This window comes from Pan troglodytes, chromosome 6 (genome assembly GCF_028858775.2).
Source record: "Pan troglodytes isolate AG18354 chromosome 6, NHGRI_mPanTro3-v2.0_pri, whole genome shotgun sequence".
Classification (NCBI taxonomy): domain Eukaryota; kingdom Metazoa; phylum Chordata; class Mammalia; order Primates; family Hominidae; genus Pan; species Pan troglodytes.
The window spans coordinates 25944081-26088259 of NC_072404.2; the positions used below are offsets into that span (position 1 = coordinate 25944081).

The window sequence follows — 144179 nt, forward strand, 5'->3', positions numbered from 1 at the left end:
GCTTTTTCAAGTGAAAAGATTAATATCTTATTATTCCTATTAAGACTTGTAAGTCTGAAGTTAGAGATGACAATAAGAGTATTAGTTTATAACTCATTCTAATACTAGAGGAACTCCAGGAGCCCCACGACTGGAGCCAAAATAACTACAAAGTGATAATACACATGTGTATGTCACTTAACAGTTTTGTAAATCACGTTTGCTTACATTACTTCATGTGATTTTCACAACAGTAAGAGGTTTAAAAATGAGGGACATGCAGACTACTAGCCTTTTAATTTGCTTCTATTTTCACAAATAGCATCCTTACAGAGTGCTGCAACCAAAAGCCAGAGAGAGTCTTGCCTTTCACAATGCCAAATCAAAAAGGTGAATGCATAGCCCACTCAGAGAAATAAAGCTTATGAAGACAGTCTTGGCTACAGGAGCCTGCTCATCATCCAATATCGTCCTCTTGGCTGTGGACCTTTTGATGTAACACTGAAATGAGAATCAACCAACCTAAATATCTGTAACAATATCTGGGAAGATGTATAATTCAGAATTGCATGAAGACAACAAAAGATTAGTTGACACTTAGGACTGGCAATTTTGTGTGTGCTCCTGTAACCCCAGCCACATGTAACTCCATGCCTGGAGAGTGTTCTGGAATCTGGGCATATCTTCTCTAGAGTATTCGACTTGTCTCTTGAATGCCATACATGGCAATTTTGTATGCTGAATTGTGTCCCCTCTCTCCAAATTCATAAGTTGACGTCTGAACCCTCATTACTTGAGAATATAACTGCATTTTGGAGATAAGGTTTATAAAGAGATAATTAAGTTAAAATGAGGTCCTAACCCAATCTGACTAGCATCCTTCAGAGAAGAGGAAGAAATGCCAGGGCTGTGAGTGCACAAAGGGTCAACTATGTGAAGAGGCATCAAGAGGGCAGCCATCTGCAAGTCAGAGAGATAAACCTTAGGAGAAACCAACTTGCCAGTGCCTTGATTTTGGACTCGCTTCTTCAGAAATGTGAGAAAATAAATTTTGTTGATTAAGCCACCTAGTCTGTAGTACTTTGTTATGGCAACCGTAGCAAACTATTCCAACAGCAAAGAACGTTAGTCCTGGGTATTTCAAGTGCACCAAATGGCTAACTCTGCAATCAAGATAAAGCGTCACAAGGAGTCTGGAGTTCTCACCTCCCTCATCCAAAAACCCTCAACCTTGGTTCCCAGTCACCCTCCACCAACACCCTCCTTCTTATTTTGTTTGGCTTTGCCTCATGTCTTGTCAGTCATCCTCTATACCATGGATTTTGGTAATGATAGGGGCCCAGTAGCTTTAGATTCTGAGCATTGAAAAGAAATATGTTCTACATGGGCTGGTCTTCAGGCACACTGTCTAAAGGGTAATCAAACATTTCCCATGAAATGTAACCACCCTCTTGCCATCAGATCTTGTATGTATTGTTGTACAGAATATGTTTTATCAGTTCTTCAATGTGATTTGCCATAAAACAACCCCTTCTTATTATTTGAGCTTTGATATACAACATACTCCAAGAGGAGGTTAAGTTTCTTGAACTGGTTGTGAGGAGGGTTAGGAAATTTATCCTACCATACTCACAGTACTATAGAGGCAAATGTGGCATAAAATTATATCCTTGCAACTGCTTCTACCAGGTTTATGAAATTACTCTACAGTTTCCAGTTTCTTCTTACTAAGGTGCTAGTGATAACCAGTAATGAAGGTAAGCCTCTGCTTAGTCCTGCCTAAATTCTTTCTCATCTGATTTCTGTTTTCCTATGTTGTTCTTTTCCCTTTGAGGAATGAAAATTTCTCTGTGCCTGGATTCTTACTTCTTAATCTCTGTTTATACAGTTCTCCAAAATGTATGCAATAACATTTAGCAATAAATGTCTATAAGCTCTTTTCATCTTGCAAAAACTTGACTGCCTACAAATTTATCACCCTGGAAATGACATCTGCCTGTTCTATCAAGTTGGAAATGCTGTTCACCAACCTAAGCACTTGTGCCTTTTTCTCCAACCTGCTGGGAAGTTGGAGGAGCATGGATCTCTTGTGGGAAGAGCCATTCCCAAATGGTGCCTGAGCTAAAAGCAGATCTCATGGTGGCAGGGGTGATATCTAAAATATTTAATAACTAGTAAGGTACAAGCACAAAAACCAATCAAAACTGATACATATTATGTGGGAATATGAAACATTTTCAAATTCATCATGAGATAGATTTAAAGAAATATTAAAATTTACCAAATAACTTACTGTGAGTCCCTGGCTTTGTTACAGGTATATCATCATGGTACTTATTAGCCACTGGAGAGGCCAGAATTATATCAGAGATACAACCAGCCTGCCACTCATTGGCCTTTACCCTCTGTAATGTTCCTGACACTGCCAGCAAAACCTCTCTATCACAGACTTACAGCTTCCTCCAGCTGCAAGAAACCCTGGTCTTGTTCTTATCTACTAAGCAAATGAATATTATAATCTACAAATAAATGAGCTTGATTGGGTCCTCATCCATTTATTCACTCATGTCACAAAAATTAACTGAATTCCAAATATGGACCAAGCACTGAATTCATTTTTAAAACTTTAATGAATAAATAAAATGATATGAGTAGATGCATAAATGAACAAACGACTAAAACTACGGTGATTACTAATTCTCTTTTGTAGAATAAGTATGGATTATTCTCCAAATAGAGGCTCTTAACACAGAAGACAAGGTAGGGAGGAAACTTCTACCAGTTTTAAAGAGACCAAGAGGGCAGAGAAGGGACATTTAGTTCTGAGATATCAATGATAGGACTGTGTTACAGATTCAGAAGCTGTCATTACTTGAGGGCAGAAGGAAGAAACAAAACAAAACGTTATTAACAATGATGGCAACATGTAAGTCTAGTTGGTTCTACCATAAATATTTGTATAGACTCTGCTATTTTCAAATTAATACTGATTAATTCTATCAGTTTAGCTTACCTCAACCCTGAAGAGGTTTATATTGCAATCATTCCACTCTACCTATTAAAAATTGATTATTTTGCAACTTGTATTATTTCTTTTAAGTTGCAGATTATTTGCTTATTTCAGTGAATTTTGTTGTATTTGGGCCTATGCCTGGGGCCACAACTCCTTAAACTAACACAAAAGAAAAGGTTGAGTCATAAGCCCACCTAGATCCATTTCCTTATTGTCAGGCCTCTGAGCCCAAGCTAAGCCATCATATCCCCTGTGACTTGCACGTATACATCCAGATGGCCTGAAGTAACTGAAGAATAACAAAAGAAGTGATGTTTAAATGGCCTGTTCCTGCCTTAACTAATGACATTCCACCACAAAAGAAGTGAAAATGGCCAGTCCTTGCCCTTAACTGATGACATTACCTTGTGAAATTCCTTCTCCTGGCTCATCCTGGCTCAAAAAGCTCCCCCACTGAGCACCTTGTGACCCCACTCCTGCCCTCGAGAACAACCCCCCTTTGCCTGTAATTTTCCTTTACCTACCGAAATCTTACAAAATGGCCCCACCCCTGTCTCCCTTCGCTGACTCTCTTTTCGGACTCAGCCAGCCTGCACCCAGGTGAAATAAACAGCCTTGTTGCTCACACAAAGCCTGTTTAATGGTCTCTTCACACGGACGCGAGTGAAATTTTGGTGCCAGGACTCGGATTGGGGGCCTCCCTTGGGAGATCAATCCCCTGTCCTCCTGCTCTTTGTTTCGTGAGAAAGATACACCTACGACCTCGGGTCCTCAGACCGACCAGCCCAAGGAACATCTCACCAATTTTAAATCTGGTAAGTGGCCTCTTTTTACTCTCTTCTCCAACCTCTCTCACTATCCCTCAACCTCTTTCTCCTTTCAATCTTGGTGCCACACTTCAATCTCTCCCTTGTCTTAATTTCAGTTCCTTTCATTTTCTGGTAGAGACAAAAGAGACACGTTTTATCTGTGGACCCAAAACTCCAGCCCTGGTCACAGACTCGGGAAGACAGTCTTCTCCTGGTGTTTAATCAAGCAGGGATGGCTGCCTGATTATTCACCCACGTTTCAGAGGTGTCTGACCACACGGGGATGCCTGCCTTGGTCCTTCACCCTTAGCAGCAAGTACCGCTTCTCTGGGGGGCAGGAACCCCCCAACCCCTTCTCTCCATGTCTCTACTCTCTCTTTTCTCTGGGCTTGTCTCCTTCACTATGGGCAGCCTTCCATCCTCCATTCCTCCTTCTTCTCCCTTAGTCTGTGCTCTCAAGAACTTAAAACCTCTTCAACTCACACCTGACCTAAACCTAAACGCCTTATTTTCTTCTACAATGCCGCTTGACCCCAATACAAACTCGACAGTGGTTCCAAATAGCCAGAAAACAGCACTTTCGATTTTTCCATCTTACAAGATCTAGATATTTCTTACCATAAAATAGGCAATTGGTCTGAGGTGCCTAACGTCCAGGCATTCTTTTACACATTGTTGCCTCCCTAGTCTCTGTTCCCAGTGCGACTCGTCCCAAATCCTCCTTCTTTCCCTCCCGCCTGTCCTCTCAGTCCCAACCCCAAGCATCACTCTTTCTAATCTTCCTTTTCTACAGACCCATCTGACATCCCCCCTCCTCCCCAGGCCGAGCCAAGTCCCAATTCTTCCTCAGCTTCTGCTCCCCATACCCTATAATCCTTTTATCACTTCCCCTCCTCACACCCAGTCCAGCTTACAGTTTCGTTCCACGACTAGCCATCCCCCACCTGCCCAGCAATTTCCTCTTAAAAAGGTGGCTGGAACTAAAGGCAAAGTCAAGGTTAATGCTCCTTTTTCTTTATCTGACCCCTCCCAGAATCAGTCTTTCAGCTCTTTTTCATCAAATATGAAAAACCCAGCCCAGTTCATGACCCGTTTAGCAGCAACCCTGAGACACTTTACAGCCCTAGACCCTGAAAGGTCAAAATACCATCTTAATCTTAATATACATTTTATTTTATTACCCAATCTGCTCCTGACATTAAATAAAGCTCCAAAAATTAAATTCCAGCCCTCAAATCCCACAACAGGACTTAATTAATCTCGCCTTCAAGGTGTACAGTAATAGAATAGAGGCAGCCAAGTAGCGACTTATTTCTGAGTTGCAATTCCTTGCCTCCACTGTGACAGAAACCCCAGCCACATCTCCAGCACACAAGAACTTCCAAACGCCTAAACCGAAGTGGCCAGGCATTCCTCCAGGCCCGCCTGCCCCAGAAGCTTGCTATAAGTGCCAGAAATCTGGCCACCGGGCCAAGGAATGCCCACAACCCAGGATTCCTCCTAAGCCACGTCCCATCTGTGTGGGACTCCACTGGAAATCGGACTGTCCAACTCACCTGGCAGCCACTCCCAGAGCCCCTGGAACTCTGGCCCAAGGCTCTCTGACTCCTTCCCAGATCTTCTCGGCTTAGCAGCTGAAGACTGACACCGCCTAATCACCTCGGAACCTTCCTAGACCATCACAGATGCTTTAAGTAACTTTCACAGTGGAAGGTTAAGTCCGTCCCCTTCTTAATCAATACGGAGGCTACCCACTCCACATTACCTTCTTTTCAAAGCCCTGTTTCCTTTGCCTCCATAACTGCTGTGGGTATTGACGGCCAGGCTTCTAAACCTCTTAAAACTCCCCAACTCTGGTGCCAACTAAGACAATACTCTTTTAAGCACTCCTTTTAGTTATCCCCACCTGCGCAGTTCCCTTATTAGGCTGAGATATTTTAACTAAATCATCTGCTTCCCTGACTATTCCTGGGCTACAGCCACATCTCATTGCCACCTTTTCCCCTACTTCAAAGCCTCCTTCACATCCTCCCCTTGTATCTCCCCACCTTAAACCACAAGTATAGGATGCCTCTACTCCCTCCTTGGTGACGGATCATCCACCCCTTACCATCTCATTAAAACCTGATCACCCTTACCCCACTCAACGCCAATATCCCATCCCGCAGCACGCTTTAAAAGGATTAAAGCCTGTTATCACTCGCCTGCTACAGCATAGCCTTTTAAAGCCTATAAACTCTCCTTACAATTCCCCATTTTACCTGTCCTAAAACCAGACAAGCCTTACAGGTTAGTTCAGGATCTCCGCCTTATCAACCAAATTGTTTTGCCTTTCCACCCCGTGGTGCCAAACCCATATACTCTGCTATCCTCAGTAGCTCCCTCTACAACCCATTATCCTGTTCTGGATCTCAAACATGCTTTCTTTACTATTCCTTTGCACCCTTCATCCCAGCCTCTGTTCACTTTCACTTGGACTGACCCTGACACCCATTAGGCTCAGCAAATTACCTGGGCTGTACTGCCGCAAGGTTTCACAGACAGCTCCCATGACTTCAGTCAAGCCCAAATTTCTTCCTCATGTGTTACCTATCTCGGCATAATTCTCATGAAAACACATGTGCTCTCCCTGCCAGTCGTGTCCGACTGATCTCTCAAACCCCAACACCTTCTACAAAACAACAACTCCTTTCCTTCCTAGGCATGGTTGGATACTTTCGACTTTAGATACCTGGTTTTGCCATCCTAACAAAGTGCAAAAAGAAACCTAGCTGACCCCATAGATCCTAAATCCTTTTCCCACTCCTCTTTCCATTTCTTGAAGACAGCTTTAGAGACTGCCCCCTAGCTCTAGAGACCCTAGCTCTCCCTGACTCATCCCAGCCCTTTTCATTACCCACAGCTGAAGTGCAGGGCTGTGCAGTAAAAATTCTTACACAAGAACCGGGACTGTGCCCTGTAGGCTTTTTATCCAAACAACTTGACCTTACTGTTTTCCCCAGCTCTCAAGTCTATGTGCGGCGGCCGCTGCCACCCTAATACTTTTAGAGGCCCTTAAAATCACAAACTATGCTCAACTCACTCTCTAAAGTTCTCATAACTTCCAAAATCTGTTTTCTTCCTCACACCTGACACATATACTTTCTGCTCCCCGGCTCTTTCAGCTGTACTCACTCTTTGTTGAGTCTCCCACAATTACCATTGTTCCTGGCCCAGACTTCAATCCGGCCTCCCACATTATTCCTGATACCACACACGATCCCCATGACTGTATCTCTCTGATCCACCTGACATTCACCCCATTTCCCCATATTTCCTTCTTTCCTGTTCCTCACCCTGATCACACTTGGTTTATTGATGGCAGTTCCACCAGGCCTAATTGCCACATGCCAGCAAAGGCAGGCTATGCTATAGCACAAGCCACTAGCCCCTCTTAGAACTTCTCATTTCCTTTCCATCGTAGAAATCTACCCTCAAGGAAATAACTTCTCAGTGTTCCATCTGCTATTCTACTACTCCTCAGGGATTATTCAGACCCCCCCCCCCCGCCCCCCGCTCCCTTCCCTACACAACAAGCTCGGGGATTTGCCCCCCCCGCAGGACTAGCAAATTGGCTTTATTCAAAATGCCCCAAGTCAGAAAACTAAAATACCTTTTGGTCTGGGTAGACACTTTCACTGGATAGGTAGAGGCCTTTCCCACAGAGTCTGAGAAAGCCACCACGGTCATTTCTTCCCTTCTGTCAGACATAATTCCTCAGTTTGGCCTTCCCACCTCTATATAGTCCTATAACAGACGGGCCTTTATTAGGTAAATCACCCAAGCAGTTTCTCAGCCTCTTAGTATTCAGTGAAAGAATGGTCTTTTAAAAACACAGCTCACCAAGCTCAGCCATCAACTTAAAAAGGACTAGACAATACTTTTACCACTTGCCCTTCTCAGAATCCAGGTCTGTCCTCGAAATGCTACAGGGTGCAGCCCATTTGAGCTCCTGTATAGACGCTCCTTTTTATAGGCCCCAGTCTCATTTCAGACACCAGACCAACTTGGACTGCATGCCCACCCTCCAAAAAAAAAAAAAAACAAAAAATAAAAAAACCTGTCATCCCTACTATCTTCTATCTAGTCATACTCCTATTCACCATTCTCAACTACTCATAAATGCCCTGCTCTTGTTTACACTGCCGGTTTACACCATTTCTCCAAGCCATAACAGCTGATATCTCCTGGTGCTATCCCCAAACTGCCACTCTTAACTCCCTCTTAAAGTAAATAAATAATCTTTGCTGGCAGGGCTATGCTGAACCTCCTTAGGCACTCTCTAATTAGATGTCCTAGCTCCTCCCAATTCTGAGTCCTTTAATACCTGCTTTTCTCCTTGTCTTATTCCGTTCTTTTTTCAATTCATACAAAACCATATCCAGGCCATCACCAATAATTCTATACGACAAATGTTTCTTCTAACAACCCCACAATATCAGCCTTTACCACAAAATCTTCCTTCAGCTTAATCTCTCCCACTGTAGGTTCCCACGCCGCCCCTAATCCCGCTCGAAACAGCCCTGAGAAACATCGCCCATTATCTCTCCATACCACCCCCAAAAATTTTCGCCGCCCCAAAACGTCAACACTATTGTGTTTTATTTTTCTTATTAATATAAGAAGACAGGAATGTCAGGCCTCTGAGCCCAAGCTAAGCCATCATATCCCTTGTGACCTGCACATAAACATCCAGATGGCCTGAAGTAACAGAAGAATAACAAAAGTGATATTTAAATGGCCTGTTCCTGCCTTAACTAATGACATTCCACCACAAAAGAAGTGAAAATGGCCAGTGCTTGCCTTAACTGATGACATTACCTTGTGAAATTCCTTCTCCTGGCTCATCCTGGCTCAAAAAGCTCCCCCACTGAGCACCTTGTGACCACCATTCCTGCCTGCCAGAGAATAACCCCCCCCCTTTGCCTGTAATTTTCCTTTACCTACCCAAATCTTATAAAACGGCCCCACCCCTATCTCTCTTCACTGACTCTCTTTTCGGACTCAGCCCGCCTGCACCCAGGTGAAATAAACAGCCTTGTTGCTCACACAAAGCCTGTTTGGTGGTCTCGTCACACGGACGCGAGTGAAACTTATTTGCAAAGCACGGGCTGAATTAACGGGACTTGTTGCCCACAATTAGAGAAGCAATTGCCTTGTTCAATCATTTTGGGGTTTCCTGCAGAACATAAACTTCTCAATGACAGAAATTATGGGCATATTCACATTTGCCTGACCTGTAACAGATGCCAAATAAGTTTTCCAGATAAATGACTGAAGGGGTAAATGTGCTCTGGACAGACCTCACCAAGACACTGGGTTTAGCACTAGGGGGGCAACTATTTGAAGAGGAAGATAGGCAACCCACTATGAAAGTAACATGCAGGGAAGAATCTGAAAATTCTTTATTTGAAACGAGGGGACTTAGGGTGTGCAGCCTAGTGAAGAAATGTTTTAAAGTTTTGAGGGAATGATTGTTGTCTCCAAATGTCTGAAGGAAGTACCTGTAGAAGGGCATTAGTGAAATAGTTTCCTCCCACTGACAGCAAAATCCATGAGAACAGGGAATGTGTCGTGTCATCTCATCTTCAGCATTTGTGGTACAGATTAGGCACTCAGTCAGCATTTATTAAATGATGAATAAATGAATGAATAAGGTACAAAAGTCAGATTTGGGCTCAAGTACAGGCAGACCTTCATAAAAGGAGAATTGTTCAAAAATGGAATGCCCTTTCTGGGTGGCAAGTTTTACAAAATGTAGTCCATAAAAATAAAATGTGGATAACCATCAGCTGGGTTTAATTCTAAGATTTCCTGATTTATGCATGGGACTTCCAATGAGTTACTAAATATTTTCTGGGCCAATGGGTTCTGAAAGTTATACCCAAGTATGAATGTGATTGATAATCACACAAATTGCTTCACCAGTGAGATTATCCAGTCATCTAGAAAATCATAGTATTAATCCAGAGGCCTCCAGAAAAGAAGCATAAATAGAAAAATTCAATCCATCATTACTGCCCCAGTCTCATTTCAAAATGTTTTTCAAAAGAAAAACATAGGAATGATAACAAGATTTCAAAGTAGGTATTCTATTAAACTCTTTCAATAAAGCACTTCAAACAATGAAAAGTATGTTTTATGTGGAGAATACAATTGCTCATGAAAATAGACAAATAAAAACAATAAAAATCTATCCTATTACAGATTTCTATTGAAAAATTGCTGCAATATGCAGACTGATTGGGCCATTTTATCTAATCCTATACAATATATAATTTTAGATAATCCTTTCACAGATATGTTTTGATAGTCTATAGTTTTATTGGTTAGGATGTTTTAGGGAGCTATATTGACCCTCCATGCCCCAAGAATTCATGCCAATTACTTTATCTGATATCCAGAAAATACTCATTTTGTATATTCCCAATCAACAAAATGTTTATTTTGGTTTTTCTGAAAATAAGCGCAAGTCAAATCTTCATAGTTAATTATAATTGGACCTCTCTCAAGGTCTTTTCTTGTGTGAAGTACTCAGTGATGGAATTATTTCTACTTGAGCACTGTTTAGTCAGGGTTGTAGTTTTTCTAAGATTTTTTTAAACACTGGAATGTTTTGGAAATACAGTCTCCTTTATTAATGTAAGAGCCCTGCCCGTAAACTTGAGCTAATTCTGTTGAGTCAGGGCTTACTGATAGATTCCTGAATTTACCCAGAGCTTTAAATGTTGTATTCCAAGTGTCCTTTGCCCTCAAGGAATCAAGGAGTGCATTAATGTAGTTGTCACTGTAATATTTAATAAGAAACCTTGCTTAGGATTTTAGAAACTTTCCATCTGAAGGTGTTTTTGCTCCTAAATAATACAGAAACTATCAATATACAAATAAGGCTGAGAAGGCAGGAAAGCTTGTTGATTGTGCTTACTCTGCAATCCCAGGACACAGGAAAATGGAACTTAAGAAGCAGGTAGTCCAGAAAGAATAAATCTTCAAGTCAGCTGTTTTTACTATGTGCAATAGTTGAAATCAACTGTCAAATCAGGTTTTCATCTACCTAAGTAGATATAAAAAAAAAGCGATTTGCAGTTAACACAAGCATGTCTGTTATTGTGCCACAAAACTACAAAGGAAGCAACAGGACTGAATTGTAACGATGACAACAGATCTCACTACCTTTCACGTTTAATATGTTTTGGAAATCCTTTAATACAGAGAGCATTGATTCAAGGCCTCTCTACATGTAAATTCAATAACTGTTGACCAAGTATATTTTATGCCATGTGTATAAATATTTGTCCAGCTCCTCCATGTGATTGAAAATGGCCTTAAAAATTAAAAGATTTTCTGCAGTCATGTCTTGTGCCGAGCATAGTGCTTTGCTAAGAATACACAATTAACATTGTTTTCTCAGAAGTTGTCGCTTCATCTATTGTTTTAAGAATAATAGGTCTATCCCTCTGATTTTTTTTTTTTTTTTTTTTTTGCCAATGAGAAAAAAGAAGAGAAAGAGGAAAAAGAATGAGAAAGAGAAAGGTAAGGGGAAAGAGGAAGAGAAGGAAAATAAAAGCAGAGAAAGAAGAGCCTGCCATTGACTGGATTGCCGTAATTAAAACAATCAATTCTCATTTAATTTATTTGGATCATGCTTACACTTATGGTACCTGGGTTGACACCAATTAGTGCTCCATAAATGCTAATTGATGGGTTAGTTGATAACTGCAAAATCTGTATCCATGTGAAGTCACTGTCATGCTCTGGGGAATCTGGAGGAGGATTTCCAAAGACCCTTTGCAAAGATGGAAAAGTTAAACATTTAGCTTTCTCTCTTCCTCTCCCTCTTGCAAGTTAAAGCTATCTCTATGTTTTAAATTTCTTGTGCAGATAAACAAGCCTAATACTAGTTTCCATAAATTAAAAGAAACACTTTGTCCTTCCCATAAACTAGCTGTTAGGTTTATGTAAAGTTACAAATTGTTTTCACTGCTGTATTTATTTTTTGATGGAATGAAGTACAATGTTTTGTAGTCAGAGAAACTGGTAATTGAGTAAGGAACTTACAGATACCCTTGCAAGAATTATCCACATCAGACTGGCGTGAGCTGCATTAGGTCTGGTCCTCAGCCTGTTTGTCCTCAGTATCTCTCCCTGTCAATTTTGGCATCTAGTACTTTCTTTAAGTCTTGCCCATTCTGGGAACTTTCCACGATTCCCTTCATCTATAAAAATATCTTATGTCCCTTCCTTACCGTAGGTTTAATATGGTGATTATTTAAGCTGCGGCACAAAGAGCCTGATAATGACAGGGTGTTATCTTTCCCGGGTGCCACTTTTACTTTTAACAGGGACTTCAGTGTTTTGTACTTATGGTGGCCAATTGTCTTGGTTTGCCTGAAACTTCCCTGGTTTTAGCACTGAAAATCCCACGTCTCAGGAAAGCCCTCAGTCTTGGACAAACCAGGAAAGGCTGTTTACCATAAGTGCACTCAAAGAATTCTGTAAAAAATGGCAATTGAGAAAAATTTTTTAGCCTTCTCTCTCAAATTGCAGTTCTCAGTTAGAGATTTTCTTAGCCTGTTCTCTCAAATCCCTGCTTAGGATAATCTACCAGGTCTCCTCAGGAGTTCAGCACATTCTGTCTTTTTTCTTACCCACCACACCCTTCAAGACAAATTTCCCAGATGCTTGGCTCAGTGTGCTCTCTGGGTGATCCAAGCCTCCCCTTGTTTTTGTTTGCTCTATAAGACACATTTGCTTCCCAGCCATCCCAGTGTTCATCAACAAGAACAACAACAACAACAGCAACAACAACAAAATCAAAGGAGTGACAATCTGTTCTTAGACTGTCTTCACAGTTCCCCACCAGAAAAAAGAGTATTCCTTTTCTGCAGCACTTAAATCCTATACTGGCAACAATGAAAACCCAAGGGAAATTATCTACAAGTATGAACAGACAGTCCCCAATTTATTTACGAGTTCGACCTACGATTTTTTTGACTTCACAGTGGTGGGAAAGCAATACTCATTCATTAGAAACCGGACTTTGAGTAAGTACCCATACAACCATTCTGTTTTTCACTTTCGGTATAGTATTCAATAAATTATCTGAGCTATTCAACACTTTATTATAAAATAGGCTTTGTGTTAGATGATTTTGCTCAACTGTAGGCTAATATAAGTGTTTTGAGCACTCTTAAGGTAGGCTAGGTTAACCTACGATGTTCTGTAGGTTAGGAGTATTAAATAAGCTTATTTTTTATTTATTTGTTTTGTTTGTTATTGTTTCTAGAGATGAAGTCTTGCTCTGTTGCCCAGGCTGGGCTGGAACTTGTATTACCTACACCAATGTTGTTTACCATTAGTTCCCATAAGCAGAGTTTGACTCTTTATCATGCCTGAATTAAAAGAACAATGGCAGTTCCAGCTGCGTAGTTCTATCATCTTACTGTATTTCAGATCAATCTGTGGCTTTGGAATGTCCCTCATTTCTCAGGCATTGAGGATTTTCTGGTGATAGAGAAATAAGAGGGCAGAAATTTTAAAAGGCTCATTGCAGGATTGTTTAACATGCATTTGAACAAAGTAGTTGGTTTTAGTAACAAAAAAAACCTGACCAAATAATTTTTATTATGGGCTGAATTGTACCCTCCCTCAAGTTCACGTTGAAGTGCTAACCCCTGGTACCTAAGAATGTAACCATATTTAGAGGTAGTGTCTTTCAAGAGGTAACTTAAATGAGGTCACTAGGTGGGCGCTAATCCAGTATGACTGGTGTCCTAAAGAGAAAAGGACATGACACATTGACACACTCATAAAAGGAAGAGCATGTAAAGATACAGGGAGAAGACGGCCATCTTTAAACTAAAGAGAGAGGCCAGAAATATATTCTTCCCCACGGCCCTCAGAAAAATCCAACCCTGCCAAAACCTTGATTTTATTTCTAGCCTCCAGGATTGTAAGAAAATACATTTCTGTTTTCTAAGTCACTCAGTATCCCCCTTATCTGCAGGGGATACATTCCAAGACCCAAGGTTGATGCCTGAAACCACTGATGGTGCCAAACCCTGTGTAAATTTTTCCTACACATACATTCCTATGATAAAGCTTTAAGAAATCAACAATAATAAAATCAAACAAATATAACAATATACTGTAAAAAAAGAAGTTACGTGAACATGATCTTTCTCTCAAAATATCTTATTGCATTGTACTCACCCTTCTTGTGACAATGTGAGATGATACAATGCCTACATGATGAGATGAAGTGAGGCGGATGAGGTAGGCATTGTGATGTAAATGGAAAATTCCAGAAATAAACAATTCATAAATTTTAAAATTGCATGGCATCCTGAGTAGTGTGATGAAGTCTCACTCTTTCCTTTTCCGTCATCACTTAGTACCTATCTTGGTTATCAGATTGACTGTCACTGTTTCCTTGTGCTTGTGTTCAAGGAACATTTTTTTACTTAATATTGGCCCCAACGTACAAGAGTAGTGATGTAATATTTTCAGAACGGGGATGGCCACAGGTAACTGAACCCATGGAAAGTGAAACCACAGATAATGGGGGACTACAGTAATGCAGTTTTTTACTAGATGAACACAGAATATACTAAGTGGTCAAAACAGAGCTCTCATTAAAGATGGATTTAAAACTTTGCTCGAGATAGGAACCCAGGGTGGGTGGATTAATTACATGCAGTAGGTTTGCACCTGTTTCACTGGAACCTGGACTCTTATCCCTAAGCATACAGTAACTTCTCAGCAATCAAAATAGAAAGAAATATCGAGCTTTTCTAACAGCGTGAAAGCATATTTGATTTTCCTTTTTCTTCTAAACTATCAGTGAAATCACTTGAAAATAGCTTTAGGAATGTAATATCAAGTACTTACTTATCTTCCTCTTTTAAATAACCTTAATCACTAATCTCTTATTTTGCCACAACCCACACCATTCCATTCAACCTTGAAAAACCTAACAATATCCAATTTCATCCCAAAGAGCATTTCTCTATGTACAGCAAATTATGAATATAGTTGAACAAACATTAAACAGGAACTATATATTAAGGAAAAAATGATCATGGGCTCCTAAAAATAAAAAGACAGGATTAATTCTATGACATGTTGACTATATCTTAATAAAGCTGTTAGGTATTTTAAAAAAGAACAAACACACCACCATTGTTGGTGGTATCCCTTTACATTTTGCCCTATTTTTTGATGATGTCTTGGAACCATGTAATTCCCTTCAATTGCTGTTGCTGTTCTACTTTCCCCTTGGGCAACATTTTGGGGTTATTACTCAGTCAAAAGAAGAGATAAAGATCTCCAGTGAAAAGTCAGATGGCTGAGAAAGGTGAAATACCACTGAGCTTGGACCCCGCTTCCCTAGTTTCATTCAGGAAATGTTTGAAGGAATTTGCCATGGTTGTTTTTCACCAGCAGGTCATGACACTCGATTCTAACCTTACAATTTTCACAATCAAGCATTCTGGGAACTCCTTCTCTGTCCCTCTCTTCCCCTCAGCTTCTTTCTAGCAGTAGGTGAAGTGCATCTACTACGTTATAGGTCCTGCTTGAGAGTAATCGAAGTCACAGGAGATCTGCCTCTGGTCCTCTTAGGCCAGGTGCCCCTGTGGCCTTGATGGGGTTGTAGGTGGTTTTGTCATGTCATCAGCAATTCGTAAAGTGGTATGTAGAGAGCAGATATTGCCTGTGAAGTTCCATTTACTTATCATTTGATTTATTGCAGAAGTTTATAGAAAAGCAGGCCCGTTGCCAGTCTCATACTAAGGACTCAGAAAACTAGCTTCTTGAATTGCACTTGAGGGAGAAAGATTTCCTGAGGCAGCAAATAGTGCTGAGGCTAAGTGATCCTCTCGCCTCAGCTTCCTGAGTAGCTAGGACCACGGATGTGCACCACCATGCTCAACTATTTTTTTTAAATTGTATTTTTTGTAGAGATGGGGTTTTGCTGTTGCCCAGGCTGGTCCCAAACTTCTGGCCTCAAGCGATCCTCCTACCTTGGCCTCCCAAGTGCTAGGAATACAGGCATGAGCCACAGTGTTTGGCCTGGTCTTTTTACAAACGGAAAACACAGTATCTTTCCTTCTTTCTCTTTACCTGATCTATAAAAAGATACAAATTAACTGTTGTTTGCTTATCTCCTGGATGGATTTAATGCTATCTAAGACTGTTTTGTAAAACACCAAAGAAACTTCAGCTAGAGCAAACGCAGCAGCCCTACATCAAAATTGTCATTTATCGGTCTTTCGAGAGCTGGTGTCAGAAAACCTATTTTAAACTGGATTAGGCACAAAGAATTTGTCTCTCACAACTAAAAACTCCAGGAGGCAGTTTCAGGCATTCCAGTATCCAAGGCTTGAAGAGTGTGATCAAACTTGTGTTTTGTTCTTGTTTTGTTAGTTCCCCTATCTATATTTGATTATATTAGTTTCATCCCTGGGCTCCACAAAGCTGCCCAGCAGCTCTGGGCTTTCCCTTTATGGTAACAACATGGCTGCAGCAGCTCCATCCTCACCTCTCCTCATGTTCCAGTTTCAAGGTGACATGGCCTTGTAATTTCCCCTGGGCTAAACTAAACAGTGTTTCCCAGGGCTTTCTTCACTGAGTGTCTCTGAGTGTTGCTGATTAGAGTTGACCACAGAGAAATCTATGTAAGATTTGGAAGGTCACATTGGAGCAGGAGCACTGTTACTCTTGGAAGGTGGAGGTAGGTCAGGCAATCATTGCACCACTGCACTCCAGCTTGGGTGAGACAAGGAGACCTTGTCTAAAAAATAAAATAAAATAAAAATAAAAATAAAAATAAAAATTCCAACACAAAGAGAGGAAGACAAAGTTTCCATTGTCATGAATAGGCAGCCTTCTTTCATTACACCGTAATTGAACCCTTCCCTATCTCCACTTCACCCCTTTCTTGATTTTTCGTCATGATATAAAACGTCTGAGTGAGCATTGAGTATGTATTTCCTGGGAGTAAACCCATAGAATGGGTTTTTCTACTCTGGTAAGAAGGGGCGCAGTAGCTGGTTCTATTAGGTCATTTAATCTAGTATGTGTAAGATCAACATTACATCAGACTTGCCAATTCCAGATTCTGCTTTAAAGAGTGAGTTTGGTAGAACCAGTTTAGGTAAAAACAATAACTTAATCATAACTAAAGATTTGATTTTTCAATGACTCACTCTATTTTCATGAACAAGTTAAATGCCCCAGTAAATTCCATGTATTGAGTTTAAGTGAGCATATAAACATTAGGGACATTTAAAATCTACTTCCAGTCACAAAAGGGCAGAGTCTTGATATCTTTAAGAACAGAAAAAAGGAAGCCATAGATTCTTCCAATCACCCAAAGAAAAACAATTAACAAGGAAATGATGGCAGACGATAAAACGTGATACATCAATCTCAAAGTGAGATGGTTCAGCTTGCCACCTCTTCTCAGTCGCCATCTCTTTAAATGTGGAATATGATCCTTGGAAAGAACAACCGATCACCTTATTAACACTTTCTAATTCTACAGTGAAAGCAGGGCATATAGATAGCTGTATTGATCACATTGATTAAAAACATTTTTTTCAATGGGAAAAAATACATTTAACAAGAAATTCAACAAATAACACACTAGGGAAAACAAGGCTTTTTCCAAAGATATTTTACAGAAACAAATGCAATGTTACATATATTTTGTAAAATTATCTTAAAATTATACTGAATACATGTCCCAAATTATTGTTAACCTATTTTTATTCAAATATGTTTATGCTTTAAATGAAACACAGAGATTTTAATTAGTTTTACAGTTAAAATTATTTTTGTAGGCTTTTATTAACTCATGAAAAGTTCACTTGCTATAAATAGAGCCTTAACATAAAGTGATTTTCGGTTCTTTAGTACAATTTTTAAAACGATTTCTCCAATAGAATTATGTGAAATCTCATTTATCTTAAAGCAAATTAGAGGACTTATAAAAAATCTTTCCATTTCTATAGAGATGAAGGAAATTTTAATACAGTGGTTCTCAAACTGGGGTCCCTGGACCAGAAACATCTGCATCACCTGGGAAGTGATTAGAAATGCAAGTGATCAGGCCAGACCCTCTGAATGAGAAATTCTGGTGGTCGAGCCCAGCAGTCTGTTTCACCAAGCCCCCGCCAGATCGTTTTGCTGCTGCTGAAGTTGAAGAACCACTGCCGTAATGATTGCCTGGTCTAAGGCCTTGACAATGAGACTGGAGCATGTTTGGCAGCGTGCTTTGAGAAGCTCCTAGTGAAACCAATGCTGACCTCCTAAGTCAGTACTCAAGCACCATACTGTAGTTTGTTTTAAACAGCTGGAAGTCACCAATTGTTCAAAAACAGTGTGTATTACATAAACAATTTCAAAAGATTATGTAAAGAATAAATGAGGATATTTGTAAAGTGCTTAGTGTGCTTATGTATGTGTGCTAAATGTGCTATGCCTTACACATAGAGGACATAATTTTAATGTGGATAATTGGTATTCAAATTATTACTCTTAAATCACATTCTCTTTTCTCAAAGCAAAAAGAATAAAGAAAAACACAATACATTCTAGTCATTGAACATTTATAGACATTTAAACCCAAGGGGAACACTAGAGGTCATTTGGTTCAAGTTCCTTGTTTTACTGGTGAGAAAACTGAAGACCAGAGAGGCCAAGTGACAGGTCCACAGTCTCATAGGGAGTAATGGACAAAGATTAGAAACCGCAGCTCTCAACTCTTTGACTAGTGTCTTGTAGAGGAAGCCTTTCATGCTGTACTCATTATGACAACAACAATATTTTCTATGAAATTTTCTCCTTTGGCCTTACTAATTATTATCCAGTGCTAACCTCTCTGTTTCTACTCCCTCACATATAAACTGACACTATTATTCAAAATTACAAAACTATTTATTAGGGTTAAAACTTTCTAGATGTACATAAATAGAAAATCAATGTAAAATATACACACAAAAGATACACATTTCTACAGTGTTCAGTGAAATCTTGATGCTGAACATCAGATACATTTCAGATGCTGTATGTGTACAAATTCAACTTTCCTATGTATATGTGGTCACTTTATTTTGTGCTGTGGACCAGTAAATACATATGCAAGAAACAAACCTTCGACATGCCATTTGATTCTGAAAAAATGTCTTTGGATTATCCCACCAATCATATTGATGTTCTTTAGAACTTCACTCTCACCAAACCATACAGCAGCATGTGGGAGAAAAGTTCATACAGAAGGAGGAGGGACTTACTTCTCCTCCTTGTGATTATTATTGCAATTAAGAATTATTATTAATTCTTAAAGATTAAGATTATTATTAATTATTAATTATAATTATTAATTCTTGAAGATTATTAATTATAATATTAAATTATAATTATTAATTCTTAAAGATTAAGATTATATTGCAAATAAGAAGAAAAATCATCTAATTTAATGTAAAAACCCTCCAGTGACATCACTGTTCATTATTCTTTTTTATATTACCTCAAAAATTCCTTAGATATAAACAATTACAGAAAACATAACAGTAGCACAATATAAAAATTCAAGTCCTTCAACTTCCAGTTATAGCACTGTACAAATTTGAGTGTATGCATGTTCTCTTTTGCATGTTCACATTACACATTCAAGGCTGATTAGTAGCAGCAATGTTTCTCAGCCCAATGCCATCCATTGATTTAGCATTCTATTCCTTCCAGAAACATAGTCATCCCCAAACTGAAAACTTTATATAGTATGTTCTACATTACAGGCCATGAAAATGTGCTGTATCCATTTATTAGTGTGAACAGTTAATGACACACTATTGAATGCTTCTACTTAATTGTTTCATATAAAGGCTTTAACACAAAGGAGGTAGAGGATCTGTGGCTTATACAGAAAAATTATTATGTTTCAAGCTGGGCACTTAATTCAAATCTTATCCTAAGTCACGCATCATTAGACAAAAAGCCTGAGGAACCGAAAGAACCATGTAAGCATTTTCTGCTTTCAAAATGCTTAAAGAAGTTTTAGATTAATGGGATTTGATGCTTTTAATGATGTCAAAGATGGTATATAAGTGCCTTATTATTTCATTGACTTACTGCCAAATATTAAAGGCAATTCATGATTACTAATTTAGTCTTTTCTGATTATGAAAATCCTTTATAGCAAGAAAAAATATAAAGTTCAGAAAAGTAGAAACTATTTATTTAAAAATTAGAATATATTTATACAAACAGAATGTTTGGACATGGGCTTAAAATTCCTCTGGAAGGCTGGGAGCAGTGGCTCATGCCTGTAATCCTAGCACTCTGGGAGGCCGAGGCAGGTGGATGACCTGAGGTCAGGAGTTCCAGACCAGTCTGGCCAAAATGGTAAAACCTTGTCTCCACTAAAAATACAAAAATTACCCGGACACGGTGGTGCATGCCTGTAATCCCAGCTACTTGGGAGGCGGAGGCAGAAGGATCTTTTGAACCCAGGAGGTGGAGGTTGCAGTGAGTCAAGACTGAAACACTGCACTCCAGTCTGGGCAACAGAGCCAGACTCTGGCTCAAAAAAAAAAAAAAAAAAAAAAAAAAAAAAAAAAAAAAAAAAAAATTTCCCCTGGAAGGATTTGTTACAAGATTATAAAATATATTTGTGTGTATTAATATTAGAACCATTGTTTCATCCTTAAATTACAGAGATCTTGTTTTTCATTTTTTTAAACTCTTATTATTCTCAATAGCAATCATAATACATGATGCAATGTAAACCTTAAATTATTTATTTAATCTTACTACACTAATCAGCTAACAAGATCTCTGTCTTCTTAGATCTTGGAGCCTGGAAAAACCCAGTTATTAATCCCCACTATCCCTTCCCAAAATTCTCTGGTTAGCTGACATGTTAATAAGATTCCAAGAATGTTCTAAAGAAAGCAAAATCACCACAAAAAAGGACTGTGTTCTGAAAGTAAAAACTGTGTTTTTTTTTTCCTTCTCTCATAATTTATTTTTATTTAAAATAAATTCTGTCCTTGAATGTGTATACATAATTATTTGGTCAGGCTGTGTTCCCTTATAATCAAATATAAATACTGAAAGCCCTACAGATTATTCCTTTTTTTTTTTTTTGAGACAGCCTGTCACCCAGGCTGGAGTGCAGTGGCATGAACTCGGCTCACTGCAAGCTCCGCCTCCCGGGTTCACGCCATTCTCCTGCCTCAGCCTCCTGAGTAGCTGGGACCACAGGCGCCCGCCACCACGCCCGGCTAATTTTTTGTATTTTTAGTAGAGACGGGGTTTCACCGTGTTAGCCAGGATGGTCTCAATCTCCTGACCTAGTGATCTGCCCGCCTTGGCCTCCCAAAGTGCTGGGATTTCAGGCATGAGCCATCGCGCCCGGCCAAGATTATTCTTAAACGCCAATTTGAATTACCATTGCCAGCATACCAAATATCCCAGGGTGGGTATATTAAAAGCCCTAAAAAGATTCTGCTTTTACTTTTTAGCCAAATGGACATCTTTTATTCAGGTTCCCAAAACAAAATCCTTATTTGGCTTACCCACATTTCTTTGAGGCTGTGTGTCTTCTTTCTAAATTCTAGCAGCCTTAATGGCCCTAATGTGGCTTCTTCTTGCTCCATCCTCATCTCAACCTTGAATCTTTTATCCTTTGACTCCTTCGCCCCTGCTATCTGCACCTATTCAGCTCCCACCCATCTAAGAGCTTCAGTGCTTTGTGGGATCACCGCTTACACCCCACCACACCAGGACAATGCCTACTCTTCCTTGAGGTTCATTATTTCTTTCCAAGAACAAATTTCCCTGACCCACCCCCACTTCCAGTTTCACATGATGGCATCTCTACGTTTATATCTCGTAGCATCACAGCCTCTCCATTGCAACTGTTAGTATGCATGCCATTTTCTACTTAACGGTGTCATTTTTTAAAATTTTCTATTACTTAGCACTACTAAAGTCAGAGTTCATGCTGGTTTTTTCCCATTAGCCCCAAGCATCTATATGCCTGCCAAAAAATAGACACATATACTCTACCTATTGACTGAATGACAATAAATGAATGTCTGTCCAAATACACACATAAACACTGGCAGGCAACCAGAGGATTGAACAGAGAAGTAAGCACAATACATCTCTTTGTGAACTTTGCCAGCCATTAGCATTTATACTGACCCAGGGTCCTGTACAATTTTTGTCCTATATAATCAATTAGGCTGTGCTTTATAAAACACTGTGGTACACACACACACACACACACACACGTGTTTGCATGAGCATGCCAACATAAAGATATCAGTGTTTTTGGTGGTTAAGACCTCTCTACTCAACAGGGTAATCAAGTTAATCAAGTTTCTGGTGGTGGTGGTTTTTAATAACTCGTATTATTAAAAATCTCCAAGAGCTAAAGAACTATTTTACATTATAATCCTGCAGAAAAAGTCCCAAATTAGGCAGGATTAGAGAAGTCCCAAGATGCTGAAGGGAGCTGATGAAAACACTAGGTCCATGCATGCAGACAACAGATTTCTGATAAGTCATATTTTCCTTCTGTCAGTCTTTCAAGAGACGATGAAAAAGAGTAGCAAGTCTCACTTAAAATGAAACGGCGACTGTTTCCCTGCAAGTCTTAACATGCATTTTGTTTTTACTATTCTGTTATGCATTATGATTTTTTAAAAAGAAATAGAAACAGGTTTTTCAAGCAGAAAACCTACTTTGTACTGGCTATGTAGCCTCAGACGTTCTCTCCACTTCTGAGTTTCTCCCCATGAAAAATGGGGGTGATGCTGGTGAACCCCACTGATGAACTGAAGAGGTCAGGTGTGGAAAGCGGGCAGCCGTGACTGGCCACAGGGTGTGTGCTTGCTTCCCCTCTTTCTGGCTGCCTCCTGGGAACACTGCCTTGTTCATGTTGATAGTCTCTAGTTTACCCAGATATCTGTGTGATGTAATTATTCAAACAGCTTTGACTTAATAAATTTAAAATAACACTGAAAGAGAGAGAGGGCACTTTTCTTTTTTCTTTCCTTTCTAAGAACAAAGCAGCCTAATACTTGTATTTGAAACATACACAAAAACACATATTTGAGGATAAAACCCATCTTGGTTATCAGTTAGGCTGTGCTTTCATCAGAAAAAAAATATTGGTTTTGAGCATGAAGAAAAGTAATATAATGCTTTTCTGAGATTCTTTCTTTCTTACACACACACAGACACACACACAGACACACACACACACACCATTACCTCATTTTCCCTCCCATCAAAAACACACCCTTTGTTTCTATACTTCCTCAGAAGTGGAGAATGCGGTTACTCTCAAAACCTCCAAAGAATTTACTAGTATTAAAACTCCAGTTAATTCTCTCCAGTGTTTAGTCACAGGGTTTTTCATTCTGTCCAAAGCTGATTGAAGGTCTTGTAACACATCTCTGTAGTTATTTCCATAGTGAGCACTCCAGGTATACAGAAAATCATAGGCAGGTTTCCACATCATCTATAAAGAAAAAAAATAGATTGGAGTAATGTGGAAGTAGAAAGGAGAGGAAAATCGTTTTAACAAAAAAGATGTAAAAAGCCTCTTAAGATTTAAAATAAAACGGAATACCAATTACACATGGACTTATTTGATGTCATAGAAAATATGGTTTAATAACTATCAGCTTCCTGTCATATCCCTGTGTTTTTAAAACTAGAGATTTAAAAAATAATAACTACAAATAGGGCCTTTTTTCCCTTGATCCATCATCTATACATTACTGTTGCCTAAATGTGAATATAAAATTCCTTGCACAATTTTTTGATGGTAACAAATGTTATTGAGATAGGCTTTTTACTATTTGAGAGACTTCTAAAGTTAATTATTATTATTATACCTATCTGTGGTGAGTTTTATGACACCAAATAATATATCAGGAGAGAAATAGTATATTTAACATTTTAAATGATTTTACTCGAGCAAGTCTATAAACAAGCAAAAATCTAGCTTCTTGATCAAGTCAAGATGAAAGCAAAAATATAGTTCTCTAATTTAAAATATTTATTTCATGATATATTTTATAATCAAAAGAAAAACCAATATTCAATGCTGCTGCTTTTTGCTTTTCCTAAGCACCTACCCATACCAATGATGTCATTGTTTCCATAGAAATAAATGTACGTCAAAGAGAAACTTCACATACAAGCATGCATGTAATGGTAACCAAGGCAACCAGGCTAGAGGGAGAATAGAGACAAAGGCAGACCAAATAAGACAAATTGTAGAATACACACACACACACGCACACACACACACACGTCACACACACAGCACCTTAAAATGAATTTTCTCTAGGGAAACAACAAAATGAACTCTGCACTTGTAATTGGAATATTTGAAATATAAACTTTATTATTTGCTTATTTTGGGGGTTCACTGAACTAATTTGGTTGTGATTCTATCACTTGCAAAATGTAGGAACATAGACTCCGAGCTAAATATCATGCAGAACTGCCCTTTTAAAGCAGAACCTCTATCACAGTTCAGTAATATCACATGAACTAAAGCCTTGGCATATAATTTTCACCATCCTCCAATATCCTCATATAGTCTAATTTTAAAGTTAAAAGAATTAAAGACCTAAATAGGGAGTTCCATTATGTATTTGATTCAATCCACATAAAAGGCTCTAAGGACAATTTAATGTTATTTGTCCAAACTGGCATTCCTGGGAAGCCATGAACAGCCATTTCATCATCTCTCTTGACAAAGCTTAATTTTGCAAGGTAGAGAATAAAAGACAATTATCAAAGTTATGCCATATCGGCATATGGTGCAGCAACAAAAATCATCTCAGATTTTTGTACATAAGTTTTACCCTCACCAACTGGATTAATAATTTTATCTTCTATGTCTGATAGAATGTGAATGAGGCATCTGCTCGTCTATATTTCTGAAGATTTACATTGAAATCAAACTTCTCAAAGTACAATTGCCACTAGTTTCTCAACAATGGAATATCAGTTGAGACATAGCAATGGAACCTTTTTTGTCAGACTCAATCTTGGTTGTCACTGCTCAGTTGCAAAGAATCACTAAACAAATAGATTATTCTGTAGTGGGTATATTCTGTCTGTAAAATCTCTGAGACGTGGATACTACCTTCTATTCACTTAAAAGTCCCTGATGCTCAACGAACTGGTTCAAATCGTCACGTATTTTTTAAAATAATGGGGTTTATAGCTAAAGGCTTCTAAGACTGTTCTAAGTCTGCTAGTGATTGTGTCTGATAAATGATGTATTTGAAGATATTTTATGATAAACAGCAACTTAAAACATTTCTGTAAAAAGGGGATGGCATAGTAGATTAGTGTAAAGCATCGCAGGAAACAGACGTCTCGAGAATTATAAATGGGTAATTTTGGGGTTGTCCACTACACTACAGATTCAAATACTTTTATAGTCAAAAGCAGCCAATATGGCCCCACCTACTTTCATGGGAAGAAAAGCTCTGTATCTATGGCCTATCTTGCTGCAGGACTGTGAATTGCTATGTAGAGAGGAGCCCTTAGGCACACTCAATCAAGAAGCAGCTTCTCCATGCTGTTGAGGGCAGGAAATACCACAGGTGATGCAAAAAATAGAAACTACAGATTGAGGAAAGGTCCGATGACACATCTACTCATGCACTTATGCAGAGCACCACATAACGTCCTCACATTTGGCAATTTGTTGTTGTTGTTGTTGCTTTGCTTTGTTTTGTTTTGGAGATGGAGTCTCGCTCTGTCGCCCAGGCTGGAGTGCAGTGGTGTGATTTCAGCTCACTGCAACCTCCCACTCCCTGGTTCAAGCAATTCTCCTGCCTCAGCCTCGCGAGTAGCTGGAATTACAGGCACGCGCCACCATGCCCAGCTAATTTTTTTGTATTTTTAGTAGAGACAGGGTTTCACCACCTTGGCCAGGATGGTCTTGATCTCCTGACCTCATGATCCGCCCGCCTCGGACTCGCCAAGTGCTGGGATTACAGGCATGAGCCACCACGCCCAGCCCTACATTTGGCAATTTGTACTAACAACAGAGTAGTGTCGATAGCTCTTGCAAATCAGAGAAATTTGGGTACAATACTGAGTCCTAGGCCCTAATTAAGATTTTTGAAGGTGTAAAGACTTCCCAAGAGTCCCCTGAATTTGTCTGAAATGCAAGGGGGAATATTGCCCTAAACCGATTTGAGATTCCCTGGAGTGTAAACTGTAATCTGGCTAGAAATGGGTAAAAGAGCACTGGGCTGAAAACAATAGGGCGTTGGTAAACTTTATGATTTACACTAAAATATGAGCATACTCTGTATTCCATTGTTCTTCCTCATTGCAGCAAATTAAACATGAATATTCCTTTGGTGCAAAAATTCATCTTCTGTATACAAAATCATTGGTAGCTCTCAACAAAGATGATACAGAAACACTTTTATAGCATAAATACAATGAAAATATTCAACATTATCATTGTTCATTAACTATTTCGCTTATCAAATCAAGGTTTATTGAGTATCTTCCACTACAATAAATTTTGTTACAGTAAGAAATAAAATGATGAATATTGCATGACTCTTGCTTTTAGAAGCTTATAGCGTAGGAAGGAAGGAGATAGACACTTGCACAAACACTGGCACAAGGGATTAAATAGGATGTGATAATAACAGAAAAACTCAAAAATTACTTGCATATTTTAAATCAGTGTGAGAAAAAATGATTGTTGTATTCACTGATGCTATGATGGAAAGATAGGTTTGGGTGTCAGAGTCCTGTGTCTATATCTGAGTTCTGTTGCCTATTTGATAGGTTAATTTGATAAACTAATCAAGCTATTTCAGCTTGGAATTTTTTTAATCTATAAAATATGGATAATCATTCCCAAATTTTGTGTTCAAAATACCTCATGAAGTATCTGGCATATAGTTTGCATTTATACTTCTTAATAGGAATAGAGAAGAAGATACTTATTTTTTTGCCAAGGGCAAGCTAAAGAGCCTATTTTCAGCCCTACTGAATGTCAAGCAAAAGGGAGGGTATCTGATAAAAAATTACAGTTGGAATGAGGAGATGACCTTGAGAGGACAGACAAGGGTTTAGCATCACTTGTGCTACAGGGATGGCAAAACACATGAGAGTAGAAGAAAACGCTAAGGAAGAGAAAAAAGGGATACAAAATTTAATTCTCAACTAAGTCAATTATTAGTGGCTACAAGAGAGAAATAGAAGCAATAAAAGGATGGGGAGAAGCTGGAGTCAAAGGGAAAGAAAGTGAATCACATGCTTCATCTTGCAAAAGCCAAGAAGTATAATAACATCCCAAAAAGGACATGCATTGGCTTGCTGGAGCCAGCTCACACAAGCTCCCTGGATATCCTCCCAACTCCATGTTCCACAACTCCAGTGACACCACAATGGTAGGTTAAAATGATGTACGATCGGAATATTTACACTAAGAACATTAACAAAAGCTATAAGTTTAGATTTTTTCCCTCTGCAGGGTTGGTTGTTAAACATATGCCAGTGTAACACTGAGGACTTCCCTTTTCTGTTACCTCCACTGCTACCTGTAACATCAACAATGTGGGAATATAAAGAAAAACTTGGCAAATCCAGGATTTTGGAAATTAGCAGGACTTTGGTAACTTGGAGAAGGCAGTTTCAAGAGAATAGTCGGGGGCATACGACAGGTACAAACAGGTATCAAAGAAATGGAAGACACCAAACAAATGGGTCACATCTGAAATTTGAGTGTCAAAGGAAGAGAGACAGAACCAGAACAAGCAGCAGTAGAAAATGGAGGTATTTTTAAAAGAAAAACAAATTTAAAAAGTAATATCCTACCAGAACAAGCAGCAGTAGAAAATAGAGGTATTTTAAAAAGAAAAAAAATTTTTAAAGTAATATTCTATGATGGCAAGGGGATTTGGATTTGAATCTTAGCTTTGCCATACGGAGAACTTAAGGTTAATGAGGCTTAAAGAGGTAGCATATATAAAGCACCCAAGAAGAAAGGTTAACTTCCTTTGGCAGAAACATAAATACAAAAGGATGTTAAAATCATTATGGAGTTAGGGCACAAAATTAGAGGGGCAAGTATCATGAGAAATCGAGAAGGAATGAGAACAAAAGCATTTGTCAAGAGTTATGTACTTAATACACTGATAATAAATATTAAATTGGGGGAACCATGTTTTCCCTTAATAAGTAAATCTCTAGGCTGGGGGTGGTGGCTCACGCAGGTAATCCCAGCACTTCTTTGGGAGGTTGAGGTGGGTGGATCATGAGGTCAGGAGTTCGAGACCAGCCTGGCCATTACGGTGAAGCCCTGTATCTATTAAAAATACAAAAATTAGTGAGGCGTGGTGGCACGCGCCTGTAGTCCCAGCTGCTCGGGAGGCAGGAGAATCGCTTGAACCCAGGTGGCAGAGGTTGCAGTGAGGCAAGATCATGCCACTGCACTCCAGCCTGGATCTCAAAAAAAAAAAAAAAAAAAAAAAAAAAGTAAATCTCTATTTGAGCTTTGCCTTAAAAAAACCTGATTAATCGTCCAGGTCTCTTCAATACAGTAAATAGGCTAATCAGTTGTTTAATTGTCCTTTGTGGAAGAGATATATGAACATTTGGACACAAGTTCTAAAGGTACTTTTATTTTTTCTGCAATTTTTATCTCATTTCATTCTGGTTTTCTTAAACAGTAAATACATTTTATCCAAGGCAGAGACATAAGAGGTAATTTGTGTACATTAATTAACAATAAACTCTATGAAATTTGCCCTAAAATATCTACCCGGTAAGGTCACAAAAAATTCTAAATTTTGTAATAAATTACAAAGAAAACGAAGTCATCTTTTCTGGAAATGTTTGAAGGAATAAAATGCGTAGAATAAATAATTTTCTTTCCGGACTGACTAACATTTAATCCTCCGAAGGCTAGAAAGGACTTGCAGACAGCCAAGATCTCTTCCAGATTTATGTTGTCTTGTATCTATTCTGTGGTTTAAAAATAGTTCTTCCTCTCTTGCTCAATGTTATGATTAGAAAAGATATGCAGAAACTCTGCACTTGTGTTTTGAAAAATCTAAAGGAAAGCCCTCTCAGGAGGGCTTGTTTTTTAGTTGTTAAATTATTCTTAACCACAAAAATTATCTCAGCCTTCTCATTTCTATCACAAATATTTAATACATAGGCTGCATTCTTATGCCTCTATTCTTAGATTTTTAATGGTAACTTCATGATGTTGCAGTTTCATTCTTGAATAGGAAGCGTGAGGCTGATAAAAGCACATAGTTGTTCATTTTCATCTATGTGCTTTTCTTTTTATAAAAAAGGGCAGCAGCATGAGTAAGTATTTAACATACAAAGTTGAGCAGTTTTCCAAAGTTCAAGCTTTTGTGTGGAAGAAGTGTGTCTTAGGTTATCTTTTCAGTGTTACAGGACAAAATAAAAAGTAATGGAGCAATAAAAAGTAATAAGTGGGATGCCAAAAGAAATGAAATAGGAATAAAGGCAAAAAATATATAGTTTTCCAAATTTAGAGTGCTCATTCCCAGAAGCCAATAAGACTCATTAGAAAATGCACTAGAAAATGAAATGCCACATGAGTAGAAGAAATTCAGATTTGAGCATAGCACTGTATGTCTTTTTTTGGCTTATAAAATACGAATAGCATAAAGAATGCAATTGGTTTTAACTACTTTTGGATAATTACATTTTGTCACATTAAAGGATTAGTAATCCACTTACTTCTCCTATAAACTTACAGGAACAACATTTCATTTTCAGTACCATTAGCTGAAGAAGTATTAAGGCAAGGTTGCCTTCTTAATGATTATTTCATGTGTTCTATCCTCAGGACATCATTTACAATATTCAGGTAAGCTTTAACATTTAACATTTAACATTACCTATAATTAGTAAGTACATAAATATTGTTGAAGGTAAGATTGCTGTTGTCTTCAGAAGAGAAGGGAGGCTAACATATCTGGGGGCCCCTATGTCCTCACGAGGGAGATGCTGCTTGGTTAAAACTTGACACAAGATTCCATTGAAAAAGTCTATTTGAGGACAACCAGCTAAATTTGGGTGAGAATAACCACTTGGAACTTCAGGGGTTAAGCATGAGCCAGAGGAAGACAGAGGACCTATTCCTTGCTAGTGCATCTGCTTAAATAGTCTAACATTATAGGAAAACCTGCTGGTTAAGCCATCTTACCAATTCCTAGTTGGGAGGATTCCTCATTGCCTCCTCATCGCCACTGCCACCCATGCCCCTGCCAAAAACATATATTCATGGAGACAACTGACACCAATGTTTAAAGAAACTGGGCTTCTTCAATTTAATTTTTCAATGTAAACATTAAAACACATGAAAAAATACAGTGTCAAGAGCTCTGGATTTAGAGGCACACATCTTGGTTTAAATCTAGACTCTTGGTTTAGTAGCTCCAGGATCTTAGGTAAGCTATCAACTTTCTTTAGGCCCTTGCTTTCCCCTTCTGGCAAATGAGAAAAAAGGTGTCCCCAATGCTATAAAAGAATTGCTAAGTATACAAAGGAATGGATGTAAATGTTTTTGGCACACACCAAGTGCTCAATTAATGCTAATTATAGTTGAGTTTAAAGTTAAGAAACAAAATCACAGTCAACTATCCAGGAAAAGAACCCAGGTAACCTTGCTATAAATCTAGGGCCATTTTACTAAAGTATTGCCACAACTTTATTTCATTATTAAGCAGTTCTAACAAATGCTGATTTTGGTCTTACACATAGCTGGATTTTGGTTTTCTGAAATTCCTTATTGTTTATGTTCCCTAGTACTAAAGCTTGAGAAAGAAAACCTAAAGTCAAAATTAAATAGTGTCTTTAAATCCATTTTAAATTTTCTTAATAATGTTTAACTTAATATGCATGTTATTTCTATTTGATTTTCAATGTATAATATAGAATTAAGTCAAAGATCATAGGAATACAATGTGTTACCCCAGAAATTTCACTGTGCTATCTTTGTTTTCTTTCCTACCTCATTCCTCCCAAAATGGAGTATCTTTTTCAAATTAAAGTTTGTAACAAGTATAGAATTGTACAAAGTAGACATGGTAATCTAAATTGTACAAAGTAGACAGTGGTAATCTAAATAACATCACTGTGCCAAATCTCTAGTTCAAACAATGGAGATGTGAGATATCATTCTATACATTTTACAACTGGTATGTGAATTTCCATATAATACTTTTCCCTTCTCTAAGAAATTATAAATATATTTCTCATTTCAAAAGAACAGCAAACAAAAGAATTAAGTACCAAGGCTAGAACTGAACCAGGCCCTGATACAGACCTTTATAATTCAACATCCCTGTAAGCAGAATCCAGAAGTTGCCATGTAAGCCAGAAAACCATATAGCCCAAGGACATTTCTTTTAACTTTTGCGAGAGATAATTTCCAAGGAAAATTAAATGTTGTTAAGCCCATAAGAAATAAGCTGATCAGCCAAGACTTTATCTCATTTTTTTCCATGCATTGCTATTCTGCCAGTTTCTCAGATGAGAAACCTTGAAATAACTGCTAACTTTTTCCTTACATTCTTCCTATAGGCACTCTCAGTCACATTACTAAAAAAAACAGTGTATTTTATTCTATTTTCCAAAAATTACTCAAAGTTATATAGTTGTCAAATTCACCTTTTCCTCTTCCTCTTCATTAAAATAATAAATAATATGTATTTAGTGATTACAATATGCAAAACATTGTCCCAAATATTACACATTTATTATCTCGTTTGATCTTCTAAACATCCAGTAAGATAGTATTATTCTCCTTACTTCACAGACACACAAAATAGATTCCCAGAAAAGTAAAGTAATTTGCCCAAGGCTTGAGGGCTGATAGATGGTAGAGGTGGAACAGAAGTCCAGCCAAGAATCTTAACCTCTATGCTCTGGTAGTCGCTGAAGACTCCCCTCCATTGATACCAACATATGTACCTGACCACATCACCCAGTAATTATTAAGGTGAACTCTCCCCTCCAGGCCACATCTTCTCAGTGGTCCCTAGAGCTCACTGATATTTAGAAGCACTGAAGTCTACTTCTATTCCTCTCCAATTACTCAAAGGCCACCCATCCTTCAAAGCTAGCATGTCTCCTAATTACTCCTCACCACTCTGATATTTTTTAAGTAAGTTAAATTTGAAAGGGCTTATCATTAGTATAATACAGTGGTTAGGACTTCATATAAGACAACGTGAATTCAGATCTAAGTACTTGCACTTAATAGCCATGTAACTGGATAAATTACACAAATACATTCACCTTCAGTTTGTATATATGTAAAGAGCAGATGGCTATAATGTTTTCCTTACAAAGTATATTGAAATAATAGAGATACTGTAAAGAAAATGCTCATAATGACTAGCTGACAATGAACATTTGGTAAGTTACAACTATTACCATTGTCATCTAGTCCTATACTTTTAAGAAATATTATAACAATTCAAATATTAACAGTTTATCCCAATTCCCAGGCCAAAGTAAAACCTGGTTTTTAAGGAAAAAATAATCATATTGTGTGTTTTTTACGGCTCCTAAACCAATGTCCAGAACTGATAGACCCAGAATAAGCGTTAAGTATATGGATGAATTAAATACTGAAGGCTAGGACACAGATATAAGATACTAAATAAGTGGAAAGAATTCCATGTGGAATTCATTCACTTATAGAAAATGACTAAAACTTCTTGAAAATCAACAACTTTCTTATCTTTAATCTAGACTTGGAACAAAGTACTTTGAACTCTCCAGCGGCCAGTCAGAAAATGAGGAACAGGTTGTGAATAGAAGATACAAAGGAGTATTAGATCTGCATTGATTAAATGGTGACTACAAATAGACTTAAAATACATCTTCCCAATTATGAATCTCTACAGGTGAGTAATTTCCGAGACGAAAAAAAATTACCATTAGGAACATTGACTTCGCTGGCTTCCATTGGGAGAGTGGCCCATTCTGGCAGGTCAGATAAGAAACTATTATCAACAGGACTATTGGTGCCTGTGGCTGAGGTAGAACCCAGTGGGCAAAGGTAATTGAAGAAAGGAAGTGAGGCCAGAGTGGTGGCTCACACCTGTAATGCCAGCACTTTGGGAGGCCGAGGTGAGTGGATCACCTGAGGTCAGGAGTTCGAGACCAGCCTGGCCAACATGGTGAAACACCCATCTCTACTAAAAATACAAAAATCAGGCAGGTATGGTGGCATGCGCCTGTAATCCCAGCTACTTGGGAGGCTGAGGCAGGAGAATCTCTTGAACCTGGGAGGTGGAGGTTACAGAGAGCTGAGATTGTGCCATTGCACTCCAGCCTGGGTGACAGAGCCAGACACTGTCTCAAAGGAGAAAAAAAAAAAAAAAAAAGAAAGGAAGTGAAACTTTAGTGTCCTTGGTGAATATGTGTCCTTATTAAACAAGATAAAAATGGCATAATCTATATTGTTAAGCAAGGGGGCCAATGAGGGAGCCATAGAAAAAGTACTGTGTCATTTGTGGTAACCGTCCCTAGAAGGCTAAGTGAAGAGCACCCAATTTAGGCCAGTGAATTTCTTATCTCTGAATCCCCAGCATGTCCCCTTGTAAAATTCAACATTTAAAAAGTGAGCTATTTTTCTAATATTCTATTGATTCCTTTTTTAAAAAATTAAAACTCTAAATATATTCAGAAAACTCCAATAAATTTTCAGTAACTTTCACGGAAGAACCTTGGCAATAGTGACATCTTTGTATAGCGTAAGTGCATTTTTTCTGAAAGAAATACTCTGAAAACCATACTTTGCTTATTATCAGATTCCAAGCTTTACAGCTTTGCTTTTATGTAGTAATTACCATGTCATTAGAAAAGTCGAGTAACATTTCTTAAAATTTAACTTGAGGAGATGGTTAATTTCAAAAGTGACATTCTCAAAAGTTTCCAAAGAGAGGCTTTTTCTTCACCTTAGAAAAAATTAAGAAATGGTTAAGGTGTTCAGAAAATCTCACAAATTTATTATTAATATACTTCATTTTTTAACCAGCTTGAGGCTTGGTAAAGATTTAATTTTGAGGCAATTTTTGATAGTATCATGGCTACTTGACATGGCCTGAAAAGAGGACAAATAAAAAATGAAACAAGTTGCTTAACCCTGGCCGCACCTTCTGACTCTGCAACATAGTCACCATATTAAACAGTGATGGACAGAGTGTAATGGTTAAAGTCATGGACTCTGAAGTCAAATGTCTGTGCTCTAAACATGGTTCCAGGACTTTCTAGCTGTGTGTGTTTAAGCAAGTTACTTATCCTCTCTATATCTTAGATATTAGTGTCTGCCCCATGAGTTTTTATTGAAAGGATTACATTAATTAATTTTTGTAATATTTCCAGAACAGTGCCTGTCACGGAGTCAGTGCCAGATAACTCTCCCTAAGATACAATAAAAATAGAACAAAGGGAAGAGAAAGAAGTTAAAGGAGAGAAAGTAAGCGGAACAGCCCAACTGCAGGCATTGGCACACATAGAAGGCAGTTTTTGGAGTGTGTGCCCTCTGAGGAAATGACATACAGGAAAAAAAGCGGCCCAGCAACCGCTAGACCTAATTATCTCCCTGCCCCAGTGCACTTCCCTCCCTCTGCACCCCCTACCCAGAACTAATACCAGTGTGCTTTGAAATCAACTACTTGAATTGTAAATTGATCATATTTAGGAATCTCCTCCCAAAGAGAAAAATTATACAGCTATTTTTTAGGAGGTTGGAAATTAGCATATATTTACCCATTAGTTAAGTGACCTCGTAGGTAAGATTTCTGTATATTATTTGGAATGACCTCAGGCCAATATACTGTGGATTTTTCTAAGTATTTAATAACATGAATCTGAGTGATGACTATTACTATTAATCACAATAAGTTGAACTATCATAGAAAGACACCTAGGGGCTTTCCTTTCTGCTTCTGAGTGTTTATCAGCCTCAGGCAAAGACTTAGTCATTTATGATTTGGGCTGTGCAAAAGTAAATAATGGAAAAGTGGGTGGTTTGCTGGCCTCCATCAAGATTTAGGGGAAGACAAACTATAAACAACCACAATTAGAGAGAAGCCAGATGCTTAAGGAGGCTGACAGAATAAATAACTCTGATAAATAACTCTCAACAAAACTCTTTCAAAACAGAACCTTATTAAGAAAAAAAGGTCCTGCTTTCAATTAGACAACTTTTTCATCAGTTAACTGAAATGTCCGAATCAGAAGAGCGTATCCCTCATAATATTTGTTTTTCCTTCTTAAAGGCTTCCTATCTTTCATCTCATTCTGTAAACACTTGAGTCCATTTTGTGTACTGCACCAAATGCTATATTATGCTTATTTATAGGCTGTAATGCCCTTCTAAGTTTATGGAGATAAATGTAGTCTCTGAGGGGAAAGACATCCTCAGTCCCTGGTTGCTCCTGGCTAAAGAGTCTTATTTTGGAGAAGTCCTGGCTGGAGAGCCAGGCTGCAGGAACTCAGAAACCAGCCTGCTGACACTTCCACTGCAGCTGCTGGAATTCAGCTGACTTGATTTGACTCTACTTTTCATGCAAAGGTGGCTTTGCCCTGTTCACCCAACTGGAATGGTTGCATCGAAGTAAGAAAATTTTCTCCAAAAATTAATACCCAGATCTACGCCAAAAACAAAGTGAAGAATACAGCTTCTGCCATCACCAAGTCATCTCTAATAGAGAGAAGATTTCCTTAAACATAAATATCTTCAAAATGCTTGTTCATTTGAGAGAAAGATTCAGAATATTTTACATGTGCCCTTCACTGGAATATTTTTATTTATTTAATTCAATAAAAATTGACTCCCAGTTCTTTATGGTAATCTGGAGAAAAATATGTGTTTAACTTGTGCCTAACAGCATACATTTGTTTTGATAAAAACAATATTTTCATGGTAAATATTTACTTTGTACTAAGTGCTAACATTCTGCAACTGATGCCTGTAGTTACTGTAGGCAACATTGTGAAGGAGATAATGAAGCTCTTAGTTATCAATCTCTCATCACCAGTGGCTCTACATCCACTTTCTTAATACTTCTTGTCCCTGAGCATTAGTTATCGCAAGTGACTAAGTTTATGCCTGAGGCCGATAAGTACATATCATTATGTCTTCCTCTATTGTCCTGACTTGATCCTGTCTCCCACCTTCAAAATTTACCTGTTTTATGACTCAAGTTCTTATAGCCATCCCCACTTACTGGCCCAATTTGATCAATTAATTCATTGATCAAAGGCCATGAGAATATGAAATCCAAAAGAAGAAACATCAATATTTTAAAGGCTCTCAATGCCTTTTAAGAGTGTGTGTGTTTATTTCAGATAGTACTGATGAGTTACTAGTGCAGTGATTCAGTTAGTGGATCATCTTGGACATTCCCCCAGTGAATCCGTGAATGTGGTATGGGTTTGATTACATTAGTGTTACTTGGTCTGCAACTTTTCACTATTGAATTACACAAACAGAAGTCTTACCTCAACAGCAACATCTCCAGTGTTTCCTCGATGAGGAATTTCATATGCCTCCATTTGTTGCTTTGTGAGTCGTACTAACTTTTCAGCTAGTTCCCTCCAGCCTTTTCCAAGCTTGACAGCTGAAGTCAGAACAGCAGCTTCTTGGATGAGACGTGCGACTAACGCTTGGCAATCCATTTTCAGAAGAGCCTGCAGCAACAATTACATGTCACAATTAAAAGCAACTAACTTGGGCTTTTCTCTCTATAAATTGGAATTTTTATTACATATTCTACAAATGGGAGTCCTTTTTTTTCACTACACGTATAATCGAGTTTTCTAAAGCTCAAGAAGTTGATTCACATTTAAGCAAATTCTATAAGCAAACTACAGTAGACATAACTAAGCCAGAGTTAGGGGAGATTTAGAACTAATTCAGTGGCTAATTATAGGACCTTGGATAAACCACTTAACTAATATGTGTCTTTGTATCTTTAATTGTGAAAAAAGGAAGTTAAATTACACACTTCCAAGGGTACTCTGAAGTTCCGGCAGTCTCTAATTTATCACTCTAGGATTAGTTATTTACTCACAAGAAATAAAGCCTCATTCTAGGAGAGGATTGGCTACAAGAATTTCTTTAAAGTGTATGTGAACTGGTGATGGTAAATATTATTCTATTTTCACCAAAATATGACTTAAAACATCCCAGAATCATGCCTGCTGTGTTTAAAGAAAAGAGACACTCCTTCAACTTTGAACAAAGCTATTGATGTTTATAAGTTTAAAATATATATATAAATTTATTAAAAATACTCTCCCTCATCACCAATATAATGGTATTAAACATAAAGTACAAGGTATTAAAGACAAAACACCTAGTCTTCTACAATGCAAAATAGAAAACCATCAGGCTCTTACCTAACCATGCATGTTTCAAACAAGTCTACAAGTTTGTGTTTTGCCTTGAGTACCATTTTTAAAATATGGGATTACATCTATCTATACTTCTTTGTTCAAATGAGCAAATAGAGTAGTTCCCCTTTAGGAGGGGAATCCAAGGAGATCCAAGAATCCAAAGGAGTCACATTTCAAGGCTGTCCAGTGGATGCCTGAAACTGCAGATAGTACCAAATTTTATACACACTGTGTTTTTTCCTATACATACACACCTATGGAAAAGTTTAATTTATAAATTAGGCACAGTAAGAGATTAACAACAATAATTAGTAATAAAATATAACGATCATAACAATATAGTCTAATAAATGTTATGTGAATGTGGCCTCTCTCTGTCAAAATACCTTACTGTACTCTACTCACCTATTTGTCAATCATGGTTGATGGTAGGTAACCCAAACCACAGAAAGTGAAACTGTGGATAAGGGGAACTACTGTAAACATGTTTGGTAGCCCCTCATTATTTAATGGCACTTTGGAGCTTTATTTACCAATGTGAAACAATAAGTTAAAATGAATAAGCAAGTAAAGCAACTATGAAAGTTGATAGCATGTTCATTCCCCTGAAAGTATGCAATTAGAAGGACTACCCACGGTTTTGATACATAAATGGATCCATACATTTATACTGAAGAGTTATAACCTCAGTGAGAAACAATACTGAGCTAGCGGGCCCCTGAGGGTGCTTTTAGTCAACTGTGGAGTGGGGTTACTACTTTATATTCCAGTTTCTTGTTTTAGGGAAAAGATCTGTACTTGGAGTCATAAAACCTGAGTTTAAAATCCAGCTCCACATAGTATAAGACTTTACATGCATCACACAGTATCTCTATTTAATGATTTTTAAAATCAATGTAGTGTTAATTCCACTTTGTCTGAACTTCCATAATCATTGTGAAAATCAAATTGGATGCTGAAGTGCTTTAGAGAGTGTCAAGTATATAAGGACAGCCAGTCTCAATGTCAAGAGATGACTGAAGGGTTTGGATCCCACAATCTTTTTCAGCATATCGGGTTGCTCCCTGCCACCCCAAATCAATATACAATCCTAGAAAAATTTATATTTACTATGCAAATAAAGTTTCAAGAGACAACTCTATACCCCATGCTCCATCACCTGCCAGTCAGAGAACCAGGCCTGAGCCTCTTCATACAGAAATCCTGAAACCTCCACTAAAGCTTGGAAACTCCTCGCTTGAATGGACTCTCTACTAGATTTTCTAATTAGCCACTTGAGGCGCTCTGATAATTATCATACCCCAAAAAATACAGGTATGATCAGGCTTGAACTTTCAGACCATCATTAATGACCTTTGGCCATTACAACATTTTTAGGCCACTAAAAAAACAAAAGAAATTAATTTTCCAATTCAAACCTTTGCAGGTGAATGTTAAATATGAGCTACGAGAGTTAATGAGCTATTACAAAATGCACACGCAGCTTCCACCAGGTAGAGCAGCTTCTAACATTCAGTCTCCAATAGTTCTGAATGTCCCAGGGTAGGTAAGAATGCAGCACACCATAAAAAATCTATCAACTTAGCAACTGCATATTGGAGCTTTTGAATTTCAACTTCTCTAAGTATCACTGTAGAATCATCAAAAATATTGAAAGAGAGATAGTTATATATATTTATTTATTATATGAATCATTGTTAATGCCACAGATTAAATTTGTTCTCCAAATATTTTCTACTTCTTTTGCATCTTGATTAAAACTTTGCTCCTTTGCATGAACCTGCCTATATAATTTTATTTACCTTCTACAGAGCACCAGCCTTTCACAATTATAATATTTAATACAAATACCTACACATACACAGTACTTATACAAACATTTTTATACACACACACATTACTTTGTTTCGTGAAGGCATAGTGGCTTTACGCATGATTTTGAAACCAAAAAATATTCAAATCCCATCTATAAGAATAGGCAACTGTAGGACTTGGGCAAATTGTCTAACTTTCTAAGACTTGGTTTCTTCGACCTATAAGACGAAGATACTAGCTATATTTACCCCATAGATTTGTTAATGGCTAAATAAGCACTAGAGAAGCATTAACAATCATTTTTATTTTTACACTCATGTTTTAACCATTTTTAGAAATATGATCTTGATTTTTTTTATTTTTATAAAATATTGAATTTCTACTTTAAAGGTAAAAAGTACTTTGTAATTCTCCACTGAGCCTTCCACTGGGTTGAATACTACACTAAAGAATTTGGCCCTGAGAGTCCTATTAAAACATGAGGATTAAGATGAGAATTACTAATATCATTGTTTAGGCTGTAATGCATTGTATACATAAGAATATTAAATTGCTAAAGGATACTGGTAATACATTAAAAAAAAGAAACAGCCAGGTGTGGTGGCTCATGGCTGTAATTTCAGCACTTTGGGAGGCCAAGGTGGGAAGACTGCTTGAGGCCAGGAGTTCAAGAGCATCTTGGGAAACATAGTGAGACACTCATCCCTTAAAAAAAAAAAAAAAAAAAATACCCAGACATGGCGGCACATGCCTGCAGTCTGAGTTACTTGGGCAGCTGAGCCCTGGAGGTTGAAACTGCAGTGAGCTGTGATCGTGCCACTGCACTCCAGCCTGGGCAACAGACCCAGACTTTGTCTCAAAAAAAAAAAAAAAAAAAAAAAAAAAAAAAAAAAGAAAGAAAGAAAGAAAAAAAAAAATCCCACACACACTGAAAAGTAGATCTCTAACAATGGCCAAGTTAGTTCTCTTTAGTTTGCTTTCATGTTATGGAGCCTCTCTGGTATCTTAAGAGTTGTCTAAATATTTGAGACAGGAAGAGAAGTTGTATCTGAACTGTTAAGCCCAGCACAAACAGAACTTCTTATTTTCTTTTAAAAGATGATCCTGGTTTTGGGGGAAATCACAGTTGAATGTCAAGTTTAAGAAACCAGTTTTATGATCATGTAGGAAAAACTATATTTGCTATAAAGTGTCTTTAATGTATTTAAGACTGTTGAATTTTTAAACATTTCTCCTCTCACGTTTGGTTATAAATATTGTCAAGTTAATACAATTCTCGATGGCAATTCATTACCATGATCAAGCAATACTCACCACAATAAGTTCATACAGAAACTTCCTTGTATTTCTCTCTGTGTGGCAATCTTCCTTTAACTTCTTTATAACATAAGAAACTTTTTCTGATTCTTTGTCTGCTTGAATTTGATCAAAATCTTCCAGGGACAGATGTGAGTAACCCAGGACATCAGCTAAAACTTTCCAATCATAAACTTTTTCTGACACCAAGGTTAATACAACTGAGTAGATATAAGTCAATTTTTTTAAAGGCAGGACAATTTGTTCAAGAAGATTTCTGGTTGTAAAGACACTATCTGACATAAACATTACTTGCTCCTTTGAAATCACCTTGACATTTTTGCAGTGTACAAGTCCAATCTTACCTCTGAGGACTCCTACATACCATTCTTTCACTTTGGACTGACCAATAGCTTTTACCTTACCTTCCCCGAGGAGAGCTATTGTGTCCCCTTTGAAATATTCGAGGAAGTAATCAATCTTGCTTTGTCTTAGCACTGCCTTCAGGGTTACCCCATAGTTGGTAAAGTTCAATGTTTTATCTTGAAATGCAGGATATTTAACAAGAATTTTTGGTGATAAAGGAGCAGACTTGATTTCCTCCTTCTTCTGCAAATAGCCTGGCAGATTCGAGAGTCTTTTTAGGTTTGGGGTTGGATCAGGAGTAGTGATAGAGAACTGTGCAACTGGTTCACCATTGGGAGGCTCCACTTGAACACAAAAATCAAACAAGTGCATCTCTCGGTGCTCAACTAAAGAAAATAAAAATTGTTGATGAACTACTTCACCTGCTTCCAACTGCTTTTGTTTAATTTCTTTCCTTTCTCCTTCTGTCTTTACTTCAAAATCAGGATCACAGGAAAAAATAGAAATACTTAAATCTTGTGGCTTGTCAAGTAAAAATGACTGCTTCCCCCAGAGCTGAAACACAACTGGAGATACGTTTTTTCCACCCTTCTTAATATCAGAAATTGTAAGCTGTCCTGGCATATAATTGTGTCCACAAACTGTTAAAACAACAGTAAAACTGGGATGGATATATTTGGGTCCATAAATTCCAATTGAGGTGGTTTTGTGGATATAATCCCAAATGGTGGCAGCTGGTGACTGAAGAGCTTTAGCTTGTGCAGCAACCACTAGATACATTACCTGACTCAAGTCGATTAGCTTGACTTGGATGGTGTCTTTATAAATGTAGCAGTTGCTTAAAACTTTAAAAGGGCCTTCTTTACCCAAGCTGTGTAAACACACCATTTCTGTCATGACTTGGCTGAAAGGATCCTTTCTTACTTCAGCCCCAATTTTCATCTCCAGCAAAAGGGCTTCCATTGTATTGAGGTTGCCTAACATGATTTCCAACAACGGGCTCACAGTGCACGAAAGATCATGGTTAAGCATGTGTGGCGGATCAAGGAAAGCCCTTAGAGACACCTCTTGGAATTCTCCCACAGCCACATGACCTTGGGGCACATGAACAGTGATGTCTGATTCAGGTAATTGTACTGACCCTCCTTGATGGTTTACTTTGCAAGCTATGGTGACCTCCGCAAGTTGTGTCTGGGCCCATCCAGGGCTCTGACTAATTGTATTCAAATCAAGGCAGGAGCGGGCCAGCTGGCGTTGACTTAACCAAGCCATTTTATAAGCCTCCCGATCATTTTTAAGCCACTCTAAGTCGTGTAGTAGGATCTGGTCAGAGTTATGTATACTCTGATGGGCATGTGCTGTGTCGTCTAAAATGTCCAGAAGTTCTGAAACACTTTTAGATCTTCCAGAATTTCTTGAGGAAGTCTGCCTAAGTAACTGATGCACATCAAGTTCATCACTGGAGGAATCAAAAGAATTTCCATTTTCTATTTCTCTAAAGAAAAGAAAAGGATCTTCCTTTAAGATGGAAATATTATTTCTCTTCCTGTTATTTCTTAGTTGAGTTATGTCATCCAAAAATGGGTTAGAAGCAGACAGTTGATGCCAGAATGGATTTGCAACTTTGGAAGCATTATTACCACGAAGGGTGAAAGCATCCGGCCAATTGTGAAGCAAGTCTGGGTCCTGGCATTCTTGTTATTTAAGGAAAGACAAAGCAAAACAAAGATAAGGTGGCATTGTGAGTTACAATCAAGATTAATTTTTCCCATAGCTTAAAAATTCAGGACTTACTTTTCATTTTTCTTTCTGATCTCTAGTCTACTAGCTAACACAAAGTCAATGTTAAATTTGCGCAAATTTATATGTAATGAGAGAAGAATATTTTTTTCTACCAGGTTATTTTTTGAACATACGTAATGTTATTTTAAGACATCATGATTTATAAACTAAACAAATAAATATTTAATATGACATAATAATATATTTAACACATTTTCTTAAAAATGACTGAGACTAGCATGTGCTTATGCTTTATTATTTTATGTATCATGTTTACAAAAGCAAATTTCTGGTCAAATAGAATAAATCAGTTATTCAATTATCCATATTTTTCTAAGCATTGAATTGTTGGTTTCATTATATTCAGAATATTAATTTAACATTTTCCTTTTCAGATAATATTGAATATGTAGAAAATATCAAATACATCTGTTAATATTTAAAATAATGTTTAAAACAATATGCTAAATTAGAAAGTCATTAATTTATTAGATAATTCTATAATTTTGTATTGAAAAATGTTAATAACATTAACATTTTTCAGGAAAAGGAATTCATAAAATGAACATTGAAAATTGAGACCACCATTGGTTTTATTGATCAAATAAATTCATTGCGCTCAAGCCTGCAATGGCAAATAATAATTTTACCACTAGAAATTGAAGCATTATTACTTTGGAAAGTAAGTGTCTTAAGAATTTGTAACATTAAAATATTTACATTTCTATTATAAGAATTTCTAGATATCTCACAACATTGAAGCCATTTTTTGTTTGTGTAGAGCAACTCATACTTGGTCATTTCTTAGTAAATAATTATAAAGACCGTAGACTTTGTGAAGCTAGTGCTGCTTTTAGAGACAGACAGAAGAGCCAACCAAATTTTCAGAAGTTCTACTGAAAAAATAATTCAAGCAAACTGTCAGAATTTCTTTTGTTTAATATACATAGAAACATTATCTTAATTGAAATGTTTTTAAGTGTTATATGCTAAAAATTAGAAGATGGATTTTGAAAAATAAAGGTGGCATTTCTCTTACATTCACACTTTTCTCTAATACAATTACCCCTAACTCTCTTAAAACTTACTTTTCCTCTGAGGATCAGGTTAATTTTTTGATGCTCCATGAAGATTTCCTAGGTCAATCAACCTTCAGAGAGCCTTTTTACCCCCAAATTCATTATAGTTATTGCATATAACACTCATTTATTAACAACATTTTTCCTTTTTATAATATTTATCATAATCTGTTGGCTGTGCTATTTTATTTTGCATATCTTTTTAACTATTTCTATGATTAAAAACAAGATTTTATAATTCTTTTCATCTTCCAGCATTTTCAGAGGTAGACCTTCAACAATTATTGGTGATGAATTTCATGTACTTACATGGACAAATCACAACAGTTATAAATTCCCATACCTGTAATATTGCAACTTTTTGAGAGTTTTCCAGCTTCCATGTCAATCAAATTTGCTTCAGACCTACTTTGTGCAATTCTTCCTGACCAAAAATGTTTTCTTTCAGTGATTAGCATTTTTCCACCTACAAAGTAAGTAGGTAAGTATTTTTTGTAAGCATACATATACATGCTGGCAGAGAAAATAAACTCAAAGACATCATACGTATTTCTATAAAGAACTACATGTGAAAATCCTCTATATAAATCTTCTACTCCTGGTAGGATACTCGACTAGATATACTAAAATATGTGTTAGCACTCCACTAAAAAATGATCAAATTCCAGATTAATACCAATAACCAAATCTGGAAATATATTACTGATCCCACATAAAACCAATTAATGAGAATTCCAAGGACAACAACAACAACAACAAAAAAGTAAGTCCAAAACTAAGTAAATAAACATTTCCTGTTTGGCGATTGGAGGACTAAATATCACAAACTAAAAATTTTCCCCTAAATCCTTGTACACATTCGATGCAGTTCCATGAAAAATTGCACGTAAATGTGTATGTGTATTTGTTACTTCTTTTTTAATAGTTAAATTTTATTTATTTCTTAATGGATACAATTGTATGTATTTATTGCATAGAGCATATTGTTTTGAAGCATGTTGTTTAACAACACATACAGCAGCAATAACTTCTTAAGCTATTTTAATATTTACATAGAAAAGCAAAGAGCTAATACTCAATCCAGAAGAAGAGCATGACAAAAGTAACTGCACTACCTATCAGATATCAGCATTTATTATAAATAGGCTCTAAGTAAGACAACATGGAAGTGGAACATAAATATATGAAGGACACAGAATAGAGATCTCAGAATCAGACCCACCCTTATATGAAGGATTGATACATGGCACAGGTGGCCAAACAGAGTGGTGTGGAAATGGTGGATTATTCATTAAACAGTGATGTTGCCATTTGTTGTGCATGCTCAAAAAATATTACATTGATCACTATCTCATCCCGTGCACAGAAAATAAATGCCAAGGGATTAAAAAACCTAAAAGTGAAAACAAAACCTTAAAATTTGAAAGATAGTCTAGAGATCGTCTTTATGTTTTCTGGGAAGGAGAGAATTTCTTAAACAAGGCACACACACTTATGCAATATGCAAATCCTAAAAAATAAAACCACACATTAGAATAAGACATCCTATATAGCAAAGGACATCAGTAAAAACACAAGCCAAAACTAGGACAATTTATTTTCATTGCACATGACTGAAAAAGGAAAAATAATTGGATTCCAAAATATATCAAAGATTCCCGCAAATCAATAAACAAAATAAAACAACGCTATAGAAATTTTTGAAAAAATTCTCTAAATGAACATTTCTCAAAAAATGGAAACACAACGGTCCCTAGATATATGGAAATATGATCAATCTCATTGGTAATTAGGAAAATGCAAAATGAAACCCCAAGAAACACAATTTTTACCTATGAAATTTGCAAGTATTTTAGTCTAGTAACACCAATTATTGACAAATATGTGCAACAAAGGGAAAGCCTATATACTTGTCGTGGAAGTGTCAATATGTGCAACCACTTGGAAGTTAATCTGACATTGTCTGGGAAATAGGCTTACAGCCTAGTACCCAACAATTCCAATCCCAGTTATTTGTTTTAGTGAAAACTCTGCAGATGTGCATCAAAGAGATATACATGAATATTCATTATATTATCAAGAAAACTGAAATCCCTAGGATATTCCCCAGAATATCCTTTGCCATATAAGTGGATAAATAAATTGTGGCATATTAACACAATGAAGTATCATACAACTATTGAAACAGATGAATCACAACTAAAAGTATGAACACATACTGGTAGTCAGTATCTCATGTCTGGGACTCAGCCTTCTTTACATATATAATTTCTCTTCATCCCATGACAACATTGAAAAATAGGTATTATAAATACGACTTTCAGAGTCTCAGCAATAGAATGTAACTAAACCACAAGATTGATTAGCAAGTGAGCCACTGACCGGAAGTTACTTGTTCATGTTATAACTACTATATGCAGCCCATAACTTAGGATGCCACATACCCTATGTCAGACTCAAGATTCCCAATGTACCTTCTGAGACTGTCCCACCTTCTAGTTCACATTTCCAGTTATTTTTAAAATTATCATTATTTGTTTATTTATTTAGAGATGAAGTCTCGCTATATCGCCCAGGCTGGAGTACAGTGGTGTGATCTCAGCTCACTGTAAACTCTACTTCCTAGGTTCAAGTGATTCTCATGCCTGAGCCTCCAGAGTAGCTGGGATTACAGGCGCCCACCACCAGTCCTGTCTGATGTTTGTATTTTTAGTAGAGACAGGGTTTCACCATGTTGGCCAGGCTGGTCTCGAACTCCTGACCTCAGGTGATTTGCCCACCTTGGCCTACCAAAGTGCTGGGATTACAGACATGAGCCACCACGCCTGGCCCAGTTACTTTAAACCTTACTTTTTGCTCTCCTTTGTGTATGTTGACCACATCTCGTTCACCTGTGACCCCTCCTTCTTTTTTGTTATACTCTTCCTTCTAGTTCTTGATTTTTTTCTTTTCAAGTAGTTTATTTTATTTTTTAAAGAAAGCAGAAGCCTTTTCTGATCTATAAAAATCAAAGAAAAAATTAAAACAAGATGGAAAACAGGAAAAGGAATAAAAGAAAAAGAAAAGGAAAAGGAGGGAAGCATGTGTTTCCAGGTATGATAATTAAATAAATCCAAAAATTGTCTCATAAGGTGGCATGCTTAAAAAAATCCAATGTTGCAATAACCATTTCTTTCCCTGATTGGGGAAACTACATCGAAAAAATGGGTAAAATGTTGAATTACGCAATATTCAAATTGCACGGAAACCTCAAATTTCCTGGCAGACCTTCCAAATGCTGTGGTTGATGTTACCAAATGTAATGTCCAAAATTAAAAGTTTTTAGCACAGAATAAGTAGCCAAAACTTTGAGGTAGAAAAGCTGAGCTCAAGTTCCTCAGCAAAATGTAACAAGCTAAATTAAAATGACGAACAAATGTCTAAATGGAAAAATATTTTCGAAAAGATAAAATATATTCTTAGAAAATCAACTTAGTAAACTACCTAAACTCTTTTATTTTTTATGAGGAAAGAGCAAAATGAGCAATATGTACTGAGGATTCCTTTGAGGCAAATAACCGTTGATATGAAAAATAGTTATAACCAAATGGAATGTAGGTAGAAGTCCTCAACCACATAAAAACCAGGAATGATGCCTTACGCAGCTATGACCTTGAAGGATCATAACATCTCAGAAACAAAGGCACCAAAGGGTCATTAGCTGAGATTCTTTGTGGATTATCCTTATTCTCCAGTCACTCAAGCAGGTCTTCACTGTCCTTCAAGGTAGTTGTTCCAAAACTCAGTGGCACCAGGATCACTTGGAAGGCTTAATCAAACAACCCTTTGGAACCACCCCAGCGTTTCTAATCCAGAAGGTCTGGGATTGTGCACAAGAATTTTATTTCTAACAAAGCTGTCAAATGATGCTGATACTGTGGTTCGGTTCCAAGGGGCACATGTTGAGAACCACATTCTGAAAGCCATTCTAAAAGCTCCTTCCCTAGCCAAATGGTTTCCCTAGCCACTCTCACTATCCCACAACAAATCCTCTCTCTCATAATCTTTCTCTACACAAACACATCCCTCCATCCCTCACAGTACCATCCTAAATCTAAATTTGTTTCTATGAATCCAAGGAGAGGTGGTATAGGGGAAAAAAAAGAAAAATCCTCGACTGGAAGGACCAAGATCTGCCTGGACGATGGCATTGCTTGTTTACACAGGTGCAAATCACATTAGCCACATTTAGCATTTCCCTATGTTTTCTTCCAATTAAACCCCATACTCAATGACAATTGCCGCCCAAAACAGGATTTTTTTTTTTTTTACTTTTTCTAGAGAAACATGAGTCAGTCTTTGTTGGAATGAGTAAATGAGAATAGAGTACTCTAGTATTCATTTAATTTGGGACATGGTTTTTCAATATGCCTTTTAAAAATACTTATGCTGATTTTGCATGATCCATTACTTTTTTCCTTAAGAAGCCAACAAAGTTTTGCCCTTATTTATTTTACTATTTAAACTAGGCCCTAAGCAACTAGAAACATTTACCAAATGTACAACTTAGCAAAAAAGTCAGAAGATATTTTTTGTGAGGATAAGGGGTGGGGAGCAATGCAGTGTTTGGAATAAGTAACCAAGAAAACAATACACTTAAAAGAATTATTTCTTTAAAATGTGTCCTTTGAATTGTTTATGGTAGTAATTACATAGTGAAAATTGCTAGTGTTAGCCAGCTGGTAGATTCAAAGTATTTTTCAATTAGTGCTTGAATACCTGAAACCTCGATGATTTCCATGAATTTGTACTGTATTTAACTCTTGATCTATGTGATAATAAAAACATGTCCATGTAGGCTATAACTCTTATAGGTGACAGGAGAGCAACTGTTGGACTAGTAGACTTTTCCTTCACCCGCCAAATGCCAAACCTGCCCAAGTAACATTGTATTACTTGTAAATGCAACCAGTATTTTTTTAAAAAGGCCCACAAAGGAATCATAATCAGCTGATGTTACACACCTGGTATGATTTTATTGGACATTACCATGCTGTGAGTGGCCTTACTGGATCTTACCCTAGGGCAACTTCTGATGGAATAGTGGCACTCTCTGATTGGTAATTTTTCATAGTATACACCATACACAAGCATGCTTTCTCCCAGTTATTAAATACTTCAAGTGTTGCAGCTGATGATTCTGACCAAATATTTAAAAGACCTGACAGGGCAAATGTCAGCAGTTACTTTTCCCCAAGGCAAAGAGTTTCAGAAGATTCTCCAGGGAAGGGAGCAGGCCTCCCAGTGCATTAAGCGGTATTAGAAATCCATAATAATTTCTATGATACCTCCAACCCCGGGAACTCAAAACATTTCATCAATACGTCATCTTGTTAATATCACCAGGTCAAGATGTCTATCACTTCTTTCTATCTTATTATCCTTCCATCACTGGCAGAACTGAAGTTCAGGAAAATCATAATAATTGTGCAGCATAACATCATATTAGTGAGACTAAATCAGGGCTATAAAAACAGTAGGTCAGAAACTGTTTGAAGTGCAGCTTAGTGATGTAGTCAAGGAACATATCCAGAAACCTAGATCTGGAAGAAAAGGTATAAAGGACTCCCTGAACAGATACACAAAAGGAATATCTTGGGCCTGTAAAAAATAAAAAAGGTAAAAGATAATCATAAGAGCTATTATTCATTATTTATTTGGAGCTTGCCACACTTCTGGTATCATGCATGGCTTTTCTTGTTTACTTGCAACAATTCTAGAAAGTTGGCTCTACCATCATCCTTATTTTTTTTTTAATTTATTATTATTTTTTCAATGGAGATGGAATTTTGCTCTGTCGCCCAGGCTGGAGTGCAGTGGTGTGATCTCAGCTCACTGCAACCTCCACCTCCCGGGTTCAAGCAATTCTCCTACCTCAGCCTCCTGAGTAGCCAGGACTACAGGTGCATGCCACCACGCCCAGCTAATTTTTTGTATTTTAGTAGAGATGGGGTTTCACCATGTTGCCCAGGCTGGTCTCGAACTCCTGAGCTCAGGCAATCTGCCTGCCTTGGCCTCCCAAAGTGCTAGGATTACAGGCATGAGCCACTATGCCTGGCCTCCATTATCCTCATTTTAAAGGTAGGGAAATAAAGTCTTAGGGACATTATATGCCCAAGATTATAAAGCTACTAAGTAGCAAACCAATCTTTGAACTTAAGGATACTAGATACTAGCAAACACATTTTTTAACTCTACACAACACTTTCTACCTATAGGTTAAAACTTCTCTTCCAGAGGAAGTGAAATTTGAGACTACACCCTGACCCTGTTGCTGGAGAGTAGTATCAAGCCACAGTGTTGACCCCGGAAGATCTCCAAGTTCACAGCAGGACCTGCATCATGGGCATGTGACCTGTGCAATAACACAGAGCCCCACTCTTGGATAGGCCCCATGCTTGGTGTAATGCTCTGCCACTGCCATCTTGAAATACCTAATATGTTTTGAACAAGAGGTCCCATATTTTCATTTTTCACTGGTGCTGCAAATTATGTAGCTGGTCCTTGTTCACAGAGTAGGCAACCTTTACTCTTCAGACCCAGAGAAATGACTAAAATTACAAGGGGCCATGAAGAAAGGAGAAAAGCATTATTTTGGATGAAGAATGCTCATCTTACAGATGATGAACCAAGCTGCAGAGAGGTTGATAGTTATTTGTCTTTTTTATTTGAATTCCCTACAGTATGTTCATTTTACACGTGTGTGTGCATGCACATACCCACAACACACATGCACTTCCTTGGCTTAAAAATATGTTGAGAAATTTACAAATAGTCAAATAACACAATGAGTTTAAACAACAAGTAAGTGTATATTATTCTTCAGTAAAAAAAAAAATTTTTAAAACAAAATAAGTGAATAAATAAGGGTGACATTTGCAGGAAGTTGGTAGGACAACTTCAAATAAAAGCAACTTCACAAACATCATGCTGTAAATTCCAGTATACCTATTAGCAGTAGTCCACACATTTGGCTCTCCACTTTCTGAAAGTGACCAAAATAAGGTAAATATGATTAGTTACAAGCTTCACAGTGATCATAGAACACAAAGAAGCCACTTAACAGCAGCACCAGCAATACCTGGAATAAAGAGGGGTAAAGAGGAGCATGGAACTACTGGGGACAGTATCCTCGGTCCCGCCTTTTACAGTATGTTCAACAGTAAATCTCTTTAATGGAGCTCTTTCTTAATGTGTGTTGATGTCATCTCACCCAAAGGCAATTCTCTCAAGTCAGGTGGAGAAGAGTGGGCCCAGCTAGACAGCTATCTGCTTCCCTATTCTAAGATAAGCACACATGTCAGGTTACAATCCCAAAAGGACAGGACCTAGTCCAGTAAAGCCCACTATGCTTGGTTCCTCTCAACAGAGTTTCCCTTCCACTTTTCAAGTCAGAGCTGACTGAGACATTCTAGGCCTAAGATCCAGAGCAGCTTTTTCTTTTGAAGACCCAAACAATTCACTAAGTTAAAGATAGGAGTCACGTTCTCTTGTGAAAATTGAGATGAGTAAATTTGAGATGACAATTGAGATGAGTAGCTAAAATGTAGCCTGAGCAGAAGATCATTCTACCTCTGCACGCTGTGCCATGATAGGGACTGCAGTTTTCCTCAGAAACAGTTTTGTTACTGCTCCCACACAAGAGCATACATTTCCAACTTTCAAGGCCACAGAGCAAAGCTGTAGTACTTTCATTGTGAAAAACATTTAATGACTTCTTTTACCTAATCCCCACTGTTGCCATAAAATATTCCCAGTGATATGTCTCTCAGGTTTAACTTTAAGCAATAGATGTTTCAAGCAAACTCTGAGAAATAAATTAGCTACAAATCTTGTCCCTGGGATTGGACAAGTTTAATTATTGCAAGAGTAGTTGGATATGACTTTGTGTAGTTATGGACCTGCAGTCATTTTTCTTTCCTGTACCCTTCAGTGCAAAAAACGTTTTCTGGGTTGTATTTTTCAAAAGGTATAAAGATCAACCCCCAATTCAGAAGGGGTGGACAAGACGTGGGTTTATAGTGTGGCTAATAAAGCTGTAACTGTAGGGTCCTCACTTGCATGGTCTTTTCTAGCAAACTGAGCCAAATTCTGTATTTGTTTTCTCTGCAAAGCTCCACTGCTTCCTAGAACACTTGACAGTAAATCAGGAGACCTCACTGGTTGTCATCAGTCAGCAATGTCTTTCCTTTCTTTTATGTAAATGCATTTTTGTAAAGTAGAAAGAATATAGGCTTTGGAGTTACAATTCTCTGGTTACAGTCCTTCTAGTATAAACTTGGAAAGTTACTAAACATTTCTGGAACTCTACTTATCATCTGTAAAAAACTGAACTAAAATAGGTAATAATTAGTATTACTATCAACATATAATAACCCCACATGCTGTTCATAAGGATCAAATGAAATACTGTATAAAAAGTGGCACAAGAGGACCCCTTGCTTTTCCTCTGGTCTCTCCCTCCTGGTTATTCCAGTGCATATAGAAATAACTTTGCCAACTGGGCCCATTCAAGAATCTTCTCCTCTCAATCAGATGTCTTGAGACTCCAATCTCTGATAGCTTACAAGTTGTGTCTTGGGACCCTGTATCCTATTCTTCACCCTTCATAGAAAATTTTACCAGTGCCATGATTCCTGCCAAAAGAGTGACTGGACTCATCACAGCAGAGGCACTGGAGGGCAATAGAAAGAACGCAGTCTTTGAAAATAGACAGACGTAACTTCAGACCAATGCTTAGAAATGAATTCACTGGTCTGAGCACCATTTTCTCATCTACAAAATGAGGGTAAAATATTGTCTTCAAAAAGTGGTTACAATGATATGTGAAATATATCTCAATAAAGCTTTTTAAAAAAATTGTTGTAAATATTGAAATAACATAAATCCCCAATGAACATCAGTTGCTGCTTAAAATGATAATTCTTCTCTGTTTTTCACTTCTGTGCCAATTCCGTTGGTCTTAGCCAATGTAATGAGTGGTTACCGACAAAGATATGTAAAGAATATTGGAAAAGAAGAAACAGAATAAACACTGTGAAAGTTTGTCATTTTAGCTTAATAGATTATTAAACTTGACAATACTTTTCACCTCTCTGAAGGGGAAAATGTAAAAATTATTGTATCATTTAAAATTAGATTTGTGTTAGTACTTTTGCAGTAAAATCAAGTATTTTTAGCCAACACTTGCTGAGTTGTTACTGTATGGAATTAATCGTAAGATTCCCAGCATTCTTTGCCAAGAGAAAAACACTCTGACATTTTGTGTATACTCACAGTTTTCCTTGGTTTGAACTTCAAACACTGATGTGAATCATTTGCATATCATCTGACAAGGCTACCTACTTGAAAGAGAATAAACATGAATCTTTGGTCACTGTTAAGTGAAAACAGAATGTTTATGCACTAACGTTTGCTATGAGAAAGAGCTTATGAATAAAATTTGGTAGAATGGGCAAGATTAAAGAGAGACTCATTACACCACACCATCCAATTCATACAGCAGGAATTTCCCTTAAATTCTCAACAATTGATTACATCTAGTTTTTAATGTTTCAGGGAATCACAGTGTTTCTATTTGTTATTTTTGTAAACAGAACGGTGTGCAACAGTATGAACTCTTTGTCAAAGCAGTGACTTGAAAAATACTAATGTGCATACATGTGTGCATATATCTATTCAGAAATATAGACAATAGAGAAAGATGGATATTGATATAGACATATATATGATTCAGCTGAACAAAAGTATTTTTGTTATTATTAATGCTCCACTGATTTCTGATTATTAGAAACTGGAAGATTATTTTATTTTCTTTTTTTTTGAGGTGGAGTCTTGCTCTGTCGCCCAGGCTGGAGTGCAGTGGCGCTATCTTGGCTCACTGCAAGCTCCGCCTCCCAGGTTCACACCATTTTCCTGCCTCAGCCTCCTGAGTAGCTGGGACTACGCGTGCCCACCACCACGCCCAGCTAATTTTTTTTTGTATTTTTAGTAGAGACGGAATTTCACCGTGTTAGCCAGGATGGTCTCGATCTCCTGACCTTGTGATCCGCCTGCCTCGGCCTCCCAAAGTGCTGGGATTACAGGCATGAGCCACCACGCCCAGCTGATTATTTTCTTTCTTAGAGACAATTATATCTGTTTTTTTTTTTTGAGATGGAGTCTCGTTCTGTCGCCCAGGTTGGAGTGCAGTGGTGTGATCTCAGCTCGCTGCAACCTCCACCTCCCAGGTTCAAGCAATTCTTCTGCCTCAGCCTCCCATGTAGCTGGGATTACAGATGCCCACCACCACGCCCAGCTAATTTTTGTAATTTTAGTAGAGACAGGGTTTCACCATATAGGTCAAGCTGGTCTCGAAATCCCTATCTCAGGTGATCTGCCCACCTAGGCCTCACAGAGACAATTACATCTTCAAAATTTCACTTATTTCAACACAGTATCAAGTAGTGATGTGAGTTACAAGAAGTCTGGAGGAAAAAGCTGAGAGAGAGGAAAACTGCCCTGGGTAAGAAAGGAAACCAACTGAGGAGACTGAGGATTGGGACAAGTGATTGTAGCCTAAAAGGGAAATACGAAATAAAAAGGCATAACTAATGAGAATATTCTGAGGGAAATACTGAGAGGTATGCATTGTCAACCCTAATATCTAGTTCTCCCACACAATCTTCAGAAAAATCTATGTTACTCACTGATTCAGGAAACATTTATAGTGTAAAATAAGAGGCATTGAGTCCAACTTAACAGCAGGAATAAAAGGAAAACACAGCTGCCCAAATGAACATACGGGTTACAAGCAGGGTGAGCTGCCATTGATCTGGGTTTGCCCAGGACTGCCCTGTTTTAAAATCGAAACCTCTCAGTCCAGAGCAAACCAGGATGGCTGGTTACCACAGTTACAGGAACATGTTAGTATATAAGTACATAGTCCAACATAAAGAATGTAAAATATTCAATGTAAATCTCTTTTCTATCTGTATGGATTTTTAAAGTATTTTAAACCATCATGAGGGAGAAAATAAAATATATAAATATATATACGCACATATATATACACACATATATACACACATATATATTTGAGCTATATAGGAATGACTTTAATTTCATGTTTAAGTTAATTTTGTTTTGTTATTCTACTTTCAGGTGTTAAATTCTAGTGGAAACAGAATAAAATACAAAAGAAACCATTCAGAATAGAATAGGCAGAACTGTCCATCACTGTCATTTTTAATTCTTTCAATTGACCTAAAAGTTGAACCCCATCACTTAACTGCCCAAAGTGACAGTGAACCTCTCCAAGAAGGAGCTCTTCCTCTCCTTTTTTCTCCATCTCCCCTTTATTTAATGCAGGTGGAATACTCAAGGTCAGGAGCCTATCTCCTCGCTGAGAGCCTGTGCTGCTCTGGGGAAGCTAGTGGGTTCCTTGTGATCCGCTGGGGAGACGGGAAAAAGCCTCAGAGTTGTCCCCACAGCACCACCTGGTGCCAGGTTGGGGTCTTCCTGGACTGCTGTTTAGGAGTTTTGTCCTGTTCTTGCTTTCTACCTCCTTATCATTTTCCCTAAACAGTTTAGTATAAAATTGGGGTTCTCAACCATTCCTCTGCATCAAAATCAATTTCAGAGCTATTTTTAAAAATACAGATGCCCAGAAATCATCCCAAAAATCCGAGATGGATCCCAGGCTTCATTTATTTTTATAAAAAGTTTCTGGGAGATAAATTGAGAGCCACCAAGTCATAATTATGAGGTGACAATATACATGTTTTGCTTTGTTTTCTAAAAACATATTATTAAACATAATAAAATATATGGCAGCTGAAGATGCCCATCCTTACCCCGGCACAAACATGTCTCGGGACACTGTGCTAGACATAGGATTTCACTATGATAAAGGAAAAATTTACAGCTCTCTTTCTTGGGGCATGGCCCTTTCTAGTATAGCCTTGTGATTATAGGAAAGATTAGTTTTGTTCCAGGTTTTAGGGACAAATTCTTCCTCCCTTAGTGTGATTGTCAGGGTCAATATCTTTGTCTTTTCTTTCCCTTTGAATTCTAAGATCTAGATAGTGACACTTCTGGATAGTAAGGTGATGTCAAGGTTGCCTTTGGCATAAGTCCTTGTTCTGCCTCTAGCTTATGCAAAAAGTGGGTTGCAAATAGAGTGCGACCTCAGCCACTCATAAAATTGGGTGTTTGCCTAGCATTATCTGCTTCAAACCTATTGTGCTAATGGACAATCTGATCTTGGGTCCTAGCCACATACCATCTTGGCCCAACTAACCAGTAGTCTCTGAAATGTAATAAATTCATTTAAATGATGGTGCCATGAACCTGTTTTAGTACTGGCTGGGGTCACTGAGGTTGATGCTCTTGGGTATGATGGGGAAACTAGCTCTGAAAGTGAGGCTAAAGGAACTCTCCTGTCTTTTGAGGAGCAGTTGCGTCACATGAGTATGTTCATAACACGGATAACTGCCTGCCTTTGGGTATAGAGATTCAGATTTGATTCATAAAAATTGGTTTGGGTGTATGGTTTCAAAGAAGTAGGTAAGTTCATGGATGGTTAGTTGGATGAGCAGACAACAACATTTAGCACTTAAGTGTGACTTCCTAATGATCTGAGGTTGCCTGAATCGCAGGGACTTTCTCAATCCTCTTTGGACCCCAGCACTTAGCATAATTCCAGAATAAGTTATGAATAAATATTGGTGTAATTATTAAAATTAAATGATAATGCAATATGTGTATAAAGACAAAGAGACAGAATTTGTCAGTGAATAAGATGACAGCTCATCTGTAAGAATCGTGTTGGGAAGCTTTCCCCAATCAGCATCTGGCAAAACTTAAATATTTCAGGGGAAGGAATGTGAGAAGTTCATTTTAAAACTTCTAGGATCAAATATAATGAATCTACTGTTTGAATTCAGGTATGAGAAAGAAATTTTAAAATGGTTAACTAAATTTCATGGCCCCAGCAAAATCAATGTTATAAAAATATAACTATATGGGAAATTGCAGATATTATAATGTTATGGGCAAAAGCAAGGTATAAAAGATTTTATATGGTATAATGCCTTGTGTGGGTATACAAACATATACAGCTTGCAGAGTTTTTTAATAAAGAAAAGTACGAGAATAAAATAAAATTCTCACCCCCAAAATCTACTATTGATGTTTTGTTTTGTGTGTATTATTTCAAATGGCATTTCCCTATTCACATAAAATATTATTAAAAAGGAAAATATAAAGCATATAGTAAAAGCATGTACTGTGTGGGTATCTCTGAATGCAAAATAATGTTCACATTTGTGTATGACTATTCACGGTATCGACATTCATTTAAATACTCTTTTCCCTTTGCCTTTCAAGAACAATTTACATCCTTAAATTTTAAAAAAATGTATTTGTTATTTTGTATTTCTTTTGCAAAATCCTTTACTACCATTTTCCCAGTTTTCTGTTGATGAACTTGAAAAATATTCTAATACTAAATATATCAACCCTTTATATGTTGTATATCACATATCCCAAATATCATCTCCCAGTATCTTCTCAGTTCTCCTATTTTATTTATGATATTTTATGTCATATTCTAATTTTATGTTGACAAATCTATAAATCTTTTCTCACTTGGCCTCTGTTTCTATATTTATGGTTAGAAAGATATCATCTACCCTGAGATAAAATGAATATTAACTTATATTAGCTTCTGATTCCTTATGGCTTTAACTTTTTTTGATGAACTCTTTAACCCGGCAATATTTTATTTTGGTATATGATGCAAAATTTATGGCATTATTTTCCAAACTATCCATTATTCCAACAACCATTAAAAGAAATCTGTTACCACCAATATCATAAAATAAATGTGTGTGAATATGTACAAAATATATACATATATTTAATCAATGTTTTGGTTTTTCTCTTCTTTTTCATGGATCATCAACTTTAAAATATGACAGGCAAAGGCAGATTTAAAAAATTGATCAAGCAATAGAACATAAAAAACACTTATAGGTTATTTTCAAAGATATCTGCATCTAATATATATAACTCTTGATATATTTTCAAATGTATTGCAAAATCAGCATTTTCATATAATTGCATATATGCATACATGTTCATGAAACTATATATCTATATATTCATATATTAGGGGATTTTGTGCCTCTGGCACTGGTAAATAACCAAGAAAAATTTTAGGTAACATTTCATCCTCTCACCAGAAGACTGTCACAGTGTTTAATCTTAAAAGCAAGCTTTTCTTCTACTTCTCCTTCTTATCCTTTACTTGGATGAATAAATAGCATTTTAACACGACTCTTGGCCCCAATGATAAAACCTAATGCTAATATGTTTGCTGATGGTGAAGCTGGAGCAGGCTTAAATCAATTCCTTAGAACCATTTGGAATACAGCAAATATAAAGCTGGAACAATAATAAAAATATTTCCATTGTGGGCTACAAAGAAAACACAACACTGAAAATCAGAGATCAGTGTTAGAAGTGGGTTCTACAACTGACCTCTTCGATATCCTTCAGTATTATTGCACCTCTTGAGCCTCTGTTTATGCTGTGATGCCCATTTCATAGGGCAGGTGTGGAAATCAAGTCACAGATATTAAAGATGACAGTGATTTGTAAACTGTAAAAAAATTACTAAGTACAACAAATGTTCTCTCAAAACTTATTAATAGAGAATATTTTTAGGTTTCTGAATAGACTATTGTTTTATGGTCAGAGTATAATTTAACTTCATTTTACAACATATACATAAAACATCATGTTGCGCATCTTAAATATATACAATCTTCATCAATTATACCTCAATAAAACTCGTAAAAATAAAAGAGAAGTCTATACATGAGATAAAATGGCATAGAACTGTAGCAGGGTTAATTAATCTGTCAAGTCTCACTGCTGATGATGGCAGTGCCAGATTCAACCCGTATTGAATTCATCAAGTCTATTGTTTTCAAAGCCTGGATTACTAATCGTCATGTTTCTCAGTTCTCTGAAAATAGGGATAAAATAATAGTTAATTTAAAAGATTAGCCTTATGCAATGTCTTTTAAAAATTCAACATAAACTTACCATGTGCCCAGCAGTCACCCTGGATGTTTATCCCAGAGAAATGAAAACTTATTTTCATAGAAATGTATTTGCACAATTGTTTATAGCAGCTTTGTATTTAATAGCCCCAAACTGGAAACAACCAAAATGTCCTTCAGTGAGTAAATGATTTAAAGAACTGTGTTACACCCATACCGTGAAATATTACTCAACCATAAAATGAAAGAAACTATTAACACATGCAACAACTTAGATACATCTCAGACATTACGCTGTGTGAAACAAGCCAGTCGCATAAGGTATGATTTCATTTACATGACATACTCTAAATGATAAAATTATAGTGATGGCGAGCAGATTAGTGGTGCCAGAGAATAGGGATGGTGAAGGGAAGAGGAGTGGATGTAACTATAAAGGGGTACCGCAAGGGAGATCTTTGTAGTGATGAACTGGTTTTGTATCTTAATAGCACTGGCAGTTACACAAATCTACACGTGATAAAATGTCAAAGAGCTATACATACACACCTTGTACAAATGTCAATTTCCTGGTTTTGATATCGTGCTACAGTTATGTAAGATGGTCCCTTTAGGGGAACTAGATGGAAGGTATATAGGATTTTGTACTATCTTTCCAAATTCCTGGGACTCTATGATTAGTTTAAAATAAAAAGCCAAAAAACTGGAAATACACAAGCACAGAATGTCTGAAATTAAATAACAAATGATAACATTTGGCCTGAAATTTGTCTCTTTGTATCTAATTATATCAACTTTTTAAACTATGCTGTTCAAATACACTCTATTCTTATAACTATTTTATACCTGTTTAATTTTTAAGTTTCTGTTGATGTGATAAAATTTCCCACCATGATTTTGAAATTGTCTCAGTCTCTTGTAATTCAGTCAGTTTGTGCTTCCTATATTAAACAGTTCAGGGCTTTGCTGTTAATCCACATAAGTATGTGAAGGTTATATTTTCTTAGGATTTTTTCTTTGTTTTTCTCTGGTGTTTCTCTTTATCCCTATAAGTGCTTTTTTGTTCTAATTTATATTTTATGTGATATTAATATTGCTATACCAACTTTATTTTGATTATTGTGCTTTACCATTTTAACGCACTTTTTTTCACAGTTTAATATATCTGAAATCATGATGCATATGCAATTAATTTCAGAATTTAGCTGCCTTTGTTTTTTTTTTTCGGTATTATATAAAATAATAATGCATCTTACAGGGGAAGTCATAAATCCAATGAAATAAAGTATTTACCTGACATATTTTTTCCCATCTTCTTATTTCAACCATTTGACTGGTTGTCCAGCCCCAAATTGTTGGACTTTTTTAAACAATTCACACTGACTGGCAGTCTTCACCTTTAAATAGTTGAGTCCCATCCCTTTAAAATCATTTAAAAACATGATTTTTAAATTTATCTCCATTACCTTATTTCGTGTTTACTTTTTTACTTTTATTTATTTCCTCCTTCTATTAGATGAATAAAATGTTCAATAGCTCCTCTTGTTCCCAATTCCAGGTTTTTAAACTCTATACATTTTGTAGTAAGTTTTAAGATCTCAGTTTACCTACTTACTTATAAATATTCATAAGAATGTATAAATTTATTTTATGTTTCTTACTAATACTCTAAACAAAAAATGATCATAAAAATATCTGCTTATTGAAAAATTTCACACTATTATTGTTGCCCAGAATGTTAATCTTATTTCACACACACACACACACACACACACACACCCCCCCCCAGAGAATAATTGATTCAATTTATGCCTACATTTTATACAATTCTGTGGTCATCATTATTCTTATGTTCTATGCTTTTGTCCTGAATTAACAAGATTTACAGTTGTATACCTTCAACATTTTGAAGACATTATTTCATTATCTTTCGGCATGTATTAGTGTTGATGAGACAGCTTCAACAGTCTGGTTGGTGTTCTTTTGTAGGCAGTTTTTTATCGTTCTGTTAAATTTTAAAGAACTTCTCTAAATTCTTGAGAGTCTTTAGTTTCACTACGGAGTACACCTATGCAGATTTACCTTTCTGTTTTTGTTTTTTTGAGATGGAGTTTCGCTCTTGTTGCCCAGGCAGGAGTGCAAAGGCACGATCTCGGCTCACCGCAACCTCTGCCTCCCGGGTTCAAGCGATTCTTCTGCCTCAGCCTTCTTGAGTAGCTGGGATTACAGGCATGCACCACCACGCCTGGCTAATTTTGTATTTTTAGTAGACATGGGGTTTCTCCATGTTGGTCAGGTTGGTCTCGAACTCCTGACCTCAGATGATCCTCCCATCTTGGCCTCCCAAAGTGTTGGGATTACAGATGTAAGCCATCATGCCCAGCCCAGATTTACCTTTTTTATCATACTAAGAACTCATACCTTTCTTCAATCCTGAAAAACATTCAACTATTTTCTCTATCCTACTTTCTCTGGATTTTTTTTCTGGAAATCTGATGAAATGAATACTCTTTTCTTCAGATTTATTAACTTTTATGAACTTTTATCTTCTTTTGCTTCGTGCTGTGTTCTCAACAAATAAATCAGTGCTAATGTCCAATTTGTTGAGGTTTTCTTTTTCCATATATTAGGTTTCCATTACTATGACTACATTTGTCAATGCTAAATATTCTGATCAGTGCTTTTTCTTTTCCATTTGTGCTTTGAATAAGGTCTTGCTATCTTACAGAAAAAAAAAATTCCATCATTTAAAATCTGACTGTTTTCAGATGATTTTATATAATTAATTCATTTTGATTAAGTCCACTTAATAATTATGGCTGTGTTAGATATATTACTCAGCATTCTATTTCTTCAAATGTTTCAGAATTTTGGTTTCCAAGGTCATGTTAATTAGAAAGTATTTTGTCTGTTTCGTTTCTCTCCTCAATTCTGTGCTCTCTTCTCTCTGTCCAGTGGATTTCGGTTGCCTCCATTGGGCTTCTTAGGTCACTAAACGGTATTGCTTCTGTCCCATGTTGGTATTCGATATATTGCAGATCCATGCAAAAAGCCTGGTGAACAGTTCAGTTCCTGATTGGAGGCTGTTTCTGAGTATTTTCCATTTCCTAGGCTGCTTCTTGTTGATATCTGAAGCCCCACACAGAAGCCAGCAGGAGTTGCTGTTTTTTTGTTTTTTGTTTTTTGTTTTTTCAAAAGGCTTCCATGATTGGGGGGTTAAGGGTAGCTGACATCAACCAGTGGTTTCAACCAACAAATAAGATTCTGGTCTTCTGTCTCAAACAAAGATCTTTTAAGACTCAATCTACTTACTAAAGCCAAAATTCAGCTCCCACTCTTGCTTTCACACACAAAGTGTGGTAGGTCTGTGGATTCAATCACCTTATCACACTGTATTTCTGCTCCAATTCTGCTCTATGAATTGTCAACTGTGCTTTGGGGCCCAGACATTTTTTTCTATTTTACTATGAGCTGTTTATTGATATTTTTAGGAGAGATAAAAGACTGTCAAAACCTGAAGTTGCTCATCTTGATCAAAATTCTGCTAAATTTTTTAATTAAAAAGTAAAATTCTTGCCTTGTTCAGGAGAGAATATACTTATTCAATTCAGATAATGATAGAAAGTATGTTCAAAAATATATAGGCAATGGCCAGGCATGGTGTCTCATGCCTGTAATCCCAGCACTTTGGGAGGCCGAGGCAGGCAGATCAAGAGGTCAAGAGATTGAGACCATCCTGGCCAACATGGTGAAACCCCGTCTCTACTAAAAACACAAAAATTAGCCGGGCGTGGTGGCACGTGCCCGTAGTCCCAGCTTCTCGGGAGGCTGAGGCAGGAGAATTGCTTGAACCCGGGAGGAGGAGGTTGCAGTGAGCCGAGATTGCGCCACTGCACTTCAGCCTTGCGACAAAGCAAGACTCCATCTAAAAAAAAGGAAAAAAAAAAGAAAAAAAAATGTATAGGCTTAAATTAGCAAAGCATATAAATAGCAAAATAGAAATATTGTACATAAAACTAGCAGTTTAATTGATTAATAATTCTAAAGTGTGCCTGGGCGCAGTGGCCATGCCTGTAATCCCAGCACTTTGGGAGAACAAGGTGGGTGGATCACTTGAGGTCAGGAGTTTGAGACCAGCCAGGTCAACATGGTGAAACCCCATCTCTACTAAAAATTTTAAAAAATTAGCCAGATGTGGTGGTGCGTGTCTGTAATCCCAGTTACTCAGGAGGCTGACACAGAAAAATCACTTGAATCCGGGAAGCAGAGGTTTCAGTGAGGTGAGATTTCACCACTGCACTCCAGCCTGGGTGACAGGATGAGCCTGCATCTCAAATAACAATAATAATAATAATAATAATAATAATAATAATAATAATTCCAAAGTATGATTCATTAAGAAGGCAAATATAAATTGGCAAATGTTTATGAAATATGTATAGAAATAAAGGAAACTAAAACAAAATCACAGAAGAATATAACTACAGATTCTAAGAACAATAAATGATTTTGAAAAAGCATAAATGTGATTTTAAGCTAATAAATTTGAATGGCGATACTAAAAACTGTTCTAAGGATGTATGTGCTGTGTGTGTGTGTGTGTGTGTGTGTGTCTGTATAATTAACATTTACTTATAAAGTAAAAATTCTCAATGTACACATAAACATGAAAGAAACAGGACTGCCAGCTAAAACTATGTTCTAAAAATGACCTGGACAATTTGATTCCATATCAGGTTCTAACAAAACTTTTAGTGATAAAAATCTTACATTATATAAATAATATGTATTACAAAGAAAAATGGAATCTTTGTAACAAGCATTATATTGATAGAAAGGACAGTTACAGTATAAAATATTGTAGTGAAATTCCACTGAATATTAGATTAAATATTATACATAAAATATTAACAAATAAAACTTATAAGTGTATTAAATGAATAATACATATTAACGAAGTTAGGTTTGCCAGGAACAAATGACTGCTTAAGCATTTGATAATATATTCATGCAATCATTGTATTAATTTAATATGTAAAAACTATGATTATCTCAATGCATTATAAAAAATCATTTGCTAAAATTCCGTATTGAATTTCATAAAAATATGCCAACAACCTAGAAATAGATGAAAATTTTTATCTGGTAAAGAGTATTTGCCATAAACCTTTCTCTTATACCACAGTTAATGATAAAATATTAAAAACATTTGCATTTTAAAAGGTACAATATAATGAGCTTCCATATTACTGTTAATTTCCTTCACAGTAACCAAAGGGCTCATAAGCAGTGTAATGAAACAATAAAAATAAATTAAAACATAGAACTTTCAAAAGAGAGAGAAAAATTATTATTTATAGACTGTATGATGATACTCCTAACCAATTCAAGAGAATAACTGACAGATTATTAGAACTAATGAGAAGTCTAGGAGGTCAAATAAAAGATAAATAATAAAAATTAGTGATAGACTGGATTAAGAAAATGTGGCACATATACACCATGGAATACTATGCAGCCATAAAAAAGGATGAGTTCATGTCCTTTGTAGGGACACGGATGAAGCTGGAAACCATCATTCTCAGCAAACTATCGCAAGGACAAAAAACCAAACACCGCGTGTTCTCATTCATAGGTGGGAATTGAACAATGAGAACACATGGACACAGGAAGGGGAACATCACACACCGGGGACTGTTGTGGGGTGGGGGGAGGGTGGAGGGATAGCATTAGGAGATATACCTAATGTTAAATGACGAGTTAATGGGTGCAGCACATCAACATGGCACATGTATACATATGTAACAAACCTGCACGTTGTGCACATGTACCCTAAAACTTAAAGTATAATAATAATAATAATAATAAAATTAGTGATAAATCAATTTGATAATATGGAGGCAAAAGTGACTCCATTATGACTGTTAACCCACCATGTTGACTTCTGATTAACTCCAGTCCCATGAATGCCTCCTGATTCCTATTTGCTGTTCTTAGTGTAAGAACATGTCAACCTTAATATTATCGCACAAATTACAGGATATGATGCACATCGCATTCTTGCCTATTCTGAAGGGTTGCCTTTAATTGTCTTGCTGGACCATATATACCCTTTCCTACTGTATATAAGCCCTGGGCCTGGGAATAAACAGTGCGAAGAGTTGCCTGTCTTGCTACCGCCCAAGACCATGCTTCTGTTTGTAAGTTCCCCCCATAAAACACCCAATACCAACAACCTCGATTTGTCTTCCTCATTCTTTGGTTTCTGGGCTCCTTTGACACATGGGAGTCACTTTTCATATATGGCCCTTTCACAGAATAGACAATGTAATGAAAAAAAATCCCATTAACAATAGCAGCAATATCTACAATACACAATATTTACAAAAACTAATGGGAAATCTTATGTAAAAACAAATTAAACTGTAGAAAATTCTTATTCTATAAAGATCTCAATTTTTCAAATTAAACATTTAAATAGAACTTAATTGAATTTGACTAGTGGGGTAGCCTGAATTCTAAGATCACCCCCAGTGACTCTCAACCATGTCAATCCCCTCCTGTGAATGTGGGTTGAATCTGCCATGATGATAAGATGCCTCATCCATGATTACGTTACATTGTATGGCAAAAGGGAATTTTTGGTGGATGTACCCGACTTAATCAAGTAGGCCCTTTAAAAGCAGAATCTTCTCTAGCTCGTTGCAGAAGAGGAATTCAGAGATTAAAAACATGAGAAGAATTTGACAAACCATTGCTGGACTGAAGACTGAGGGATATGAGCAGCCTCTAAGAGCTGAGAGTGGCCCCTGGCTGTAGTTGGCAAGAAAACAGGGACTTCAGTCCTACAGCTGCAAGAAACTAATTCTTTCCACTGACAAAAACAATCTTGGAAGCAGATTTTTCCCCAGAGCCTCCATAGGAGAATTCGGTTCAAATGACACCTTGATTTTGGCCTTGTGATACCTTCAGCAGAGGGCCAAGCTTCATTGTACCAGACTTCTGACTTGGAAAACTGTGAACTAATGGATGGTTATTGCCTTAAATCTCTAAGTTTAAATGGTAATTTGTTTTGTAGAAATGGAATCTAATGCAACAAGATGCTTTTAACATTCATCAGAAGGAGAAATTCTCCACAACGTATTTTTCTTGCTTTCGTTTCTTTCCCTGTAATATCCTAATTCAAACAGGTATTCACGTCAGGGTCCTTCAATACCTGATTCTAACTTTTTTTTTTTTTTTTTTTTTTTTTTTTTTTTTTTTTTTTTTTTTGAGGGAGAGTCTCACTCTGTTTGCCGGGCTGGAGTGCAGTGGCATGATCTCACCTCACTGCAGCCTCTGTTCCCGGGTTCAAGCAATTCTCCTGTCTCAGCTTCCCAAGTAACTGGGATCACAGGCGCCCGCCACCATGCCCAGCTAATTTTTGTATTTTTAGTAGAGACAGGGTTTCACCATTTTGGCCAGGCTGGTATCAAATTCTTGAACGCAAGTGATTCATCCACCTCAGCCTCCCAAAGTGCTGGGATTACAGGCATGAGCCACCACACCTGGCCCCTGATTCTAACTTTTAAGGATTATTCCTCACTTCATTGGGTCCTTCTTGGCTTCCTTCATCTATTTAGATTTTAAGTTCCAACACTGTAGTCATTTGCTCTCAACTCTCAAACACACTTTAAAAAATTATTTCAATAGCTTTTGAAGTACAAGTGGCTTTTTTACATGGATGAATTATATAGTGGTGAATTCTGAAATTTTAGTGCACCCATCACCCAAGCAGTGTCCCGAGACCACTTTTATTCAGTCATACTCATCTGAGAAACCCCAAGATTAACAACATCTAACTCACTACCTTTTGCTGAAATTTGTTGGATTTAAACATGAGCAGCAATCTCAATTGTGCCCAACAAAGAATACACCAAATCTTATATCCTTCTACCTAACTCACCCTCCCAATCTCTGAAACAATTTTCTCATATCTTCTACTCTTATTTCAAACTTGCAAAACTCCTTTTTTCTTTCTCATTATCAAATAAACTCTTAGCTAACTACTTCACTAAAAAATAGAAGCAAGCAGTAAAGAATTGTTATAAATTTTCAACCTATCTAATAAATTTCTTGCATTTATATCTGTATAATTATACTCATGCTATTTCTTGGGTATCTGTTCAGGAGAATGATACACAGAGGGAGAAAAATATAATTCAGCTCCTTGTATGTTAGAAATATTTGTCTTTTGTCTGCTGAAATATTTTCACTGATTAAACAACACTCTTTACTCTTAACTAGAAAAATTTTTCTTTGTGTAGGAGCACCATTTTCCAGCAATATTGATGAAACATTTGAAAGAAATGACATAACTTTTTCCCAAGGAAAGTTTATTCAAAAGGAAACTGGAAGAAACGTCTTTTATAATATTTCATATTATTTCTTATTTTCTTTAAAGGTATATTATAATTGATTTTATCATAAAGGTGTGCAATTTAAACATTATTATACTAAGTCTTAGAGACGAGAATATTCTCAACTTGAACTTACTTCAGGTCAAAGATTCTTTGATTATGATTCACAGAGAACTTTTCCTTTTTAATCGTGAGGGTAGAACACACGCCATTACGTTTCAATCTCCTGGTAAGATTGTGAAGAATAAATAATATCAGTTCTCTCTAAGAGGTAGAAAAACTAAGCCTGAATTCCTCCCAAAATTGTTATTTGTTATTTGAACAGAGGCTTACACTTTGCTATCATAAGAACACATAAGAAAGATTGCTCTTTCAAATTCTATCAATATCCCAGCCATTTCTGCTTTGGAAGCTTTTAAAAGAATATTTGAGACATTTATTCTTGCAAAATCTATCTTCCGGTATTCAAACAACATCAAAAATTGGCATTACAATTACCTAAACCAAGGAGGCATCAACTGAATGAAATTGACATGTAATCATAGAAAAGAGACAAGAAATAAGGAAAACTCTTGGGATTGGGTTGGACGCCCAAGCTAAAAATGAGATGGTGCTTACAAAGTTTATTTTAAAAAAAAAAATTTTTTTCTTTGAACAGATTTTAATTTATAAAGAAATATGAAAAAGAAAATTTTCTGCTTTTTTATAAAAGGAGGAGGATAAAAATAGAGAACAAAGTGAAATCAATTACTTTTCATATTTAAAAATCATTACCTATAAGATAAGATATGAGAAAATAAAGAAATTGAAAACATAAGAAATCTGGCAAAAGTAAGGACGAGACTGTCCAATGTACGTTAACTTAAATCTTCAGAAACTTACAATAGCTAGCAATTACTGGTCATGCTTTGTGCAGGCAGGCTTCTAAATGCATGGTATCTATTATCTCCTCTAACCCTCACAGTAATGCTGTGCAATAGGTAACATTATTGTCTACATTTTGTGGTTGGGGAGACTGAGATACATAGAGATTAATTAACCTACCCAACATCATCCCAGTAGGAAGTAAAGAAGACAAGAGAAAAATCCCAAGATTCTTGCCCCAGGGTCCACATTCTCTATGACTACTCTTTTGACTACACACAAAGTCACATATGGTGAATGTCCTTGGACCCTAATGTAGAAAGCCTTGAGTAGCTCTTCTGAAGGAATAACTACAGAATTATCGCCGAATGGACAGAGCTACTATTACATTTACGATAGAGTTCCAGTTCAGTAAAGCCTAGCTTCTTGGCTGCACAAGTTGTTTTTCTTCCTTACTTCCTCCTGTTACCTTTCCATAACCTCTTATAATCTAAAATCATCTTTGATTGTTATGAGGTGAAAGGGACCTGCTAACTGGGACACTTTCCAGGTTTTCTAATACAAGTAATATGAGGTATTTATGACCAACAACATTCTAAATAGGATTGGATACTTTCAACAGAAAAATTGGTCCAATAATATGTTTACTAACTCATACTAAGTAATTAAAAATTACAGTATTGTTATAATCACCAAAACAATAATAAGGCTTTGTGAATGTATGGCTTTTGTCATAATAGGGCATCATAAAAAATGTAGCATAATATTGAAAAGGTAAAATAATCAAATAAATAAATGACAGCCAAACATATTAAAAATGGAAAATAAGTCTATTATAGTTAAATCCACTGGAATAATTATTAAAATACTATGTGGAAACTGTGACAATTTATATAAATAACAACAATGTCTAAGGAATTAGTTTGAGGAACCTGAATTAGTCTGTTTGAAAAAAAAAGGAAGAATGAACTTATAAAAGATTCCTTAGGGAATATAAATAACACTTTTTGAAAACCTAAATATAAAGATGTTAATCTCTACACAATTTTAATACCCAAACAAATTAGTATAAATAACCTGTAATGTAGACAAAATTAATTATAAAACATCCTTCACTGGAATATTACACAGTCATTAAAAATAATCTTGACGAAAGTATTTAACAGCATAACGTATGCTTAGGAGAGTATAGTAAGAAGAAATAACTTAAGACATGGTACAAAACAAAATACATAGAATAATTACTATCATGTTTTATAAAATCAGATGAAAAGAAACAAGACTGAAATGACATAAAGGAAGTCCCTAACTTACAATGGTTCAACTCACAATTTTTTGAATTTACAGTGGACTTATTGGGATGTAACCCAAGCATAAGTGAAGAAGTACCTGCATTCAAAATTATTGCCAGTACCTGTAAACACATGTAAATGGTAAGACCATACTAATTTTGTTTTACTTTTCTATATTTTCTAATTTTTAATGAGCATACATTATTTTATATTAAGATATTATTTTACATAGAGAGGACAATAGTAATAAAATTGTAACTAGTTTTTAATTAAAGAGGGATAGGAATACATTTAATGAAAAACAGAGTGAAGAGGAAACCACAACAGGAACAAAAAAATTCTTAAAATTGTGGTAAACTCTAATATGAATTAATATTTCATGGGAATCCTTTGATTCTAACAATCCTTTCACTATACAGGACCAGCAACCTATCAATCTGACAAACTTCTTGTCCTTTGCCTGCCTTTCCCACAAGCCTTCTCCCTCTTCCCACAGCTTAAACTCCAAGGACAGTCAGAGTGACCTTCGTGCATGCCCCTTTACTCCCTAAACACTCTATTAGTTTCTTTGACTAGCTAATGGAACTACAGTTAAGACCTTGGTGAAATTGAACACTCTGCCCAATTATTGTAACCCAGAAGCTTCTTGGAACTGAAGGAAAGCACACAATCCTACTGATCAGACTTGCTTTCAATTTGGGGTTGTTAACCCCAGCTGGGCTCTTCATGCTGCCAGACAATGCAACTTTATGTTTCTGGTACATACATCTCCCTCTCCCTTCTTGTGGAATCTCCAACACCCTTCTCTGTTGTCATTTGCCCCGGGTGACCTTGCTTCATATTTTAGTTAAGAGGAAAAAACTATCAGAGAGAATGAATTAGTCCATTCTCACCCTACTATAAAGAACTGCCTGAGACTGGGTAATTTATAAAGGAAAGAGGTTTAATTGACTCACAGTTCTGCATAGCTGGGGAGGCCTCGGGAAACTTACAATCATGGTGGAAGGGGAAGTAAACACATCCTTCACATGACAGCAGTAAGGAGAAGTGCCGAGCAAAAAGGGGGAAAGCCCCTTATAAAACCACAAGATCTCCTGACAACTCACTCACTATCGCAAGAAGAGCACAGGAAAAACCATCCCCATGATTCAATTATCTCCACCTGGTTCCACTCTTGACAGGTGAGGATTATTCCAATTCAAGGTGAGATTTGGGTTGGGACACAGAGCCAAACGATATCACAGAACTTCAACCTGGTTCTAACAAAACATTCTTTTGACTTCCTGTATTTGAACCCCTTTGCTTGGATTTCTTTCTCATTACTGTGGGTGAGCTGCCCGTGCTATCAGCCAAGTCTCACCTCTCAACAGGACTAGCATGTCCATTCCTGCTCATTGACTCAAAGAAGTTGTAAAAACTCTCTTGCATCTCTCTAGCATTACAAGTGTATTTTCCTCTATTGCACCTTTTCTATAAGCATAAAACATCATGATGCTTTTTACATCTTTAAAGAAAAGTCAAACAAACCTGTCTTTGCCTTTCCTCCTTTCTTCCTTCTCCAGTTCCCACCCCTTCCCTTTACAGCAAAAACAGGCACACACACAAAGTACTTTCTCCCTTTATCCACAAATATTTTTCTTCTCTCTCTCTCTAACACCTTCTATTAATTTTCACCCATTCTCCACTTTACCAAAAGTGCTTTTATCAAGGTCACCTCTGACATTCTATTGCCAAAGTCACTGGTAAACTCTCATTGCTCAACATGCTTGACCTGTCATCATGCGAGGCAGCTTATCACTGTCTCCTCCTTAAAATAGTCAGATTATATTACTTGGGTCATATGACTTGTCTGTTCAAAATCTTGTAATAGCTTCCTTTCTCAATTAAGCAAAAGCTAAAGTTATATAGCCTATATGGCTTTATTCTTTAACATCTGGCCTTGTTTCTTGTGTGAATTCATCTGAGATCATCTCACGTAGACTCTAGCCGCACTGGCCTTACCTTTCATTTCTTGAACACAGCAGGCATGTTCTTGCCTTAGGGCCTTTATACTTGCTGTCTTCTCTGCCAAAAACACTCTTTCCTCTGATGTGTGTGATGTCTTCCTCATCATCTTTAGGTATTTGCTAAAATATTGCCTTACTTATGAGGACTTTCCTGGCCTCCTTATTTTTTTAAAAAAATAATATACACTTCTCGTTGTACTTCTCTGCCTTATTTTTCTTCATGTTACTCACAAAATACAATATGCTATATATTTGACTTATTTATTTTATGTCCTATCTCACCATACTAGAATGCAAGCACCAAAAGAGTGACAATTTGTTTATTTATCTGTTTTGTTCACTCTTGTATCCCCAGAGCTTAGAAGAGTTTCTAGCACATAGTAGGTGCTCAATAAATAATTGTGGAGTGACTGTTGCATAAATTTCATTTCCCCTTGAAAACTGAGAAAGAAACAAATTACATTAATAGAATAAAAGTCATTGCGGCAAATCAATGGAGGTTTGTAAAGATTTCCTAGGTGATTTGCAAATCTAGTTCAAATGTGATATATACATAGTTTGCCTGAATGGCTTTCCTGAAAGAAATGCCAGCAAAAGTGTGAAAGCTCTGGAAAGCATAACCAAGAAGTAACATACTTAAATTCCACCATCTCTTAGTTCTAGGCCAGCGAAGGAGCAGGAGAAAAAATGGGGAAAAGAGACAGAGACAGACAGACAGACATACACAAACACACACACACACACATACACACACACACATACACAGAGAGAGAAAAAAGAGAGAGAGAGTAAAAGAAAGACTTAGCTCAGGCTTCTGTAACAAAACACCTTAAACTGAAAGGCTTAAACACTTTTTTCTCACCATTTTGGAAATTTAAAGTCCAAGATCAGGGTGTCAGGTGGGTGAGGTTCTTGGTGAGGGCCCTCTTCCTTGTTTACAGATTGTTGTCTTCTTGCTATGTTTTCATGTAGTGGAAAACTCTGTGTCCTCTTCTTAGAAGGGCACTAATCCTATTCATGAGGGCCCCACCTTCATGACCTCATCACTTCTCAAAGGCTTCACCTCCTAATTCTGTCACAATGGAATTAAGGATTCAACATTTTGGACTGAAGGATTCAACCATTCAGTCCACAATGGAAAGCTATCCAGTGAAGTACATGGGACTCTGATTTCTATTTTTCTTTACTCCAATCCTTGTGATCTAACACCAAACCTATTACCTTTGTGATAGTCACTAATGCCGTTTCTATCTGCTGAATATCAAAGATAATTGCAATCATGGCAAAATAAATGTTTAATTTTGAACAGTTTTCCTCTTAGCTTTCTTTTTTCAAGACATTTGATCCTAATCATTTTTTTAGCATTTGTATGATATCTAATAACCACAAATTAATTAATAAATTGTTATTGAATCTTGACATTAAATGAAAAACTTTCTCAAAATAAATTTAGTGGAACTGGCAAATGAATATATGAGCCAAGGCATAGCAAATAAACATTTCTCTTTGAGGATTCTTGTTCAAAACAGAATTAGCATTGGCTTTTTCAGTTCCCACAGCCTGCAGAGATAATCCTAAAGCATAAAAATTCTGGAGCAGTTCATGGCTTTAAAATGGCAACAAAGCCAAAATTGGTTAGTTTTTATCAAACGAAAAAAAAATGGAAAGGTTTTCATCACAAGCTCTTTTCCTAATAACAGCCCACTTTTTCATTTTCGAAAGCCTGCCTGTGAACTGTTAATGACAGAATAATCAGTGGACATATTCCTGTGACTTCAGCTGTTATAAAATGCAACTTGACATTGAAAAGGAACATAAGTATCACTCCCAAGAATGTTTGCTTTCTGTTTTGTAAAAATACAATCTTTCTTTGTGAAACACAATTGTTACTATGTACACAGAGCATATAAACAAGGGAAGATATTAAAAACACAGAAACAAAGCACCAGTGTTTTACAAATGGCTTGCTGATATAATCACCATTCTGTCACACTACTTGCACTAATCTAAGCATTTTTTCTTAGTGGACATTTTACTCATATCTGCAAAAGACTAGCAGTAACATAGCACCTACTCTATCACTCCGAGTCCAGTAAGGAAGTAGAATCCACATGGGGCATTTCAAGCAGAGGGGACTATTTACAAAATGTTTAGAGCCTGAAAGATCAAACAGCAGAATGTGAAATAACCCAGCTATTAACACGTGCAGGAAGCAGTTACTATCCCCAGGGCCAGAGAAACAAAAGGGAAGAGGAAGTTGTAGAACCCATGGGCCTACTTGCACTTCTGAGGTGTCTCAGGAGGTCCTGGAAACACAGGAGGGCATACCCATGTTAGTTTGGGGAGCATGGATGGGTGCCAAGCAATAGGTGCTTGGACAGCTGGGATGAAGTGTGTTTTGCAGCAGTCTGGAAATGCAACCTGGCCCTATGTAGCTGGCGTTGGAACTGATGAGGAGGTGCTGCTCTGTAGGAGTTGGTGCTATCAGTGGGTCTCTGCTTACAGGTGCTGGTATAGCCAAGGGGAGTGCCACTGGACAGGGGCTGGAACCAGGGAACAGTCGCACTACGGGCACTGAAATTGCCGGAGGATGCAGGCATCCATAGCTTTATGTTGTTGTGGAAGGAGGCCCAGAAGCTGGAAAGGAGAAGTGAGTCACGCTTTCTCTCGTCTTCATTTTATCCTTCCCTTTCCAGGACCTCTCACTGGCAAGATCTAACTAAAATACGGCTGGCAATAAAAATTTGGAAAGGTAATCTGTGAGGTATCAGAAACCTACAACACATAAAAGAAGAACACAGGACAGAAATCGACGCTGAAGGCAAGGAGGTAAGTGGCTTGCACACCTACTGTCTTCAATGCCAGTTTTTCTGTAGTATTTATTTAGGATGACTATGCCTAAAGTTGCTAATGGAAATTTGATATCTGTTTTTTATCATCTTACTAAAGGAACATAATAATAAACGAATAAATAAGATAATACGATGAAGGATGAGGATATAAAACTATATGTAATATATTTAATATAACTCTAAGTTAGTGACTTTAAGTCTGTTATTAAAGAAATTCTGATTTTTCAATGTTAAGTACGTTTAGTAGATTTATGCAAGTTATAAATTAATATATTTTCTTATTTTCATGAAACCATGTTAATGCTCTACTTATACCTTTATTATTCTTTCAAATTCCAATATATGGTGTTATTGAGCAGGTAAACAATTAAGGAAAAAGAAGAAAACAATTAGGGAAAAAATATCACCCTGTGGTTAATGATAGCCTCTAATTCTTTGCTATTCTCATTGAAATTGCCCTTGAATCTAGACCAGCCATTGTGATTTGCTTAACTAATAAGATATAGGAAAACCACTGTTCACAGATTTCAAAATCTAGAACAATTGCCCTAAGATCGTCACGCTGGAGAGACCATATAAAGGAGCTCTGCTTGTCAGTCCCAGCTAAGCCCTGACTTCTAGTCATCCCCTCCCAAGTGCCAGAAATGAATGGGTAGCCATCTTGAACTTTCCAACCGCTCCATCTGGAGGCTAAGAACTACAGTCTATATTAGGCCAAGTAGAAGAATCACCCAGACAATCCCTAACTAGATCTCTCAGCCACCAAATTGTGAAATATAATACAACCATTGTTTTGAGCCACTAAGTTTTGGAGTAGTTTGCTATGTAGCAATAGATATTGAAACATGGCCTTTTTAACAAAGAAATGCACACTAAAGCAAATTATTCACATTAAATGTAACCAGATTAAGTTGTGCTACACTTGCTGAACATAATTAAATCAGAAAACACGGTACTCATGAAGATTCAGGGATGAAGTACTCATCCCGTACTGATGAAATTGAAAAGTACTACAGGATTTGAGGGAATGTCTTTGACAATGTGAATCTGACACCACGTGATCTTATGGCTCCTCACTGTGATGAGTCCCTTCAAGGTGGAAAGTTCCCTAGCAATTTATGTTTATATTTTCATATTATTTTTCTTAAGATGCCCCTGTTGCCAAGTGGTATAAACTTTAGGCCCCGCAAAATAGAATCTCTCCCCAGAAGGTATACAATAATATCATAAAACTCTTCTGGCCCTTCTCAGTAATCAGTATTTTCTCCAAGAAAATAAGAGGAAGGGGGACAGCTATGTTTACAAAACTCTTTATCAGAGCATCATATATAATAGAAAAATAAACTGAAAATAACCTAAATGTTTGGTAATGGATGAATAATTAAATAAATTATAAGCTATCAACTTAGGGCATGATGTCATCTTTATAAAAAATGGTTACGAAGTTTCTAACAACATGAGAAATTGTTTATAATATGACTAAGTGCAAAAGCTAATCTTGAAAGTTTATATAAACTGTGATTACAAGTATAAAAATGTATATATTACAGATAAAACTTGGAAGGAAATTTGAAGAAGTGAAAACAATTATGTTGAGGTGATGGTCATGAGACACAACTTTGCTCTTAGTGTTTGTTTTTCAATTCTCATTTCTCATCTAAGTTGCATCCTGTTATAGACAATGGGAAGTAATGCAAGCTTTTTCAGAATTCAGCTTCTACGATCTTATAAGAGACACCCTGTCAAAGCTGTAGCTAAACTAAGGGAATGACTGCAATGCCCAAAGCTCAGGAAGGCAGGCCTGGTTGTAGAGGGCCATGTCCCACTTCGTAAAATGTGGAAAAATAAACATGTCATTAGGAAGGTAAACTCAGACTCTTGGGGAAGTTTGGCCTCTTTCTATTCCTTCTTTTTTTTTTTTTTTTTTTTTGGTCTCATGAATGGCAAAGTAAAACCCTTAGGAGCCAGAAAGCAAACAGCTGACATCACTGTTCTCCAACCCCGGCTCTGCCATCTTTATTCCCCCGCCCCCACACACACCTTTAAGAAGACATGTTTAAAGAAAACATTTGCTGTTTTAATAATTTTGTGGATATGCTAGAAAGGTAGAGCAGAAATAGCAAGATCTGGAATTTAGGTAAGGTTTGTGGCCAGCGGTTCTCTGATCTGCGGTGACTCCTCACTTGCTGGGAGCCTCCATGTCTCCATCTGTAAAATGAGGGGTTTTCCACCACAGAACTACCCACATCCTATCTTGTCACCGTTATCTGACTCAGTTGTCAAATACGATGGAGTCCATTTGAAAGGCAGATAATTTGGGAAGCCATGCTGCTCTGAGGGGTTTTTGCCGCTTTTTTTATATCCTAATTTTAGATTATAGAATCTTGGATAATAAAATTTTAAGCAATAAAAAGAAAAGAATTAAAAGGAAAGCCAGGTTCTGACACAGAGATCAGTGATGTCAGAAGGCAGGGAGCCCAGCTTGTCTTCTCCACTCCAAACGTAGAAAACATGACCACAAAAGAGTACTCCCCTGATGTGTTTGTTCTTTCTAGTTTTCATCAGAAAGAAACACACGAAGAGGCATTTTAATCTGCCCTCATGGCAGATGTGTGAAGAGCCTCACTTAAGGAGGCTTCGCTCCTTTCATGGTACCCTTAAAAGCTTACAGCTGATTCACTCAGCTGCTGGCTCAGCCTCAACCTCTTGGCCCATCCATTAGAGATCCAGTGAAAAGCTATTAAGCAAATCCACGTCAGGAATTTTACATTCATGCAAAACATCATTTTGCTGTCTTCTTGCAACAATAAGGAAAGGCTGTCTTTCAACTATGTCTTGGTAATGAGAATTTAAAATTGCCTACCATGTAGTTTCCATTAAAAGCCATCTCAATACTAAAAGAGGATATGATAGCCTTTCACAACTCACAGTTCTCCTAGTTTTATGCCTAAATCAATTGCAATCAAAAGGCAGTTTTAAAAATAGAGCATGTTACTTCAGCCTCCTAACAAAATTGCCTTTATAGAGTGATGGCTTAACACTACTTCCTTGAATTTTTTCTCGTAATAAAGATGAGAAGTGGAATTTGCCTATATTTTTAGTAAACCTCTAATCAGAAAAAGCTTGCCCATTATGTCACACATTTTCCTTCATATAAAGCCACATATAAGATATTATTCTCAAAGTCTGGGGATAGGAAAATTTTTTTCCTCCTAATCTTAACGCTTTCTCTTATTAAAAAAAACAAGTATCCCCTGTGCTTTAAGTTTTACCTTGATTATCAGGGAAACTTGGTCTGGGTTTTCTGTGCAGTAAGTTCTCACATCTCTGATTTTTCTTGTTTGTTTGTTTAATATAATTATGCTCCTCTTCCAACCCACCGTACCTTGCTATTATTGCATGAAGTTGTTAACTTTAAAAACTACAGGATTTATGAGTTTAGAAAGGAGACTTTATTTCTCATAAAAGATTATAGCCTTCAAGGTGGCCATTCCACAGGCTGAAAAGCATAGCATCCGACAAAGACCAGAGACAGCTACTTCAAAGGAGGAGGGTTTAGACAGGAATTTAAGTTGAATAAATTAAAGTAACATATGTATTCAACAGTCTATAGGAGGAGCTGTTAATATTCATGAAGGGGGTCCTGACACATGCGTATTGAGCAAATATTCGTATATATGACCCATGTTTACCTTGGGGTAAAGATAACATTTAAATGTACTACAATTAGGCCCTATACATCAAAAGGTCTTTTTAGGACACAAAGGCACACAAGTGTGCAATCTATGGTTGGTTTTTTCATCAGGAGAATGTTATTGAAATCAAAGCTGTAGTTATGGCTTGTGGAACAGGGGATCAGTTAGCTTCTGTGAGCTGGATGTGTTGTCATTATTTTAATACTGCTCATCTTGAGGCCAATGCTTCTTCAGCTGCTAGAAAAAAAGAAAAACCTTGTTGCAGCTAGAACATAGTTTATTCCTGAAGTGTAGGGGTGTGTGACTTAACCTTGCCTGGCATGGCCTTAGGTCCTGCTTATAATTAGGTTGTCTTATTGCCATGAAGAGTCCATTCTGTCAGTCTTGTGATCTCTATTTTAACATTAATACTGGTCAGTTGTCGTGTCTAAACTGCAAAGGGATGGGGTGTAACAAAGCGTGTCTGACCTCCTGTCTCATCATGGTTGGGAACTCAGTTTTCAAGACTTCTCTGGGGTCCCTTTGGCCAAATGAGGGTTTGTTCAATCTGTGGGAGGTTTAGGATTTTATCTTTAGTTTCCAAGGCTTAGCTTTTATTGGTAATAATTTTCAGGGTTTTTTTTAAATTTATTTTATTTTTTTTTTTGAGATGGATTCTCGCTGTCTCCCAGGCTGGAGTGCAGTGGCGCGATCTCGGCTCACTGCAAGCTCCGCCTCCCGGGTTCACGCCGTTCTCCTGCCTCAGCCTCCCGAGTAGCTGGGACTACAGGCGCCCGCCACCACGCCCGGCTAATTTTTTGTATTTTAGTAGAGACGGGGTTTCACCATGTTAGCCAGGATGGTCTCAATCTCCTGACCTCGTGATCCGCCCACCTCGGCCTCCCAAAGTGCTGGGATTACAGGCGTGAGTCACTGCGCCCAGCCAACTTTCAGTTTTATTGACTATATATTTTTGTAATTAGGTACATCCAGTCACACTGGAGAAAGATAGTGTATAAATTTATAACAATGGGCCGGGTGCGGCCGGCCCATTTTATATATATATATAAAACAATGTATATATGTGTATGCATACATGTGTGTATGTGCTCTATGTAATATATATTATCATTAATTGTCATAGAAAAACATCTTTAGAATTAAAAAGAGCTTAGCGATCATTTAAATTGTTCCAAACATATATCTAACATGCATGGAGAACCGGTTTTCTCAAATGAAATATGGCCCAAAACTTAAAAAAATAAGGTTGAAAAATAAATAAAGCAAAGTTCCTTTGGCTGAAAGGTAAAAGGCTCAAAGCCCACAAACTTCACCTCGCAGCCACTCACTTTCACTGCAACAGAGCATTCTCAAGTCACCCCACAAAACCCCTAATTTTCTTTGGTACACATTTGACTACTACCAGTCAATTTTAGTCATTATCTTTTGTAAGTTTGAAAAATGACATACGATGAAGTTGCAAATTATCTATAAACATTTACCTAGTGAGTGACCAGGTCACCCCACCAGAACTCAAATTCCCTGATTTCTAGAAGTTTATTTTTGTCCAAATAGAAAGGTCCATCCCAATGTTGGCTGAAAATTAAAATTCTGGTCTTTGAAAAGAGTTGGGCTATTTGGAATTTCTGACAAAAACTAAAGAGAGTCTAAGATTTTCCTGAACTCCACAAGTCAGTTAATATTTTCTCTCAGGCCCAGCACTGCCATTTTCCCTCCTCCCAGGCCTATGTGCAGCAAAGGCCAGCCCTCCCTTCTTTTCAGATTTCCTTTCAACTGCTGCTGTGTTTGCCTATTCCCTTGGAATCTCTATTGGATACCAATTTCTTGACCCCTCCTGGGTAAAGAATCACATGGCTTTGTGTTTTTTGTATGTTAAATAAACTTAGCCAAGATAACAATTTTGTGGAATCTTAGTGACTATTTGTTTTTCTTTCTCGAGCATTTTTACATGTTGTCCTGGCTTTAGCTTTTAACATTATGGATATCAAGATCTCCTGTCTATTTAGTAAAGCCTGAACATGTTCTCGTACGCCTACTCACAATAAACTTGGACTGAATTTACCTGAGAGTGTGGCTTATTTTGCAAATACCTCCAGACAAAAACTAACTAAAATATACTTGCATGATGAACAAAGATTTCAGACAAACTCTGGATAGATCACGGAAAGTTTAAGAAGCCCTATTTGAGCTTCAAATTTCAAAGTCATGATTTATAAACTCAATTTCAGGTGAAACAGAAAAGTTTCAATCACGTATTTATCATGACTTAGTATCATGGCTTTTAGGAGAAATGTTTCCAAATCTACCATGTATTGTTTTTATTTTTATTTTTATATTATACAGGCTTACATTGTTCACTAGAAAATAGGCTACTTCATTTATAGAAATATTTTATGTAATAAAAACCATTTCAACATGAACAATTTCAATGATCGTAAGGGGAAAATACCACCCTCTGGTGGTGAAACCCTTAAACAGCAAAGGCCTGGGGGCAGAATGCCTCCAGTTACCACAGTGGCTAATCCAGGTGTAAAGGGAATGACAGGAGGGTCTGATGTCTGGGTATTGGCAAGAAATCTCAAGAAGACCATATCATCTGGAGATCCCTGAGGGCATGTGATATGTGGGTATGGAGGAGAGTAGTGGAAAGAGAAGCAAACCATTACCAAAGAGATATTGATCAAAGCAATGTTTTATCCCCTTTCATGGGAGCTGGGAAAACCAGGCACTAAACTGGTGCCTAAGTAAAGTCCCAGGGGCTTTTCTGAACCAGAATTAGGCATCAGATCCACAGACAGCATGGGAGATCATAGAGGGATAAAGAGCCAAGCATATCATGCTAGTTCAGGATATAAACAATGAACAGAACAGGACTGCCAAAAACTAGAGTTTAATGGATGTTGGTCTCCTAGTGGGCAAGAGAAGATGAAAGGGGATCAATTGGCCAATGTAAACATTTAAGGCTTACCAGACAAGTAAACATTTTGTCCAGGCTCCACCCTTTGATTATTCAATTGTATCTTGATAAGCTCCTGGTCTGCCCCTGGTCCAAGCCTCCATTCTGGAGCTCTCCTTTTAGATCTCAACCTCGCCTATAATTTCTTCTGTCGCTTTCTAACAAGGCAAGATTTTTACAGGGTTATCAATTTATAAGCCAAAATTACTTGTATATTATCTAATTAATTCAATCTAAAGAATAAATCCCATGCACCACAAGGAGACTTGATGTAGAACAATTCCTTCAAATCAGAGACAGAATAGGACTAAAAAATAATAATAGTAACTTCAATTGGCAAAACAATGAAGACTCAATGAAAAAGAGAGATCCACCAAGGATGCCTAACAAATCTTTTATCCACAGAAGAGTGGTGCTGAGACTGTGCAGAGAGAAAGGCTTGTCTAAGTTAATGTTACAAAATACTTCTCAAAATGTAAAGGTCTATGTAAATATAATATTTTATGCGAGTGTATTATTCAGCTGCCAGTATGTAAGGAGAATGGCAATAATAGTAATTTGAATTTATAGAGGGCCTATCATCTTAGACACTTGTGCTTTTGAAAGCCAGCTTATTAATCCTCAGGACTATCTCAGGAGAAAAGTAGCCAATGTTATTAGCTCCATTTGCAGATAAGAAATTGAGACAGACACAGATTATGTGGTTCATACAAGGCTTGCACAAGAAATCTGTGAGGAGAAGGAAAAATTATTAGCTACTAAGGTAGAAATGTGATCCACAGATAAAGAGTTGGCAAGGTTTGATCTTCTCCTGTTCATACTCATGGAAAAAGTAAGCATTGTCCTAGCCAAAGCTATCTAAAGCAATATTATGTATATTACATGGAGAAGGGACCTGGTGTGTGTGATAGTACTGGAGGCTTCAGTTCAACCCAGAAGAAAGCAGCGAAGCACTCAGCTTGCCTTGATTGGCAGAATGGATGCCTTGGCAACCACTTGGCCTGAAACCAACCTGCCCTCTCCAACACCGCTATCCTCCACTCACACCCTTCTCACATAATCATCAGGAAGGCATGCTCTGAAATAAGGATGAAATGACAGAATAAGTAAGTCTTCAAATGAAACGGGAAGCACACAGAGAGAGCAGAGCACTTATTAACATGAAATTAGAAACCAAAGTGAATGAAGAGGAACTCACAGAGGTGAGTCAAAGAGTACAGAGTCATTCAAAAATGTTGATGAAGAATTCACTTTAAATCTTTACCTTTTTCTTGTTCTTAAAGTTAAGAAAAACTTATTTTTAAAGTAAAAATAGATATCTTAAAAATAAATTTAAACAATAAAATTAAATGTTCTATAAAATGAATCAATCAGAAAGTAGTGAGTTATACATGCTTTTATAAAGGAAAACGACCTTGCAAACCAAGTTTTAAGGCTCAAATGAATTAGCCAAATCCTATACAATTATTAACAAGATAGAGAATAAAGATAAACAAGTGGCTATACCATTATGTGTGTGTGTGTGTGTACATATGTATGTATATATACATACATATATATGTATTTCCTTTTACAAATGAAGATAAATAAAATTCATAATAAAATATTTATTCACAATAAACACCTAGGAGTGTGTGGGAATAACAGTTTTATTGGGGAAAGGAAATACAGGGGCTAATTGAAAAAACACGAAGAATCTTTTAAAAGATTACTAGATTACTAGATTTAAAAGATTAGTAGATTTAAAAGCTTTAAAAGATTACTAGATTACTAGAAATGGACAGTTATAGATAAAGAGATAACAGTTATATCCCTCATTAACAAACACTATTAAGTTATACTTCAAAATACTGATAAATACCAAAGAAAACACACGATGACTTCCAAGGAAAAAAGAGGTTACTGGGAGACCTTTGATATCAGTATTTCCTACCAATTTACTGGTCATAACGACAAATCCTGGAAGAGAAAGTAAATTGTTGTCAAAATTTAACAGGCAAGAGTGCGTAGGTTAATTACAGGAAATTTTTAGTTTAGGAAACTGCCAAACTCAGCACAAGACATGAGAGACGGAGTGATGTAATTACCTAAGAAGGGGGATGAAGTAATGCACTCGACCATCAGCACCTGATTTCTTTTTTGCTGGAGCCAGAAGAAATCTTTTCACTGATGCACAGTCAGATACCTGAGATATCCCCTACAACCCCAGCTAGAAACATGGGTGCTATCTAATCCTGGAAGTTTCTAAGAGCCATTCAATATTTTCATGCCTATTCTCTGCTTCCAGGCAGGGTGGATATCCAGTAAGAATACCTGAGTACCATATACTGGCCAGCATACATTCTGACAGGTCAAGTGTCCATGCCATACTCATTGCTGCATAATTTTAATATCATTTTGCATTCAGAAAAGTATCAACCTAAGCCTACCAAGGAAGTGTTCCTCTCCCTATTAAAAACTTCCAAGATGACTAGGTGTTATTTGGTGGGATGGATTTCTATTATTATGTTTTTTAATTTTAAAAAATATTCTAAAGGGAGAGAAGTGGTACTATGTCATCTGAATTGGTGAATCAAATTTAAGTGAATCTCACTGGTGAATGAGAGCTGGTCACACTCAAAAGAAGGATGTGACACAGTCTGAGGTTTTAACTAAAGAGAGGGAAGAAAGAAGTAGCAGGATCATGCAATACAAGAGGCCAAGAGGGGCTCTCAGCCTGTCCCCCCATGGACTAATTACGTAGAATTTATGAAATGGGTTCTGAAGGTTGAGCTATCTGGGTTCAAATGCAAGCTCCACAGTGAAATTTGTAGGGAGAAGTAGGATGAAGTGCTTCAAGTAAAAGGAAAATGATCCACAATGGTGTAAAAACAAGAGTGAGCAGAACTCGTTCAGAAAGCAGCAAGCACTTCAGTAAGGCTGAGGCATAGCAGTGGGATAAGGGCAGAGGCAAGGACCGGGGAGGGGCAAGAGGGAAGGATGCAGAGAAAGGCAGAGGCTGGTCATGACATACTTATCACACAGACTGAGGAACTTGAACTTTAGCCTAAAGAAGACGCAAAGGAGTTTAAGTTCAGTCAATGACATGATCTCATCTGTGATTTAAATTTTAGGAAGGTGGAAAGCAAAAGTTGAAGCAGAACTAGAGACAAAGAGCAAGGGCAGTGGCCTGAACTAGGAAAGTGGTTGTAAGAATGGAGAGAAGTGGACAGAGTTCACCTTGTCCCTTGTTTTCGACTCCTAAACTCCAAGGATTATAAATTACCCTTTTGAGGTTTTGCACTTAAGACCACCTTAGATTCCATTTTTGAGATTCTGTCTCCAAGGATGCAAAACGTGAACCTTAACCTCTGTACCAGTTGGACCCATGTCTTCCTGTAGAGGAAATGAGTTTCAAACCTCACTTACTGGTAATTATTCTTCGTGTTTTTTCAATTGGCCCCTGTATTTCCTTTCCCCAATAAAACTGTTATTCCCACACACTCCTAGGTGTTTAGTGTGAATAAAGATTTTATTATGAATTTTATTTATCTTCATTTGTAAAAGCTATCTGGGTTCAAATGCCAGCAGAAAATGAGTCTGGTCTCAAAACCATGTCCGCACATCCAAGCCAGTGAATAGTTTCTTCGACAATCATACCAAAGTGAAAGGATAATGTAGACAAGTGCAGTTACTTAGCAATTCATTAATGCTATCTAAAACTTCTTCCATTTGTTCACAGTCTTTTGGTAAAATCAACTTCTTTAAGTTAATTTTATGGACTGTAAAATGGGAAGTATTAGAAACAGATACAAGATTGTGTTTTCCATCAAAGCTATGACATAGAGATGGGCTTAGTTTCCTTCTTTTAGAAATTTCTAGATTCCAGAATACGCCTCTTTGTATTTCGGACATAGAGCAAAGTGGTTGATACATTTCATACTTGCCTTGATAATCAATCAATGTGTTTTAGAGGAAAGAAAATGGGACCCGGAACCAAAAAACCTGATCGAGCTTCTAAAACTCTCCAATCTTCAATTTTACATCTATTAAGTAGTAATAATAATAATTGTTATTCCCTTTCCACTATGTTTTATGAGAATTAAATGATTTACTATCTGTGATGAGAACCAAAAACTTTTTGATTTTGGAAATGTGCTATATCTCTCCTATCCAATCAGGTAGATAATAGCTACATTCATGCAGCTGTTGAGCATACTTCATGTGGCTGTTGAACACTTGAAATCGAGCTAGTTTTATTGAGAAATTGAATTGTTAATTTTCATCAATTTAAAGGGCACATGTGGCTAATGCTTACCTTTTTGGAAAGTGTAGCGCTAGAGTACTGATTCAGTTTCAGTTATTCCTAGTCTAAATTCATTAATTCTAACTTTGTTCTGGAAATCCATAGATTGTATGTTGTCTTTGTTTAAAAATGAATGTTCTCTTTATATGTGAGCAAAGATAAGTATGTAACCTTCTTAAAAGCAATTGGTAAGATGAAACAAAGTACAATTGTATTTTTGTCCACCGCTGTGCATTTAAAAAATTTATTCATTGGGGGAAATTTTTTCTAATACCACTGATGAAATTTCCCCAGTTGGTCCCATATATCTCCTGGTCACTCTTAGATTAAAAATAAAAAAAGTCCTGGGTTATTTTAAGTTTCAAAATGCAGTATTATTTGTAAATTTTCATCAGCACCAATCTCCTAGGGCAAGACTGATCCTCCCCTCCCCACACCATATGGGTCTACAGCCTTTGGGGAAGAGGGATACAAGTGCGTATCTCCTCTTTTTCTACCTCACCTCTTCCATCGCCCAACTAACTAGCTAGCTGCTGCTACTGAGGGCTCCGAAGTTGGAAGCTTTGACCCTCCTTTCGAGAACCAGCAAATATTTATTGCTGCTGCTGCTGCTGCTGCTGATGGTGTGTGCGTGCATACATGCACTTTGGAAGATCCTGAGAAGCTTTCAACGGCTATACCTATGAAGTGAATGATGCATCCGATTTTTAAGTCAGCTAAAGCCACCCTGAGCTCTGGTTTCCAGGCAGGCAAACACACCAAGCTTTCCTGGAATGTGCAATGAGGTGAAACAATAACATCCTTCATCTCCTCACCTACCCCTCTGGATTGGGATAGTCCTTCAAAAATCATTCTCACAAAATCCTCTCAGTGTTCATTCCCTCTTTATTTTTTATTGCAACTTGGAAGTCCGCGAGGAGCTCAAGATTTGTGAAAATATTGCCAATTGGGATTTTTGCCAGATACCTCTTTCTGGTATCTGAAATCAATCGTCTTGGAATCCTAATTAATTTTTTCAATTTAACAACCTGTTTCTATGCAAAAATGATCAATGTGGCTCTGGTAATAATAGCTAACGGCTGGAAAATTACATAATCATAATGGAAAGAGCAGTACCTTCATAAGCAATGTGGGCTCAACACTAAAATATATTAAGTAAAAAAAAGGAAGCCAGATATGTTTCCATTTGCATTTTAAAATAGAAGTTATATGTATGTACATGCTTTTATATTATTTTGATTTTTAATTATACAGAAGAATTGCTTTAGGTTTCTCCTTATTATCTTTATAAATACTATATTTCGATACATATTGAAGCCTGAATTTATTGCTCAATTTATTGCTCAATTCTTTTTGTTTGTTTGTTTTTTTGAGATGGAGTCTTGCTCTGTTGCACAGGCTGGAGTGTGGTGGCGTGATCTCGGCTCACTGCAAACTCCGCCTCCCGGGTTCATGCCATTCTCCTGCCTCAGCCTCCAGAGCAGCTGGGACAACAGGCGCCCACCACCACGCCCGGCTAATTTTTTGTATGGGGTTTCACCGTGTTAGCCAGGATGGTCTCGATCTCCTGACCTCATGATCCACCCGCCTAGGCCTCTCAAACTGCTGGATTATACGCATGAGCCACTGCGCCCGGCCTGCTCAATTCTTTAGGATGTGATCTTCGAGTCTTTCTATTTGGCATATCTCAAACATTTTTTTTCAGCCTGAACATCCTGAGACATTGTGTCTCAATCCGAGTCCAAGTGAAAAGCACTTCCCACATAATTGATCAACTTGTTTATAAGATCAACCTGGAAAACTGAATGAAACACCAATGATAGAAAAAGTGAGTTTATATTTTTTGGTTAGGTGAGCTGTAACAAAGACACTTTTCACAGGCGACTACAGAAAAATAGGTTGAATTACAGGCATAACATAAAAATTGCATTCACACTGTAAGTTTGTAAGCTACATGAAAATAAGGAGGAATTAACCACCACATCTTAAAGATGATACTTTATACTTGATATTCTAAAAGAAGTAATACTTGTACTGCTTTTTCAGTTTATTAAAATTATCCAAAATGAGGATGACCCAGTGAGCAGAGATTGTACATTTTTCAACTAGGAAAGGATAAAGAGCCTCTCCTAGCACACTAGTTTAAGGATCTATAATTAAATTTAGATCTATAATTAAATTTAGATACCATGGTTATCAATGAGCAAGTTTCAGTAAATTTTTTAAAGTTTGATATATGAATTCATACTTTATCGGATATAAATACAATTTATTTTTTTTAGAATGGAAAAAAACATGAAGAGAAAGTCTCATAAAGTTTTACCTCTGATGGATTTTCATGATGTCAAAACAGATTAGTTTTTAGCAATGTGCCTTGATCATAAACTTTTTGCTGTAACTTCAGTTGGGAGGAAAGTAAGTCAAAAGCTATTGCATACAATTAAAGTTAGGTGCTTAATTTCATACCAAAAGAACATAGAAGTTGGAAAAAATAACTCAAAGATAACATATTAATAAATCACAGTATTACAGTAGATATTCTTAAAATATATTTTCCAGGACAAAGCAGGAGTTAGGAAAAGCCCAGATACTAAGGGGCTTCCTTGATCCTGCTTGATCTGTGGTGTGGTCTGATTTGGTCATGATCTCAATTTCCTAAAACCACTTCATCACCTCACCTGTAATTCAATCTATTTTTTTTTTTTTTTTTGGTAGTCGCCTGTGAAAAGAAAGTTTGTTTCTTACAGCTCACCTAGTTACCAAAAAATATAAACTCATTTGAAATAATATTCTCCTTATTTTCCTGCTATTGCTTTGATCATTCTTCCCTGTTTTCTGTGGTGGCTCCTCCTGTGATATCTGTTTATTTAAACATTTCTCAAGGGTTTTTTGTTTGTTTGTTTGTTTCTTCTCACTTTCAGTAATCTCCTTGAGTCGTTCCATCCTTTTCCATGATTTGAAATCCCTATTTTTATGGGAAAGCTCAATGATGTTTGTCCCCAACCAAGACCCCTCCCCAGAGCTGCAGAACTGTAGCATTCACTTTTCTGATGTCTCCATGTGAACACTGTTTCCATGTGAACACTGACCCTACCCTCAGGCACCTCCATATATACCTCACATCAATATATCTCTTCTTCCTTATCTCCATCAACAAAAATGTCTATTTCTTTTCCTTAGTTCTGCCTTTTGGGATAGTTTCACAATCTTCTCTGTTGTTTTAGATGAAAATCTTGAGCCCTCTTGAACTCCATCATCTTTCTCACACATTATCGTCATCTGCTTGGTAAATCCACTACCCAGGCCCCTTCTTTCTGATACCATGGTGCCTGCCTTGGGTTAGCCTTTATTATCTCCTTTCTGGGGTCCTGATCCCATCTTCACCACACTTGTCTCCCACATTATTGTCTCTTCCTTCCCTAAGTCATTCTGCCCATAGTGAGGACAGTCATCTTCCTGAATCACAGGTACATTCATGACATTCTAGTGCCTATCCCTGCCACTCTACTGAAACTGCTCTCGGCAAGACTTCCAGTGACATTCAAAGGACACCTTTCTATTTTATTTGGCATTGCTGTGACATGTGACACTGTTAGCTTTTCCCTTCTTGAGAAGTTCTCCTTCTTTGTCCTTATTCACTCTACCTTCCATTGGGATTTTCTCCTGTTTCTCTGATCTCTCCTTTTTAGTCTCCTCTATGGCTGTTTCTTTCTCTGATTAAACTTTAATGTTATTACATCAGAGAGCAGCACCCTGAGCACCCTAATCTTATGCTGCAGTTCTTAACACCCCTGGGAGAGCCATCCACAGCCATGATTATAGCTACACTGAAGGATTGCTGACTTGCACATCTATTAATCTCTAAACCATTTGGCCTCCTGACTCCAAGACCTGTTCCATTGCTTAAGGAATTTCTCCACTTGGACGGCCACAGGTATGTCAAAGTTGGCCAACCTCAACTTATCTGTTCTTCCTTCCAAACCTGTTTCTCTTGTCTTTCATGTTGAAAGGAATGAGGACATCCCCATCCACCCAGTTAGATACCTGTGTCAGAAACTGAGAGGTAATCCACAACCAGTTTTACCTCCTCCGGCCCCCCAGTCACTGTTGCCAATCCATGAACTTCTACAAAATTAGGATCTCTAAAATCTTCTGCCACGTTCCATTAGTAATTTGACTTCTTTTGTGCAGGCTTTATTATTTTCTCACCTAGATTTTTGTGATAAATCTGACCTGGTAAACTGCCTCCAATCTTTTCTATTTGCCCTTTAAATTATTTTTAGGATAATCTTTCTAAAATGCAAGTTTCATCAATTCAATCCATTGTTAACTTTTTCTTTTCTTTTTTTTTTTTGAGACAGAGTCTTGCTGTGTCACCCAGGTTGGAGTGCAGTGGCGCAGTCTCGGCTCACTGCAACCTCCGCCTCCTAGGTTCAAGCGATTCTCCTATCTCAGCCTCCCAAGTAGCTGGGATTACAGGCATGTGCCACTCCATGTCTGGTTAATTTTTGTATTTTTTTTTTTTTTTTAGTAGAGACAGAGTTTCACCATGTTGGCCAGCCTGGTCTCAAACTCCTGACCTCAGGTGATCCTCCCACTTCTGTCTCCCAAAGTGCTGGGATTACAGGCATGAGCCACTGTGCTCAGCCTATTTTTAAATATTTTAAAAGGACTTTCCTTCTCCTCTATAATATGGTCAAACGCTTTTATATGTTAGGCCCTATAATTCAAATTCTAGAAATTTATCTTTAAAATAAATCAGATATGTCCTAGGATTTTTGAACAATGTGCAACATAGCGCTATTCACCATGTTGAATTTCTAATAACAAATATTAGGGAAAAAAACAGGTATTTTCATCAATAAAGGATTGTTTAAATTATGACATACAAATGAGCAAAATTTAAACTTGTATTATAGAAGAATACACAAAGATATCAAAATTATGAAATACATAGGTAAGTGAACTAAAAATATTACATAACTTTTATAAATTATCCATTCATAATATCTATTATTGGCATTAAAAGGTTAACAGGATATACACACTGATATGGTTTGGCTGTGTCCTCACCCAAATCTCATCTTGAATTGTAATCCCCATAATCCCCATGTGTCATGGGAGGGACCCTGTGGGAGGTAATTGAATCATGGGGGAAGTTTCCCCCATGCTGTTCTAATGACAGTGAGTGACTTCTCATGAGATCTGATACTTTTATAAGTGTCTGGCATTTCCCCTGCTGGGACTCATCCTTTCTCCTGCCGCCCTGTATAAAGGTGTCTTCCACCATGATTCTAAGTTTCCTGAGGCCTCCCCAGCATGCAGAACTGCGAGTCAATTAAACCTCTTTCTTTTATAAATTATCCAGTCTCAGGTATCTCTTCATAGTAGTGTAAACATGGACTAATGCAGTAAATTGGTACAAGAAGTGAGGTGCTGCTATATGGATACCTGAAATGTGAAAGTGACTTTGAAACTGGGTAACAGGCAGAGGTTGGAACAGTTTTGAGGGCTCAGAGGAAGACAGGAAAATGTGGGAAAGTTTGGAACGTCTTAGAGACTTGCTGAATGGCTTTGACAAAAATGCTGATAGTAATATAGACAATGAAGTTGAAGCTGAGGTGGTCTCAGATGGAATTGAGGAACTCATAGGGAACTAGAGTAAAGGTCACTCCTGGTATGTTTTAGCAAAGAGACTGGCAGCATTTTGCCACTGACCTAGAGATCTGTGGAACTTTGAACTTGAGAGAGATAATTTAGGGTATCTAGCAGAAAAAATTTCTAAGTGGGAAAGCATTCAAGAGAAAGCAACTCATAAAAGTTTGGAAAATGCGCAGTCTGATGATGTGATAAAAAGGAAAAACTCATTTTCTGGGGAGAAATTCAAGCCTGCTGCAGAAATTTGCATAAGTAACGAGGAGCCAAATGTTAATTACCAAGACAATGGGGAAAATGTCTCCAGGGCATGTCAGAGACTTCAAGGCAGCCCCTCCCATCACAGGCCCAGAGGCCTAGGAGGGAAAAACGGTTTCGTGGGCAGGGCCAAGGGCCCCACTGCTCTATGCAACTTTGGGACATGGTTCCCTGTGTCCCAGCTGCTTCACCTCCAGTCATGGCTAAAAGGGATCAAGGTACAGCTCAGGTCATTGCTCCAGAGACTGCAAGCCCCAAGCCTTGGTGGCTTACACATGGTGTTGAGCCTGCAGGTGGGCAGAGGTCAAGAATTGAGGTTGGGGTACCTCTGCCTAGATTTTAAAGGATGTATGGAAATCCCTGGATATCTAGGCAGAAGTTTGCTACAGGGATGGGGCCCTCATAGAGAACCTCTACTAGGGCAGGGAAGAAGGGAAATGTGGGATTGGAGCCCCCACACATAGTCCGCTCTGGGGCACTGCCCAGTGGAGCTGTGAGAAGAGGGCTACTGTCCTCCAGGACCAAGAATGGTAAATCTACTGACATTTTGTACCATATGCCTGGAAAAGCCACAGACAATGCCAGCCTGTGAAAGCAGCTTAGCAGTGGGCTGTACCCTGCAAAACCACAGGGCTAGAGCTGCCCAAGGCCATAGGAGCCCACCTCTTGCATCAGCATGATGTGGATGTGAGACATAGAGTCAAATGAGATCATTCTGGAACTTTATGGGTTAATGACTGCCCTACTGGATTTCAGACTTGCATGGGGCCTAGAGCCCCTTTGTTTTGGCCAATTTCTCCCATTTGGAATGGGTGTATTTAACCAGTGCCTGTACTTCCATTGTATCTAGGGAGTAACTAACTTGTTTTTGGTTTTACAGACTCATAGGGAGAAGGCACTTGCCTTGTCTTAGATGAGACTCTGAACTTGGACTTTTGGGTTAATGCTGGAATGAGTTAAGGCTTTGGGGGGGACTATTGGAAAGGCATGATTGTGTTTTGAAATGTGAGAACATGAGATTTGGGGCAGGGGTGAAATGATATGGTTGTGGCTGTGTCCCCACCCAAATCTCATCTTGAATTGTAATCTTCCTAATCCCCATGTGCTGTGGGAGGAACCTGATGAGAGGTAATTGAATCATGGGGGCAGTTCCCCCATGCTACTCTTGTACCAGTGAGTGACTTCTCATGAGATCTGATGCTTTTATAATTGTCCGGCATTTTCCCTGCTGGCACTCATTCTCTCTCCTGCTGCCCTGTGAAGAGGTGCCTTCTGCCATAATTGTAAGTTTCCTCAGGCCTCCCCAGCCATGTGGAACAGTGGAACAGTGAGTCAATTAAGCCTCTTTTCTTTATAAATTACCCAGTCTTGGGTATTTCTTCATAGCAGCATGAGAACTAATGCACACACAAACCTTAAAGGTATGCATCCTTGGTAAGCATAATTGTGATTTGTAGATTTTCTATAGTGAACATGCAACACTTTTGAAATCAGCAAAAAACACATTATTTTATAAAAGTCTAAATCAAGTTGGCAGATTTTTTCAAGCAAATTTCTTTACCCAAAAGAGCATCTTAGAATATCTTCCACTGTCTCCCTCTCCCTCTCTCTCCTCACTGCACATCCACAGCCTAGGTTAGGCATCACTGTCCTATACAAACCTCTGGCATAGTTCTCACATTGTATTGTACGTTTTATGTATGTATTTGTCACTTTCATCACACTATGACCTCTTTCATCCCTATGTACCCAGTGCTAAGCAAAATACAGGTAAAATACATGCTAACTGAATAAATGAGTGAATGATGCTACTTACATCACAGTGACCTATATTGATTCCCCACTGCCTTCAGGAAATAATGTGCATGCTTCTTAGGCTGGTATTTGAAAAGCCTTCAAAATTAGATGTTACCTATCCTTTCAATCTTTTTCTTTTCATATTTTGCCCCCATTTCCCCAAGTACATCTCTTAGCACTGCCATCAATGAGGAGGGATGGCATCTTTCTTGTTCACTGCTATATCCCACAATGTAGCCCCAGAACCTCTTAATGGATGGTCAGGAATTATTTGTTTAATTAATGATTAAATACATTAATTAACTTTCTCAAAAATATTCTGTAGTTGCCACTTTCCCATATTTTCTAAAGAGCTACTGCCTCCAATTTTTGCCTCATTAATTTCCTCTGTCAAGACTACAGGGCTTAGTAAAGTTTAGTCACCTGTAAGAATCATTTCCCAATCTTCCTATGCAAAACTAAATTCTTCTCAGTACAAATATAGCACTTATTTGATATCTGCCTCCTATTATGTGTGTATGTATGCTCTTTTGATATTATTTATATAGTGTCTAGAGTCTAAACTTTTAAAAGTTAAGGACTGTAATAATTTGATGTCTCTCTTCTCAGTTTGCTCCCATCTATCATTTCTCAACTGTCCTAGATGGAATAGACTAACAATCTCTATTTACTAACTATTAACATAAGGATTCCTGGGAATCAGTTTCTTCATCTCTAAAAGAGGTATAATAGCATTATCTGCTCCTCCCCAAAATTAATTAAATAATATAATATAATCAATGTGTTTGGCATATAGTAAGTACTCAGTTGGTACTAATAGTTACTATCAATATTATCATTATCATTATTGTGATTAATATGATTAATACTAAAGTAAGTGCCTGTTAAATGGAAAAGTCATATGATTAATACTAAAGTTAATACCTGTGGAAAAGTCAGTCAATCTCTAATGCCACAGGTTGAGAAACGGAGAGGTTGATTTCAGATCAAATTTTGCACCATATTTTAGAAATGGGAGTGTTCCAAACATACCTGAGTCTCCCAGATGCCACAAGCTTCTGGCTTTCAGTTACATCTGGAAAGGTTATTTGATTAGAACATTTGAGATAAACAAGTATGTTTAGAACAGAAACAGGAACTCCTATTTTGGCTGGGAATATAATGTGTTATAAATGTTTTGGAAAGCAATTTCTCAATATCTCATAAAGTTGAAGGTACACATGCCCACGGTTCAGCAAATCAGTTTCTGCAAATATTCACTAGAGTAATTCTTTCATTTGGACACAAATAGGAATGTACTATAATATTTTATAGTACTACTTATGATAGCAAAATGCCATACAGCCATGAAAATAAGTTGTGCTGTAAGAATAGACATGGATTAATCTTAAAAGTATAATGTAGAGAGAAAAGAGCAAGTTGCAGATGAATAATGTATACTTTATTGTTTCCACAAAATTTTCAAACATTCAAAACAATATTATAGACTGTTGTTTATGGATATCTTCACATACACAGCAGTGGAAAGAATAAAAGCATTTAAAAAACAAAAGAATAAAAACATACACTGCAGTGATATCGACAAAGATAGGATAGTGGTAACCTCTGAGGGTGAAAAGAGAATAGGATTAAGCAGGGTACTTTTTTATCTTTAATATTTTATTTCTTAAACTGGGAGGTGAGTACATAAGTCTTTGCAATATCTATCTTTAAATGTCTACTACATATTACATGTATTGGGGAAATATCTAAATTAGGTGTCTTCCCAGTGGAAATAGAAAACATACAAAACTCTTCTACCATTCCTGGAAATTAAACCTGATGTCTGTTCTGGCTGGAGATGAAGATGTTTCTGTTTATTCCAAGGAAGGCCCCTATAAAGAAGCCTCTTATCTCTGGGCAAGGAGGTGGCCATAGTAACCAAGAGAAAACAAAACCTGGGAGGAAAGAGTCAGCATGCCCTTCCTCTGCCTTCCCATCCCTGAGTACCTGAAGATTCTCTCTTCAGCTCTCTTCTCCTGGAAACTTGAGTGGGGCAGGAGGAAAAGCGGAGCTAGGTGTCATTTTAATGAGGAACATACTTTTCTCCTCCATTTATCTGGCCCTCCCTGATGGCACTCCAGAATTCCAATCCCACATGATTAACAACATAGTTTCCCTTTTCTGCTTGAAGGTCCATTCTCCTCTCAATTTCAAATCACCTGAGATACAAAGCTGCATTTCCCCCACAAGGACCAGTTCCCTCTCCTTTCCTTCAGTGCTACTGTCCTTCTCTCAGACCACCAAGCTTAAAAACTCCAGAGGCCCAAACAGCAAAGATGGCAGCCCGCTCCTCCCTCTGGGAGTTCTGGCCCAGGGAGTTTTCAAATTTCTGTAGGCGGAAGAATACTAGCGGGAGTGGCTGGAGACCCAGTTGGTAGGTTCCACCTAGTAAAAAGAAATGAGATCAGGGACTGGCTTAAAGAAGCTGTATGGTCATGTTTTCGTAGAGCAGCTGTTCTGTGCTGGGATACCACTTCCACCTTGGTCGACTTGACATCTCCAAAGCCCACAGGCTGGAATAATTAAGATGTGGAAAATGCAAAGATGGTGGCCCACCCTTCCCTTTGGAAGCTCTCTTTTCAAAGGAAGACATATATGTGGCTACCAATCATATGAAAAAAAGCTCAACATCACTGATCATTAAAGAAATACAAATCAAAACCAAACCACAATGAGATATCATCTAACACCAGTCCGAATGGCTGTTACTAAAAAGTCAAAAAATAACAGATGCTGGCGAGGTCGTAGAGAAAAAGGAACGCTTATACGCCATTGGTGAGAGTGTAAATTAGTTCAGCCATTGTGGAAGACAGTCTGGCAATTCCTCAAAGACCTAAAGACACAAATACCATTTTATCCAGCAATCCCATTACTGGGTATATAACCAAAGGAATATGAATCATCCTATTATAAAGACATATGCACACGTATGATCATTGCAGCACTATTCACAATGGCAAAGACATGGAATCTATCTAAATGGCCATAATGATGGACTGGATAAAGAAAATGTGGTACATATACACCATGGAATACTACATAGCCATTAAAAAAGAACAAGATCACGTATTTTGCAGGGACATGGATGGGGCTGGAGGCTATTATAAACAGAAAACCAAATACTGCATGTTCTTATTTATGAGTGAGAGTTAAATGATGAGAACACATGGACACATAAAGGGGAACAACACACACCGAGGCCAATTGAAGGGTGGAGGGTGGGAGGAGGCAGAGGATCAAGATAAATAACTTGGGTACTAGGCTTAATACCTGGGTGATGAAATAATCTGTACAACGAAGCCCCATGACATAAGTTTACCTATGTAACAAACCTACATATGTACCCCTGTACATAAAATAAAAGTTAAAAATAAAATAAATAAAAACTCAAGAGCAGCTTGGCTGTCACTATAATTATTATTATTCAGTTTTCTTTTTTATTGAATGACTCCTTCATCCTCTGCTTCTTTTCCATTTTAATTCCTACCACTCTTCATTTATTCATGTTCAGCTTATTGAAACCTATTTCCAAAGAGCTCTCCTGGTGTCATATTCCCTATGCTCCAATCCTCCTGCACACTATGCCCAGGAGGAACCCGCTAAAGTATGGATTTCCACAGTCGGCTCCTGGTCAGAACCATTTTGAGCCCCCTGTTATCTAGCCGCTGAAGAATAAATCCCTTTAAAGCTTCCACAACCAACCTTATTCCAGCATTATCATCCAAAATCCCCTAGAATACCCTCCATGGAATACCCAGTATCCCTCCTTTCTTTCCAGCTACACATAAAAACAGCCCATTCAATTTCACTTCCTAATTCTTGTGCTTGATATTCCCCCTACTTCAGTGTTTCCCAAACTTCACTCATTCTGGTACCTCATCATGATTTTTCCACTACCAATTTGCCACCTGAACTACTTTTTACTTAATATTTCTCGTAAATTCACTCTTATTTTAAGTAAGACAAATATTTGAAAGGTTAATGTCTATCAGTACCATAAATGAAAAAAGCTGATATCTATTGTAATAAATAGGCAATAACTATATATAAATGTTATTTTAAAGCAGTAATTAAATTAAACTAAGTACTTTTTGCCTACTAACATTTATTGCTTATTCTGTGAGTGTTATAAAGGAAGCTTAAACAAGTGTTTGGAGAAGTTTAAGTCATATCAAAAACAACAAAACTTATTTCTGAAGAATTGAAAGTAAGTCAAAAAATATAACTTTCTCAATCTGTCATCTTAATGTTATTGTTATTGATTGATCAGTCCATATGTTTCTGAAAATCATTTAATGTGCGAAAGTTTGGAAAACACTGCCGTACATGAGATACTTTCATGACCTTTTCCTGCCCATCTCAACTCTGCACATTTTTCCAGGCCTGCTTAAAGTTCCACCACGTCCCACAATGTCCTCTTGAAATTCAGGGCACTGTGACTGCCCCTTCCTCTGGCAGCCTGGGTACGCGTCTCTTCTGTGTTTTAGGAAGTCACTCCACTCTGCTTCTGAATGACTCGTATACATCTCAAGTTTATTTATTTATTTATTTATTTGGTCTCCAGTAATTATAGTTGAAAGAAAGGTTTTTGAAGGTGTCTTTTTAATCCCCTGATACTGAGCATCACACTTTCTGTGGAGTGACTCTATGAACAGCATGAATGACTAATGAATTAGCACTTACTCTCTTTAACTATTTATGAGGTCATATCTCTGCTAGTAGATAAGGATCCCCTCAAGGGCTGTGCATGAGTTTCTTCTAGCCTTTAAACCCAGCCCAGGGGGAGTATATTGCAGGATTGCTAGAAATCTTTGTCAATTGAATGAATGACACTTCCTAGAGACACTACACCATAGACGGCACTTGACAACAACAAAAAAAGCCACCCTTTTAGAAGTATACAGTGTTCATTGCCTCTGCAGCTTTCCTCCACCTTTGGAGAATTACAAGTTTCATTCTAATGCTATCCTGGACTTGCTGACATGGGGTTTACATTTATTAATATATGGCATATCACATATAAAACTCTGCACAGTCATCTGAAATGCTGGTTGTTATCACCTTCACTTATCACCAAATGCCATAAGGGATGTTTAGTCTTAATAGACACCTAGGCATATGTGTGGTCTTTCAAGAAAGAATTCTCTAAAAATTCAACAGACATGTCTTCAAGTTCAAAATTAGTATAATTCCAAAATGTCTTTTGTCCTCCAAATCAGCCAATACATTTTAAGATAAGATGGTGTTTAACAAACTTTGCCTTAATAGTTTTTATTATCTCTAAAACACAAACAGATAAAAATATTCTATTTGTAAATTAGCTACAAGGAAGTTGAGAAAACTGGAATAAATAATATTTTTGCTTTAAGTTTTAAAAATGAGTCATAACTAAAGCTTTTAAGCAAATTGTAAGTAATAATTATGACTTCATAATTTCTAGATTCTGTACACTACCCATGAAATCATATTAAAAATCGCTATTATGAATAAAAGATAATCATGTAATTAAGTTCAGGGGGGCATAAAAGAATCACCACTGAGGTTAAGACAACTTTAAGACTATACCTGAAATTCATCATTATCACCCAGTAATTGCTATGTAAAAACCAGACATTAACATAGATAAGTCAATATCAATCCTACATTACACCCACTGAATATAGACTTAAGACATTTTTAGGAAATTAGGAAGACCTTTAATAAATGGAAGGCATTGGAATTTTCACTACATGCTTTTTGATCTTAAAAATAAATTTTTTAAAATCTATCTTTATTAATTGAGGTAAAAAACTTAACATACAATTTACCATCCTAACCATTTGTAAGTGTTTACACTTACAAATTTTAAGTTCAATAGTATTAAATATATTTACATTATTGTACAGTCTCCAAGTGTTTTCATCTTGTAAACTGAAACTCTATATCCATTAAACAACTCTCATTTCTCCTTCCTCCAAGCCCCTGGCAACTACCATTCTAAGTATCATTTATGCGAGTTTGACTACTCCAGATACCTCATGTAAGTTGAATCATCCAGTATTTGTCTTTTTGTTTCTTTGGTGTGTTTTCCAAGCTTAACAGAAACTTAATTAGGATGAAGCCAAGTTACCCTCCATCATGTATCATCTGTCTATTCAGTACAATGCACTGTGCTAATTTAATGCCCCCCTTAACTTAATTACATGATTATCTTTTATTCATAATTTAATGCTATTAACCTAATGAGGTAGGTTATGCACACACACTTTACAGATGAGGAAACTGAGACTTTGTGAGGTGAAACATCTTGTCAATGGTCATAAATCTAATAAGCAGTGGGGCTGCTGATTGCAACTTTATCTATCTTCAAAGTACAGTCTTTTTAACATACCTGTATGCTTTTTGTAATATTTAAAGTTTTTAGGGGATTTCAGCCATCTACATATTTTAAGCAACTCATAGAGTGTTTTGTTTTTGCCTTTGATGGTTAATGTGACCTGGGTTCCTCCTTTTTTTAAAATAAACTATTCTAAACCATGTCTCAAGGTATTATTCTATTCTATGTCATGAGGTTTATTCTAACACATGTCCCATAAGCCCACAGAATACCAGTTACCTTCCCTTTATTTAAGCAGGACTTGATTTGTTAAGCAGTTGGTTTGTTAAATTTTTCTGGAAATTATACAACTTCCTAGTGTGTAGCACATATCAATAGTGAAAGGAATATTATTTTTAAAAAATCAGCACTTACATTTGTGGAAGTGAGCCCAAGCTTCTTCAGTTCAGACACATGGTTTTAGTGAATAGAAGTCACTCTACCAAAACCGGGTACTCTTCAAACATGCCTTGCTCCGTATGCAGGCAGGCAACTGCACCCCTGCTTCCTGAGCCACCTGGGACTTGAAGTTCTACCAGTGTGGCTCCAAAGCTGCCCAACTAGAAACCCCAAAAGGCAAGAGAACTACGATACCCACAATTCAGGCTCCTCACCCGAAACCAGAAGAGGGCGTATGGCTAGAGTTTCACCCTAAGAAGAAAGGGGAAGCAGGTGGAAAAGCAATTAAAAAAAAATCAGGTGAGTATATCTAAGAACCATCTGTAAATATAATCTTATTTCCATGAAAGGAAATAAAAGTGGTTTAATGTTTGCCAGGGAGTAAGAAGGCACCCTCAGTGTTAGCAATAAGTAAAAAATATTTATGCAAACAAATCCTCATGCAGCTGGAACTTGCCCCACCAGATTCTCTTTCGGTGATTCAGAGCTGAAGGTGCCTCACTGCCCTGTGGAACAGGTGAATAAAGCCTTTCCAGGTGAGTGACAGTGTCTAACTAGTTCCCCCTTTCCCCCTACATCAGCACTGTGATTGTCACTCAAAGACATAGACATATAGACATAATGGAGACCTTTTGGCATTTCATCTTCTAAAATGCTCTGGATTTTTAAGATAACACTTTAAAATGTGTCTTTTAAAATATAAGCAAGAATAAAGTTTTCTTGATATTTTCTTCCATTTTACTTTCCATTTCTGTGTTTTGTGTTTTCCTTCTGTGTATTTTGTTCAAAATTCAAGAAAGAGAAAATTAGGGGAAAGGGGAAAAAAAGTAAAACTTAGTAAAATGAAATGTGCAATAATTGTTTCACATTTTTTTCCAACATCAGCAACAGAGAATGTTAAAAACAAATGTGTTTCTCTATTTGTTCATACAGCATCTCTCTCTAGCCTATTATCTCCTGTTAGACACAGCCCAGAAAATGAATAGAGACAAGTCCTGGCTGGGTCTGGGTTCAGAAACATAATAGAAGGATTCATCTAAAGTAAGTAGATGGCAGAATGGTGACAAAGAAAAAGTTTCCTTTCCCTTTTCTGCACTTTCTCTCCTACTGTTCTAACCACCCCTTCCTCCCTGATGCATCCCGGGCTGTCATGCTGCCAGATCACCTAATCCACCCAGATTCCCTTTGAAGTTTCCCCTTGACTCATCCCACAATCCAAACTGAGCTGTTCTGTTTCTCTTTGCCACAGGTTCCTCAACTCTCTACTAGAACCTAGCTTTCCTTTATGTCATTATATTATTTCCAAAACAAATGGTTCTTAATTTCCCCAAACCCTACAGAGGGCATTCTGCATGGCATTTCTCCTCCCTGAAACCATTTTTGCTCATCTTGAAATGTTCAGAGATATCATTTTTTCCAAAGCTCAGTGAAAAACACTCTTCATCAAGATGTCCTCCTCAGTTTGTCTTAATCTGAGTTATTCTCTTCCTCCTAATCAATTTCATAATATTGTATCTGCTCCTCTCATAACACATTGTATATCTCATTTCATTGGTTTACATGGGTGTGTGCGTACCTATGCAGTCTTACATTCCTATTTGAAGGCAAGGCCTCATTGTATCCCTACCTCATTAACTCATTAATGTACAAGTAGATGTTTGTGATAAACAATCAACGCATAAAATAACTGAGATGTTAACTCTAAGGTGTGTGTGTGTTAATGCCTAATGCCATCTTTATCTCTCCCGGAAAACATTTACATTTAAAAAGCTACCTAAATGCCATGCATGAGTACTGTTATCAGAATCCCCCTGCAGTCTGGTCTGGTGTGGCTCCCACAGCCTTTATTTGCAGAAAGGCAAAGTATTAAATCTAGCAATTGAACCCTTGACAGTACCTGAAATGAAAGCCCTAGTGGGTCAGCACTCACTGTTTACCAGCTCCAATCCCTGCTGTGCACTTGCCTTTCTAACAGCTCCCCAAGGACTGGGCTCCCTAGAGTCCTCAGTCCCATGGTCCTGGAAACCTGGCCCTACCTCTATCTATGATTTTTGATTATCAGCTCCAGCATTTATGGATCCCTTCTCCTATTATCTAATCTACGGGCTCTAAAGATTAAACTGTGCACTTTGGACTATTTAAATAGTTCTTAACCACTGATCTCCTCCCTCAGGGAAGGGAATTCTTTCCACAGTTGCTAGTTCCTCACACCTCTGCCTCTATGGGATTCTCCTGGTCCCCACATGCTCTGCTGTGTCTTCTAGCTGTCAGCCACTGTGGAGGAAGTGAACCTTCTAGATCCTGCTGACTCATACAATGAGTTTTGTGTGGACCATCAGACAAAAGGGCTGACTGGTGAAGGTGGCTGTTGTCTGGAAAGTCCTCCCAGCTCTCCTCTAATTATGTCATAAGGACTGGAGGCCCCTTAGCCTGCTTGTGTGAGTATCACCAGCTATGTAAAGTTCGGGCCTTAGCTCATCCTCAGCACATGGCTCAGGATCACTTCCTTAAGAAAGTCTCTTCTGACCTCCTTACCCCTACCATGTTTCTTGTACTGACTTACGCAATGGTCACAACCGACATAGAAGCTGAAATCCCAATGACTCACTGTCCCAGCTGCGCTTGTAGATAAGGGAGAGGCAAAGCACTTAGAATGGCAATCAGACATGGCTATCTGGGACCAGGAATTAGGAACTGCTGACACAAAGAAGCAGGGACAGAAGAGAACTCACTCTTGTGGTGAGCAGAGGCAGCTGTGCAAACAACACGCTGTTCCGGATGTGACTGTGGTGGCCGTGGGGTGCAGAGTCCAGGGCTCATGGCGTTGGTCATGCAAATTGTGGTTCCTGGGCCTTAGCAGAAACAAGGAACCTATTCAGTGGCAATGCTTTGGGGGCTGCTCTGGCTTCGTAAGCTGTGTGCCTGATTCTTAAGCCCCTCCCAGCAATTCTGGGACTGAAGTTTGGTGTGTTGCTCTTCAGTTTAGATCTGCCACAGTCATTTGCTGTTGCTTGAAGCTAAAAACTCTGAGTGATACGAACCTCTCACACAACTCTTACCACGTTGTCACTACCTACCCCAGTATATTTAGATTCCATAAGATCAAGTACTGGATTTTATTTATCTCTAAATATCCTGAATCTCCACAGTGCCTGGAGTACATGTATATATCTTTGACCTACATTAAACTGGTCAATAAAATGAGGAAGTCTTGCTTAAAGTTCCTTCTAACTTAAAATTTGCCTGACCACATGGAAGCTGTCAGGTTGCTCATTAATGCAGAGGTAATTTTTTTCTCTTAACTAGGGTTAGAATTTAGACTCTACCCCTTCTCTGTATTTCAGAGGGAGCAGAACTAGTGGTTTCCTACACTGGAGAGGGAACTCAAACACACAAGCTATTGCTTATTGTTATTTAATAATCAAAAGGATTTTTGTTTCCTTTTTTCTTTTTTTTTTGTATCCTTCAGTGACCTATGTCGTATGTTAAAGTCACTCATGTTTGGCCCCTGTAGTACAAATATACCAGAAAGAGTGATAGGAAACAGCATATTCCCCCCTTGTTCAGATTTTTCTTAGTATGACATTATCTTGGAAAGAGAAAGGCCACATTTGCAAGCTTGGAAGAAAGTTCCCCCTGGAGTTTTTTCTCTGTCCTGTTTCAGTATGTATTGACTCTCAGAACCCGGGCTGCTATGACATCCGTTTTCTGGGTCACTTTGTCCCTGAGTCATTATCATCCTGTAACTTTCTGAAAACATTTGACTATGCCATTTACCAGTTAATTTCAGTGAATAGCTGAAATCATAGTAAAATGTTAGGGCCAGAGTAAATTTAGGTCAGATTGATTTTATTTCCCCAGATTAAGAAAGTGAGCCAAGTTGTTGTTAACAATTTCATAGTTTCCTTCATCACATCTTTTCGGAGCCTTACTCAACCATAAGATGAATCATCCATAAAATGACCCCCACAAAGCTGTGGTTTAGATGTTCATCACTCTTTTCTGTCATTTGTTGCTTTCAGGATAACACGCAAGGAAATACGGGCCAACTCTTCACATGAGCACAAGATATTTCCATGCTAGCCTTTTGCAAGTAACAACAGAGAGAGCTCTGTGCAGTTTTCACTGGAATGCCTATGGATTGCTTGTGTCATAACTGTAATCTAAAGAGTTGTCCATTTGTTGATTCCTTTGTGTTTGTATTGGTAGAATTGCCACTATCAAACCAAGATCTTTAGCTGTCTTTGTATCAACTTCTTTGGAGCTTATGTGATTTTCCAGAAAATTTCCAAGGCATAGTTTTGTCCCTAAGTCCCATGAATATGTAATATTTTGTGTCTCTCTATTAAAATAGCACTTTTTGTGCATTCCATTAACAAATATATGTGTATGTGTCTGTGTGTGGACAAACATATCAATTACTTCACCCACTTTAGTGGGAAAAATAATTTACTCTGAGTTTCTGGAATACCAGATAGTGAGTAAGTTCTTTGAGAATGGAATATCAACGTTTAATTATATTCTATAAACCCAAGACAAGGGGGTGGCAGATATTCCTAATTCATTTTCCAATATGTTTAGATAATAGGCTTCATTATATATATATGTAAATATCTTGCACATTTTTAGATTTTGCACAAGAAAATGCAAAACTTTTAAAAAATATTAACATCTATTCACCTACTGTTATGTTCTGTGGACACCATCAGTGGGATTTTACGAGTAGATAAATTTTTCTGACAATTGGAAACTCTGTAAGAAAGAAGCAGTACATTTTATATCCTGGGAATATTGTCTCTTATTTTTTATGTACCTAATAAATATTATGCCACAGTGAGCTCTATTCTCTAACTTGAGACTAAAAGGTTGAACACAGAGACACAGATAAGTTCACTGACAAGGGGCCAAATCCCAGTGTTCTCTGACATAGAAGAGGAATGCTTTAAGTTACCCATCCAATACCCCATTAGAATTTCCACCTCGGATGTTGGAGTCTACATGAGGCTGGCTTCTTATATTTTCACACATTCTTCTGGTGCTAACATGTTCATTCTAACTGTATTCACTTTCAATTGCTGGTGCAACAAATTACCACACATTTGGTAGTTTAAACCACACGAACTTAATGTCTTACAGTTTTGGCAGTCAGGAGGCTGCTACAAGTCTCACTGGGCTAAATTCTAGGTGTGAGCAGGACCACATTTCTTTCTTTCTGGAGGTTTTAGCGGGACAATCCATCCCCTTGCCTTTTCCAACTTCTAGAGGCCACCCACATTTCTGGGGGCAGATCTCTTTTTCCCTCTTCAAAGCCAGCAGCTTCAGGCTGAGTGCTCTTTTGTCGCATCTCTGATCCTTCCGTCATCACATCTCTCTCACTGACTACAGCCAGGAAAGCTTCTCTGCTTTGAAGGACTCATTATTACATTGAGGCCACCCGGATAATCTGGATCAGCCCCTTCCCACCCACCATCTCAAGGTACAGACCCTTAATCACAACAGCAAAATTCCTTTTGCCATGTCAGGTAACATATTTACATATACCAGGGATTGGGGCAAGGACATTTTGGAGGGGCCATTGTTCATCTACCATACACGGTTACTTCCTCAGGAAATTCTCCTTGTAACATTCTAGATTGGAGTTGAGTCCTGTATAGGCTACCCATTGGGGAAAAGAGACAGTCTCTTGATTTACTACAGGACCTGTGTTAGAAGAAGATGTATGATTGAAGAAGCATACGGAAAGGCATGGTGTCCCCAAAACATCACCTGCCTCTGGGCTGTCACCTATTATTTTATTGTGATAAACAGATGATTCAGTTTCAAACATGGTTTGCTCTCAAGAACAATTAAATTAAATTAGTTAAACAAGATGGCATTAAAACAGAAATACAACTTAGAGGGATTGCCATGGCAAGGATTCATCAATTGACATTTTGGCAAGGGTAAGTTTATGAACAGGGCTGAGTGGGGAAGGATAAGGGGAGAACTAAACGGAGGGATATTTCTTTGCAGAAATAAATGCAGGAATCTGCTTGCATCAGAAAGAATTGCCTCTCACACACGTGGTTCCTTTCTCCTGAAAGAACCAAGCCATGGATCCAATTTTCCTTGCCCGGTACTATATGACTCCATTGCCCTGACTCACCACAGATGATTGACCAGAGATCACTGGGTGGAAAATTGATGTTCAAACCAAAACTGACCATCTGCAACTAGATCAGGATTTTTAAAATTGTATCGAAAGTAACGGCAAAAACCGCAATCGCTTTTGCACCAACCTAATATATTTGGCTAGTTTGTGGGTCATTAATCAATTTATCAACATTTTTAAGTGAAATAGAATAAATTGAAATAGAATGGAACTGAATAGATGAAATGAATAGAGTACAACAGAATAAATCAGAATACATCGAACTAAAAAGGGTCAGTGTTGTTTCATGAACTGTTCGTTCTAATGTGTATGTGAGTGTATGTGTGTGTGTGTGGTGTGTATGTCTTTGAATGTTGAGTTCAATATAAAGTGGTTTCCTTTGTGTAGGCAAATTTGAAAACTATACAGTTAGATAATGGGCTTATAAAATAACCTAGCATGAAAGCTATGTCTTATTAGAATATTTTTATATGGGATAGTAACCAACTAACCAATCAAATTTTCTTTCTTTGGCATGCAAGCAGAAAACTTCAAGTAGAGGTACAAACTCTGGAGTATTGCAAAACCAGGATAAGCACCACAACAAGACAGAAAGCAGAAACTACAAACTAGTCAAAAGTTTGCTGTAGGAGCAGAGAGCAGGAGGGTGGAGGGCTGGTGATTGGCTGTGGCAGTAGAAACAGAAAGAGATGGAAGCAGAATAAGAGAACAGCTAGTCACAGGAATGGTAGGATCCCAGAATGAGGCAATATTAGACACCCATTTATAAAGGCAAGGCAAGGTGAGCTGTTAGTTATTCTTACATTCAACAAATACTTATTGACTGCTTACTGTGTGCCAGGGACTGTTCTAGGAGCTGGCTATATTGCATTGAAGAAAATAAACACAAATCTATGGTTTCATGAAGTCTGCATTGTAGAGGATTGTACTAAGACTTATGTTCTAACCTATACTTAAGTTCTTCCTGATTGTACACATGTGTTAGTGACTTATTGTGCTTCCTAGATGTGTTCTCCATCCTTTCAACACATCTTCATTATTTTTATTTCTTGAAACATGAAATAACCTAACCAATGTGGCCCAAATAAAAGTTAATATTTGAGAGTTTTGCTTAGGGTCAGTTCTAAATGTAGAAAAGTCTTATTCTAGTGAATGTAAAGCAAGAGCTTATCTCTTCTTGTGGATGGCACTAGGGCCAGAAAATAAGAATGAATTAAATTAAATATAGCAAAAGTATCATCATTGTTTCTTTAATCATTGCAGAATTAATTTATGTATTCATTAATGTTCCAATAATTGATTCTTTATAAGGAGCCAAGAATTACTTATTAGTCAAAATTTGTCTAACACTTTAAGCAATTCTCGAGGCATATCCCTCCTGTCTTTTTAAGAAATATTTAACATCAAGTATCTCTTGTGTTTTCAGTATATTTTACCTCTTTCTCTCATTTGAATCCTTCCTATCCATACATCTCTCCAATGTCCCTCATTTTATAAAAATAACAAACATTTACATCTCTCTCAAGCAACTATGATCATCTTTGCTCCCTATCACTGATCAATGTTGTGACAGAATCTCTCCATATACACTTGCTGTTCATTTCCTTATCTTCTCAGTCCTCAACTCTTTCTAATCGGACTTCTCCCTTCATCAAGTTCTCCTTATGGCCATTTTTCTAAATTCAATGAATTTTTTTTCAATCTTTATCTTTCTTGATTTCTCAGCAGATGTTCAAACTTGTCAGAATGGTCTAAATTGTGCTACAGATTAAAAAAAAAAAAAAAGCAATGAACAAAAAAACTTCCAAAATCTCAGGCTCAGGACATTAGATATTTCTTTCTTGTTCAATTTGCCTGTCCATTGAGAAGTAGTGGGAGGACTTTCTCTTAATCACTCAAAGACTTAGACCACCTGAGCAGCCTCCATTTTGAACATTGGTGTCTTCATAGAGGGAGATCTCTGGTGAACTTTACACAGGCAATTATAAACTCTTCCCTGAATCAACACACATCCTTCATGCTCACAAGTCTTTCGCCAAAACTAAACACATGGTCACACCCACCCATAATGGGCCAGTAAGTAGATATTCCCAATGTTCCCACAGCAGAGAGCTGGAAAAAGGTGACGAGCTGGATGCAATTTCGAGAGTGAAGTTCACTGATTATGCCTCAGAACTTACTCTCCCTTGGCATCTAAGAAACCACACTCTCTCAGTGCCTCCGCTCTCCTTGTGGCTGATCTTTTCCTGTTCTTGCAGGCTCACTGTCCTTCCTCTGCTCAGCTTGCCCTAGCACCTCATCTCTTTCCCTGAGCAATCTCATCCTTGTCACTGCTTCTATTACCCTCCACTCATTAACAATTTTAAATCCGTGTCCCAGTCCTTCTCTGAACCCCAGAGGCAGATATCCAGCTCTCTTCCTTTCTACCTATGCATCTCAGTCTTAAACTGGACTTGTAAATTAGCCCCCAAATGTTTGCTGCTTCAGGGAGTGTGGTACTATGAGCCACTCAATTTTGAAAGCCAAAATCCCGGGACCCATCCTTCTTTCTGCTCCTCTCTCCCCCCATATCTAATCTATCAGCCCCTGCTGTCAGGTTTACCTCCTAAGTAGATCTCACCTGTATTCCTCTTTCCATGTTCGCTGACGCTGCCCTACTCCAAACTACCCACATTCCTTACCTGGAATACTATAGTAACCCAGCTGGCCTCTCTTTATCCATTTTGGTGCTCAATAAATCACTTCTTACATTGAAAATAGTTTTTCCCCCCAAAAAAGTAAATGCAATGCTTCTGCTTTAAAATTCTTAAATAGCTTTCCTTTGTTCTCAGGGTAAAGCTGAAATCAGTATTTGGCCAATAAGCCCTTCCGTGGCCTCTTTAGTTCCTTCCTATCTCTCCATTCTCATCAGTGTCTCTTTTAATGATTTGCTCTGCTCCAGAGGACCTATTTTAGTTCTTGGAATTTTCTCAGCTTTCTTCCACCGAAGAAATGAAATGTTGTACCTGAAATGCTTTCCTCCCTCTTTACCTTTGGATTTTGCCCTTCCACAGAAAAGCCTTCTTTAGAGTATCTATAAAAAGATAATTATTCCACAACAATTATTGGCTGGGCGCGGTGGCTCACGCCTATAATCCCAGCACTTTGGGAGGCCAAGGCAGGCAGATCACTTGAAGTCAGGAGTTCAAGAGCAGCCTGGCCTACATGGCGAAACCCCGTTTTTACTAAAAATACAAAAATTAGCTGGGCGTGGTGGCAGGCACCTGTCATCCCAGCTACTGGGGAGGCTGAGGCAGGAGAATCACTTGAACCTGGGAGGTGGAAGTTGCAGTGAGCTGAGATCATGCCATTGCACTCCAGCCTGGGCAACAAGAGTGAAACTCCATCTCAAAAAAAAAAAATTTTTTTTTGTGAAGAATTCATGTTTGCTTTTCAGATAAGTTCTAGGAGGCCAGGGCCTGTGTGTGTTTCTTCACCATTATTTTCCTAGCTGCAAGCATGGTGTCTGGGATACAGTAAATGTTTGCTGAACATAGCTTGCATGCATGACTGAATGGCAAACACTAGACTCCTTTTGTATATCAGATTTTAGTGGAAACAAAATTTATATCTTTGTTTAAAATTTCTCCAAAAAAAAGATAATATGGTCCTATCAAAGAAATTGATAAAGAATTTTTTTAGAAATATATGAGAGTTTTGCTAAAATGTACTTGTTAGTGGTATTTTAAGTGATAACCTCACTAATAAAAGAAGCACAGTTTCTCATCTTTTCCCAATTATATTTTACAGACTTTCTTCTTACATAATACCTAGGGTAATAACTAGACACACATCCAGATGTGTGTGGCCATTGCTGAAAAAGAGCAATTAACTGGAAAACTGTGACAGTGATTTCCCACTTTCCATTTCAGAAAAAAAATTAAGAATTACTAAAGTCAGTGCTTAAAGTCATAGAGTCCATATTAAATAAATACAAGCCTACGGATTTCATTTGCTTTCCGGGAAATGAAATTAACTAGCCCCAGGCAAAACAGATTGAGGTAATGTGTCACCCTAAATTCTAAGCTGGTATTCTTAGGAGGTCATCCTAAGACTGATGTTGCCAGTAAGAAGGAAATAGTTTATCTTAATTGCATATATTAGCTTTTTTAAGTTACTAAGGTTCCTCTAGAGGAGGTTTAAATGCTGCCCAACAAATATATGTTCTTCTTACTTTCAAGCATCCTAGAATTGAGTAATCAGTTTCCCATTAATGGAACAGGCACTGGCAATTTTACATTGTTAAGATCAAAATCTATGTTTAAAGACCAGATGGAATCAATCAGGCTTTTTATAATAAACATGACCAAAATACTTTCAGCGTATGTAAGAAAAGACAAAATATCAAATATGTTTAAGACTAAAACCAAAGATACTGTTCATATTAATTATTCTATGCAACTAAATTATTTTAAACTTTTCATATCATTTTAAAGCACTAACTTCTTGAAGATACCTAATTAGTGAATTTTGTTGTAATTATAAGAAAGTTATTTTATGTGGGGGCAAATACCTATTCTATACCTACAAAACAGGTATTATCTAAATCTATAAAACAGATTTGCTCCTATTCCACTCAATTTTGCAGGAGATTAATAATATGCTAATTATCTAGAAAGTGGCCTGCTGCTCAATTTGTAATGATGCCAGAGCCATTTATAGATACACAAGAAGGAGATTAGAGAGACACTAGGATACAATCTGAAGAGAGATTCTTATCTTTGAAAGGTTACTTAGAATTTCTTAAGATTAAGCGTACCTTTATTTTTGTAATTTCACACAATATATATTTATTCATATGTGGAGGAGAAAAAAGGAATACCTTCCACTTGCCCATCACAAGGATTATGGCTGACACTCCTATAATAAAAGACAAATTAGCAGGAGCCTTCAGAAATGAAGACCAAAAGACCCACAGAAAAACATGTATTTTTCGTGCCAGGGTTTGATGAAGAATGTAACAGTGGTATACAAATACGTTTGAACAAAAAGGCCTGTTTGTTCAGATTCTTCTTGACCTCTCTGTATAGCATCTCCTTCCTCCTAAGTCTGGGATAGAACCCCTCTGGAGTGAAGGTCTTAAGACCTACTTTCAGGCCAGGTAGGTCCAAGAATTCCTTCATGACTATGTTCACACAGAAAAGCAGGGGAAGGTCAGAAAGAAAGTGACCTTTCTAGAGTTTATGGTTTGCTTTAGGGAGAGGAATTCAAGTTTCTATGACCTACTTTGGGGATAATGGAAAGAGGGTAAACAAAGAAGGTCAGGGAGGCATTGCTTCGGAGGCTCTCCCATTCTCCTTCAGTTTGAATTACTCTGCAGGCCAAGGCACCATACTCCAGAGTATCGTGTTCTAAGCCCTGACACATGCAACATACAACAATGTATGAAGCACTACAACAAACTGGCACTCAAAGGAGTCAGATGAGTCTTCTTAGTGGATGAACTGGGCTCTTAATCCAGTGTTCTTTCTACCATAGCATGATAATATTTAATATCAGTCTTCTTTCTGGAATCATCAATGTGCCAATACACTGGAAACCATGATGCTGCATATTTTTTAATAAATGTTTTGTATAAGTGGTTAAAAGAAACCATTTAGTAAATGGGGGGAAAAAATGTGATTTCATAAGGTTTGTGTGGATCAGAAACACTTTAGGGGAATGCTTTAGGATTCCAAAGAAGAAATTCAACCGAGAAAAGTCCCTTTTATTTTCACTGGTGGGTAGATGAAAGTAAAAGTTTTGAAATATAAAAGAGCTCTGGGACTCATTTGGATACACGTGTTTGTATTGCCAAAAGGTAAACCACATAATGCAGAAGAAGATTTCTGGGCAATTTAAGATCCTTACAAGGATAGTTTGTGGCACTACCACATGATTTCTTTTTATATTAATGCTGCTGATACTGATTTGTCTGTTGATCTCTCTCCTGGAAGATATTCCCAATATCACTGAGGCTGTAGAAGTATCAGAGAAATACTAGTTTGAAAAGTGATTTCCAAATAATCTTTCTATACATAATCCCCTTTGGAGGGACTGGGGATGGGGAATTGACAGATCACTGCATTAACTTAGGAAGAGTTGTGCTATTTTTAAACAATTAAAAACTGTAGAGAATATGACTATCGTCTCACACAAAAGTCAGAAACGTCTACACTAATGCTGTCATGGGATTGTTGCAGGAGAATGACAATGAGAGCCTTCTCAGAATAATGAATGCCCCACTGAGGAACAGGGTGTTTCCTCTCCGTACTGACATCCATCCTTCCTCTCTCAACTGAACAGCGGTCCCATTACTTTGATTCAGATTGTCCTAGAAAGAAAACTCCTCTTATGTAAGTAAACAGAACTAATCAATCATTAGAAACTGGTGACTTCCATTAACATTGTATTTCCATGCCCCTAAATGTTAAGGAGGCGTTCATAGGCTAGTCTAAGAACCTAACTACTATTTTTAAAATTGTCTCTCTGGGAAATTTCCTTCCTCTTTTCCTCTTCTCCCCCCAAAAATGACTCACACACAGAGTTGATAAGAATTTTTAAAAGCATATGTGATTTAAGTCATAAAATAATACGAATAGTAACAGTAAAGTTTGAGTGCTTTGAACATCTAGGCAATATTTCAATTCTTCAAGTGTTTGTGAAATTTTTCTGTTACTATAGTTAAAAAACAAAAACAAAAATGGAAACGGGAATCCAAGAACCTGGATTCATACTCCCGCTCTTTCACTTCCTAAGCTATGTGACCTTGACCCAAGACAATCTGAGTCACTTTCCTCAGCTGGAAAAGGATCTAATTTCTGTTACATCACATCTCATGGTTGTAAGGCAGTACAGAGCAATGAAAGAGCATGGACTTCAAAATGAGACAAACGTGGATTTAGATTTTACTTCCACCACCTACCAAGTTATTGAATTTATCTGAATCTCAATTTCTTCTCCTTCTGAATTTGGAGGAGGATTCAAAATAATATGTGCCTAGTAACTGCTGAGCTAATAAATATGTGCAATGATTATAAGAGATGTGGATGGTGCTTGAAAACTGTTAAGTGCTAGTTGGCTAATATAACCATCTAAGTATCATATTGTTGAATATAAGAATATGTACAACCATTATGCAGTTTAGATCACAACTTGAAACCACAGTGTATACTGAACTTGATGCTTGCTGATTATCTATCTTTCTGACTAGAATGACTAAATACAGGCTATGTAAAATTAGGAGCTTTGTCTATCTTGATAATTATTTTATTCCCAGTCCCTAAAACAGTGCCTGGCACACAAGCAGCCCTTGATAATACCCTAATACTGATGTAGAATCTATGTGTCATGCATCTCATTTTCATAACAACTCTGTGATCTAGGTACAATTTATTATTAGGCCCTATTTACAGGTAAGAAAACTGTGGCATGGACCAATCTCACAGGGAATAAAAGGCAGAGGCAAGATTTGAACCCTGTCTGGTTTCAGAGTCAATTCTCAAATGCCGCACTTTACTAGAGATAAATATTTGTTGAATAAATGACTGAGTTTCCATCTTCATCCACAATTGTTTGGCGATATCTAAGTCATAATAACATTAAGGATACGGTATTAATTAAATCATTTTATGAAAAAGGATGGCCATTTTCTTTCATCTTCATACAAAGTTATCCAGAAAACTTCTTGGAGCAATAAAGGGAAAATGGTCCTATTTTCTGAGCACACTGAAGGCCAGATTACACAGGGCAGTGAGGTGTAAAAGAGTTGTCCACTATGTCTTAGTAGATTTTGGGTGAAATGATCTGGAGTCTTCTTTCCCTTAATTTAATCTCATACAGTACATTTATTTTCCTGCAAACTGTGGAGGGAGGACACACGTTCAATGGAGAAGTCTGGCAGTCGGGGCTCTCCCTCCCCAGTAACAGACCCTAAGGAGGCTGCTAGGGCTAACGTTTATTGTAGGAAGTAAAATTTTCATTTCCTATATCACATTCTGGTTGCTTACCTTTGTATTTTTTATCTTCTCTACTCAGATCTAAGTATTTTCTAGGCTTGATATTATCTACCTTCAAAGTAAGCTCATGTGAGAGAAAAGCTGTAAAATAGCTTGTATAACCTTGCAGAACGCAAACTTCCTGAGCCTCAATTCCCTTAATAACACTTTATCCTTTCCAAGTATAGTTTTGTTGCACATCAGTATGAAATAATGCATTAAGAACTATAAATTGCTATACAAATGTGAAAAATATTGTTACATTCTCACAGGGTTAAGGTTAAATGGCACAGTGGTTAAAGGCTGGAGCACTGACATAGCATTCCAACCTGGCTCATCACTCATGTGATCTATGTCCTTAGTGTGCCTCAGTTCCCTCATCTCAAAAGAACTGGTAATAATAAAACCTATCATCAGGATTTTGCAAGGATTAAGAGAGTTGACACATGTAAAGCCCCTACAGCAGTGTACGGCAGGTGATAATGTCTTCATAAATATTAGCTATTATTATTTCTAAAAATTGGACCACATTTTACTGGAATATAAACATATTTGAGGTTTTCTTTCCTTTCTAATAAATCTTTATATTCCAAAAACACTTTTAGGTCTATTTCTCCACTGTCTTGCCTTGTTCATTTATCCCTGAATATGAATGTCTTTTATACTTATAAATAATTCCTACTAGTCCCAATTTTGCATAATCAGGAAGGATCCTAAAGTCTCAAGCACATAATAATTTATCATTTTCTGAAGGCTATATCTGACTCCTGTGTTCTATAAGGTACCCAGATGTTCAAGTCAGAGTGAACTAATACGTTTACATCTCAGTCCAGTTGTTTGTAATCTCTACTGCTCATTGCATGAGTAGTCATCCTTATTCAAGCTTATTAGAGCTTCCCATTATCTTTTATGCACGTTTTCAGGGATAGATGGTTAGACTTCATGATGAATTTGTACTTATAAATTTCATTATTCTACAATGTCTTGAAATCCTTTGAGTAGTCTATCCAAAATGTAGCAACATTCTTTAGTTTTGGATCTGTGTTTCCAAATATTTTTTAGTAATTTTTACCTAGATGTTCATTGGAAAAATTAACTACATTATTATAAAATTAGCTTCTTCCTCAAAATTATGTCTTCCTCTCTCCTATAGCTAACATATGAACATCATCATTGACCCCAATGTCTTACTCCACATGCAAAATTTTCCAAGTCTTCTTGATTCTACCTTCACAGTATCTCTAGCATTTATTCTTCACTTTCTAGTTTTTCCTCTTTATTAGTTTGGGCTCTTGTCTTTTGATATGTGGACTGTTGCAAGTAGCCACCTAAGGGGGCTGCTTACCTCCAGTATCTTTCATATGATCATATCACCTCCTTACTCAAAATCTTTGAAAGCTTCTGTCTGCCTAGAGTGAAACCAAAGTATAACACTATAGCATCCAGTGCCCTTTGCAACCTGAGTCATGCATCCTTTTCTAACTTATCTATACCAATACCTCCACATACCCTCCACTTCAGTCATAGGGCACTCTTTAGAGTAAGTTTGCATTCATGTATACATCTTTGCCTTAACTCAATTTGTTCTTTCTGCTTCTTTTGCCCATCTCTATTGATCTTTCATAAACTCTATTCATCCTTTCAAAAAAATCTACCTGACACTTTCTTCCTTCCTTCCTGAGGAATACATTCCTCAGTCTTCTATGTTGCCATGGCAATAAAGTAGTCAATATCACACTGTTTTAAAGTTGCTATTAAAATATTACATATCATGGGAAAATATTTATTGCCTCTTGTCACTGAATCCCTAGAAAACAGTGTCTTAAGGCGAAACTAACCTACTGGCACTTTATTGACGACTACAGTGCCAAGGAAGCAAGAGTAAAAGAGAAAGTGAAATGAGGTAGGAAAAGAGTGAAGCAAATACTAGGTGATTTTTCACCAATACCGTGGTTCCACATGAAACCATTGTATCTCAGACCAGGCCCTCTGGGAAAGAAGATGAGTGATTTCTTCTATTTATTCTTCCTTTGTCTCTTTCATTAGTCAAGGTTCACCCACAGGGCATTAACTCCCATAACACCGAAGTGCATTGCCAAGCCCCTTTGGGCAGTCAGTGGACAAACCTTGGCCCCCATGGGTCCTGTTAGATTGGACCTAGGTGCTGGAAATGAGCTATAATGGTTCATTTCATCTTAGAGGAGGCAGAAACAACTGATGCTTTTTGGAAATGAGGTGATTACTGTGATGACCTTTATGACAATAGGAAAAGAGTACATGTAGGCAGACAGGCAATGCCAAGAAAATCTACGTGATGGGAACATACAAACTGGGTTCAGCACAGTTCTCTTTGTGCCCTGATACATAGCAAGGTTAATGTCTAAGTGTTTACTGTATATGGAATACAATGATCATCAACTTCACTATTTTAAAATGTGACTTGAGGCAAAGCCAGATTACTTACATTTGACTAGGTAGTAGGATCACAGGAAAGTAGCATATATTGGGTAGTACTAAGTGCCAGGCACTGCACTGAAGCACTTTATCTTCTTTGGGTGAATCTTTTAGTCTAATACTCCCAATATCCTATAAAACAGGCACTTTTGACATCTTCATTTTAAAGGTGAAGAAAGCAACAGAGTTGCTTGTCCAAAGTCAAACATCTAGTAAGTTGCAGAGTCAAGATTCTGGCCCAGGTAGTCTAACTCCAGAGCTTCCCCAAGTATCCCCTCATAGCCATGTGAAACTCTATTTTGAAGAAAAAAATTCAGATCTAAACTTGGAGATGAGGATAGCTTGCATTATTCTTTACTTGGCAAATGCAGAATCATTCTCGCAACCTCTTCCACAACTCCCAGGACAATACAGAGCTGCATAACTACCCTCAAATCCATTGTTGTGTGAACCCACCCTACTATTTGTAGTCATAAGAATTCATCACTACAGAGTTCACCTACTTTTTTAAGTCACAGACTAAATTGATCAACACTATTTCTTCAGAAATCAAAAGATTTTGAGTGCCTGTGGACTGACTTGCCACTGAAGTCACATTTGGCTATTTACCACTTGCTGAGGACTGTGCAATGTGCTCAGCTCCTGGGTTTCTCTTTTGATATTGAATTACTGTAGTGATCATGTATTTATTTCCCTTTCTCCAGAGAGGATGACTGCTGTTGAGCTCCCACATGGGCTTCTGTCTTGCCTGGAGGGAAAGAGGTGTGAAGTCTATTTCAGTGTTCACTAAGTGTTTAATCAGCCAAGGAATCTGATCGCTGTCATATCTTAGTGTAGCTCTCTAGGAAAAGCATACTTAATCTTGAAAACATCAACTAGAAGAAGCCATTTGGTGTACCGGGAGCCTGATTGTGATATTGTTCGATGTACAAAATGTACCTCTCTCAGCATTCTTAGTGAATTTCAAATTTCCACCTCCTAACTTACATAGCAAAAATTCTGTCAAACCACTGAGTCTTATTCTTGCCCTTTACATTTGTAAAATGATTTTGTGTATGCAAGAAATACAAAAACATTGCAGGTGGATTCAGACAAGTCGTATTTTATAGATACTTGTTCATCGATGAGACAAAGTAAGATAGTAAAAGATTGAATATAACCCCCATTTATCAAATGGCTGCAGGAATTTGAGACCTCTTGCACTCTTAGCTTTACTTGAAAGATAGCTACAGAATGATAAGTTGAGAAAGTACAGAGTTGTCATAAAAAATTCTATGTTGAAGCCACGTCTTAAGTGTTCCTTTGAAACTACTGATTAAGTGTTGATTCGACAGATGCAGGTTAGAATCCAGGCTCTAACACATATTGGTAGCTTGGGGCAAATTTCCAATCTCTTTAAGCCTCATTTGACCCGTCTGTAAAGTATAAATAATAAAATACCCATGTTATCAGACTCTTGTCAAAGCTGGATGACTAATATTACACTTGAAAAGCACTTAGCATGTCAGACTCAGTTACTTGCAAATTATCACACCAGAAGATAGCAGAGATTCCTTGAAAATACACGCTGACTGATTTTTATGCCTACTATCCCTGTTTTTTCCTGTCTTAACAGATCTTCAGTACAAGCAATAAAACAAAGAACTGAAAGTGTACCAAATATAAACAAAGACTTTTTAAAAACCCACTAGTTTTATTTTATTAGATTTTAAATCACTAATATAGAAATGGTTGTGGAAGTGCTGAAAATTCAAGGAATCTCTGCAATAGAAAGATGTGAGACTTAGGCCCTAGAAAACCTGAACGACTAGATAGGGAGGAAAAAAAGGAAAGAGGAGTAGGTTAGGAAGAAAAATAAGGAAACCAAGAGAGTTTTTGAACATTCTTAGGCAGAGTGGCATGAAGGATTCTAACAGAAGAGAGATTTTTCAAAAAAGTTTCCTTCATCTATTTTAATAAGTATTGAGTGTGTAGTATATGAAAAGCTCTGGAAAAACACAATGATAAAAGATGTTCTCCATCTTTTAAGAGAATCGCAATTCCATAACAAGGTTATGGTTCAAGTTTGTGCACAGAAAGGGGAACACAGAGGAGGGAGCCTCTCAATCTGCTTGGCCAAGGGAGAGTAGACAGGGCAGCCTTAAGAAAGCAGGTAACAAACAGGTGGGTGTGAACTAGAAAGAAGAGCGGTAGTTGACTGGGCAGCACAAAGGAAAGCGTATTCAAAGACCAGGGGCTTGAAATAGCCTCCCACGCTCAAGGAACTGCAAGTCTGGAGTTGAGTTGAAGCATACAATGAGAATCAAAGAGCGGGTGGTAGTTCTCCCTTTTGGGGTCTGTGCACTGTCTGGCAGCTCTGTTCAGAAAGTTCACTCGGCCCTACCTCAAGTGTCCTATTCCAGTCATTCAAGCCTCAGCATAGATGTCATGTGTGTAGAAAATCTCCGCAGACCGTACAACTTAGCTGAGCTCCTCACTCTCTGCTCAGCAAATAACCATATTTTCAGCCCTGAGCAGTGTATATGTGTGATGTGTGTTATGTGTGTGTGTGTGTGTGTGTGTGTGTGTGTGTGTGTGTGTGTATTATTTAATTTTCCTATTGGCTTATCTGTTTATTTGTCTACTATATTTCCCCAGTAGTTTCTTAGGAGCAGGAACCCTAGCTTGTTCACCATGGCATCCCCACTGTCTAGAATTCTACCCGCCATAAAGTAGACACTCAATAAATATTTGCTGAATGAGTGAAGTAAGTGGGACATGTAAGATTTGCCAGATAGGGGAAACCTGTGCATGGGTGAATATAGAGGAGAGAGTCAAAGTTTAATGCTCATGTAAGGCTTCTTGTTAAAATGCAAGAAGGGACAGGACATAAAGGGATTTGTAGATTGTGATGAGGACTGTCTGTTTTCTCTAGGTGGAGAGAAACCACTGATGATTAAGTAGGAAAGGAATATAATTAGTTTCCTGGTAGAAGGTCATTCTCATGATTATGTAGAGGAAGCATTAAAGAAAAATGAGACTAGTTTGAAATCCACTGAAGTGACTAAACCAGCACATCTGCAGTGAGGAAGGAGAAGAGGTGACTGATAAAAACCATTTTTAATATGAAGGGCCTAAGGACATGAAGAGACCTGAGGCAGGGAGGTGGTGGGGGTGGGTGGGAGGTGGGAACAGACTGGGTTGACTCCTGCATAACATAAGTACTTAATAGTTGAGTTTTCTAAATGCTAAAGGAGCTGATAGTGCTAAATGAAAGGGTAAGTGCGGAAAAAAAAAGAAAACAGAGGGATAGTTGTGGCAATGAAGACATCATCAGCGACATTCCAGAGCAGAGGTGGGGGTAGGTTTCATGAGCTACCAACAATAATGAAAAGTGGTGGCTGTCGGTGTCTGCTTCTCTTCACCTTCAGCTCCATCCTGTATAACAAAGGGACTTGGACAGACAGACACATGTGCACACTAAGGCACACAGAACAAAGCTCTGTCCACTCCCCTCCTAGAAACCTTTCCCTGGCCACCACTCAAGCTGGAGAAGTATGAATACCACCAGTAGCAAGACACACCTTGAGAGACAGCCCAAGGAATTTTTTGGGAGCAAGACTGGAGTACATTGGACAGAGAATTTCAGAGTCTTGGGTTCCTGAAGAAGGGGATATCATGGGTTCTGGGTGGTAAACCCTCACGGCCTTTCAGATTCCCTGACCAGTGTGAAGAAGTAGAGCTAGAGGAAAACCATAACCCTGGGTCCAGAGCAGAAGCCACTCCTGCCTGGGTCTAAAGGCAGGACTGATTGCAGGAGAAACCCTAGCATTTATATCCTGTCATCCTGAAACCCCACAGTAAGAAAAGTAAGAACTCTTACTCTCCAGAAGTCCCAATCAATTCTGATTACTTCTCATTAGCTCTAAGTGGTCACAAAACAATCTCACTGTGGGCACCAATCACCATGTTCAGAAGGAATGTTATGCAGTATTTGACTTAATGTGGTTATACGCAGTAGCCTGGGGGAAGGGTATGCAGCCCCTGGTCTGAAAAGGGAGGAGGGGTAGATCCCCAGGGAGGTAAGGAGAAAGGATGCTGAGGGGCAATGACTCTTACATGTGCTACTACAGGTAGAAATGAAGCCAGATTGCAAAGTGTTCTGGAGGGAATATCTGAAGCAGCACATGTAAGCCAGGCCATAACAGAAAGGAAAAATATAATGAGAGCAAGGAAACAGGGGCAAGGTATGATGATAGCCTTGCCAGATAGGGGAAACCTGTGCATGTGTGAATGTAGAGGAGAGATTCAAAGTTCAATGTGCGTGTAAGGCTTCTTTGTTAAAATGCAGATTTGGATTCAGCACGTCTGGTGGGGGGGGCTTGAAATTCCACATGTCTAACAAGCTCCTAGGTGATGCTGCTGGTTCATGACCCTCCCCTTGAGAAGCAAGAATATAGAGAATTAGACAGCAGAGAAAGAATGAGATTGGAGACGTGCCCCCGCAAAAAAAAAAAAAAAAAAAAAAAAGAGATGAAACTAATGATGCTTAGACAGTGCTCCTCTTTGGTCGCATGTGATAAGCGCTTTCCCCAGCAGACAAGCACAAGCCAACATTGAGGAATAATGCAGGAACATTCCAATGTTCTTTTAAGAATCCTAGAAGAATATTCTAAACAAGCTTTCGTCTAGCATGGGCATGGAACAGGAATCCTAAGCCCATTACCTTCTTGTCCTTCCCATGCTGACAGAGCCCCTGAAGTGTTCATGTGACAGCTACGCCCACGCCCAGGCTACACGGCATAGAACTTGGATAAGCAGCTGGAAGTTGCTCTGCCATAACAGTCTTAGAGAGAACGTAACTTCCGTGTGTGTGTGTGTTGGATTAGTTCAACAGTCTAGCAGATAACCACAGAGTTTCAGTCACATTGTTAGTGGTTCCCTCATGACTTATTTTTTAATCAGTTGTATACATAATGAAACTGAGTGAATTAGGGCTTCACACTGTCTTCTTTCTATAAATCAGAAATCTGAAAACCATGTAAATTTGCCAAGTAATGAAGTGTCACCACCTTAGAGTAACAATACTAAAAAAGTACCTCATTAAAATGAGGAAGTAATCATTAGTAAAAATTTATTTCTGCAGTCCTTGACCTGAAACAAAAATTATGTCACATTTTCCATAGATACTGACATCAGCAATGACTTTTCTGAAACATTAAGTGGAGCACTGTCATGAATAACATTTTCAATAAAACTTTTTAATTGAAATTTCAAAATACTTTTAAAAACACATTCAACATCCCCAGTGCCTCAATTTCCTGCTGGAAAATAGCATGTTTTTATAAGTATAGGTTGTGTATCCTAAAATTTTTTTCCTTACTATATTATCCTATAGAGTTATTAATTCTCTGGAAATAAAATTTGTCTCATGAGATCTCAAAAACCTGCTAAAATTTGAGTATTTTTTTTTTTCCTTTACCTCCTCATGGCTCTTCAGTACATTTTATTCTCATTCTACTGTTGTGGAAACAGAAAAGTATAACAGAAATCACAGGATTAGATCTCTGAAAACTTGATTCATTATTGGCTCTGCAAATGAGTTTTTTGTTCTTCTTAATCTATATTGAGTCACTAAACCCACCTCCTTCTATTCCTTCTACTTCTAATGGCTATCCTTCCATTTTTTTGCCTGGGCTTTCTTGACTAGCTTTTTCTATGATTTTATTTTATTACTTAAAATTTTTTATTTTTAATTTTCGTGGGTACATGATACGTGTATATTTTGGGAGGTACATGAGATGTTTTGATATAGGCATGCAATGTATAACAATATCAGAGTAAAATGGGGTATCCATCCCCTCAGGCATTTATACTTTGTGTTACAAATATCCAATTATACTTTTTAAATTATTTTTAAATGTACAAATAAATTATTATTGACTATAGTCACCCTGTTGTGCTATCAAATACTAGGTCTTATTCATTCTTTCTATTATTTTTGTAACCATTAACCATCTCCACCTCCCTCTCTCTCCCACTATCCTTCCCAGTCTCTGGTAACCATCCTTCTAGTCTGTTTTTCATTATTTTCTGCTTCTCATCTTTCCTTGTCACATTAGATACCACCTCCTCAGAGATATTTTCTTCATCTCTCTTTGCTAACGAGTTTATTTTCTGTTTCTTTCTTAGAATATCTAGTGCATAAACGCAGGTACGTATTCTTTCTTGGTTTTGGTTGAAAGCCAGAGCCAGATATAGCATGCAATTTACTATCATAAAATGTGTTAAATGATTACAGGAAGGAAAAAAGAAATACTACAGAAGCGCTATTAAAGCAGAAATTAGCTCTTTAATTTCTGTTCTGGCCCACTAAATCAGCACTTGCCATATTGGTTGAGTGAGTGAATATGTGATCACAGAAGTGTCTGCAAATGTGAGTAATTTCACCCAGCATTAGCAGCCACAGGAGACAGAAGAAGCAGCAGGACCAGAAAGTCATGGGTAATTAAGCCCATGTATCCACCAACCACAAGTACCTTTTCGATTTGGTTGATACTTGTAAGGCTTTTCCCTGGTCTTTCCAAAACATGCCCTACAAATGCTTTACTAATTCTTATCTAAGAAACTCCTGCAGTGAAAAAATTATCTAATTTTCTCCAAAGTTTCTTTTTGTATCAACCTGTGCTTATGTTCAACAGCTTCTCTGTTGAGCTCATGGGGATCACCCTCAAGAAGAGGAGACAGATATTTGGAAAAGCCATGGTCTTTTTACCACACTGAACTACTTTCCTTCGGATCATGGCCAATGACCAGCCTCCGACATTTCATCCTTCATACCTTGCAGCTCATTTTTTTCCACATTTCACTTCGAACCCAATCCACAGTTTGTCTCATACAGATGGCTTGTGTTTAAGAGTCGAGACCCTAAATCTAATTGCTAGGGTCCGTGCCTGACTCTCTTGATTACATACGTGACCTTGAGCAAGGTATTTCACCTCTTCAGGACTCCTACCCATAACATAAACATAATAACGTTTGAGTCATAGGGTTTTTGTCTTCATTAAATGCAATAATTTTATGTAAAGTACTTAGCCTACTGCCTGGAACATAGTAAGAGCCTGATATTACTGGTTATTACAGCTATTAGCACTGTTGACTTTATATTTGTTTTTTTAATTGTAGAGAGAAACCCTCAGATATTTCAAACAAGTAGGGGAGGAAAAAGAAAACACTTTCTTCTTGCCTCAAGGCCATTCAGGAGCTCTAAATGCCATTATTATTGTTTCCTGAGAGAAGAGGGTGAGAGGAAGCATAAGATTCTTCCTTCTTCTCTACAACACACTAGAATTCCCCAGGAGTGGAAAAAGCTTTACAGTTGTACTGAGAATCCAGTGTGTTTTCTCCTTTGCTGTCTTTCTATTGTATTTTTTTTTCTTTATCTACTGGCTTTTCAAAGAATTTTTCATCAACACTTAAATATGTTAACAATGTTAGATGACAATGTCATTGAAATACATTAGAGTGAAAATGACAACACTCATAATGAAAAGCAATGAATCTCTATTTAAAATGGCATTTTAACAATGCATCGAGAAAGCCATTATCATACCAATCTTACCAACACATTGTGTGTGTATGTGTCTGTGCACGCATGAGTGCAAATATACTGAATGAAGTCCAAAGTACTGCAGATAAAAGCATACTTTTTGTTCATACTTTCCTGCTGTGGTTTGAATTTGTTCCCACCAAAACTCATGTTGAAATGTGATCCCCAGTGTGGTTGGTGTTGGGAAGTGGGGCCTAGTGGGAGGTGTTTGGATCATGGAGGTGGGTCCCTCATGAAGGGCTTGGTGTTGTTCCTCAGCAGTAAATGACTTGAGAAACAACACCAAGCTGGTGTTGGGAGACTCAATCTCTGAATACTGGATTATTTCTTGCAGGAATATTTCTGCATGAGTTGATTGTTAAACAGCCCGGACACCACTTAGGTTTTGCCTCTTCACATATGTCCACTTCCTCTTTGACGTTTTCTGCCATGTTTGACTCAGCATGAAAAGCCCTCGCCAGACGCCAAACAGGTGTCAGTGCCTCGCTTCTTGTACTTTTCAGCCTTCAGAACCATGAGCTAAATAGACCTCTTTTCTTTATAAATTACTCAGCCTCTGGTATTCTGTTATAGCAACACTAAATGGACAAAGACTCTCTCAAAATGTCTCAAACCCATCTTCATTTGAAAAAGTTATACAGCAGGACAATGCATTCATGAAGTAATTTCCAAAATATTCTATCTCCCTGCCCTGCTTTGAATACCTATTACTATATTATAGATTTGTCAACTTATTGATTGCCTGTATCCCTTACTAGAATTTAAGCCTTGTAAAGCAAGGAATTTATCCATCTTGCTTTTAGCTATATCTCCAGCCCATAGTCAGTTCTTAATACATATTTGTGGAATGAATGAATTTCCCTTAAAACCTATGGAAATACTGAGGCCACACATATATATTTATATGCACAATGCAAACTAGAAAAATCACTAGCTGAATTCAGCATAAGCAACAGTATAGTGTGGTATAAATATTAGCCTGGAAATCTGAGTTCCAGATTTGGTTCTGCCATCAAACATGAAGTTTAGGCAAAGACAATATGACTTTTATATATATCAAATGACATGGATGATATATCATGTGATATATGTACAAATATATACATACTTATATTTATATACATATTTAATATATAATATATGTAATAATATATTTATACATATATGTACATAAATATATACATATTTATATTTATATATTATACATGTAAGTATAAGGCAAGCCTATGCTTTGCTGGTCTTGACTTAGTTTACTAAAGACTAATACCTGCTTGCTGCCCATTATCAGATGCAGGTTGTTTGTTTTGGGGATGGGACAATGAGGGGATGGGAAGGAGATTAGTAGTAGGGGGAGATGGTCAGTATCTTTAAACAAATCTTTACACCCAACAAGTTATTGGTGCTGAGCAGGGAAGAGGACAGGATAAGCACTAGGATAACTTTCTTATTCTATTACTACCTACAAAAAAATGAGTTTCCTCTTTTGATGATTCTCTGTTCTACAAAATAAAACTGATAAGAACTCAAAGCAGAATCTAATCGAAACTGTAGAGCATAAGAAAGCTGTTTATGGTACAGGTACTTCAAAATCTCAGTTATTAATTTGTAATTTAAAGGGTTGTGAATTTAGGATTTTTTTTTTTTTTTTTTTGAGACGGAGTCTTGCTCTGTCGCCCAGGCTGGAGTGCAGTGGCGCAATCTCGGTTCATTGCAAGCTCCGCCTCCTGGGTTCAAGCCATTCTCCTGCCTCAGCCTCCCGAGTAGCTGGGACTACAGGTGCCCACCATGCCTGGCTAATTTTTTTATATTTTTAATAGAGACATGGTTTCACCGTGTTAGCCAGGATGGTCTCGATCTCTTGACCTCGTGATCCGCCTGTCTCGGCCTCCCAAAGTGCTGGGATTACAGGCGTGAGCCACCATGCCTGGCCAAATTTAAGCTTTTTAATTAAAGCTTGTGGGAACATAAAATTAAACATATGCTACAAATATAAACCTGATTCCTCCTGTTCATTATTCCATCAGTTCAGATTGCAATTTGTTCTAATAATGGTCTTCCTTCACCCAAAAATTCAATGAAAGGTACAAGTTGAAATTTTCATATTTTTTGTTTGCCTAAGAAAAGATTGTAATCATCTTACTCTCATGACAGATTTGTGGCATTATAGTAAGTTTGTGATTAAGTGCTAATGAATTATATTTAGGTGCTTCCTGAATATTTGGAAACCCAACATTATTTAATATGATCTGGAGAGAAATAATGGAAATCAGGTAAGAGATGCATCTTTTAAAATTTCTACACAGGATTCCACTGCTAAATCATTGCCATGTATTTTAATGCTTTGAAATAAAATCATAATATAAAATTCCTGATTCAAATAAAAACTATCAAAATGCACATTAGTTTCTGGCCCGAATATATTCTGCTGTAGCACTGACCTTTCTTGTAGCATTCTCATATTTGGATGGCAAATCTCTTTCTATGATACACAAATATTGGGCTCTAGCATAATGTTTCAGCAGAAAAGGATGTGATATTTCAAAAAGTCTTCAAAACCGCAAAACATAGAATAAATAAAAAGAGCATAAAATTAAAGGATAACTTTGCATTGAGGGCAAATAAGGCAAAAGAAGGAACTCTTCACTCTGTACTTTCTCTGATACAATAAGAAAACCACGTTCATTTTACCGCTGGAAAAAATAATTTTTTAAAGTGTGATTTCCAGTTAATAGACCTATATATTGTATATATTACATCATGAAGCTCAATTCTAAGAGGCTTCAAAAGCTTAGGAGAGAACTAGAAATGAACTATACACAGTGAAAAGTGAATCATAGTAGTAAATAGATAAGAGCGTGCCACTGGGATAAATAACAAGAAGGTCAGGCTTAAAGTGGTGTCATTGAAAAGCTGGGATATTTTAGCCTATTTTCTTAGATAATATTATCCCCTAGTGACCTTGGGCACTTGCATCAGAGGCAGTATTGCATAGTAGAAAGATTATGGATGGACAGTGGAGCCCTGAGTTCTAAATCAGAATCTGTCCATTTCTAGTTAGAAATCTGGGACAAATTACTTTATCCTGAGATTAATTCTTCTCACTGGCAAAAATGGAGGTAATGCCTCTTGCCTCAAGGTTTCTTGTGAGGATTAAAGGAGAGCATCTGGCACCATACTAGCACATAACCAACGTTCAATAAATATTAGCTTCCCCTTTCCTTTTTCTAAAAATACAAAGCAGTCTGAGAAAAGCTAAGTGTTTTCCATGCTTCTTGCATAAGCACTGAATATGTGAGTTTGGGTTTGGCAGGTGTGAACAATCTTTGTCAGAGGGGCTTTTGGTTTTTGTTTTGTTTTGTTTTGAAATCATCAACTCAGCGCTTTTTAATGGAAATAATAAAAATAATTACTTTCTAATTCCCAGTCTAATAACTGACAGACACATAAACTACCCCACCAAAATTGATAAAAATTATTTTATTCATATATATAAGGAATATATATGAAATACTAAAGTCCAAAATCTCCTCATAGTTACCTTAATAAAAGGAAGATGTCGTGGAATTTTTAGACAGCAAATGAATTCTGGTTATAATTTTGCATCTTATCAGCATCTCTTCTGGGCTGACACTGACTTCAATATGATAACACATTCAAAAATAACAGCAAAATAGTGAAGGCTTTATGGCTTTATTCTTCCTCTTTTATTTTTTTTGAGACGGAGTCTCACTCTGTTGCCCAGACTAGAGTGCAATGGTGCAATCTCGGCTCACTGCAACCTCTGCCTCCTGGGTTCAAGTGATTTTCCTGCCTCAGCCTCCCGAGTATCTGGGATTCCAGGCACCCGCCACCACACCCGGCTAATTTTTGTATTTTTATTAGAGACGGGGTTTCACCATGTTGGCCAGGCTTGTCTTGAATTCCTGACCTCAGGTGATCCACCCGCCTCCGCCTCCCAAAGTGCTGGGATTCCAGGTGTGAGCCACGACGCCCAGCCTATTCTTCCTTTCTTGAACTTAGCCATCTATTCTAGGGACTAGTGTATTAAAAGCAAAATTTAGTTTCTCTTCAAAGGATCCATAAGCTGTTAAGGTTGAAAGCTATCACCATGGACTGGGACGGCAAGCCTTAACACAAGGAAATGGATATCCCCACTTCTCTCCACTTTTCAGCCTAGTGTACTATAGGTTCTCAATTAATGCTCATTGAATAACTTAATAAATGAATGGATGACCTAAAAATATTCCAAGATTTTTAAATACAAATCTATGAAGATAAGTCACTTGGCTGCCATTTATTAATATTATAACTAAAGTAACCATAAGAGGCACTGCAGAACTGTTCAGAATGGGTTAAAAGTGTATTTGCATCTTAAGAAAAGGAGTAAATGGTAAAAGTAACATATTCAGAAAAGGGCAAATTCCCTAAAATCATTGTAAAAGGTACCAGATGAAGGTATCGGAATACAGCAATTGCCTTCATAGAGTTCACAGTCTACTGGGAGAGATTAACCCATAAACAATCTAAAATAGAGGTATATATAAAATAGAGAAATACACAAAACATATAGATGCATATAAAAACACTACGAAGCTCAGAAGCAGGATCAATCAATGCTGTTGTGGGGACAATGTGTAGGGAAGAAGAGGAGCCTTGAGATATACCTCTTAGGGGACAATTTCATTGCATCTCAAAGATGAGCCAGATGTGATCGGTCGAACTAGGTGAGGAAGAACATTCAGGCAGCCAGGAGATATGTGGAACAGCAACATAGCCCAGAACAAACGTAGTCAGTTTAGGGAAAGGCAGAGAGATCAATGTGGTGGAGAGCAGGATAACAGGGAAGTGAGGGCAGGGACATGTAAGGTAGGGAGGGCCTTGTTGGCTGCATGAAGAATTTGGATTTCACATTGCAGGCCCGGGGTTTTCAAAATACAAAGAGTAAAGACACATCAGGACCTGCTGGGAAATAAAAACTGCTTAGCTTTTATCAATTTAGGTTTCCACTCAATGTTTTCTTTATTAAAAAATTTTTTTTAAAACTTCTGTTTTAGGCATTGAGCCCATGAAAGATTTTAAGTGAGAGTAGTAAGAACAGATTGACATTTTAAGAAGTTATTGTCTTGCTCTTTAGGGAAGGTGGGAGGAGCCCAAGTTGAACTAGATTGCCCAGGTGAAACATCGGGGGGACTATTTCAAGTGGGATAGAAAACTGGCCATGGGAAGAGAAAGTTAGTGGTCTTTAAAACTATTTCCCATCTTTCTGGAGTAAGTGATTGGACTCAAGAAGAAGAAGAAGATCAGAGTTAGTTCCAGGTTGTAACTTGGCGTTTTGCATATATCAAGGTATTCTTCACCATGGAAAAGAACAAAGAGGAAGATCAGCCTTGGGTGCAAATTCTGAGCTGCATTTGAAGTACTTAAGTCCATCTAAATGCAAATGTGTATTCAAGAGTTGGGCATAAGAATGTGGGACAAAAAACAAAGATCCAGACAGAAGATATAGCTTCGAAAGCTAGTGACATAGTTGTATATGTTCAGGTTAAGTATGCAGTAGATCACTCAAGGAAGGGATAAGCACATGAAAGGCCTAAAATAAAATGTGTTTTATTAATTGAGGGATAGGCAAAAGAAGAGAAGTCTATGAAAGAAACTAAGAAGTATAGGAAAGAAGAAAAACTAGGAGATTATAGTGTCTCACAGGGTAACAGGTTTCAAGGAGAGGGTCAAACCCTGAAGAAAGCTCAAGCAAAATAAAACTGGGGAGGCTCTGTTGAATTTGGCAATGTGCAACTTCTTAGATACCTCAGCCAAAGCAGATCCATTGGTGGAACGATGAAAGCAGAAACATTTGGAAATTCACTGAATAGAGAGAAGGTATCTATTTGGAGACAATCTCAGGAAAAAAATATTAATTAGTTTAGTTAGTTTACAGCTTGTTCAAAGCTAAAAAAGAGACAACATAGCTATAGAGAGACACTACTAAGTATAAAATTTCCACTAACCTATGAGACTAGTACCATTTTATGAGAAGAAGGTATTGGTTATAAGGACCACGAGAATTTTAAAGGAGATTAAGAATGATGCTAAAACATACAGATGTCAGTAATTGGTCTTCCACACCACATACCATTGTACAACACTGACCTGTATTTAATAAAATATTTTGCCAATAACTTCCCGGTTTCTCTTTGAGGCTGATACTTGATATTAACATTGCAGTTGATTGTACAAGTTCCTTGGTAATAGTGTCATCTATTATTGTTATATAAAGTTTATCTTTGAATGGTACTTGTTTACTTTTGATCTCTTCTCTAAATTTATGAAAAAAACTATACTTTCCGGTATTGTTTTGAACTTGATTTTAGAAAATGTGATTGGTTTATTAGATTATTGTGCTTTATTTGAAAACTGTGCAAAAGCTTTTGTGGTTTCATAACAAACACTGAGAAACAGGAGAGAATGCATTAATATGCAGTTCAATAAAATACCATTTTCAGGTATTGGTATTTAAAAAAAAACACGCAGGTTTGGAGGAAAAATAAATGAATAGATAGACTTCAAGTCTGATAATTGACTTACAACTTTGCCTACCCATTCAGGATCCATTTTACATGGTGGCAAAATTGTAGAAAATAAGATCAAAGTAATGAAAAATTCTAAAGTAAAAGCGCAGATGGCCTAAGCCAGGGGAGCTGGTGTCAGGAATTGTCAAATTTCTGTGTTCTTCAGCCTTGACAGTAGGAGAGATGAAACACTGTGAAGCATTTTGAAAGCAATAAAGCTGGTCAAAGAACATGTAAACAGCTAGGGAATAGATGAAAAACACCATGGCCATTCTAGCATTAAAATGTGACTTTTATTTAAAGTTCAAGGGCTAACATATTTAGTTAATTTGGTGAGGAAAGCAATGACCTACTTTCTGTGATTATGCTCAATGAGAGAACAAATGAATCTTACTTTTCAAAGATTCTTTTTTTTCTAGGAAGAAAAGTATTTACTCACAAAACACCTTTTATTTTCCCCAAATTAAAGAATATAACTAAGGATTTATGTTTCCTTTAATTTTGATAAAAAGTCTATGATCGTTATTTATCGTTTGATAAAAAGTCTATAAATCGTTATTGTGAACTAACACAAGTCTAAATAGATGGCTAAAAAGAAGTTCAATTTTTCCAGTTCTGTTTTATTTAACAGATTGTAGCCTCCCTTACCCCAAATCCACAGTCCTGTTACTGGTTTGTAGAGAGTTGATTGATTATAGGCAGAAAAAGAAGTATAAGTTTCTCAAAAGCAGATGGCTGTATCCCCAGGGCTTCATAGATGTTCAGTAAACTCTTACTGCTCTAAACTGAGTCATACACAAAATAATATTGGCCAAAAGCTCACTTTTTCTGATTTTAATATCATCCTATCTGTACAAAATGTCTCCCAGCACTTAAAGATGAAAGAACTCAATAACTATTGATCTTGAAAGTAGATTTTGTTTAGACATATTTAATTGATTGACAAAGTTATTATTACTTATATAAACAGAAATATTTAATCTAGATGTTAAGAACTCAATGCCAAGACAGCCAAAGAGGTAACATAAAAGGTAGAAACCTGTGGGTGTGGGGACTAAAGATGCTTATAAATGAAAGGGACAGGCAGCAGCCAACCCCACTATGGGATTTTATGCTGCACGAGCATCTGGTTCCAGATACATGGATTTTTCAAGAGAAGACAGAAATATGGAATTTGAGGCTAAATCTCCTAGTTTTAAAATGTTAACTCAATTACTTTTTAAAACACCATGTGATCGACAACCTCTGATTAAGGTAGAAACTTGGCAATTAAGATCTTCAGACGTCAAATCCACTAAAAGGGGTGAACAATTACAATGAATGGATCGTGTGTTCAGCCTGTGCTATCTGAATTACAAATAAACTTTCTCACTGAGGAGGGTATAGAGTGTATTCTGTACAGCTGTAGGAGCTATTGTCAAACTCTCTTCTTTCTTCCTCTCAGATGCAGTGGTGTGTAACACTACCATGATCTGAAAGTTGAACACCAAAATGACTAAGGAAAAGAAAAGCACTTAGAAACTTTTGCATAATTCATCATTACAGCTGAGAATGAAAGACCCATTGTTCTGTAGCACAAATACATTATAAACTACAATGCATAATGAAAATTGAGTTCAAACATACTTGAGTGAAAAGATTTAAAATGTTAATTCTTTTCATTATTAGAAACACTTGCAAAATGGTTCATTGCTGCTGACATAAGTGAACAAGTCGCTATGTTTTAGATATATTTTCTGGAGTAGGACATATTTGTGAATAATATTGCTAGACGGGAGGAGGAAATTGTTGTGTATAATATTGCTAGATGGGAGGAGGACATATTTGTGCAGTTCCCCCATGACGTATCCATTCCACATGGCTGGACTGTAGGTATTATTATTGTTCCACCACGTGAGAAATGCATCAGGGCCCATTCCTGGACCAAAGTTCACTGCAGCAGAAACAACACATGTGGTGCCAACTTCTGTCACACTTCAGTGGAAGGATTTAGAATCATTTACATTAGTTGTGGGTCTTTCCCTAACAAAGATTGTCAATCTGAACCATGTAATACTTTCAAGAGTAGATTTTAATAACTGTGTGTTTAGATGAGTGTGTGTGTGTGGAGGGGGTTGTTTCTCATGGCAGTAGAAAACAAATGCCCCATATGCAAAGAGATCTGGATTTCAATCCAGATCTGCCATGGATTAGCTATGTAAATAATGGACAATTTGGACAATCAACCAAACCCTTATTAAGCAGCTTCTGTATGCCAGGCACAGTGTTGAGTACTGGGTATACAAGAGTGAACAAGATAGGACAGGCACGGTGGCTCACTCCTGTAATCCCAGCACTTTGGGAGGCCAAGGTGGGCGGATCACCTGAGGTCAGGAGTTCGAGACCAGCCTGGCCAACATGGTGAAACCTGGTCTCTACTAAAAATACAAAAAAATCAGCCAGGCGTGGTGGCAGGCACCTGTAATCCTAGCTACTTGGGAGGCTGAGGCAGGAGAATCGCTTGTACCCAGGAGGTGGAGGTTGCAGTGAGCCAAGATCGCACCACTGCACTCCAGCCTAGGTAAGAACAGTGAAACTCTGACACACATACACACACACACACACACACACACACACAGAGAGAGAGAGAGAGAACAAGATAACGTCATTGCCCAAAGGAGTTTATATCTTAGTAGGAGAATCAAACAAAGGACAGGCAGTTTTAACATAGAACCTTAAAGGCTGAAGTAAATGTAAGCAGAGAGTATTTTGGAGGCATGTAGAATTAACATCTACCCTAATTTAAACTGTCAGAAAAGGCTTCCTTAATGAAGTGATGTGTGAGCAGATATCTGAACTGATACAGGAGCTAGGTAAGTGAAAAGTGAGGCAAATAATGTTTTAGAGGCAGGAAGCAAGATATGCAACAGCCAGAAATTGAGACAGAGGCTAGAACTTCTGAGAACCTGCTCATTGTTTGTACGGCTGTATCAGTGTTCACAATGGAATATCAGCTGGACAATTCTCAATGTTCATTCTAGCCAGAAACAGGTTGGGGGAACAGTCAAAGATGCAGATATAGCCTTACTACTCTTTGTTCACTTATCCATCCTTTTAACAAATAGTTACTTCAAAGCTATAGTCATTGCTTTTATATAGATTCTATTACTTTTTACATGAAATATAGCAATTCTCTTCAGACTATTGGTTGAAATAGACAGTTGACTTATTTTAACACAGAAGATGCTCATTTCTAGATAGCAACTAACTTCACAATAATTGTTCAGCACAACACTGCTATTAAGAAATTTCATGGGAAGAAAAACCCAGTGATCAAATAATTTTAGGAAATGCAACATTTAATCCCTCTTGAACATCAGTTATTTTATATTAGCATATTTAATATTTTAAGAAGTCCTTAAGTAAACAGAGCAATCAACAAATACTCTTTAATCCAGTATTAGATAAGAGTTAGTATAGATTCAGTCAAGGGATGTGTGATGATTAATATTAGATGTTAACTTGGCTGGATCGGGGGATGCCTACATGGCTAGTGAAGTATTGTTTCGGGGTGTGTCTGTGAGGGTGTTGCCAGAGGAGATTGACATTTGAGTCAGTGGACTGGGAGAAGAAGACCTACCCTCAATGTGGGTGGGCACTTCCAATAAGCTGCCAGTGCAGCTAGAAAAAGCAGGCGAAAGAAGCAAGGTTAAGCTTGTTTACTGAGTCTTCTGGCTCTCTCTTTCTTCCTGTGCCAGACACTTGTTCCCTCTTCTCCTTCAGTTGGACATCAGTCTCCAGGTTCTTCAGCCTCTGGACTCTGGGACTTGCACCAGGGGATTCCTGGGGGCTGTCAGGCCTTCAGCCACAGATTGAAGGGCGCACTGTCAGCTTCCCTGATTTTGAGGTTTTCAGACTTGGACTGAGCCACTATCGGCTTCTCTCTTTCCCCAGCTTCTAGACACTTTGCCTTATAATCGTGTGAACCAATTCTCAATTGTCCCTAATAAACTCCCTTTTATATATGCATGCATCCTATTGGTTCTGTTCCTCTGGAGAACCCTGACTAATAAAAGACAGAATCACCATTACTGAACATGGAATCAGTGCCTATGAGGTTGTCATTTTCAAGGGCAGTCCTTGAGAATATCCCTTACAAAGGATCTAACTCTATTACCATCACATAAAGTTGACTTTTTTAAATCAAAGGAAACTAATGAGATTGACCACCATGTCCTCTATCTATTCTACTTAAACAATGTATGTCAAGAACTATGACCCTTCCTAGAAATAGCATAAATATCTAATGAGGATAAAAATATAGTACAACTATAAAACCCTTAAGAAAATGAGTTTCTTTTTGCTTTGCATGTCATGCTTGTTTGTTTACCTTTTAAGTTACCATAAAATAATAGGGAGAAAATTGCCTATCGGTATTCTAAATTCGTTAAAAGTAGGTAGTGATTTATTGCCACTAAGACCAAAATTTCTTCCCTAAGAAGAGCAATAAAAGAGGTCATATGGGGAAAGAATAGTAACTTCAATAAATAGTGATGAAAAAAAAATGGATTTCCACATACAAAAGAATAAAATTGGACCCTTAACTACACACAAAATTCAACGCAAAATGGATAACAGACCTAAATGTAAGATCTGAAATTATAAAACTCCTACAAGAGAACATGGAGGAAAATCTCCTTAATGTTGGCCTTGGCAATGATTTTTTTTTCTGGCCATCATAACCAAAAGCTCAGAGTACAAATGCCAAAATAAATAAATGGGACTATATTAACTAACAAGCTTCTGCACAGCAAAGAAAACAATCAACAAAATGAAAAGGCAACTTATTAGCCAGGAAAAAAATATTTGCAAACCACATATGATAAGGGGTTAATAACTGAAAAGCATAAAATCCTCTTATAATTAAATAGCAGAAAAACAACCCAATTAAAATATGGGCAAAGGACCTAAATAGACATTTCTCCAAAGACAACATAGAAATGGCCAATAGATATATAAAAAGGTGTTCAGCATCACTAATTATCAAGGAAATGCAAATTAAAACCACCAGTAGACACCACCTCACATCTTTAAAATGGCTATTATCAAAGAATATGAGACTTAATGAATGTTGGTGAGAGTGTGAAGAAAAGGGAATCCTAGCATACTGTTGGTGGGAAGGTAGATAGATACAGCCATTAAGAAAACAGTATGGAGGTTCTTAAAGAAATTAAAAATAAAGCTACCATATGACTCAGTAATCCCTCTTCTGGGTATATGCCCAAAGGAAATGCAATCACCACCTCTTAAAAATAGCTATAATCCTATGTTCATTGCAACATTATTCACAATGGCCAGCATATGGAAACAAGCTAAGAGTCCGTCAATGGATGAATAAAGAAAATCATATATTATATGTATGATGTAATGTTATAGAATAGTATAATAACATATACATATATATTATTTAGCTTTAAAAAAAGAAGGAGATTCTGCCATTTGCCATAACATAGGTGAACCTGGAGCACATTATGCTAAGTGAAATAAGCGAGACACAGAAAGAAAAATACTGCATGAGCTCACTTTTTGAGAAATTAAAGGGTCAAATATACAGAGATAGAGAATAAAACAGTGCTTAGCAGGGATTGAGAGTGGGGAAATGGGGAGACGTAAGTCAAAGCCTCCAAAGTAGCACATACGTAGGATGAACAAACCTAGAGATCTCATGTACAATATGAGGACTACAAGTAATAAAATTGCATTGCATTTGGAATTTTTGTTAAATAAGTACATTTTAGCTGCTCTTATCACAAAAAAAGTATGTGAGATGACAGATATATTAATTTGCTTCACTACAGTAGCCATTTTACTTTTTGTACATATCCCATAACATCATGTTGTAAACTTTAAAGACACATAATAACATTTTTTTAAGGTCAAAACACTACCCCTCTCTTGGTATGCCTACCTGTTCATGATTTCAGAGCACCCTGGACAACCCTTTCTCATCAATCCCTGTTTCCAAGTGAGTCATGCCACTGCTCAGGATCCAGGACTTTTCAGATGTTTGAAGACAAATTTCTCAGGCAGATAGCAGGACCAGTGCCAGTGTTAGAGGTGTTATTGGTACTGCATTTGATATGGGATAAAACATGAATGACACTCCCATCTTATTTTTTAAAAATGGAGGTTTCCTAAGGATTCATTTCTTAACCTGACAATAATGCAAATGATGTTTTGCTTTTTCTACCTCTTTTCTAGAAGAAAATAATTACAATATGGTCTTGCCTGGAGAAAGAAAATATCCATAATTTTAGTAGACCCTGGAATACCTTCCTACCTTTTCTATAATAACTTTATGATAAAAGTTAAAGTACCTTTAAGAAGGGGATTCAATCTAGACTTGCCCACTCCTGTATTATTTGTACTTAGCATAGTGTCTAGCACAGAGTAGATTGCTAAATAATGTTTACGGAGGGAGAATGGAAGAAAAGAAAGGAGGAGAGACTTAGGCATCAAATATCAAGGCTGCCCCTTTTACAGGAGCAAATCTCTGAGTCTAGGTGTTTTAAAAAGAAATTTTAAAGATGTTCTAAGAAGAGTTTTGGGCTCCTTGGGGGAATATGTTTCTTTTATACTCTTTGATACAAACTGTAGGCCTGAACCTATTTTTATTTAAAAATGTCCTATAATTTTAACTGTAAATAACATTCATTTGACTTGATTGATATTTAATTCATATAATTGAGGCATTCTCTACTTTATCTGCTGTTCTCAAAAGAAATAATCCTATATTCGTGTGTGTGTGTGTGTGGCACATTAGTATAAGCATTCACAGATCTGGTTAAAAGAGGCTATAATTGAAATGAAGAGTCACTGTAATAGCACAGCAACATATTTAAGGCTTTGATAGATGCTTGAGATTCAACATACCTTCATAAAATGTTCAGGGTTGTTAACTTTGCAGTGATTTTGAAGCACTAAAATTTTTATCATCCATCTTACATAATCCATCATACATTAATACTGATGTATTAATCAATACTTTTTCAGTGACGAGTAGCAAAAAATGAAATCAGGCAGGCTTATACGGAAAAATGAAATGAAATAAAATGAAATGAAAAGGGGGATATACAGGCTCACTTTACTGAAATCCAAAAGTAAAACTGATTACAATTGTTGTCAATAAATAATATTAGAATTAAACATCACTCCACTTCTTAGCTTTCCTTTTTCCTGTGTTGTTTTCACACAGGCTCTCTCCCTGCAGTGGCAAGATGGCTCCAGCAGCTTGAGGCTTAGTTTCTTCCATTTTAACAAGCTCAGTATAAAAACTCCTCTTTCCTAACAGCACCTAAAAAAGTTTGATGGACCAGAAGAAGAGTGTCCATTCCTAGGACCAAGACCAATAGTAAGGAGGGGAGGTTCCCAAAGGGAAGTCAAAATGCTGCAGAAGAAAAAGACATGGATACTGAGGGACAAAGATAAAAGGGCTGTCTGTTATGTACATATTCTATATTCTTGTGGAATTAGAAGAAAGAGCTATTGCAGTATATTTGGATCATTCACAGGAAATTCATTTTTTATTTAAATACTGTTAAAATTTCTTTTTTTTTTTTTGAGCCTAGAAAATAATTGAGTGATTTTTGTTTACAAAAATTGACCATTGAAATGAACAAAGAAACAGGCAGTTAAGCCTTTCACACTTTGGTGAGATATTTCATTGTGGTAACTTAGTTTATGAATTTATCTCCATTTTTCAAATGTTAACAGTCATTCAAAGATTTGCTATTCTCATTTTAGGAACAAACATAAGAACAGGTAGTTTTGGTAAGTATGAATGTTCATGAGCATAAGCAATAAATTATCAGCTACGTAATACATTTGAACCAAAAATAAAATTGCTTGATGAACATGAATTTTCTGTTTTTAAAAAGTGAACCATCCATTGGTGAAATAAGCAATCCTGAGTCTGTTATTCTGACTTCATCTGACATAGCAGAAAGAATAGTGAACACAAAGTCAGAATATTTTGGCTTCAATAAAAACTTAAAATATTATAGCCCTGCAATCTTAAGCAAGTAGCTATTCTTAAAGAATTACTCAATTGTCAAAAAGGATATTATGTGGAAAGTAGTTATAAAACTTTTAAAATACAATGTAGATTTATGAAGCAAAAAGTTTCCTCCTTATAATGTATTTACGTCTGCTCGTCACATGGAAATTCTTAGCTAACTAGTGTTCTTTTATTAGTTATTTTGCTCTGATGAACTTATTTCTCTTTATGACTTATTAAATGTTTATGACTATTTGAATACATAACTTATTCATGACCAAACTAGAGTGCTTGAAATACCCTGCATAATCCTGCAGATTGAACATTTTGCCAATGCAGAGAGAATGAGAAACGGCAGTTGTAGAAATAAAGAAAGAAGCTCTTGCTTTGGTAACTTAGTTAAAAAAACAACTATGGATGAGATTTAACTTAATATTAAACAACAACTGATAGAATAAACCTATATTATTTGAAATATCAGTGGTTTTACTTGTATTATTTTATATGAAACAAACTCAATTTTCCAAATAAGAGAAAAAAATAGAGTATTTTCTAAATTTAATGTGAAAAATAAGGCCCTGAAAAATTGGAATGTCTCACAAGCACATGGATATTTAACAAAAAAAATGACAGTGCCAACACATCTTGTCATACCACCATATATTGATTCCCAGATCAGAATAATTATACCTGCAGGTAGAAAAATAGAGTCCCATACAGAAATGCAGGCCTTCTGTTGAGGTTGCTTTATCTTGTGCCATGACATGTCAGCTACAAATAAATAAGCTAAGTAATATAATGTTTCCTTATTCAGATGTTTGGAAGATGTACCACCTATACTTTTATAGGAAAATTTCTAAATATTTCTATATTCATATATTTGGAATATATGGCTTTAGTATTATGCTTTATTTTCTTAAAGTTTGCTTCCTTGTTTTCAAAGAAGATGTATGGTCTGCTCATTTGTTATGTGCTAATTTATCTTTTACTTCTTATATTTGTTTATCTATTATCTATGATAATAAATATTAATTAGAAAAAATTCTTAGTGAAGGATTAAATCATAACATTATTCCTATTATGAAAAATGTCATTTTAATTTGCATTTTGAATGCTTTTACAGAGCTGGAATCCCTGGAGCTTAAAGCTTATTTTGACATCTGCTGAATTCATCTGCTTAATAATCAAGTTATGATGAAACAATTGGGCTGTCAAAAGAAATGATCAGTGCTGTATTATTCTTAGTTGCATTGCTTTCTCTTTGTCACCTTCCAGTCTTTCATAGAAGTTGAACTACCAAAGGACACAAATAAGCATTTGACACATAATAAAATGAGTTCCAGATTATCTGGCCAGTTATTTTGCTATTTTAAAGATATCAAAGATTTGGATAAAATGAGAAAAATTCAGTCTATGATCTCAGTGTTTCTTTATTCTTAAGTTTGTGCAAATACCTATTTTTAGTCACAGTTGGAAAATGGAATACTTTTGTTAATATTCTAGTTAACAGAGTTATCATCTTATATGACAGTTTCAATAAATTGGATTTCAAATCAACTAAAATGTATGTTTAAAACCAACTAAAATGTAAAGTGTTCTGTTGCCTGGGTATTACTCTATATAACTCCACATATAAAGTCTCAATTAATCCTCAAAATAAACTAATGTTACTACTATAACCATTTTACAAAGAGATTAATGGAAAATCAAAGCCAAGCCAGTGAGTGTAATACAGAGACTCGAACCCAAGATTCTAAATTTAAGATCAGAATTCTTCACACTATACTCTATGTAATATAATAAATAATAACAATCATGGATAGTAGATGTTAAGCATCCTTTATGTGTACTTTTTAAAATTGTCTCATGCCTGTGAGATTATCCCTCTGTTTCAGGTAAGAAATTTGGCAATCAAACAGCTGAAGCAGTCGCTCAAAGCCACTCGGTAGGTAAATGGTGAAACTGGGATATAAATTCAAGCCAGTCCACCTACATTCAACATTTAAAGTCTTCCTGCTTTGGCACACTGACTTTCAACTGTAACCAACACTTACAAAAACTACAATTCAATCTATATGAGATCATTAGACAAAACTTCAGGAGCTAAAACTTCAAGGTTACCATCAAGGAGTTCTTTTCCATTGCTTTATTTATGTCAGGTACTGGTTTAACAGCTTTTTGGTTAATAGAGAGCCAATAAATATGAATGGTTCATTCAAATTTTCATTTAACTTACATATAAATATTTGGCATTATGCACTGTATTTTCCAAAGTCTGGCAGGTTGTACAGTTTTTCATGCAACCAGATTAGTAAATCGTGTTATAGCTGTGATTCTGTCAGCAAAAGAAGACTAAATAAACATGAGAAAACACAAAAAATACACGTAATTCAATTTTGTGAAGTAATCTAGTCTATAAGCAGGTGAACATCCAATATCATAAATAAATCAATACATCCTAATGTACATATATCTGTACTCACATATACACAATAGAACAGGCAGGAAGTTCAAGGAAATAAAGGCTAAGAATTCCTAAGCAGTAAGGACTTAACTACAGGAAACAGCATATTTTTTAATCAACTTATTCAGGTATAATTTTTATAAAATATAATGCTCCCATTTTAAGTGTACTGTTCAATAAGTTTTGACAAATATATAAACCTGTGTAACTACCACAATGAAAATATAGAAGAGTTAATATCATTCAAAATTTCCCACATGTCCCTACACAGTTAATCCTATTCTCTTGGCACTAGGCGACCACTGATCTGTTTTCTATCACTGTAGACTAGTTTTATCTATTCTAGAACCTCACATAAATGAAATGACACATTATATGCACTTTTTTGCCTAGCTTCCTCTGCTCACCATACTGCTCTTGAAATTTATCCATGTTGTTTCAATATGAGCAGTTTATTCCTTTTTCCACTGAGTAGTATTTCATTGCATGAATCTACCACAAATGGTTTATCTACCAGTTAATGGATATTTAGATTGTTTCTAGTTTTTGAATATTATAAAGCTGATATGAACTCCGTGTACAAGTGCACTTTTATTTCTCTTGATAAATAACTAGTAATGGAATTTTAGGGTTGTATAAGTGTAGGCTAATTGTACATGAAACTGTCAAACTGTTATCCAGGTAGGTTGTATCCTTTTATACTATACCAGCAGTGTGAGAGTTTCGGTTGCTTCATATCCTAAATACATTTGGTGTTGTCGTTCTTTTAAAATTTTAGTCATTTTAGTGAGTGTGTAGTTGTTTATCATTGTGTTTTTATTTTGCATCAGTGAAGCAGTTTATTTCTGAGAGGACTAGATTGTCAAGTGAGAAACCTAGTTAAATGAGCTGATACTAGAGTCACACATGGTTCTGAATCCCAGATCTGGTACCTACCATATGTGTGACTATGAACAAGTTGTCTTGGCTTCTCTATGCCTCAATGTTCTCCTCTGTTAATTCATAATAAAAATAGTACCTTATTCAGATTTTATTTTAAACTTTGAAGAGAAAATAAACATAAAGCACTAATCATAGTGTCTGCATCATATTGTTCAATAAAATTAACTAATATTATTATTCCTACTTCACAGAATGTAGAGGGTTATAAATTTTTAAAGCTTGCTAATTTGTTTTCTAGTGACAATAATAATAATGTTACACATTTGAAGTATCTAGCTCACCCAACATAAGAAAGTTCTTCATAGTAATTTTTTTATTGAGAAATCCAATGTCTTCAAAATAAGTGGATCATAAATATAAATAAGCATTACTCTAGAAGGTATCTCTGTATCTAATTCTGTTTTTGTTAACATTTTGTTTTGGTTTTTTTTTCTAGCTGAGACTTGATCCTGACAAAATATGCAGACAGCATTACTTTACATAGCCTTTATCCTAGAAAAAAAAAAAAGCAGTATCGAATATTTAGAACAGCGTACAATAGTATACTAACCTGTATTGCCCTATCTCCATCCACAAGCCACCTCTGTGGTTTCAATAGTGCCCTAAAATGCCAACTTCCATTTTATCCCAGCATCAACTACATTAGTAAATTCTCTCTTCCCTCACTAAGTAAAACTTCCTATTCAGCTGTTCACAGTGCTGCCTGTAGACAGTTCACTAATGCTGCCTGTAACCACTCCTCTCTCCTGCCTGCATCAGTGACACCACAGTCAGCTTTCCTTCCCCTCATTCCATTGCCAAACCTCTCTCCAAGTCTGATAGCTCTGCCAAATCATCTAGCTTTTGCTTTTGTGTGGTCTGACAGAATTGGCACAGAGTGAGAAGCACTAAGTTCTGTGACTTCCTATTGAATGTTTTTCACTGTTAATAAAGAAAGTTAGGAGTAGCCAATAGATTTTTTTTTAAGAAAAAGTGTCTTTCTGAAACACAAAGACATGGCTTAAAACTGTGAAAAGTTAAAGAGTTTGAACTAATCGCCATTCAGTCATTGACTTATTTGGTGACCCTAATATGTTTACTAACGGTTTTTTAATAGCCTATTGTTACAGGATTTTAAAAAAAACTATTACTTTTCTCTTATAACAACACATAGCAATTAAATTATATAATGAGTTGTTCTTCTAGTTCTTTCATATAAAAATCTTCTTTGAATGTCATAAATAAACTATGAGTTTAGAGACATTAAGTAACAGAAATGCAACTACTGCCACCATCACCTCCAAAGCTAACAAACTTAGACTGAACTTACTGGGAAGAATTACAGTGACATCATATTAGAATCCTGGCCCCAGAAGATATGTAGAGCAGGGAGTCATTAATAAAAGGCCTCAGGCAGGACAAACAGGTAGAAGCCCATCAATCAGCATTAGGATTGGGGCACAAAGCTGGAACCAGTCAACAGCCAGAGTAAAGGTAAGAGTTGCATAGGTTTATCTAGACAGTAGATCACATGGGTCCTGAAGATTGGCACAGAAGTCTGTCTTTAAGCAGGAGGAAAATGAAATCATCCATGAGGAGGGTGAAAGGGGAAAGGTGGGAATCAAACTGTGCATGCCTCCAGACCTGCACCATTTAATAAGACAAGAAGTCATTTGCCATGTTCACAGCATACTCCACTTCCTATGCCCCATTTCTGGCATTTTTTTCTTTTAGGCCTATCTATACTCAATCCACTTCTAAAGCTGAACAAGACACAAAATTGGGGTTCACACTCCCACAGTTGTCACTGAGTATTAAATTTGAGTCTATGCTCATTATCCAAACCCTTCATCTAGAGTTGAATCAACTGAGGACTGGACTTCCCTAATACTTGGCTGCTTTTCCTTATCTTAGCATATCTTTCTGGGCTTCACCCTGCCTTCTCTCCCAGGTCTCATGTATTCCAGACTCTGAATGCTTAACTAGATTTCACGTCCTGACTCCTCCTGTTTAACCCAGTTCTGTGGCCAACCACGAGTTACACTGACAATCACTCTTGGCTTTTCTTCTCCAATCACTCAGAGGACTATGGTGGGATGGCTCCAGAGGAGGACACCAAAGGGTACTTTCTGCCATTGCCACAAAGATTATTAAAGAATGACCTCTATAAATAAGCAACATGCAAATTCCTTCAAGACTGAGCTAATATGAGCATCAGGAGATTCCATGGATGGAGGAGTTTCTAAAGTGCTTCCCCAGGGTGTGACATCTGCATTTTCTCACTTTGCTTTTCACTCCAAGCTCATATGCTGTCTGTAAGAAGATGCTACTCCCTCTTTTAAGACTCAGGCCTCATCTACCCTGACACACAGGATATTTTAAAATT

The 144179-nt window shown here is 37.2% G+C and overlaps 2 protein-coding genes and 2 long non-coding RNA genes across 15 annotated transcripts in view; 3 read left to right on the top strand and 1 right to left on the bottom strand.

The window, feature by feature from the left end:
* Positions 1 to 1041, top strand: part of LOC107975727 (uncharacterized) — a 13540-nt gene extending 12499 nt beyond the window's left edge. The window contains exon 3 of the long non-coding RNA XR_001719120.4: positions 302 to 1041. This is a non-coding gene — a long non-coding RNA (uncharacterized LOC107975727). The remainder of the gene's footprint in view (positions 1 to 301) is intronic.
* Positions 1042 to 21812: 20771 nt separating this feature from the next.
* MACC1 (MET transcriptional regulator MACC1) lies at positions 21813 to 100623 on the bottom strand. Of its 12 annotated transcripts, none has more exons than XM_063815244.1 (8): positions 99576 to 100623; positions 67280 to 67369; positions 60038 to 60164; positions 52971 to 53035; positions 43999 to 44121; positions 40447 to 42488; positions 36421 to 36609; positions 21813 to 23377 (listed from the first exon to the last, which is right to left on the bottom strand). In XM_063815244.1, the coding sequence occupies exons 5-8, from the start codon at positions 44111 to 44113 to the stop codon at positions 23165 to 23167; spliced, it is 2559 nt and encodes an 852-aa protein (XP_063671314.1). In that variant the 5' UTR covers positions 44114 to 44121; positions 52971 to 53035; positions 60038 to 60164; positions 67280 to 67369; positions 99576 to 100623; the 3' UTR covers positions 21813 to 23164. The 12 variants fall into 12 exon arrangements, with proteins under 12 accessions (XP_063671314.1, XP_063671313.1, XP_063671320.1 ...); XM_063815243.1 differs by having other exon boundaries at positions 52971 to 53038; XM_063815250.1 differs by lacking the exon at positions 60038 to 60164.
* Positions 73527 to 79911, top strand: LOC134810523 (uncharacterized). The gene is made up of 3 exons (XR_010158806.1): positions 73527 to 73637; positions 74002 to 74134; positions 78502 to 79911. It is a non-coding gene; the product is annotated as an uncharacterized LOC134810523 (long non-coding RNA).
* LOC107975726 (uncharacterized) lies at positions 91170 to 103979 on the top strand. The gene is made up of 6 exons (XM_063815124.1): positions 91170 to 91299; positions 99714 to 99899; positions 100046 to 100135; positions 100533 to 100640; positions 101773 to 102037; positions 103622 to 103979. Exons 1-4 carry the CDS (start codon positions 91170 to 91172, stop codon positions 100583 to 100585), a joined length of 459 nt encoding a protein of 152 aa, XP_063671194.1. The 3' UTR covers positions 100586 to 100640; positions 101773 to 102037; positions 103622 to 103979.
* Positions 103980 to 144179: the final 40200 nt, after the last annotated feature.

Bases quoted from the DNA above. Each gene is read 5' to 3' on its own strand.
- LOC107975726 (XM_063815124.1), top strand. From the start codon at position 91,170: ATGGTTCCCTGTGTCCCAGCTGCTTCACCTCCAGTCATGGCTAAAAGG. The intron at 91,300-99,713 runs GTGGGCAGAGGT...CTGCTTCCTGAG, and splicing joins ACATGGTGTTGAGCCTGCAG to CCACCTGGGACTTGAAGTTC. The intron at 100,136-100,532 runs GTGAGTGACAGT...TTGTTCATACAG, and splicing joins GGTGAATAAAGCCTTTCCAG to CATCTCTCTCTAGCCTATTA.
- MACC1 (XM_063815246.1), bottom strand. From the start codon at position 44,113: ATGCTAATCACTGAAAGAAAACATTTTTGGTCAGGAAGAATTGCACAA. The intron at 42,489-43,998 runs GTATGGGAATTT...TTAAATAACAAG, and splicing joins AAAAAGTTGCAATATTACAG to AATGCCAGGACCCAGACTTG. The intron at 36,610-40,446 runs GTGAGTATTGCT...TTGTTGCTGCAG, and splicing joins TTCTGTATGAACTTATTGTG to GCTCTTCTGAAAATGGATTG.